General features: G+C 43.5%; 8 protein-coding genes across 10 annotated transcripts; 4 read left to right on the top strand and 4 right to left on the bottom strand.

Moving 5' to 3' along the window:
- The first annotated feature begins 997 nt into the window (after positions 1–997).
- Positions 998–15,122, top strand: camk1gb (calcium/calmodulin-dependent protein kinase IGb). The gene is made up of 13 exons (XM_056273062.1): positions 998–1,070; positions 3,364–3,475; positions 9,434–9,559; positions 9,923–9,997; positions 10,666–10,804; positions 10,999–11,122; positions 11,362–11,437; positions 12,197–12,309; positions 12,420–12,498; positions 13,493–13,580; positions 13,987–14,336; positions 14,780–14,874; positions 15,009–15,122. Exons 2-12 carry the CDS (start codon positions 3,390–3,392, stop codon positions 14,835–14,837), a joined length of 1,314 nt encoding a protein of 437 aa, XP_056129037.1. The 5' UTR covers positions 998–1,070; positions 3,364–3,389; the 3' UTR covers positions 14,838–14,874; positions 15,009–15,122.
- Positions 15,123–22,683: 7,561 nt separating this feature from the next.
- taf8 (TAF8 RNA polymerase II, TATA box binding protein (TBP)-associated factor) lies at positions 22,684–32,742 on the top strand. Of its 2 annotated transcripts, none has more exons than XM_056273428.1 (8): positions 22,684–23,796; positions 27,151–27,310; positions 27,420–27,518; positions 27,617–27,679; positions 27,852–27,976; positions 31,057–31,204; positions 31,451–31,593; positions 32,602–32,742. In XM_056273428.1, exons 1-8 carry the CDS (start codon positions 23,749–23,751, stop codon positions 32,740–32,742), a joined length of 927 nt encoding a protein of 308 aa, XP_056129403.1. In that variant the 5' UTR covers positions 22,684–23,748. The 2 variants fall into 2 exon arrangements, with proteins under 2 accessions (XP_056129403.1, XP_056129404.1); XM_056273429.1 differs by lacking the exon at positions 22,684–23,796 and adding an exon at positions 26,561–26,615.
- A 488-nt stretch (positions 32,743–33,230) lies between these two features.
- On the bottom strand, positions 33,231–36,479 carry LOC130129340 (protein pitchfork-like). The gene is made up of 5 exons (XM_056299003.1): positions 36,315–36,479; positions 35,621–35,719; positions 35,360–35,493; positions 35,145–35,262; positions 33,231–33,312 (listed from the first exon to the last, which is right to left on the bottom strand). The coding sequence occupies exons 1-5, from the start codon at positions 36,477–36,479 to the stop codon at positions 33,247–33,249; spliced, it is 582 nt and encodes a 193-aa protein (XP_056154978.1). The 3' UTR covers positions 33,231–33,246.
- A 317-nt stretch (positions 36,480–36,796) lies between these two features.
- On the bottom strand, positions 36,797–40,579 carry atp6ap1b (ATPase H+ transporting accessory protein 1b). Its single transcript, XM_056274401.1, has 10 exons — positions 40,441–40,579; positions 40,083–40,203; positions 39,565–39,639; positions 39,278–39,471; positions 39,134–39,171; positions 38,940–39,025; positions 38,488–38,714; positions 38,334–38,369; positions 37,866–38,103; positions 36,797–37,691 (listed from the first exon to the last, which is right to left on the bottom strand). Exons 1-10 carry the CDS (start codon positions 40,560–40,562, stop codon positions 37,479–37,481), a joined length of 1,350 nt encoding a protein of 449 aa, XP_056130376.1. The 5' UTR covers positions 40,563–40,579; the 3' UTR covers positions 36,797–37,478.
- Positions 40,580–41,668: 1,089 nt separating this feature from the next.
- gdi1 (GDP dissociation inhibitor 1) lies at positions 41,669–48,104 on the top strand. The gene is made up of 11 exons (XM_056275528.1): positions 41,669–41,931; positions 42,865–42,972; positions 43,199–43,298; positions 43,418–43,552; positions 43,686–43,884; positions 44,260–44,391; positions 44,522–44,621; positions 45,737–45,908; positions 47,312–47,456; positions 47,667–47,721; positions 47,848–48,104. Exons 1-11 carry the CDS (start codon positions 41,887–41,889, stop codon positions 47,998–48,000), a joined length of 1,344 nt encoding a protein of 447 aa, XP_056131503.1. The 5' UTR covers positions 41,669–41,886; the 3' UTR covers positions 48,001–48,104.
- itih6 (inter-alpha-trypsin inhibitor heavy chain family member 6) lies at positions 48,096–66,554 on the bottom strand. Its single transcript, XM_056275527.1, has 15 exons — positions 66,420–66,554; positions 65,400–65,435; positions 63,997–64,151; positions 60,665–60,775; positions 60,263–60,510; positions 56,899–57,056; positions 55,789–55,905; positions 55,483–55,654; positions 53,617–55,335; positions 53,007–53,054; positions 52,870–52,902; positions 52,649–52,693; positions 52,439–52,552; positions 51,869–52,252; positions 48,096–51,770 (listed from the first exon to the last, which is right to left on the bottom strand). Exons 1-15 carry the CDS (start codon positions 66,525–66,527, stop codon positions 51,508–51,510), a joined length of 3,711 nt encoding a protein of 1,236 aa, XP_056131502.1. The 5' UTR covers positions 66,528–66,554; the 3' UTR covers positions 48,096–51,507.
- Positions 66,555–67,174: 620 nt separating this feature from the next.
- Positions 67,175–87,007, bottom strand: pfkfb1 (6-phosphofructo-2-kinase/fructose-2,6-biphosphatase 1). 2 transcript variants are annotated; one of them, XM_056275481.1, is made up of 14 exons: positions 86,956–87,007; positions 82,489–82,614; positions 82,226–82,322; positions 81,493–81,559; positions 81,135–81,209; positions 80,900–80,956; positions 70,475–70,596; positions 70,153–70,360; positions 69,434–69,580; positions 69,070–69,174; positions 68,745–68,874; positions 68,530–68,592; positions 68,380–68,444; positions 67,175–68,031 (listed from the first exon to the last, which is right to left on the bottom strand). In XM_056275481.1, exons 1-14 carry the CDS (start codon positions 87,005–87,007, stop codon positions 67,972–67,974), a joined length of 1,374 nt encoding a protein of 457 aa, XP_056131456.1. In that variant the 3' UTR covers positions 67,175–67,971. The 2 variants fall into 2 exon arrangements, with proteins under 2 accessions (XP_056131456.1, XP_056131455.1); XM_056275480.1 differs by lacking the exon at positions 86,956–87,007 and adding an exon at positions 84,623–84,739.
- Positions 87,008–105,685: 18,678 nt separating this feature from the next.
- Positions 105,686–107,502, top strand: LOC130129324 (UDP-glucuronosyltransferase 2A1-like). Its single transcript, XM_056299002.1, is given in 1 exon segment — positions 105,686–107,502. A coding segment is annotated over 1 exon segment (1,587 nt). The 3' UTR covers positions 107,273–107,502.
- The last annotated feature ends 14,394 nt before the right edge of the window (positions 107,503–121,896 follow it).

Raw genomic sequence — 121,896 nt, 5'->3', positions numbered from 1 at the left:
TATTTTAATCATCATGTTTGAGGCAATGATCCAGTGCTTTATGGACTTTATAACACAAAATATTTTTGCTTCTGGTCCTCTACTGTGTGTATTGCCATTTGTGCATTTAATTTACATTTTTTTTTAATCTGGTACTCATAAATAGTAAATAAATAAATGAACAGTGAATAGCAAGAGGCAAGACTGGGATGGTTTGGACAGTTGTGGAGGAGAGATGCTGGGTATATTGGGAGAAGGATGCTGGAGCTGCCAGGGAAGAGGAAAGAGGAAGGCCAGAGAGTTTACGGATGTGGTGAGAGAGAACATGCAGATGGCTGGTGTGACAGAGGAAGATGCAGAGGACAGGAAGAGCCGAAAGTAGTAGTAGTAGTAGTAGTAGTAGTAGTACACTCGTTGTTTGTTAGGCATAAGTATAGACACGATGTAACACACATGTTGTCCTGGTATCCTTGAAGGCATCATAAATTACCTGGGATGCAGAAAAGAAGCAACTTGGCCTGCAATGAATATGATTTGAAAGAAGAGGTTTCCAAACATATGCAGGCCTCGTTTCCTCTCAAAACGGGGTTATTGTGTTAATCTGTTCAACCACCGACATCAGCCTACGTTATTTTGACCGCCATGATTCAGTATGAATGTTGATTGAAGGCTACAGTGTTTCTATCCGTGGTGAGACGTCTGCATTCTGTGTGTGTGTGTGTGTGTGTGTGTGTGTGTGTGTGTGCGCGCGCGCGCGCGCGTTTGCATATTATAAATTAAACATTTCATTTGAATCTGAGGTTCCTGTCATGGCGCAGTTCAGCATCATATGTGCCCTGCACAAACCCGCACACGAGGCGCCGCATCACATCAGCCTGTAAACGCTGCCTGTTAACTCAACGGAGCACCTGTGAGATTCTCCGCCCCTCCCCTCGGCACTCGCTCTCTCGCTCTCCCTCTCTCTCTCATGGATGTAATCTCCCACTTGACAGCAGTTATTTCTGTTGTCCCCGACAAAGTAATCTGTCCAGACCTCGACGAGCTGCAGACAGGAGAGTCGGAGCAGAGCTCAGTCAGCGCCGAGTCTCTAGGTGAGTGTCATTATTTTACGCATCTTCTCCTCTTACGGACGAAGTCCGCCAGGGTGGACCCGGGAAGACTCACACCGTTCCGCGTCTCCCAGTCTAGTTGGTACAACACTGCCGTTCGGTGGCACCTAAATTAACATCTAAATAACCGTGTGTTATGGTGGATTGCGCGTGTATCCAGAGCTCGGTGATCTTGAAACTATAATGTGCTTAGGAATGCAACCGAGGTATATACATCACACTAAACTGTTTGGTGATGTAAAGTAACCTGGCCTGTGACATCAAACCAAAACTCCCTTCAAAAAAAGCCACACCTCATTTCGTGAGAAATTTACACTCATTGATTGGGACAACAAAAATGTGCCTCACGATGTGACAAGATACGCATTTCACGCCATGGAAGATGACGGTTCGACCTCCGTACGCGCACAAACTGGGCTGTTGTGTGCGCTTATAACGCGCTTTAGGGCATTCAGCATCCTGACAGAGTCAGCCCCCCATTGCTCACATTTAAGACCACTGTAGTTTCGGGGTTGTTGTTGTTGGTGGTGGGGTGTCTGATCCTTCGCATGCTTGCCGCAGTGTTTTTTTTTCTTTTTCTTTTTTGTTTTTTTGCCGTGAATGCCACCAGCAACTTCCCCCACTTGGTGGCATTCAGCGTGCAGAGAAAAGGGCGTCGTGGCGGCAGGACCCCCCCGTCAGTTTGCGCCCTCGCGCCCCGCTCGGCACTATTGTCCTTGCTTTGCCCGGAGCTCTTGTGTCGGAAGGGTAAAGACGTGTGGCCTTCTTTGTTATAAGCCAGCAGGTAAGGGCAGCTGCAATGCATTTTCCATTTCCATTGATAACAGAGGTGGAATGATTCAGTCTGTAGAAATGTCTTCAAATTAAAGGAAGGGGGGGGGGACAACAACTATGTGCCCAAAGTGCAACATATAGGCAGGTAGGGGCATGCCATTTAATGCTCTTACGGACGTCTAAATAGCCCAGTGTTTATGATGGTGTGCTAAAGAGTGTCCTGTAAGATACAGGTGATGAAGACACTGCATGTTCTGGTTGGTGTTAAAACAACACGAGTGCCCTTATAGAGGGCTCATAAGACATGTAAAACCCTTTAAAAGCACAGAGTCAAGGTGTGCAAGGATTGATTCAGGACCACACTTCAACGTTCATGTAAACAGGTTTGGTTTGAAGTATTCAGGTTGTTTTGTACAGGAGAGGCTGCAGGCACCTACATATATCTGACCCGATGGGCTTGTGCTTGTCTTAAATGGGTTTGCAGTTTTCCTCGGTGGCATTGTTTCGCTTAATATGGATGTGCATGGGATATACCTCATAAGGAGACAGAGGAGGAACTTGACAATGCCTTTTTAAAATGTTATTCTGGAGATATTGATGGATTTCAACCAACAAGTGATGTTTTAATACATTGGTTGAGTTGAACAGGTGTTCTTGGTCTAATATTCCTGAATTTATGGATTTTTTTTCCTCTGGTGTAAATTCTTTGTCTACACTTTGGAGGACTGCTCCAAGGTCAGGTCTTCAGATCAATAGATACTAATCCCTTATATAAGAGAAAAGAGGCCAAGCAGCCACACAAGGTAACCTGATCACTCTTTTAATCCTTTGCATAATCCTTCTCTTGATTGTTATTCTTGCCAGGAACATCGCTGTTTTGGACATCAAGCCCACTGATTTTTGTTTTTGAAACTCTGTTTATTGTTAAATGATCAGACCTGGGTGTCTTTTGTCCAGGTTATACATTTGGATGCACGTTTACTGTACTTCACCACTTTTTTCCTTTTGATTTATCCGTCATCTTATTATTAGCACATTATTAGTCAGGAGGGAGGTTAAACGAATTCAGTGCCATAACCTATTGGACTGATTATCAATTTGGCTTTCCACTGTCATATGCTGAGTTTGGGTAATGCCGTAGCTACCTGTATTACACTGCATCAGACAAGGTCTCATGTCTGTCTATTTCATCTGGTCTACGTCCTCCGGTACAAAGTCAGCTGTGCACATCCAGAGCAGAGCAGCAGGCCAGCCGACCTTCACGCCTGTTATCTCATGACTCTGGGAAATTCTATAATCCCAAAGGACATTGCATTAACGATTATGTCGACGAGAGTCTAGACACTAAGGCAGGATCATTGCTGCTTTCCTCTGCAATTGTATGTAGCAGACTGCATATGAAATGTATGGCTACTCTCTCATCTCATGCAAACTGTTTTGAGTCCACTCGTTGGTTTTTGAGTGACATCCCTTCTACCTTCTTATCTCTCCTCTGTGGCAGAAATCCCTGTTGAAGCAGTTGCAGCTATGGGTCGTAAAGAGGCCGACTACGTATGGAAGAAGGACACCGACAACATCCATGATGTTTTTGAGGTCATGGAGGAGTTGGGATCGTAAGTATACTTGACTCATTCAAAGATGTCTGTAAAGCTTAGTTGTATAACACTACTCCTTTCTGCAAGGCTTTAGCCTGTTAGCTGCTGTTGATGAGAGATGAGTCTCGGAGCCTCTTCACTGTTAGACAAGAGCATTGTTACAAGTTGCATACTGACTCATTGTAGAAATCAACGTAATAGGGAGTCTACAGAGAGATAATCACCAAGGCAGCATACATTGTGACAATACTGGACTCAGTAAATTTCAGTTCAGCTCAGGATGAAGGGAAACACCACAAAAATACATTTTGTGGCATACAGTATTGTGAAGATCACAAAAAACTTGGATGTTAGTGATAAGGAAGGTAGTTGAGGTCCCTTTAAAGATCCCTCTCACAAACATTATGGACATGGCCTGATTGCAGACCCTCAAGGTGGCGTCTGAGCTGGAGGACAGATTATGGCTTTGATTGGATTGACATAAGGGGACCTACTTTGCTGGAGTCTTAGACACAAGACACTGTCTGCAGGAAGGATCTTCTCACCTCTCCAGGTGACAGCTAAGCAGGCCATTCACAAAAAAATCCGACAGTACTCTTTAATGACACTTTTTTTCTTGGCCCTTTATTGCTCTTGTCTAAAGCTACAGTCCTGAAAATTATTATTATTATTATTATTATTATCATTATTATTATTGACATTTTGAGACATATAGTGATCCTGGTAAGTGTGCTGATGTTTTGCCGATTTGTAATTTCCAGAGTCAAGTTAATCAAGTCAAGTCAATTTTCTTTGTGTAGCCTATTATCACAAACTAGGCGGCACGGTGGCGCAGTGGTTAGTGCGGTCACCTCACAGCAAGAAGGTTCTGGGTTTGAGCCATGGGGTAGTCCAACCTTGGGGGTTGTCCCGGGTCGTCCTCTGTGTGGAGTTTGTATGTTCTCCCCGTGTCTGTGTGGGTTTCCTCCGGGTGCTCCGGTTTCCTCCCATAGTCCAAAGAAATGTAGGTCAGGTGAATCGGCCGTACTAAATTGTCCCTAGGTGTGAATGTGTGTGTGTGTGTGTGTGTGTGTGATGGCCTGGCGGCCTGTCCAGGGTGTCTCCCCACCTGCCACCCAATGACTGCTGGGATAGGCTCCAGCATCCCCGCAACCCCGAGATCAGAATAAGTGGTTCGGATAATGGATGGATTATCACAAACTAAACATTTGCCTCAGTGGGCTTTACAGCATTACAACATCCTGTCCTTAGGGCCTTGCATTAGATAAGGAACATCTCCCTGTGAAAATTGAGTGAAAATTGGTAAATGCAGACACTAAAAAGTTATATCTGGAAGCACTGGCATTAGTTGTAAATAAACTACTAAAGATCAGGCTTGTCTTATGAATGTCAGCCAGCATCTGTTTCTCTGCATGCGGTGCTGTGCCAATGCCTTTCTAGAAACAATGGGGAGTGGAGTGAGAAGGCGGAAGGAAAAGTAGTTCCTATCCTAAACAACAATTAAAAAAAAATAGAAATAAAAAAATAAAGTAAAAGATATATGTTATATATCACTAGTTAAAGACAGTACCCGCTATTATTTTTTTGATATGAGGATAGATTCTTAAAACCTTACTCTCAGGATCGGAGTAGCAATACTTTGGTATCGATCCGCCCATTTCTAGTGAGCAGTAAATTGTCAGTCTGGCAGTACATGTGCAGTATAAGCTACAGCAGTGTTTTCCCTACCATTATAAGACTTGGGCACCACCTAAGCCGAACGAATGTAAAATCAATGTGGAGAGCATCAAAACTAACTAAATGACTTTTCCCAGATCTAATGGTTGTAGTTGGTCCCCCTGTGGACTTCTTTTGCAAGTTTTGTCTTTGAGCTTTTTGTGTATTGTTTATTTATTATCTAGCTTTATTATTATTAGCTTTTCCAACTTTCTGTACACAAATATGGCAATAATAATAATGGCCCAAGGGGCGTGCGGGTGGCGTGGCGGTCTATTCCATTGCCTACCATCATGGGGATCACCAGTTCCAGTCCCTGTGTTAGCTCCGGCTTGGCCGGGCGTCCCTACAGACACAATTGGCCATGTCTGCACGAGCGAAGCCGGATGTGGGTATGTGTCCTGGTTGGTGCGCTAGCGCCTCCTCTGGTCGGTCGGGGCACCTGTTGGGGGGGGGGTAGTGTGATCCTCCCACATGCTAAGTCCCCCTGGCAAAACTCCTCACTCTCAGGTGAAAAGAGACAGCTGGTGACTCCACATGTATCGGAGGAGGCATGTGGTAGTCTGCAGCCCTCCCCACATTGGCAGAGGGGGTGGAGCAGCGGCTGGGATGGCTCGGAAGAGTGGGGTGATTGGCTGGATACAATTGGGAGAAAAGGGGGGGGGTTAAAAATGAATAAATAAATAAAATAATAATAATAATGGCCCAAAATTATGTGAAATTGTATATTTTTTTATTGAAAATGTAAAATTTCCTTGGGGGAGGACCTCCAAACCCCCACCAAATACATGGACCTAAGTCTTCCACAAACCTAGGGAAAATGCTGAAAATTTAAGCTATTCTGATGCGTGTGAATATGGATTTATAACTGCTGAAAAAAACTCCTGAGGGAAACACTGACCTGCATTGACTATATTACGTATGCTACAGTAATACTGAATATACTGTGACAATTCTAGTAATAGGCCCAGTATTACTTGGCTGAAGGTGCAGTTGAGGTTGGTGCTGGGTTTGGAATAGGGCTGTGGGCCAGTATATGTTGTAAATGCCAGGCTGTTTTTTGATCCCATTTCATCACTGCCACTTGAGTATGTCATTATAATGATATGGTGTTGGATCTATTATGTGGTTCAATTAGTTTGAGGCAATTTGCATTATTTCCCAGAAGGTCTTGGAAAAAAACCCCAAAAAGATGGTCCGTGGGATCCTGTGAAAAAGACCATACCGCGCACTTGAATAGCTCCAAGTTTGAATCTGGCTCGAACGAATTTAGCTCAAAATCAGAAATTATTGTGACAGTGTGGTCAACCGTTTTCACACTTTTCAGAGCTGTTTAGTTTTGTATTGTGAAGATGGATTGTTTGAGAGGTGTCGTTCTTTCTGTGCTACTCGCTTGGTCGATGGTGCTCAGGTTATATATGGTGTGGGTGATGGTGTTTATTATGGGGGGCCGTGTAGGCCATAATTCAAATTCCCCTCTCATACACAACATTGAAAACCTTTAGCCTCACACACACACACACACACACACACACACACACACACACACACACACACACACACACACACACACACACACACACACTACTGAAATATACGCACAGCCCCCCATAGTTCAATGCTGACAGCAAACAGACTCACTACACTAATCTTGCTCACAGAAGGGAATAGGGATCGTTTCATGGCCCGATCTTGTCAAAGAGCGGCTGGGGCTTTGAGGGAATGGTGAGCAGTACAGGGTATATGTGCAGCTGGGTGTTTTGCCAAGCTGGGTGTTTGATGAATTGCCTCAATTAAGTTGTCCACAAGCTGAGTCAGGGTGGTACAGTAAGACAGCATTATTATTTTTTTTGGATGAAGACGTCAACATAATTAACTCACCGAGCCACAGCTCTTACTCCCGGGTGAACAGTTTGGGGTTGTTGTTTTTTTTTTTGCCCTCTTCCTGTGTGCCATCGTTACAATCCAGAGGGGATTTCAGTGTCTGCATGTGACAAAGCTTCTCCCGTAGGGCTTTATTATTCATAACATAAACATCATCCAAATTGTTTCCCGGTAATGGTGGCTCATCGGGCCGCAGCCACTGGATGTGGAACATTTTTAAATAGCCATTATAGTTTATCTCCAAATATGATGTATATTTATGAAATCAACTTTTTAGTGCTTTCTCTGCCTTTATTTTTTTTCTGCTCTCATTGCTGGAAAATTATTCAGTCACTTCACCACATCAGGGAGATGTTGATGGCTCTGCAAGTGAAGAGGGTACTACGCTGTAATCTCTTGCTATTTTGACTGACAATTTCTGTTGTGGATCACAATGAGCACCAAGGAGACTCTGAGGAAAAACAGAAAAAAGAGCCATGGTAACCAAGGCGATATCAGATAAGCAAAGAGATGTAAAATGTTGCGGTGGCGGCAGCTTTCTCCTTGTCTGCCTGCCCGAGTCTCTGAGGCTGTTTGAGACAGGCTATCATATCAATACCTTCCCCCTCAGGTAAACCCTTGACTCATTTGTGAATATATGGCCAGTGGGAAATAAAACAGAAAATGCCTTCGGTTCCCGATTGATAAGCTTTATCTCGTTTGTTACAATTGCAGTGTTCTGAATAAAACACATTTAATAGCACTAAAGAAAACCCTAAGGTAATCTCTAACATTGTTCATTCAGCCATTATACAAACCGCTTATCCTTACTCAGGGTCGCAGGGATGCTGGAGCCTATCCCAGCAGTCATTGGGCGGCAGGTTGGAAGACACCCTGGACAGGCCACCAGACAATCACAGGGCCCACACACACACACACACACACACACACACACACACACACACACACACACACACACACACACACACACACACACACACACACTTAGAGATAATTTAGTATGGCTGATTCACCTGACAAACATGTCTTTGGACTGTGGGAGGAAACTGGAGCACCCGGAGGAAACCCACGGAGACATGGGGAGAACATGCAAACTCCACACAAAGGACGACCTGGGACAACCCCCAAGGTTGGACTACCCCGGGGCTCAAACCCAGAACCTTCTTGCTATGAAGCGACTGCACTAACTACTGCGCCACGATGCCGCCCTCTAATATTATGACCGTTATAATATAGATTTCAATAGATATAAGACTTACATATTATAAGTTACAGGACTTCTATAGATAAGTCCAGAAAGCTCAAAATTAGATCAGTGTTTTGATTCGTAATCTAGCTGGCATTCTATACCCCAAACACGACTGTGTGTTCATCTTCATGAAGGAAGATTGTTTCAAGATTCAGAGCTGAAACGTCACAGATAAAGGTCGCGAGTTGCGTCACCCTGTCCTTGCAGTTAGCACCGGACTCCTGGCTGTGACCTGGCCTGCAGGTTCAGGTCCTGAGCTTTCCAAGATCCCTGCTGCACATCCTGCTCAGTTCCCTAAGCTTTGCACCTGGAGTCCCGGTCCTGCCACAGTTTCCATTGCGTAAGGGATAAAGAGCCTAATCCACCTGGTAGAACAACTATTCCCAGACGACGCTGAAGATAGCACAGGAACAGAACGGAACAATTACCCCTCAGCTACCGTACATGTGAACTCTTAAAGACACTTAATCCCCCCTAGTAGATGGTACCTGGACCACTCTGCTTTTCAGTAACGCGTAGTTATTTTTTTCATTTTCTTTTTATTTTGCACCTTTCTGAGTGGTGTCATCAGCCGGGACATTCATGCATGTTTTAAATAGGCTGATGGAACAAGGTGGCTAAATCTATTTTGCATAATTTGTTAAAATTTAGGTGCTAACACATTTAGTATTCTTTTTTACCTTTCCCACATCAGAGCTGGTTGGGACTTGGAAGGGGCAGTGCCTCAACTGAAAAATCCAGAATAGACAAAGTTATAAAGACTGTTATTTATTTGAAACCACGTGTCTTGCTGATGACTTTCTGTTTTCTATTAACGAACAAAAAGAAGCACATCGCCTCTTTACTTGCGAAGAAAATAAGAAAATAAAATGAGCACTTACAAGACCTGGCTTGCCGCTGTAGTGGAAACTAGTCAATTACCAGGTTGCCTCCTTTAATATAACACAACATCCCCCATTGTCACGATGGGGGATGTTGTGTTACATTAAACAGATCTCTGTCCTAATGAGAAGGGAGACTTTCCTCCTCTTCATGGGAGACCTGTTGTCCCTGCCTGTGATGAATCACATCGGTGAGACGCTGTGCTGGCAGTACCCGCTGTTTAATGTGTTTGTGTCCATCAACAGGGGGGCATTCTCTGAGGTTTACATGGTGAAGGAGAGGAAGACGGGAAAGTTGTTTGCCATGAAATGCGTGAAGAAGAAGCAGAAGAGGGACCTCAACTTGGAAAATGAGATTGCTGTGCTGAGCAAGTATGTCACCTGTGAATATTAACGAGCCATTAATCCTCGTTTGACATTTTCTCAGTATGCCTGCAGACAAAAAGACATTCTGCTGACATTTTTTTTCTCTTTTATGTGGTATCACTGACTGAAAGTCGGTGGTAGATGTGTGAATTCTGTTTTTGTTTTGTTTTTTTTTTCTAATTCAATTGAAAAGTTTAAACTAAACTGTAAGGATGCTGCCACCACTTCTCGCATGGCTTCTGTGTAGACAACGGCAAATACTGCAGGAGTGCTTAGATTCTGTTCAGGTGTGTTTAAGATCCATTTTCCACTTCTACAGAATGGATAATGAAAAGTGACAGTTTTTTTTTTTTTTTTTTTTGCAAACAGGATCAAACACGAGAATGTTGTGGGACTGGAGGATTTCTATGAAAGTCGGACCCATTACTATCTTATCATGCAGCTGTGAGTTTGCTTTATTTGTCATTATAAAATCTCTGCCAAAAAATCCTGAATTCCGGGTGTCCTGGTAGTGTGGCGGTCTAATCATGCAGATACCATGAAAGACTCCAGCTATTGAGGCTTTAAAAATGATATTGATGGGGCATCCAGGTAGCAGTCTATTCCGTTGCCTACCAACACGGGGATCACCAGTTCGAATCCCTGTGTTACCTCTGGCTTGATTGGGTGTCCCTACAGACACAATATGGCAGTGTCTGTGGGTGGGAAGCTGGATGTGAGTATGTGTCCTGGTCGCTGCACTGGCGCCTCCTCTGGTCGGTCGGGGTGCCTGTTCGAGGAGGAGGGGGAACTGAGGGGGAATGGCATGATCCTCCCATGGGCTACGTGCCCCTGGCGAAACTCCTCACTGTCAGGTGACAAGAAGCAGCTGGCGACTCCATGTGTATCAGAGAAGGCACGTGGTAGTCTGCAGCCCTCCCCGGATCGGCAGAGGGGGTGGAGAAGCGACCGGGATGGGTGTAGAGTGGGGTAATTGGATGGATACAAGTGGGGAGAAAAAGGGGGGGATCCAAAAAAAAAAAGCCTAGATTCTAATTGGCAGGAAGCTGTGCTTTGACATACGGTTACAGTTTAAGTTTGATTGTTGACGGTGGTTGTTTCTTCCCACATAGCGTTTCGGGTGGTGAGCTGTTTGACCGCATTCTGGACCGGGGGATGTACTCAGAGAAAGACGCCAGCAGGGTGATCCAGCAAGTGCTGCAGGCTGTCAACTACCTGCACCAAAGAGGCATAGTACATCGCGACCTCAAGGTATGACATGGACAACAGTGAAAGCAAACACACAAGCACACACGCACAGATACACACACACACACACACACACACACACACACACATGTGCAGAAATGCAGGCCTCCTCACACCTGTTGCATTTGTAAAGTAACTGAGTTGTTGAAGAGATCATGTTGTCATGTTGGGCACATCTCTCCTGTCTCTCGGAGCAGCCGGAGAACCTCCTGTACTACAGCCAAGATGAAAACTCCAAGATCATGATCAGTGATTTTGGCCTCTCCAAGATGGCCGACAATGGTATCATGTCGACAGCCTGCGGCACACCAGGATATGTTGGTGAGAAAGCACGCATGTCTATGAATGATTAATGAGGCATGGGGTCTGAAATTAGATCAAGAAACGTGACACCCAGGGGAGTCGCAGTAAAGTAATGAAGACAAAGCTCACTGTAACACGTCAAACGTCATTCATTATTCAGACACTTGTTGCTACACAACAATCAGTAGAATAGTTTTGACATCAGGTGAATAACACCCGTGAAATGATGCAAACAGCAAGACTTTCTCTCATTTCAGCTCCTGAGGTTTTAGCACAGAAGCCCTATAGCAAGGCAGTGGACTGCTGGTCAATTGGAGTAATCACCTACATCCTGTGAGTATTACTTCTGTTGTGTAAACCTCATCCAATACTCGCACACTTCTGCACACACAGATGTAAAAGTGGAGCTGGCTACAATCAGAGCTTGAAGGGCCACACTGATTCAACTAGTCTGGGAATATCTTTAAACTGAACACTTGGATAGTCAAACTGAAGGTTGAGGTTTGTGTACCTAGTTTGTGTAACTTATTGTAACTATGTATATAAGGCACAGTGATTGACGTATAGCATTTAAAATCCAGACATTGCACACAGACAAACACACACGCACATACACACACACAAATACCATGTCACCCTATACTCCTGGGGACCCCTCATTGACTACATTCATTCCCTAGCCCTTAACTGTAACCTTCACCATCATAACTACATGCCTAACTTTAACCCTTACCCTAACCTTAACTCAATCCTAATTCTAACCTTAACCCTAAACCCAAGTCCTAACCCTAAAATGGACCCTTTTCCTCATGGGGAGCCATAAAATGTCCCCACAAGGGAGGCAGTTTCAGGTTTTTCTATCCTAATGGGGACATTTGGTCTCCATTAGGATAGAAAAACCTGGTATACACACATACACACAGCTGGGCTTCTGGAACAGGGGGAATATCTGAGCACCCATATCAGCTGCAGTGTAAAGCAACCAATCAATCACGAGCAAGATCAGCAAGTGGAAATCTGTTCATATAATTTGTAAATGCAGAACATTCATGGCTCCAGATTAAGCATTAAGGATTGTATTTTATCTCGCAGGCTCTGTGGATATCCCCCTTTTTACGAAGAAACCGAGACACGACTGTTTTCTAAGATCATGAAGGCGCAGTACGAGTTTGACTCTCCATTTTGGGATGACATCTCTGAATCAGGTAATTACATCCAGCATGAGCAGTGGCACAGAGCATAACGCAGAGCCGATTCCTCCTAACAACGTGTGCTGTCATGACTCTAATGTCTGTTTCATATTTCTGATGTACAGCTAAAGATTTCATACGCAACATGATGCAGAGGAATCCTAACATGCGCTACACCACAGACCAAGCGCTCAGACACCCCTGGTGAGTCCATCATCGATAGGGCTTATTAACTTTGGAAGATGTCGACACTGGCTTTAATACTTTGGAAACTGATATCGGTTGCAAAACCACATATTTTTAGGGTTGAAATCATTCATATACCATGAAAGACTCCAGCTTCTAAGGCTTTGAAAATGATATTGATGGGGCGCCCAAGTAGCGTAGCAGCCTACCAAAACGGGGATCGCCAGTTCAAATCCTTGTGTTACCTCCAGCTTCTTCGGGCATCCCTACAGACACAATTGGCTGTGTCTGCAGGTGGGAAGCCAGATGTGGGTATGTATCCTGGTCGCTGCACTAGCACCTCCTCTGGTCGGTTGGGGCGCCTGTTCGGGGAGGAGGAGGAACTGGAGGGAATAGTGTGATCCTCCCACATGCTAAGTCCCCCTGGTGAAACTCCTCATTGTCAGATGAAAAGAAGTGGCTGGTGACTCCACATGTATCGGAGGAGGCATGTGGTAGTCTGCAGCCCCCCCCCCCCGGATCGGCAGAGGGGGTGGAGCAGTGACCGGGACCACTCAGAAGAGTGGGGTAATTGGCCAGATACAATTGGGGAGAAAAAGGGGGAAAATACAAAAAAGAAAAAAATAATACTGATACCCTACGCTGGTATGATTACCACGAATTCATCAAGTTTTCAGTGCACAGCCCTCGTGCTAAATACTGGCTGTCTGTCTCTGTGTCATTCTGACCTCTGCTGTGCATTCAAGTATTTTGCTCCAATAAACTTACATACTGTATGACATAGTAAACAAAACAGATTTATAATAGTGTGTCTATGTATGGTACAATAGAGTCATAGTGACATTTACATTCAAACAATGCACTTGATACTGCTTGATATTCAAATACCGATTATGATGTTGCCTCGGCTAGGAAATAGGTCAAAAAAGGGCCAAATTCCCAGAACGAATTCGATATATATCTTACATACAGATAAATTTGAAATTTCCATTGCATTATCCCTGTTTCTTAGGATCATTGGAAAAACGGCACGGAGCCAGGACATCTACCATTCCGTCAGTGTTCAGATCCAGAAAAACTTTGCCAAGTCCAAATGGAAGGCAAGTCAAACACGCAAATGGTTTCCGTTGGCTCAGACAGTAAGCTCATTGAGGTCTTGCAGTTTATAGTAGATTAATCTGGAGCCTGCCCAAATCCTTCCAGATTAAGGGCCACTTAATAGATAGTGTTCTGTAATCAAGACTTCTAATGGAAGATGTAGGGCTCTTAAGGCCCCAGAAAAAGAAGTCTCAAGTGTATTCTGTCAGAGCCACGAAGAAAGAAATCAAATACAAACCAAATATTATTGCTTTTGTAAGCACTATTAGAGTAGGTCTAATTTGATTTGGCCTGCCGCATAAGAAGCCTCCAATCACGATGATTTTAAATCCAACTTTAAATGAGGCCCTGCAGTTCCCCTCACTTCCACATCACATCCTGAACCTCTTGTCCGTGTGTGTCTTACAGCAAGCCTTTAATGCTACTGTGGCCATTAACCACATGAAGAAGCTCCAGCTAGCTCATTCAGAACTGCTGGAAAAGCAGGTCAATATCCCAGACATCAAGGTCATCGATGTGTCCTCCCCAACCAAACCCTGCCAACACCTGGACCCAGAGGTACTCGATGGAGAGGTGGCGGAGATCAATGGGAACATACCTGGAACAAATCACATGACCCTGCCCCCCAGCCCGACTGAGCCGAAGAGCCACTACCACCAGCTGAAGACCAGTCAGAGCCACTGCAATCCGCACCACGCACCCACCATTGCTGAGCAGGGCAAGCACGCCTACCACTCTGAGCCTGCTAACCTTAACGGGTTTGTAGTTCACTTCATTCAAGACATGCCTTAAATCTTTCCTTTTTCAAGGTCTATCCTCCATGGATGGCCTGTTTACGCATGTCTGTGTTACCGAATTGTGACATTTCTAATTTGAATACCCTATTATTTGCATTGCTATTAGTGATCTACCTGTTGTGCATTTACGCTACTTGCACTTGACATCGCATGCAACTTTGGCGATGATGTGATTACTACAGTGCTCTAAGATGCCTTTGGGTTGACACATAAATATAGTACCTGCTAATAATTGAATTCCCTGTAAATTGCTTTGGATAAAACTATCTGCTAGATGAGCTAACGTAATGTAAATGCATCAATTCTTAGATCTATTTGGCACTGAATTGTGACCTGCAGTAACTATATCAATACCAAACTAGGATGGATGATTTAACCTTCCTGTCCTTTTTTTTTTTTTTCAGGTATGGTAAGAGCCGCACCGGAAAAATTTTGCAGACTGGAGTATGCACGGTTATGTGAGGGTTTCATGGAGCTTACATGGACAAAACATTTTGAGGTAATGGCACTGATTCTGCTTCAACAGATATTAAGGACATGCAGAAGGAAGTAAAGTATTTTCCCAAAAAAATTTCACAAACTTTGATAACTCTCATTAGCTCAGCCTTTAAAGACAGTGTTTCATATCTTCAGGTTCGTCTCACCGTGCTGACTCAGCAATGGAGCTGATTTGTGTGAGCGGCTCCCCGGTACCGACAGTGACACATGGGTCCTTAAAATGGTCCGAGCGGTCAGAGAGGGATTCAGACTCCCTAGGACTTCTTTTTTTTTTTTTTTTCGAAAGCGTGCCTATGAATCATCTCCCAGCGCACAAAAACGCTACAGAGAAGCACTCAGAACAGCACAGGAAGACACACTTTAACACACTTTAACACACACACACACACACACACACACACACACACACACAGATGAACATAAGTTTTACTCAAAGAGATTATTTTTATTGTTCTGCACAGTATTTCAGGGTGTCTTTACCGCAGGATGGGGAGAGTATTTGCCCACTACATGCGGGATTATTCTTGAACAGTAATCCACTGCATAGTGAGACATTGCCTAGGATTTGGTGTCATTATAATCAATTTATTGTAAATCCTGCTCCTTGTAAGGGACAGTATGGAGAAATACACTGCAATGGTCAACTGCACTTAATTATATCATTGGACTTCATTGTTGCTTTCAGTGTGATTTTATGATCTCTAGAGCTGCACATAGGAACACAATTTAGACGTTATGGCGAAAAAAACCTGCATGCTTGTAGCTGAAAGCCAGTCCTATATAACTGGTTGTGGCGAAAATTGCTCAAAGTCGTAGGTGAATTGTCTCGTTTTTATCATGTTCCTTGTATCACAATTAATCGTTCTCGTTTTATTTTTCTAAGATATTTGCTACCTTTTATAAATAAATAATTAAATGTTGGAGAAACAGCAACATGGACTGCAGTTCTCATAGGTAAACTTGTAACAGCATATAATGATGTGAATATTCACCAGTGCAAATATCATAAGTACAGCTTCGACTTGCCAACTGAAAGGTCTCGCACACCACTAAATGTGGAAACATCATTGTAAATACCGATCCATCTTTGTCATCCTGCATAAGAGATGTTGAGGTTTCACTATAGCGGTGGGACAGGGATGTGCTTTCAGTTATGTGATTATTTCGGTACACTCAGCTTCTTGTCTCTCAAGCTGTGTGTGGCTTTATATAAATGTGTTAAGCAGAGATCCGGCTATGTAGTCTGTGTATTACTGGGGTTTTCCCTGTATGCTCATCAATAAAGCCTGTGGGCAGTATTAACACTTTGCCAGATCATTTTTGTGTATCCTGACTCTCTCTCTGCTCCTCTTTAGCTGATCCCGTAACCTGGCCAGTATCCCTAATTAAACTGACCGCCGAACCAATTAGCCCGCTGTGGCTCTTCTGCAGATTAGATGACACATAGGTTATCTAAGCACTGGCAGGTTGGTGAGTGCAAAGTATTTAGAGCGATATATCCACTTAAGTGATAGAGTACAAAGCCCTTTCCTTTTCAATAAAGAACATTTTGATTTGCAAATCTCACACAGAGCTGGAGTGACTGAGACAATAATGCATGATTCCACCTAACAGAAACCATGTCATTTCAGAGGATATTCGTAATGTTGTGGTGGGAATAGCAATGACAACTGCCCTCTGATCTCAGTCCTATTGTGTTTTTCCATTTCAACCTATTGTACAAGTATATCATACTCCCTTGAAACACCACCTACGACAAGTTATTCAAGCGTCTACCCTTAAATCCTCTGAGATGTGGATGAAAGGGCCTTCACAGCACCTTCCTCCCTTCCCGACCACAACATGTTTAGCTCACGGCCCAAGACATCAGCTACATACAGAGACAGGCGACCCATTCAGGCCAAAGAGCCCGGAAAAATGGAGCAAAGGTTCACAAACAATCTCACCCTCTTCCCAGCAGCCACAAATAACAAATACCCAGAGCTGGAAAATCCTGTTGTTCCCTCCTTTCACAAGGAACGATTTCCCAAATAACTTAATTATGGTGGAATTACTCTTTACACGTGTGGAGTATCAGGTAGCACAGGTAGAATGGCAAAAAAGCAAAACAAAACAAAAGAAACAAAAAAAACAAAACAAAAACCAAAGGCAGAGCCAAAAACAGATAAGATTAGATAAAAATTCCAGGATTCGGGAACAGAAAAAAAAACGCACCAACTCCCTTGACTGATTGCTGTTTGGGATTTGCTTAGAAACATTGCGTGGATGAAGAACGCCAGATAAAGGTGTTAATGGCTGATCAATAATTAAGTAATCAATAATTAAGAAGGACACATCAATCTACCCTGAGGACTTTTGTTTCTTGTCTCATCTGCTGTATCAAAAGCATGGTAGGTGATTTGAGACATGTATTTATGTAGAAAGTAGAGGAAATTTACAAATGCATTGAAAGGCATCTTGTGAACATCGATGATGAGGATGCTGGGTCCATCTGATTTCCTTACTGACCCAATATTCTTAACAGACCAAAAAAAAAAAAAAAGTTTTTCAGTTTGTTGGCAACACACAAATTCTGGTGCTGGAGTTAATCGAAACAAATTCTCTTTTGATTTTAACTATTTGGGTCCAGCATTCCAGACGACGATAGTGGAGTTTGTCCACATTATGACAAGCCAAAAAACTGCACTTCAAACACAGCTGAGCTAAATCGCCGGACGTGGTCTGATAGTAGGTCAAATCTCTGGGACGATAAAACAGCGCAGACCTTGGACTGTGAATTTGAACGTTCATCTGTTTTACATAAGTGACCAATTAAATCTTTAATGTTCAATCTCTTCACTCACCTCTGAAAAAATGACCCAGTTTATTCTGAAGTGCAAAACCAAATAGTAGACCACTGACCACAGCACTGAACTAGCAAATGTTCCCCATGAACAAGGTATCCGTATCACCTCTGGCTGGGTGAAGCAATCTTAACAGAGATTGAAGCAGGCAGTATCCATTCCATTCCATCCATTATTCAAACCGCTTACCCTGCTCTCAGGGTCGCGGGGATGCTGGAGCCTATCCCAGCAGTCATTGGGCAGCAGGCGGGGAGACACCCTGGACAGGCCGCCAACCATCACAGGGCTGACTACCACACACACATTCACACCCAGGGACAATTTAGTACGGCCGATTCACCTGACCAACATGTCTTTGGACTGTGGGAGGAAACCCACGCAGACAACATGCAAACTCCACACAGAGGATGACCCAGGATGACCACCAAGGTTGGACTACCCTGGGACTCAAACCCAGGACCTTCTTGCTGTGAGGCAACTGTGCTAACCACTGCGCCACCATGCCACACTAGACAGTATTAATTCAAATATTCCTTTGCCATTTAAACCCCAGGTGGAAATTTTCTAATTTGATTGTGTGACTTGTTCATTTGTCAGGCAGCTTACAGAGAACTTGGTTACCGATCTTGAGAGACCAGTTGGTTTTGAGCAAGGTCAGACTTGCTGCAACTCTGGATAGGGATGAGAACATGTGCATATCCACAGGGAAAGGAGGTCCTGTAGCGATGCCTGTCTAAAATGGACACACCTTAGTTAGATATAACACATATTTCTAAATAGCTTTGGTAAAAACATGACAGTGGCAGAACTGGAAAACTGTCTTTGTTTGGACATGCTTCCTCCTCTTCTTCTCCTTCATCCAACAGTAGCATAGTTTCCACTGGCACCCTGCTGGCCAACAGTGCCGGTGGCGGTCACTGGTAACCCGGGCCTCGACCGATCCGGTATGTAAATCTAATTTATGATCTGCATATTTGATTTGGCATACATTTTATGCTGGATGCCCTTCCTGACACAATACACCCTTCTAAGGATTCACTGGCTTGTGCATCCCCAGTGGTTGGGTTAGTGGCAGAACTGGAAAAAATAATCATAAATAGTCATACCATGCCCTGCTTACATGAGCAATAAATGTTCCTGCATGTGTTCACTTATTCCAAGACACCAATCGCTAAAACAATGCCCTGTTAAACATGATTTATGTTTGGTAATATCTCAGCTCTTATCTTTTTTGCCACCATTACACCATCATTGTACAACGCCAGTCATTGTGAAGCTCTGAGGTGACGTCTGGAGGGGTAACGGTGTTTTACCTTAACTACAAGACTAGCTGCCTATTTGAGCTACTCTGTTGTCATGCATTATTTAACTTGCCTGGCATCTGCTGCTTGGCTGCACTGAGCGCCCCCCCCCCCCGTACAAGGGCCTCTATTAGAGATGCAAGCCAAACCTGCAAAACGGACTTACAGAAAGCCAGTGTGTTCCACGGCGTTATTACCTCGATCTCATTTAAATTGACCGTCCCTCTCTCACTGCAATTCACTCACACCGTCATGTCATGGACATATGAAGCCCTCTCCTGCTGTCCCTTTGTGTGGCAGAGCTGCCTTGAAGAAGAGGCAGCATGTGTCTTATAGGGACATATAATCCCCATCCATATCATATGTAGTTTAAATCCTTGATACCATATACTACGTGATTAATGTGAAAACAGGGGAACATCATACATCATTTTTTGAGTCTAGTTGGTAAGTAAAAACACAATAAGCAAAGGACACTTCAATCCAAGGTCCTTTTTGCTTGTTTGTTGGTGGTTTTTCAATGCCAGAATATAAAGCAAGCAATATACTACATCATAATATGCAAATACAAAGGAAAGGAAAGTGCCAGGGATACTCAACTCCGTATTTTTTTAATTAACATGTAGTTGACAAAAATATGTTTTCCAAGCTTTCTTATTTCATGTTACCAAAACTGCAGGGCTTACAAAAGCCTCACTCCCCACCTACTGCCTCCCTGTGGCTCAGAGGAAAGTTACACCACCAAGCGCATGATCCAAGTTATTTCGGTATTTTGATATCCTTTGTTCTCTTATATAGGCCAAGAAATGTTCCTCCCATACGATTAGAGTCTATTTCCATTTCTTCATGCATTATGTGGGTCAAGATGGACATTAAAATGCACAGCCCAAATTGCATCTCAATGTTTACAATGCACGTTTACTCACAGCATCGGCTGGCATGCTCCACTTTACAGTTAACAACATTCAAATATCAATTCATTTTAAAATGTCTGTTAGAAGAAGATATACAGTATTCCTCAAAGAAAAAGAAAAAAAGGTGGATAAACTGAGATCGGTTGCGTTTCTGTAGGCTTACACTGTGGGCTTTATTTAACCATTCAAACCTTTGTTGGAATTGGTAGGTAAATGTTAGTTGTGACGTTGCGAGCTAGGCAGATAAGTACAGATAAGGTAAGAGGTAGAGGTTTGATCAGCAGGGTTTTGATGTGATGTGATGAAGTGATGGGTGCAGAACCCACATGATAACCCCAAGGGCAGGCCCATTCACAGCATTATCTTCTCATATGTAAGCTATGAGCTGGTTCACTCAAGCAGAACAAGGGGTGGTTAAATTATATCATGTGTAGAGGAACACATAGGCCTGCTTTTGTAATCACTACTTTGCCTTTGTTTGCTTTGCTTCATTTACTACATCACCTATCATTCATTGAAGTGGGGTAAGGTCAATGGCAGATGCCAGAGCTTGTTAATGATCACACATTGTCAAGAAAAAGAAAGTGTAAAGTTACTCGTACAAGCTATATCTTCTGGACAGGGGATGCAAACTGCAATAAGGTGATGGGCTGAAGTGCAGTAGAGAATAAGAGTCGAGTGCCTGGAGGAGAGAGCACTAATATGGTAATGCCATTGCGGATGTATGTGTTTGGATTGAGGGGAGTTTATTCATCACAAGTGTCTAAGAGCTGTGCTGGGGACTAGAGTACGTACAAGTCCTGTCTCATCGATTGCACTGTAGACACAGCGGCATCGGCTGATCCTCAAGTAGCTAAATAAACATGTGAACTGAGCAGTCCATATATGACATTCTGTAGTGCGCTGGTTCAAGTGGCCTTCAGATGTGTATGGATATGCACATTTCTTGTGATGTTGTACAGTTGTCACTTTCACCAAGCTGGCCGGTATGAGTGACACATGGCTGTCTGTGACAAAGATCAGACAAATTGCACAACTCGCTCGCCTCTTTTTTTCACCCTCATCTCTTGCATTGAATTGGGTTAAAGGGCAAAGCGTTTCACAAATACACACATGCACACGCGTGTGCGTGCACACACACACACACACACACACACACACACACACACACACACACAAACCACTGATCTTTCATTGCTTCAATGTCAGCTCATACTTGCAATCATAGAGCAAGCATGGGCGACAGACACCAGAGCCATATGAATAGATAGATAGATAGATAGATAGATAGATAGATAGATAGATAGATAGATAGATAGATAGATAGATAGATAGATAGATAGATAGATAGATAGATAGATAGATAGATAGATAGATAGATAGATAGATAGATAGATAGATAGATAGATAGATAGATAGATAGATAGATAGATAGATAGATAGATAGATAGATAGATAGATGCAAATCAATCAAAGAAACTTCCTAACTAGGAACAAAATAAACATTTAAACATTTGAATTAATGGACTATTATGGCTAATCCTTTTTTCACACATATACCCATTAATTAAGAGACGAGACAATATGGAATTCAAAGACTCCAGAAATTGGGTCAAAACAAATACCTGCACCTTTGAGGACACGTCACTGAACATACAACGAAATTTTGGATCTATCCTTGAACACAATGTTGATATGTGTGTTTCTTCATTGTAGAGTCATGTGACATAGACTCCTGCATGTCTATAGTGTCACAGGTTTTGAACACATTAATGCTGCAGAACAGTAAACACTCAGACATATCATGATATTATTCATTGTAGGTTGTAACATATTGTATACTGTCACTGTGTCTGTTGAATGTTCTTAAAAACCTTATGTGAGATTTTCTTGGCCTTTCATCCTGGAAACCCTTGCCCTTTTACCCATAAACCATAATCCCCCAAAAGCCCTGACAGTATCACCAAAAACAGCCCACTGGGTGGATCAGATGTGGCCCACACAAAACTCCCCTCAGAGAAGTGTGTACAAACATCCATTCCAACCTTATGAATATGCATGTCTCAGTGGGTGTTGACATGAGTGTCCTGGTGTTTATATTCCAGAATGTCAAGTTTGTGTTTTTGCCCGCAGGTGCTTGATTGAGCCAAACATCAGGAAAACGTCAACATTCAGGGTCCATTTCACTGTAAGTGCCAGTATGTACTCTTTTTATTTTGTGCATAGTTAACAAACAGATTTCAGGTTTGTCTAGTCTTTTTTTTAAAAGATGATTTTAAAGATGATTTTAAAGTTTTTTTAAATGTTGCAGTGCAAAATCTTGAACATCCTTTTCATATTTTCATTATTTGTGTCAATTTCTGCTTTGCCTCCATAGAAACGAAACAGAAGGCAGCATGGAAACTATTAGTGAGCTCATCCCAATTGCAAAGGAAATGCTGAACCAGAGGCCTAGCCAAAGCATGGTAAAGATCTACATGCTTGGCACAACTCTGGCATTAATTGGAGTGGTTGGCAGTCTGGTGGAAACTGTTTGCTTCCCGTTTTTGGAGCAGGAGACCGCTGAAGAGAGAGAAGCCAAGCAAATGTTGGGAGAGAAGGAGAAAAAGAAACAGATGCTAAAACCGCAGACTGTCGATGTTTGCTGTGATGTTGTGCAAGGGATAAAAGCAACTGAGATCGAGGCCGAGGCCAAGGCTAAGCATCTGTTGAATGGGCATCGGAACACATACCGCTTACATGCCTCTTAAAAGAAATAATTACAAAGTTGATGGCAATAGCACCCCATGGCACAAACAGTGAAGACCATTCTTTTTGCCCCTTGATAGAGAGGTGACTAAGAAGGAGATGTGCTGAGAACTGCAGGCTACAAGGATTTCTTGCTGCTGCCTAGCAGATATTCTGTGATGAATCTGGCAATGAAATGCATGTCTGCATTTTATTTGGCTGTGTAATAAATCCATTTTCAAGATATCAACTAATTAAGACTACTATTATTCTACTCCTGTTAGCAATAATCCTATTATATTTGCAGCGCTCCATCCATACACTGACAAGAAGATAGTTGAAGAATGGTTGTTTTGAATATTAATTGCTGAAATGTACAGGTAAGCTACGTTTAATAAAAAATGTCGTTGCTTTATTTAAAATACAAGCTGATATCAGATCACAGTAGGTAGCTGGTAAACCTAGGAGAGTCACTTATCGAAGTGTTTTTTTTTTGCCAAAAAACTTTTATTTATAACGCAGGTATACAATTGTCATACAGAGCAAAAAACAAAAAACACAAACAAACAAAAACAAAACAAATTTGTACAGACAAGAGGAGTCCACTCGTTATAAGTCCTCTCAGGGTTCAAATAAAATTTACTTTCTTTAAATATCAAAAGTCTTTATAGCTTTTTTGTTTTTCACATTTTCAATTAAGGCGCGATACTGCTGGAGTCCAACAACAAAACCATGAAAGCAGGGTTTGGAGTCAGACCATTTAGATTTGTGGATGTGGAATTTACCAAGAATAATCAAAAGCTGAATTATATAGGTAGTATTATATAGGTAATAGGTAATATCGACGTGTTTCTGCCTCGGTTTCCTGAGCTGTTGACGTGAAGCACAAACATGTAATGTCGTTATCCTCCTCCAGAGGACGGTAGTAAAACTCGCCCCGCTATCGGGAGGACTCGACATCCGTTCGACAAACCGGAAGTGTCGTGAATTATTTTGGTGCTATAGGTGTCGCGATTCTCATGCAATAAAGGCTTCTTTTTTTACTCAAGAAACAGTGTGATACAAAGGCGCCGAGCGCTAAGAGTTGCAGATGGCGGATCCTGCTGCGGCGTCAAGCGGTTCGCTCATCGCGGGGGCGGTAAGAGTGTTTTTAGAGCCGCGCCATGATCTAGATTTACCGAGCCCGGATACGGTTCATGTAACATGTACGGCTTAACGTCCGTCCAATCAACACGGAACAGTCCTAGGTGTTTCTGCCATGCAGCCAATGTCATGAAGAACATGGGGATGGCAGTAGTTGTTCCTTCCTTCCCAGTTTGTGGTTCCTGCTCTACTTAAATCGAGGGTAGACTGCCCCAGCTGCTTCTTAACAAAATTAAATAGTCGCATACCTCCTATACAGTTTCTTTCTGCTTGAATGTATTATATCCCATGGGTGGAAGTCGACTCTGAAATAGTTCAATTACATTCAACGCAGTTTTGCTTCTAGGTTTCACTTATATAACTGATGGACAATAAGACGCGGTTTCAAGCGAAGGAAACTACTTTCAACCGCTGATTAGGAATACTGCTCAAATAGGAGCATCACCGGACAATACGACATGTGGGGGAAAAATAGTTTAATAATGTGCATTGATAATGATCAAACGCTCATTTCTGATCAAATTTTCTCGCAAAAAAAAAAAATTTCACCTGTACTAGAAAATTCAAAAGTTACCAAAATTAAACACGATGTGCTGCTAAAGAAGTGTTATCCAGCCGGGTAGCCAGCGCTGAGGCCAGTAAACAGTCTGAGAGACAAAAGAAAAAGGTTAAAAACATGTTTGTTATTAATGAAATAATATTAATTACTTATTATTTGGTCCATAGTGCCGTGCCGTGCCATAGTTGAAATTAAAGCCAAACGCTTTCCTGTTTCCTATATATATATATATATATATAATTAAAGTTTTTTCCTACATCTATCTTATATTTTGTTCTTATTTCTGTTTTTTTTTCCTTTTTATTTATCTTTTATTTCTGTTTGTTTCTGTTTCCATTTTCTTATCTTGTATGTTGGTAGTTTTTAGTTATTAGCGCGTGAGTGTCTGTAATAGAACTCAATTACCCCTCGGGGATAAATAAAGTATTCTGATTCTGATATATATATATAGGCGGCACAGTGGTTAGTGCGGTCGCCTCACAGCAAGAAGGTTCTGGGTTCGAGCCCCGGGGCAGTCCAACGTTGGAGCTCGTCCCAGGTCGTCCTCTGTGTGGAGTTTGCATGTTCTCCCCTTGTCTGCGTGGGTTCCCCCCGGGTACTCCGGTTTCCTCCCACAGTCCAAAGACGTGTAGGTCAGGTGAATCGGCCATACTAAATTGCCCCTAGTTATGAATGTGTGTGTGTGTGTGTGTGTGTGTGTGTGTGTGTGTGTGTGTCGGCCCTGTGTGATGGCCTGGCGGCCTGTCCAGGGTGTCTCCCTGCCTGCCGCCCAATGACTACTGGGATAGGCTCCAGCATCCCCACGACCCTAAGAGTAGGATAAGTAGTTTGTATAGTGGATGGATGTGTTTATATATATATATATATATATATATATATATATATATATATATATATATATATCAACACGGATACAGGAAAAAAGATTTTAATGCATATGTCTGTCAGTGTTCTCATTCATCCAGGTCATGGTTATCCAAAGGAGTTGAATCAAGTGCGACTGGACTAGCTTTGTCTAGTCAGAAAGGCACGAACTGAGGAAGCCTGTTGGATGAGAGGCGAAACGTCTTCACGGATATATACCAAGTCCAGTTGCACTTGATTCAACTCCTTTGGATTTTAATGCATAGTAGTACAGGCCTGTTTCGCGTGTCTCGCACTCATCAGCTGCTAAGTGCAAGCTGATGAGTGCACGGCACTTAGCAGCTGAAGAGTGCGAGACGCACGAAACAGGCCTGTACTACTATGCATTAAAATCTTTTTTCCTGTATCCGTGTTGATATTCCGCTCCTCATTAGTCGAGCACTCAACACCATTGACGATAGAAAAAAACGCTATATATATATACACTCCAGTGATTCAGTTAAATTCTTTATGAGACAGTACAAGCCTGAATCATGCCATGAGCAATCATCAGCTGTCAATAAAGCTACACAGGAAAGAACATTATACGTATGTTCTTGCTTTATTGTCTGGCAGACATAGATACAAGCACCTATTTTGTAATTATAAATAAATCATGCCAATAGACAAATATCAAACCACCCTCACCCCCATTGGACTGTTAGCCATCACGTGTTTTTGAATTTTTGAACGTAGGCACCTCTCCCTTCCCCATTGGACATTGTGCACATGATGTGCATGATGAGGTAATTAATGATATGTTCTTTCCCGTGTAGCTTTATTGACAGTTGACGATTGCTTATGGCATGAAACAGGCTTGTACTGTCTCAGAAAGAATTTACTTGAAGAACTGGATTATTTTATATATATACTTGGACCCAACAGAATTTAAAATGCTTTTCTTGTGGAATTTTAGACTTTAGAATGGCTCCACATCGGAGTTTCAGAGTTCTGTTGAAATTCTTGAGTTTCAGTTGCTCTTTTGCCCGAATTTTAGAATCTAGAATACCTCTCTGTTGGAATTTTAGAATGCAACTGCAAGGCATGGATTGCACATCACCAACGCACTTAAATGTGCTTAATGCCTGCAGTTGCCCACTGGGGACTGGGGTTCGCGCCCCGGTCTCGTCAGATCCGACTATGGCCGGACTCCATGAAGCAGCAATCATTGGCAACGCTGTCTTCGGGAGGGGGGCGGAGTCGGCTTGTGTTCGTCACGTGAATGCGTCTCTGTGTGTGTCGGAAAAACAGTGGTTCGGCTTGGAGTCGCATTGTCACAAAAAGTGGGGAGGCGGTCTCCTTCGAGACTGCCGGCCGGAGAGATGCAGTTGGCGAACGCATACAGTGCGAGGGTGGGTGTTTGAATTAAAATAGGGATCGATTGGCCACTAAATTGGGAGAAAAAGGGGAAAAATCAGAAATAAATTTTTAAAATAAAAAAAAAAAAATGTGCTTAATGCCATCAAGCACTGTGTTGGTTTAACATAATACCAGTAGCTATAATACTAACGCTGCTGCTGTAAATTGATATTGGGAAATTTCTTTAATGAGCTTTCATGTTATCATTTCACTTGTTGCTTCTGTCATTTTTACATTTATTTGCAACATTAATGACTTGAGCTGAATGCATACCCACCAAATATGGTCTGCACTGTTTTCTATATTTCATTCTCTTCTGTCTAGCGTGATCTGTATTTTATAGGGTCCTCATTGTACTTGTGCAATTTGTGTGTAAGCTGTGTTTTTGTGCAATGTTATTTGTTCCACGGCATCATTGACATCAAGAAAAATTCTGATGCATGCCCGTGCAACTCATAATCACAAAGTGTATTTGGTGAATACATTTTTACTTGATTCTTACTGTATGTATGTGTTTTTGTTTTTTAGCGCTCAAGTAGTGGCAAAGCTGCTTCTAGCCCTGCAGAAAACTATCACCTTGCCCGACGTCGCACCTTACAGGTTGTGGTCAGCGCCCTGTTAACAGAATGCGGGTTCGAGAGTGCAGAAAAGGCAGCTGTGGAATCACTCACTGAGATGATGCAAAGTTGTACGTGTGAATGAGTAATGTTTTTCAACTGAAAGTCTTGTTCCAGTTCTGGAAATTGCAAGATGGTGGTATACTGCAATTGATTCAAAACATCCTGTGAATTTTTCAGATATGAACGAAATAGGCCGCTGTACCAAAGCCTACTGTGAACACACAGCCAGAAGCATCCCCACCCTCTCAGATGTAGTTGTCACACTTATCGAAATGGGTGAGTACAAAATGACACTAACATACTAATCATAAACTGAAGTGATGAAGCACTCTCAAAGTCAAGATTTGTAACATTTAATCTGTTTGTCGCCATAGGTTTCAATGTAGATACTCTCCCTGTGTATGCTAAAAGGTCACAGAGGATGGTTATAACTGCACGTAAGTATACACAAAGTCTGTCAGTACATGAATTTAAGACATATAATGTTGGGATAACATGCTGTAACAGTGCAAATTTATCTGCAAAACTTGGTTTTGTTTTTTTTTGGAAAGGGGGTTCTTTAATCGAACATGGATGTGATTTTATAGATATTTACTCAATTTATTCCAGCTCCAGTGACAAATGCCCCTGTGGTTCCCAAAGCACTGACAGCTGGACAAAAGCGCACCCATCCACCTCATATCCCCAGCCACTTTCCTGAGTTCCCTGATCCTCACACCTACATTAAAACACCTGTGAGTAAACAGTTATCTTTTAGAATAAGATAATTACTTCTAAAGGACAACTTATGTGCAAATGTACTCAAATAGAAGAAAATGTAATTCCTGGTTAGCTTCTTCCTTTGCTGTAGTCATCTAGCTATCTCTCTGCTTGTAGGTTACTTTAACATGTAGATGTTTAAGATGCCAATCTAAACCATTTTTAAATCAGAACTAGACGAGTGCACTCAGTAGATTGCAGATCCTCACCAGGCATATCTCCCCTTCTCCAGTACTCAGACTTGGTGACAAAGCACCCCTTTTTTCACCTACTGGAAGAAGGAAAAATACAGAGGCACTGCCTGCATATCCATCCTTCTCCAGTGCTCAGACTTGGGTGAAAAACTAGCTGAGCAGTTAGCACTCAGTTGTGGTATAAACAGGTTTTTCAAAGGTTTTGAATCATCGCAACCATGATAGGTCCTTGATCATACGGTCATAACTGTACACAAGAATTATTAGGCTGACAGGTCCAGTAGTATGGGAGATTAGCAGCAGACAGATACACGCACACATGGACAGAAAAAAATGTTTTTCCTGCCTTGACAACACTTAAACACAGCGCCATAGTTGATTGAACAGGAAATGTGTAAAAAGAAAAAATGTAAACCAATATAAACCTGCATTTTCCAAAAAGAAAATGTTTGCTACGTGACCATTTTGGTCTAACCCCAATCCTGTCTTTATTTTCATAATATAATAAAGCTGGATAAACCATTTACGCTCGCGCATGCACGACTCACATATACGGTTGACTCAAACCGGGCAGTAACAAGAATATGCAACACTTCTTGTTTTGACTGCAACCTAGAGGAAGTTGTTCCTTTATAACGTTAGCATTTTTTTTGGATTATCAAATTCTTTTACCGTATTTCCTGGACTATAAGTCACTGTTTTTTACTTGTCTGGCTGGTCCTATGACTTATGCAATGTAACTGAATTGAATAATCTTTATTGTCACTATACTCGGGTACAATGAAATTTCACAGGCTTCTTCTGATGTAGTAAAATATAATAATAATGATAACAATGTTAATAATTATTATTATTATTAATAATAAAAGCATTACAAAAAAACCACTAGTTTCATAAAATTTACACATTTACAAAGTTACAGAAGTTATAAATTGTGTGTGGTAGCAGTCTGGGTGTATGTGTGTGTGCGTGCTTATGTGTGTCTGTATCAGTCCTTAATATGTACAGTGCACCCGGAAAGTATTCACACCCCTTCACTTTCCCCACATTTGTTATGTTACAGCCTTATTCCAAAATGGATTAAATTCCTTTTTTTTCCTCATCAATCTACATACAATACCCCATAATGACTAAGCGAAAAAGGTTTTGTAGAAATTTATTAAAAATAAAAATCCAACTTGTGTGAATACTTTCCGGATGCACTGTATGTCTGTGTGCGCTCACAGTACCTGTATTCTGTTCTGTGGTTGGGCAGAGAGGGGTGTGATGGAGGCCACAGCTCTGGGAAAGAAGCTGTTCCTCTCTATTGGTGCAAGATCTTATTGTCCTGAAATGTTTGCCAGACGGCAGCAATTCCAATTTTGTTGGACGAATACATTGCATTTCAACTAAAGGCCTTTACACACTAGGGACATGTCGAATAAATGACACAAAAATGCGAAATACTCGCCCGTGAATATTTTGCATCAAAACTATTCATGCCGGCAGCAATTGGAATTTGTGAGACGTGAGGTGGGCTCATCCTGGCAAGTTTAGGTACAGCAGTGCATGGGGATCTCCCCCTCTTCCCTTCGGGGTCATGAGGAGATCCCCACCCATTGCCGGTCTGGGCCCTGCTGGGCTCACTTCCTCTATTGCGGTGCACTGTGGCTGGCTCTGGGTCAGCAAAGAAGGGTTGCCTTGCTACCAACTCTACTACATCTAAAGGTAAACTACATTAGCTACTCACTATCCTGATAGCCTAGCTGTTTGATGATGCTCCTCCACACATTGTCCTTGAGGTGATTGTCTTCATAATTTTTGTGTCCTTTGTCACACAATACAGGGTGTTGAGAAACACAGCAATCAACAGGTCCACTATTGTCATTAGGAGTTGTAATGTGACGTCCGTTCCACGCAACGTGATTGGTTGATGTCTTTATTCGTGGCGCAAAAGTTCAGAAAATCAACCTTTTTCCAAAAAAAAAAAATTAAGTCACTTTTTCATTGCATAATACTCACGTTCTGTGTGAAAGTACGCATGACAAAAAAACAAAACAAAAAAAACAGTTTAAACAGTTCAAAATATATTGACGTGCGAATTAATTACTGAGTGTAACATACTCCGGTGCAACTTGTAGTCCAGGAAATATGGTAATTTTTGATCATGTCTCTGCCTGATGCGAGTCAACCGTAGATGTGAGTTGTGCATGCGCATGGTTGACTTAGATTAGGCAGCGACAGAGGACAGTGTTGGTCGAGCGAGCTAGAGTGTGAATGAAGAGAAGCGGCGGTAGTAAGAACAAATGTTTTTTCCAAAGGTTTTCAATTACCGCAACCATGAGAGGTTCTTGATCATAGTCATAAACAACTGTGCACAAAAAGTTTTAGGCTGATAGGTCCAGTACTATGTGAGATCAGCCGCAGACAGATACACACAGACTCCGCCTGGTGGGGATAATTAATTCAAATCAATGAACAAATAATTTTTGCGGGGCTCATCTTGCCTTGCAAGCCAAACAACTCATAAGTACAGCTCTGGCTTGCTAGGTGAAGGCTCAATTGCTTTACCTAAGAGAACTTTGACAGTTGACATGACCTGTAGCAAAGCCAAATTGCGAGCAAAAGACAGCATAAGTGTTCAAATTAAATATATGGCCTATTGCCGAGCATTCACTCATTTCCACATAATGTCCTTGTTCATGTTACATGAATAAGCTATTGTGTAAAACAAGTGTATTTTAACTGCAAGAACTTCATGGAAAACCAATTCAATTTCATCCCTGTGCTGGCACTCTGATTTTGCAAGAGAGTCATGTGATCCAACATTGACATTTTTTAAAGTAGCCTCGTCTTACATATGCTGTTCTCTCCGTACTTAGACATTTAGAGAACCTGTGTCTGACTACCAAGTGGTGAGAGAGAAGGCTGCGTCTCAGAGGAGAGATGTTGAGCGGGCGCTAACGCGCTTCATGGCCAAGACTGGAGAAACTCAGAGCCTCTTCAAAGATGACATCACTGCCTTTCCCTGTGAGTGATTCTGTCCTTACTCACCTGCTTTTTAGACACTCAATCAAATTTGCGTATCGGCGACAATACATGTTTACTGTGCAGTACTAAACCATACTATTGTTTACTAACACCATACCTAATCTTGCTCTTTGAGCAAGCATTTGCATGCGTATTTACATGCTTGTCTGTTATACTCAGTATAATGAACATATTATGTCATGTTTGTGTGAGTTATAATGACATTGCCTGTGGCTGTGTTGTCAGTGATCGCAGCCCAGCCCTGCACCATCCCATATCTGAGTGCCCTCCTGCCGTCTGAACTGGAGCTGCAGACCCTGGAGGAGACGGACTCTTCTGAGCAAGACGACCAGACAGACAGCGAGAACACCACAGGAAACATAATCACTGTGAGTCCTCATCGCAGTGCCTTGACTAATAACATGAACAGAGGGGCTATTCTCATTTAATAGGATCTTTCTCGGTATTTAGGGCAATTTGTATACCACAAATGTACTGAAAAGTGCAGTTATGTTGCACAAAATGAGGAAGCAGAACAGAGGATTTTTCTTATTAGCTACACTTTATTTGTAGGATTATGCATTCTCATAATAGTCTTTGTAGAATCTAAAGGGGATCTTTACTAAATAGTTGGTGCCATTAGGGTTAGATTTTATATTATTACAAAAATCTTTAAAGAAAAATCATATTTACAAATATTTCAACAATATTGTTTTGAGATGTAATGTCTGTGGCATATTCCATTTCTCTCAAGAGACCAGGCCACTATGTAAGGCTGTTGATTAAGGCCCTGTTTGGTTGCCATCTCTGTATGAGACGAGTACTGAGGAATGCAAATGGTAGGCTTTAACTATGTACCAAATGCCTATAATATCAAATGAAGGATAGACTTAGTGCCCATGCATTTTGTTTGCTTTGAGTCTTTCACAAATGAAAAAATGTCTCTATTGTTCATGTAGTTTACCTTCTTAAATGTCCTGGCGTTATGGTACTCTATATTTAATGCAGATTTCATCTTGTCAGTTTCGTGGCTTTTCTAATTTAAATCTCTTAAGCCAGGTTGCGGACAATGATGAGCCTGCACTTACTGCCTATTACTCTATTTATTTCGAACTCACTTTGGAGTGAAAAAGTGCCATAATTTTGAATGATTGCTGTATTGGAGATCGGCATGGTTGGAAATTATTCAAATACTTCTAAAATCAAAGGCCAGTTACTAAACTCAGAAAATGGAATCCAAATGTAAATACAGAAAAAACAGAAACGCAACTGATGTACATAGAAATTGGTTGTGAGGTTTTGGAAGTTTCTGAATAGTGTTCTGCTCACTTCTGTCCATTCATAGACCATATCTCTTATGTCACATGCTTGGCTTTGGTTTCTCTTGACCCTCTCAGGACGATCCGGCTGCAGACAAGGAGAATTCCATGCTGCCTCCCAGTGGTGTTGTTCCCTCCGCAAAGGCTAGTGAGGAGAACATGATAGACAACCCATACCTCAGACCAGTCAAGAAACCCAAAGTGAGGAGGAAGAAGTGAGCACATAGCTGGAACAAATAAACTGTTACCTGCTTCACCAGCTGTTCAATTCAGCAACTCAGTCAGTGATTCACCCCTTAGAGAGAAGTGGCCCTGTACTGAAGCCTGGTGCAAGACCCTAGACCAGCAGCTGCTTTTCTTTAAAATCTGGGGCCAGTTATGCTAAAGACTGACTGTATTAACTATTTTCCAGTGATGATTCCAAACATTTTTTTCCCTTGCGTCAATTGTTGTGATTAGCAAGCATTCACCTTCACTTCCATTCACTTTTTTTCTAATGGTCATTTTGTAGGAAATGCAATAGATTTAAAAATGAAAAGTCCAGTCGTTTTGTGAATAACAGATGTTTTTTTTTTATTTTTAGACTTTTCACTTATTTTTTTGGTTAAAACACATTGCTGACATTGTGCCCTTTATCTGTTTAGTTTAGACTGAATTGAGGAGACTATATAGATGCAGAAATCACAGAACTCATCTAGTGTCTGTCCTCTTCCAGATTCATACTTAGTAGTACAAACTCAGGTATGCCAGTCTAGCCCTCTGCTTCTTGAACTCCTTGTCGTAGTCAAGCTGATGAGGAAAAAAAAAAAAGGGTGTTTGTTGTTGCTTCATGTTTGTTAATATATTCCCACTGAAATCTATATCCCATTTAAATACATTGGAAATCATTTTTAAATGGCACTAGCATGTAATATCTTTTATTTTTGACACAGGTGCCCTCATGTGGAATAGGAGCACTATTAGCTGTTCAAACAATATGTCATTTTCACATAAACTCTTAAGCCAGTTTTAATCAGTTTATTGGCGGCTTTAAGCTGTGTGGCTAGATCAGACCAGTATTCTTAAGAAATGTGAGAAGTTGCCTTCTGACCCACTGGTGGATTTTTTTTTTTTTTAATAAATTTGTTTTTTGTCTGAAAACCTTGATACTTGTTTTGTTTTCTTAACCCCATTCTGTTCATTAATTGGCAATGGATGTACACCGATCACCCAAAACATTAAAAGCCACTGACAGGTAAGTGAATAACATTGTTCATCTTTCAATGTTGTATTCTGTAAATTGTGTAAACACAACATCCATTGCACGTTGTCTGTCTTGGGAGAGAGATCCCTCCTCTTGCTGTCCCTGAGGTTTCTTCCTATTTTTTCTCAAAAGTTTTTTTTTTTTTTAGGGAGTTGTTCCTTATTTGATGCGAGGCTCTAAGGACAGGATGTTGTGTTGCTGTAAAGCCCACTAAGGCTAATTTGTGATATTGGGCTATACAAATAAAATTGACTTGACACAATGGCACCTGTCGAGGAGTGGGATATATTTTGCAGCAAGTGAACAGTCAGTTCTTGAAGTTGATGTGTTGGAAGCAGGAAAAACAGGCAAGCGTAAGGATCAGAGTGACTATGACTAGGGTCAAATTGTGATGGCTAGACGACTGAGTCAGAGCATCTCCACAACTGCAGGGCTTGTGGGGTGTCCCTGGTATGCAGTGGTCAGTACCTACCAAAAGTGGTCCAAGGAAGGACAACCGGTGAACCGGTGACAGGGTCATGGGCACCCAAGGCTCACTGATGTGCATGGGAAGTGAAAGCTAGCCTGTCTGGTCCGATCCCAGAGAAGGGATACTGTAGCTCAAATTGCTGAAAAAGTTAATGCTAGGATAGACAGGTGTCAGGACACACAGTGGATCACAGCTTTTTGCATATGGGGCTGCGTAGCCGCAGACTGGTGAGAGTGTCCATGATGACCCCTGTCCACTGCCAAAAGCCCCGACAATGGGCACATGAGTGCCAGAACTGGACCATGGAGCAGTGGAAGAAGGTGGCCGGGTCTGATGAATCACATTTTCTTTTACATCATGTGGACGGCTGGGTGTGTGTGCATCGTTTACCTGGGGAAGAGATGGCACCAGGATGCACTATGGGAGGAAGGCAAGCTGGTGGAAGCAGTGTGATGCTCTGGGCAATGTTCTGCTGGGAAACCTTGGGTCCTGGCTTTCATGGGGATGTTACTTTGACACATACCACCTACCTAAACATTATTGCAGAACAGGTACACTCCTTCATGGCAATGGTATCCCTTGATGGCAGTGGCATAAGGTGCTTTTAATATTTTGGCTGACTGGTGTTCTGCTCACCAGTCACGTTGACCCAGGCCACCATGAAATTTGATAGTAATATAATTTTGAATTTTATTTAAAAATACCCAACGTATCTTATCTTCATCTAAACTATTAACGTTTATCGATGGTTATTCAAAATGGAGCACAATGGTTAAGAGGGTGTGTGACTGGACAAGCAGCACCCATATTTGAATACGGTTATTCCATTGGGTTTTAGGTATCGAAGAATCTAATGGAAATTTACCCCAAATTCTGGATTGTGTCTTTAAGCCGTGTTGCTTAACCTACTTCAACTCTCAATGATCTCTTCTCCAGCTGTGGCTGCCTGGACCAGTCTGGGGACCCAAACCTCATCGGCCAAGTCACTTTCCTGTTCCTAACTGTATCATGAGCATATGTGCCAGGGCTGTATTATGATATTAAAAAAAAAACTGTCAGTGGGTTTGAATACATTTGAAATGGAGTTGATAGTTGTAGATGTCAATCCCTCCACCCTTACTTACCCTGGACTGCCATCAGCTTTACTAGATGTGGTTTTGAACCTCTGTGCAGTTGAACTGAAAGGTGTTTGGCCAGGGGGACAGACTTTGGACTGGGTTTGATCCTGTTGGTACTTTTGGGGTGAAGGGGTCGGTGTCTGTTGAGAGCAGTGCGAAGACAAGTACTGAATGGTCAAACTTGACAACTGTATCTTGTGAAAAGTATTTTATCACTCTTACTGACTGATCGACGGACTAGTTTCTGGTATCTTTTCTCAACATTACCTTGTTACAAGGCAAGAAACGTGCAGCTGTCCTCGCTGAAAGAACATATCCCTTCTTACTTTCTGGTTTTGTCTGTATCTCATACATCATGGTACGAAGCTGTGGAGAAAATATCCAGTACAACCTTACCGTTTGGCAAATTTCACAATAGCCTATAGCCATGAGCCAAGAGAGACAAAGTTGTTTATAAAGTTGTCTGAACCTAGTAGGGCTGAACAATATTGTAAAATTATATACACAGGAAATAGTCACACTGAAAAGGATGCTGTATGAGGTAAACTCAGTCATGTTGGGCCACTTACTTACTTAACTAAACTAAAAGTCATTGCTTGTTAGGAAACAAAATCTAGCAAAGGCCCGCTTTTAACAATTATGGAACTGAACTTTGCTGCATATATTCGGTGAAATTATGTCCCTTATGTTCTTTGACATTGCAGTGACATTGTAATACATATCACCAAAAACACCAAAAATATTGCAGCGTTGCCCCCCCCCCCAATATCGTTCAGCCTTTAATCCTAGCGCTTTCAGCCTTTCTACCGTGTTACTGCGCATGCGCCGGTTAATAACTACTATAAATTTGCGCCACTGTGCTATTTCGGCAGCATATGGACAAATCGTTAGAAAAGTTTGAACTTATGTGAGACAGTGTAAAGCGGAGTTTAAAGGTGGAAAAACAAGTCGAGAGAACAACCTCATGGTTTTCATGGCAGCCGGGCCCCAGATGCGACGCTTGCTGGCGTAACGTTTGGTTGCCCAGTCGGTTCGGCGCGTAGTGAGTAGGAAAGAGTTTCCTCTCCTGGCAGCTGCCAAACGCCACGCTGCGAAGAGGAGCTACAGAAACCTGGTTAGAAATCATGATCGAGGTTGCATGCAAAAGTTTGAAGTTTTAAATTCCTCCGACGTGTTTGTTACCGGCCTCCCGCACGGCCATGATCTATTCTTGTTTAGACTGTAACGATGGCAACCAGGTTTCGTTGATTTATCCTGCCTGTTCGTGTGTGGATTTTACTTAATGGGGAAAAAAAAAACCAAAAACCTGTCAATCTCTTTATCCAACCCTCATTGGTTGACGGAAATCTCAAATGTTTGACGGGTGAACTGAATTGAATGTTTGACGTTTGGTTGAACTGGTAATTTGTTGAGTTTGAATTGAACCGAGACACTGTTTCAGCACAGTCGGTACATGAATTTATTTTTTTCCACAAATAACTTAAGAAAAAACATCCACAACTCTATAAGGCACTTCCTAAAGGCGATGATGATTCATAAAATGATAAGTACTGTATTTTTCTAAAGGCAAACAGTGGTCAGCAGCTTATATACAGGAAATTATTTTAGTAATTTTCAAATTAAGCAGTTGAGAGAAATTGGGGAAACTGAACAGTAAAACTTGTACCACAACGTGCAACAGTCACATTTACATCACTTTGGCAAAAAGGCATTCTCTGGCACGCAAATGTAAATCATGCTAGGAAAACTTCCCCTTGCAATAACAAACAGTGGCACTCAGTCATGTTTAGCCTGCACATTCAAAAAAGAACCAGTGCAAACTGTAAGAAAATACTGTTTTCTATTTTAGAACTTGAAGACCATGAAAGATTAGATAATGACTTGCAGGACAAAAGGATCACAAAGATATCAGGAGGAGAAACTTATCAATGACTGCTGAGGAGAAACAATAGATTAAAAGCAAAGTCGGCCAAGAAAATTATTCAATCAAATCAACCTTGCAAATATCTTCAAAGAGAACGTTCCGAAGGTCCACAACTTTGCTGACAAGGTGGGAATCTCCCATGTCCATGAACAATTTAACAGCACAGTGATCTCAGAGTGTATATGTACATATACATGTGTGTTACTCTGACTGTGGTACAGAGATGGAGGGACCTTTGGGATCGTCAAAACGGTCCATGGTGTTGAGCTGCATGATCATATGCAGGCCATACACGAGAATTAACACCATGAGCAGTGAGGTAAGCAGGCCCATCCAAATTCCAGCAGTAAAGAATCCTGCACAGTCGCTGGCATAGGAGAAATTTGTCCCATTTGCCAAACCGAAGCCCTGAATCTGCATCACACAAACAAACATGCAAAAAAGTAAATAAGACAATGATGTTGAACTTATTAAATTATTGACATCAAAATTGAGCTTGTTGAGCAGACCTATCTAATTCAGCACTCCATGCTTCGCATTAAGTATGCTATGCACAGATTGGAAAAAAATACAGAGCCGTGTATATACCTGAAAGTCTATGAAGTTGATCCTCCACTGTGAAGTGTTTTGGTTGGTGTTGTTTGGTACTAGAAGTGCATCTTGAAAGCTGGTAACAGACTGGCAGTGGAAAGAGTATTCTGCAGGAGCGTAGATATCACGACTACCACTGAACGATGCTGCTTGGCCATTGAATTGTAGCTGCACCCTGTCCAAGGTGAACCAGTTTCTTGCGGACACCGCATAGAACCGCTGACTCATGGCAAAACTAGAGATGAAGAGAACAATGATGAGTGTCATGCCTCACTCAGCATATCAAACCATGTGATGCATAAAACGAAAACGGTATCTTGCCCTAATAGGTGAATGGCATAGAATAGCAGACTACAACTCTGCAAAAAGGATAGTGACTTAATTTGCTCAAGGAAACATACAGCAATACAATTTAAAACATCACCATGATATAAAACACATTACCAATCTAAGCTCTTTACTTACCTTACGGTGATACCTGATGGATAATTAAGGACGAGCCTTAGAAAAAAAAAAAAGTTAAATTTTTTTGCTGCTTTAGAGGACCAACACAAAATGCACTTGGCTAACACCAACACAGCTTGGATATTATTTATAAGGTAGGGAGTTGTATTCTCACAATGAGTTAGTGCTGTTGCAGAGGGACCCCGCAAGGGTAGGCACCTGTGCAGCAAGGTCAATCCATTCTGATGCGCTTGAGACGCTGACACTGAGGTTTTGAGCCCAAAGCATTATGCAAGGGGCATCAGATACATTGAACATTATAGGGGCTTTGACTTCATCTACACTGGTTTGAAGCAAGGAGCGACCAATTGGCTGGTTGGACAAGGATGTCTCTGCAATGACCTGGAAGGATAAGAAAGAGAAAGATGATCAAACTACATTTGAAATATTTTTTCCCTAATATTATATTCTAATCCTGTGTTTGTTTTGCATTTTATCTGCTGTTGTAAGAGGACAGAAAGCAATCAGTAAAAAGAGAACTGGATTCATTCTAGTTCTCCAAAATGTATGAATAAAGAGATGCACATGGCGTGTAGGTATTTCAGGATGTGAGTCAGAATGTCTTACTCTTGATGGCTGGAGTCCTGTGTAGATGGCAGTGTAGGGGATATTTTTGGCTTTCATTACACTCAGAACTTCCCCAACAATTTCATCTGTGGAAAAAAGGTGGCTCAATTACTTATTGTACATGTCTAAATCAGTGGTTGATTACACATATGAACACATGCATTTTTACATTACATTCACTGGTTAAGACTTACCGTTGTTGTGTAGGACTTCCTTACATGATTTGTATGAGCTGTAAGGCAGAGGATAAAGAGGTAACTAACTTGTGTTCTCAATCACAAGTTTGCACAAAGATGAACTCATTAACTATTGAAACTGCTGATAGCAAAGAACCTCACCTAGTATGATACGGAAGGCTGAAGAGCAGCAAGTTGCTGCCAGATGCATTGAGAGTTAGATGTGAAAGAGTATCTGGATCTACAAGAAGAGGTGGAACACCAAGCTTCTCCTGCAATAGAGCCGGTATGGTGCTGGTTCCAGGCCATGCCACGGCAGGAAAGACCAATGAGAAGGAAGAGGAATGTAGTGCAGCCTGGATAAGAGTAAAAGACAACTAATTTGAATTTGGTATAATTTAGCATTTTGAACAATTTAAGCCAACAATTGATCGTAAAACCGAGCATACCTCAACGTTGTGAAAGACACTATCTTGCTTGTTTCCAAACACTCCACCAAACACTGTGAAGTCATCTTTGCTCAACTAGTGAAAAATATTAATAAATATTGGTTTCACAGACAACATTTCAGGCAGAAACAGACAAAAACTTGAAGCTATGCAATTATTATTGTGCAATTTCAAAACAGCGAAAATAATTAGATAGAAAACACAGTCCTAGCCAGCCACATACATTTTCCCTAACGCTCAGTCACACCACAGTGAGTATAACTAAGTCATGAGTGCCTGCTGCGTGTCTACGGAGCCGGTTGACTCATTTTAATTGAACAAATCATTTACATACAACTGTTACAACACTGGCTTATTCACAATTACGAACACTTCACTTCAAAAGGACAATTTGCCTGTACTGGATAAATCGCTGGACCAAGAGCTGCCTCCTTGGAAACTAGACAAACTGTTAATTCTCAATTTCAAAAGTTTAACTGGTAAGGCTTATAGCAACCATGCAGTGACTCATGCCTGACCTTTTCCTGCAGAAACAGCAGCACAGTGTGTGGACCCGAGGCAAAGGCTGAGCTGAGATACTTATGCAGTCGGTCAGTGGGCATGATGTGACCAGCTGTTGGTGAGGCCAAAGGTGGTAAACTACACAAACGAAGAAAATAACAAATGTTAATTTCACTCTGTAGAATAAACTGTTTATTCGCATATATCGAAAGCACAAGCTTTGAGCTTGGTCGGTTCCATCTTTAGCTAACCGTTTGAAGGGAAAGTTGAGAGAACATGTTAGCATTAGCCTAGCCTGATGGGAAACTGGCCGCGGTCTAGCTCAAGACTGCGTTAATATCACGGCATAGAAAATCAACAAAATATATTATTTACCCGTCAGAAGACCACAATAAAAGTGGCACATGTCCAGCGGAGCTTGATTTAGTGAGAAATAATACTAAAACGGCAATAATGGCCATTGAGCGCACTTCGCTTGAACACCCTGGTCCTGACATGTTCGGTTTTCCGCAAAGCTCAAATCACGTGACACAAACCAGCTGACTATCATGTGCTTTGAAAGAAAAATCACTTCCTGCTTCTCACATCCACGTCTGCCCTGTGCACGAGTTTCTAGTCGAGACTCGGACAGGCTGAACTTCGCTATCTTTTTGTCCTTCTGTTACTCATCCTGGCAACAAGGGGAACTCACCTGATTATTGCAAAGCAAATCCACTGTTCAAACTGATCCACCCCACAGCAGTAGAATATAGTCCAAACCACTTTTGGAGCTTTGATAGTAATGGAAGACATGGATGCAACCAAAGAGGAACGCCGATTTGGGCATTCGGTGCTATATAAATAAAACCTGTCACGCTATAACTCCATCACCCTATCATTTTGATTTTTCACTCTGAACCCGTCATTACGTGAAATTTCCTTATTCCTATAATAATCGAACCCCTTTGCATTAGGATAGGAAACCCTTGTAAACGCGTAGAGTGAAATAAAATGAATGACAGGTATGATTGGCAGCTGTCCATGGTGCTGATATTCGTTTAACCACACCTTAGCGAGCGGTTTCATATTCGCTCATTTTGATAATTGCTATAACATATGCCTGCATACATTGCATTTCAGTATTCTCTGAAATACTTATTAAAGAAAGAAAATTGCTTTCAAAACACATTTTACAAGGGGAAACGCGTTCTACTGTTTGTACAAAAAACCCCACAACTTTATGGTTACTGTAATCCTCATAAAAAGGCCTGCGTTCAGTGAAAGCAACTCCCATTCAGCATCAACACAGCTGTGGTGGCGGATGAATACGCCTGCATCCACGAAATGCTGCACCTATCTCAGCCAGATAGAAGAAATAGAGAACACTGGTTTAGACAAAGGGTCCTTACAACGTAAAAATATAAAACTCGCCAACAGAATCATGGCGTGAAATTGAATGTGCGCACATGGGCGTTATTAAGTCGACTAAGAGGGTTTATTGCCGCAAACAGCTTTCAGTTTCTGTGTATTATGTGGCGGGTGCTGTAATCGAACAGTGTGAGGCTGTGCACTATTTGCCGACGCGAATGAACATCCTTCCAGAGTGTTCCACGTTTAAGGCCATCTTTGGTCGTCCTCGCCGGTGACAGTGTGGACCATATTCCACTGATATTTTAAGCCTAATGATTAATAAATAAGACTTAGCCCAAAGCAAGATATTTGATATACTTTAGTCAAGAAAGGGAGCCAATTCGGCGCTTTTGACTCACTGGCATACTTTTCTCAGTACCCTTCAATTTCTCAAGGCAAAAGAGGGCGAGACAGGAGAGGCGGTGATACAACATGGATGAGGAATATGATGTGATCGTTTTGGGCACCGGACTCACAGTAAGTAATCAAGCTTAATTTGCAACCCATTAACATAGTAAAGGCGATGTAGGCCTAAAAATATAGTCTTCCAAATTATTCATTTGAGCTGACCAAGGCCCGCTAACATACCCCAGCCCCGAAGTCAATGGTCCCTGCATCGCATCCGTACGTGTTTGCAGCACATTAGAAAATTGTGACAAACGTTTTTTCTTTCTTTCTTATTCTTTTTTCAAAGACATATTTCGACTAATTTCTATATATAACAAAAACTGTGCGTCAAGCGTTAAGTTATAATGTCAGCGGCCAGCGCACTGTTCATTTACACCCGTTGAGCACGAGCATCTTAGGCGTAACCCTATGTATTGTCGCTTTTACATAGACAGGCCTCCATTCTGAGGTCTGCGCAGGCCGGTTTGTTTAATGACCGATCCTTTCCCCGGTTATCGTCACACCTTGGTCAGCAAAAAATACAAGACTTTAATTGGTATCCATCGAAGAGTTAAAGTTCACATAACTATAGAAATATACAGTGGCATTGTAAGTTATTTTGTTAAATTGAATTGTATATCGTTTTGTCAGTGCATTGATAAGGTCTATCCGTGTTCTGACTGATATCATTTTATTCAGATAACCATATTACAAACAAGAACTAATTATATTATGCTACATATGTTCTTATTATTATTATCATTATTATCACCATTATTACAGCAGACGGCATGGCAGAGACGTTGTTTGGCGCATGCGTACCCTTTTTCTCTCTCCTGCATCCCTACCTTCGTCTCTACATCTCTTTCGTTTGATTTAGCTGTCTTTTTCTAGCATGTTTTCGCTCTTATTTCCAACTGTGCATATAGGCAGTGAACATTATCCAACAGAATAAAATCCAAAATTTCCTCAGTTATTCCCTTTAATTTCCAAATTGCTGAGTTTTTATTAATGTTTTTGTAGGAATGCATCCTGTCTGGGATCATGTCTGTGAATGGGAAAAAGGTGCTGCATATGGACAGGAACCCTTACTATGGCGGAGAGAGCTCTTCCATCACTCCCCTGGAGGAGGTAAGGGCTATGCAGGCAATATTGTGGAATCAATAAAACCAATCAATACATTTTAGGTCCCTCATTACAATATATATTTTATCATGTATCAGTGTTTCATTTACTGTTTTTCTATTTTCATTCACCAATTGACATCCCATCATAGTACCACAGATTCTGCAAATTGTTAAACTGTCTCACAAGCTATTGCTGATGTTTTTCTTTCTTGTGCTGTTCTCTTTTACAGCTGTACAAGCGCTTCAGTCTCCAAGATAGCCCACCTGAGTCGATGGGCAGAGGAAGAGACTGGAATGTTGACCTTATCCCCAAATTTCTCATGGCAAATGGTTAGTGTTACATATACGAGATTGTACACTAGCGTTGTGAAAACATAGCCAATATAGCTGTCTTCCTTCAGTCACCTTTACCTGAGATGATCATTTGATTGCATCTATCATGAACTCAGGTCAGCTTGTGAAGATGCTGCTATACACAGAGGTGACAAGGTACCTGGACTTCAAGGTAGTGGAGGGTAGCTTTGTCTACAAAGGTGGAAAGATCTACAAGGTGCCATCAACTGAGACTGAGGCCTTAGCTTCAAGTAAGTTAGTTGGATATGTGTCATCACAATTTGTGATCAAAGATCGCAGGGGAGTAGTTTACTCAACATAGGTTTGTGTAGTCATGTGTGTGAATTACATTCAAGTAGACTCAGCCTTTGTTTGAATCTCCAGATCTCATGGGGATGTTTGAGAAGCGAAGGTTCCGGAAGTTCCTAGTCTTTGTGGCCAACTTTGATGAGAATGACCCCAAGACATTTGAGGGTGTGGACCCCAAAACAACAACGATGAGGGATGTCTACAAGAAGTTTGACCTAGGACAGGATGTCATTGACTTTACAGGCCATGCCCTGGCCCTCTACAGGACAGACGAGTAAGAGTAACAAGTTGTCATCTATACTTATCAATTGCCTCTCATCGAGTTATTGGAGGCTTAACATTAAAAACGGTAATTATTCTTTACATCACTACTGTATTCATAATTGTAATTTGTAACTACCAAGACATGTATATTATAATTATGGACTGAGAGCAGGGTGATACTGACCACCTGATAAGTAATAGGTGAAAAGTATTAAACATTTTAATGAACTTTAGCTTTTTTCAGGTTATCTCGGATTGTATTCTTGGCGGTGACTAAACACCCAGTTAATAACAGTCAATCTATTTGCTGAAACACCACCCCTTTATGATACTATTCATTGTTCATATTCATTATCCTTTTTACTGATCCTCCACTTTTCTTCAGCTACCTTGATGTTCCCTGTTTGGAGACGATCAATCGTATCAAGCTGTACAGTGAATCCCTGGCTCGATATGGAAAGAGCCCCTACCTCTATCCCCTTTATGGTCTGGGGGAGCTGCCACAGGGATTTGCTAGGTATGGCCCCCATCTTGTCTATCTCGGATTTCATTACTACTTGACAGAGTAAAACCTATTTTTATATTTAAAAGCATTGCCACTTTGTGAGTTAAGAGTTTTTTTTTCGTCTCACTTAATTATAACCCAGGTTGAGTGCAATCTATGGCGGTACTTACATGCTGAACAAACCAGTGGATGAGATTGTAATGGAAGGCGGCCACGTGATTGGAGTGAAATCTGAGGGCGAGGTACTGGATAATCACACTGTTTTATTATCCGTCATTATGTAAATCTAGACCTTTGATATCAAGCAGCGGACAAATGCCAATGGCTCTCACATTTGTTTCATAATTATCCAAAAGAGCCAGTCAGTTAATCAAAGTTCATTTAATAATGCAGTGCAATCAGCTTCACATTAAAGCTAGTTAAAAGGTTGAACAAGTAGGATTATACTAAAAATCAGTGTATAGACTCATATAAAGATAATCCCTCTCAGTCATCGCTCAATCATTGTGTGGTGATGTGTGTATCTGCAGAGACCCTGTCCTCTGCCGGTATTTTCTTATTTTGCTGTGTACGGGACATTTCTGGGCGTTAAACTTTGGGCAGTGGGACTCTATCAAAACGTAGCAAAGCGGTGCTAGATCGAGATCATAAGCACGTATCCAAGAGGAAGCTATGACAATGGCAGACACAGTGCCGAAAAGACACAAATATAGCGAGGCGACATGCCAAGTGGACAAAGCTCGTTCCAAAACGAAAGTGAATTCAGGGTTGGCTTTCACCCGCTGGCGAGCACTGAAGGAGAGGATGGGAATGGAGAGCGATGTGGAGTTGGCCTGTTCACTGGGATGTGTTCTGGCAACTGTGGTCAGGGGGCGTGCGTGTCATTGAGCTGGGGAGAAGGGGCCAACTTTGAATTTAATGTTTACAAACTGCAACCGACAAATCCTACTCGTGCTAGCTTTAAAGTTAAACATACAATGGAATGCAGAAGAAAAAATGACTAGTTACAAAAAGTTAAATTAACAAATGGGATATAATTAAAATCAACAAAATAAGAAACTAAATGCTAATAAAATGCCAGAAAATGAAAAGAGAATTAAAAGCAGCAATGATGCCTTGATTAAATAAAAGTGAGGCTAAAGAGCTAATGTTTTTGTTACCAAAGTTGGTTTTGGTACCAACGTTTGAGTTGCACTCAAATATTTCCAACTTATGGAGCTGCAGTCAGATCCACTGGGAGACTGCTGAAGCATTTATTGCAATATAGAATCAAAATAGTTTATCCAGTAGGATTAAAAAGTGACATTTTGATGACCTTGATCTCCATTATTCTGTGGTCTCTGGGCCTGTTATGCAGGTGGCTCGTTGTAAGCAGCTCATCTGTGACCCAAGCTACATCCCGGACCGTGTGCGTAAGGCAGGCCAGGTGATCCGTTTGATCTGCATCCTCAGCCACCCCATCAAAAATACCAATGACGCTAACTCCTGCCAGATCATCATCCCGCAGAATCAGGTTAACCGCAAGTCAGGTGAGGACCAGTGTCATGCTGTTACAGATTTGCCAAAAGGAATATAAAATGTAATCGAAAGGAGCAGCTCGGAGCGATTTGATATACCACAAGGATGTTTTTTTTTTTTTTATTCTCATTAGTTTTTATGTATTTCAAGTCCCAATATAATCAAGGAGTAGAAGTGTTATGGAGATTCATTAACTATAGCAAATGTCTTAATAGTGTCCTTGGCTAAGAAAAGACAAGAATTCTGCCTGAATAGTGGCAGACTAGACAACGCTCACCCCTTGTCCATCAAGGCAGTTTGAGGGCTGGTTCAGAGCCGGTGCCTAACCTTGAACTAGTTCTTAGTATTTCGACAGCCAAAGAACCGGCTCTCAGCCTGGGAAACGGTTCCAGAACAGCACCAACTCTGCTGGGCTAGAAGAAAGAACCACTTAAGTCAGGGGCTGGGGCAGGATTATCATGACCAACAAGACCAATAGGGGATGCATTACTTGGCAGCAACAATCAGTTCTGCGGAATAATGCACGCACCCCTTAACACTCATTAATGACACTTCGAGTCAAAGTTTGATAGGAATCAAATGGTTTTATCAGCACATACTTTATTTGATTGACTGACAAAGTGAATTTGACACCCCACATTCACTTTTCTGCATTTAAAAACCTCATTTTATTTTTACTATCTGAAATCCTATGCTTAAAAACACATCGACAAATAACACCGAAGCATTCGCCCTAAGGAATATTGAGAGATTATCTAAGGAAACCTTGTAAATTTCAGACCATTCACCCCACAGGAGTACGAGGCAGATAATCACACATTACATTAATTTTATGTACATTTGTGTTATGATACTTAAACAAACCATTCATCAACAGAAAAATAAAAGCTTTTTGTCCATGAGACTGGTCTGTTGAGAGAGCAAAAAGCCAGTACACAGTCGGTCTGTGTGGCTGATCTCCACTTTGTGGAGCTTCTCAACTCCGTAAATGTTGGAGCAAATTTTCAATTCGCCATCAATTTTCGTAAAACTGCCAATATTCAACATCTACACAGTTGATTTCTCACCTAAAAAATTCTCAGATGTGAATTTAATGATGAAATGGCACACGAAAATTGTAAAAAATTCAAAACCTGCACAGCTGATTTCTCGCCTCATCTTGCTGGGGAAGTGGAAACATACACAGACATATACAGTGACATAATGACGTGGCTGTCTAGCCAGCTCTAGCCCATGGAAAAGCTAACTGGTTTTCAGAGGTGATGCAAGTTGAACCAACTGCAAACCGGCATTAGCACCAGCCCCGAGCTAGAACCAGGTTTGCGTTGTTGGTGGAAATGGGGTAACTGTACTGTCTTTTCAGTTCCTGTGTATTGATATAGCCCTCGCCTCCAACCTTTTTTCAATCTTCCAGACATCTACGTGTGTATGATCTCCTACGCTCATAATGTGGCAGCCCAGGGGAAGTACATTGCCATCGTCAGCACCACTGTGGAGACAAGTGAGCCTGAGGCTGAGATAGAACCAGCTCTGGAGCTACTGGAGCCCATCGACCAGAAGTTGGTCCCTTTTCTCTTGCTTCTTTAACTTTTGATAGAATCACTGATTAATAAACAAGCCAAATCGTTCAATCTGTAATCTCAAAAGTATATTAAAAGCTCACGTTGATATAATGATATGAATTATTAAAATGTCATGGTTCAGCAGATTCGATGTTAAAGAACAATCATTGGCAGTATGTAATTGTGATCGCCTTTTCTTTTTTGCAGGTTTGTGGCCATTAGTGACCTTTACGAACCCACAGATGACGGTACTGAAAGCCAGGTGATTCAAATTGTTCCAGCAGCATTTGCAAAATGTGAACATGTCTGTACAAAATTATCTTTTTTTTCTCTTTGGAAACGTTACAGAAGATAATATAAATTCATGTGTGACTTATCTCCTGTATAGATCTTTGCCTCACGGGCATATGACGCGACCACCCACTTCGAGACCACTTGCAATGACATCAAGGACATCTACAAACGTATGACCGGGAGCGATTTTGACTTTGAAAACATGAAGCGCAAACAGAATGATGTGTTTGGGGAGGATGAGCAGTGAGCAGTGGAGGGGCCTCAGAGAGAGGGCAGGGCCGGGAGAGGAGGAGAGGAGCAAAGGTTAAAGTCGGGGCAGAGCCTGTGGTAAGCGGGGGGGGTTTTACTAAGGAGGTGGTGGAAAAAAAATAAACGGTCAGGGGGCGGGGGCAGGAGAATAGGATGTGTCAGAAAGTTGAGAGTGTGCTATGGCTCTGCCTGCCTTAAGTCGTCTGCTTCCTTTTCCTTACATCCCTCTCTCTCCTGACACGCGTTCAAACATATAAATGCTCACATTTACAAATATACACACACACACACACTCTCATTGTTCAGAAACTCACGCTCCCTTTCTCTGTCACTGAAAAGCAGGGTTGATAAGGTCTTTCATTCCGTTGTAGAATCTATAATCATGTCTTAACTACTATTATCATTATTAGAGGTGGACTTGTTACTTGTTGCAATTTCAAAAGCCTTTCATTCTTTCTGTAATGTCTTTCTCCTCATATCAGAGGTTAGCTGGATGGAGCAGAGTGAATTACTTTGCAAAGTTGCAAACTCTGACATGAGGACATTTTAATGGCTTAGTATAGATTCATCTTCTTGAAGGGCCACCTCCAGTTGACATGCATGTATCTTTTACACGATAGTATTGTACATAGAACATAATGACACCCCATTATGAAGGCCGGACCATTTCAAACACCATTCCTGTCAACCCTGCTTTCACTTTTCTCTTACTTGGTCTTTTACCTGTGTTATTTCAATAGTCTCTGCTCTTTTTGGCAAAACCTTTTGGTCACGCAAAACAAACAAAAAAAATGTGATGAGGAGTCATATATAAATGGGCTGTTCTGTCAACTGATAGTGCTCACTTTGCAATGCTGTTGTGTTCCCTGTGCTAGCAGGCAAGCTATCTGGTGGCTAATAACTGTTGTCCCCTAAATAATTCTGTTGTTTATCTCTGTTGTGTAATGTCAATTTCGAATTTGAATAGTTTTACGTTCTAACATTTTAAATTATTGAAGAGATTTATTTCTATATATTTGGTGCACAATTCGCTTGCTGAAGTTATGAAGTTTACAGAGCAGGTGTAAGCAGTGGTCTGATGCTATGAAGTAGGTTTGAACAACAAAAAGGGAAGAATGTCAAGCGCAAGAGGCCGAGAGACAATGTGTCTAGATTAAGTCAGGTTTTCTATGAAGACATTACGGAAGGTTTCGAGTGAGTGAGAAATAAATGAAAGGATTTTTACGAGATACTCGAGATGTGAGGGCATGTGTAGAGGAGATCAGAATGCATGTCAGGAACGATTTGGATTCGATTTTAGGAAAGTTTCACTTTTGAGTGAAGAGGGTGAAGACTGAAATTTCGGCTCGTGGTGAAAGCACCAGATTGTCTCTTGGTTTTTTTTTCAACCCTTGTTTCTGTCATCCAGACAGTAATTCCCATAGGAACTAAATTCTGTGGAAAACTATATTCATTTAATGGAGGGAAAAGCTGGACACTCCCATAACACTTTGTAGCATAGCAAATGTCACAGTCAAAAGTGCCACCCCACAAGAATGAACCAATGTATGTTTATTTGGTTTTAGCCTTAATTAGGGGTCTCTTCCATTATGTTTGGGCTCTCTAAAATCATTAGTTATTTCGGTTTAACAAACCGCTAGCTGCAGATCAATTCTGTGCCAAAAAGGTAGTTGCTGACCATTACTGAAAAGACTTGCCGGAAGCTATAAAGAACTGTGTAGTCTTCATAGTTTATTTTCCTCTGAGGAGATAAGTGAATATGAGATAAATACAACGGAGAGAAAATTCTGTTGCACCTAACCAGACCTGTTATTACATTCCTGAATCAAGGCAGACCTTACTGTCTCTGCACTACACATTTAATGCCAGATTAATCTGTGGCTTGGCTTGTTACATATCAAATATGGACTATTGAAATGCTGCCACCTTTTCCTTTAAAACACTAAACAAGGTTGAAGCAGTTCCATTTTGCTTTATCCACCACTACCAATTCCTTAACAACCCTAAACAAAGTTATTATATGTTTGGGTTGTTTATGTGTCTTATTGTTATGCTCTATTTATTTGAATTTCACTGATGTATTGGTGGAAGGTTTACGTCAATTGCTGAATATGCTATGCTCTTAGTTTGAGTTATGGTAATAACTGATAAAATAGATTTTAAAAGAAATACACACCGACATTTTTTTTGTTGTTGTTGTTATTTGCAGTGTCATGTGTTATGTTTACCTTATTTAGTGATCATTCCAGTGTTGCATTTTGATTTATTATGAGTATTAGCATTCTTAACAAACAGGTTTTGAGTTTTGATAGAAATATAACACCAACAGCCTCTGTCATGGAGTTGAATTCAAAATCTTTACCAGTCTAAAAAGTTGATTTACACAACTATATATTCACAACAGTTTCACTCTGTGCATCGTTCAACATTGTGTGTGGTCTTCATCCTGGAACCATGATATCTGAAAAAACTGGAAATACTCCCGAAGCATTACTGTAGTTATATTTTACCCATCCCCCACCATGAAATACTATCCCGTCTTTTTTATTTATCACAAAACAAAGCCCAATGTGTGGTTGTACTCTTTTAATTTCCATCCGGTTTGGCCTTTGAAAACAATTGACAACATCCCTTGAAATTGAAACTGACAAAAGATATAGTTCAGGCTAAATAGTAGACAACTTACAGTCCTTGTTTGATCACTAGTATGTGAACAATGCCTAATGTCTTGTGTAACAAATAAAATGAAATAAACTATGAATGAAATGATAGAAAAATAAAAAGCACATGGCAAACCTGGAAAGACCTATCTGATTTGTGTTGTGTTTTTTAAAGATGTTGCAAGGAATTGGGTAGAAATACATATTGTTCAAGGTCATATTTGGTAATTATCTGTAGTACACATTGCATAAATTCATACTTTATATACACCTATATGCAAAACTTACACAGTTATTCCTTTAAGTGTAACTCGCACTTGAAATATGCAAGCGTCATTCTTTCTCTTATATCATTCAACAACAAAATGTAAAGATAATCTCATATTACCGTTAAATCTATCAGCACTGTGCAACTGATTTTGGAATGAGCTGATACTTCTGCAGCAAAAAAATGAAGGTTTCTTCACGGTTGCCGTAATTCAGGTTCTGCAGTACAGAGGGCATACTGCATAATTCCAACCCTCACTACATATAGCAAGTTCTTCAGTTCCCCATTTGTTCATTATTTTCTGTTGTTTTTTTGCAGCTGGATCTTGCACTATAGCCACCTCCCACAGTGGCGCACCTCTTCCATAACCCCACATAATGTTTCACTGGTCCCGGAGGAGCTGAGAGTGACATGTCATTTTAGCACTGTGAACTCCCCGTGCTTATTTATCCTTTGTCTAGTAATCATTTCACAATGATTTTTGTGACATGAGTTGTCCAGCAGAGTGGCGATAGAGCGGAGATTATTGATCATTATCACTTGTTTTTTTTTAGTTTTTTTTTAAAATAAGAGTCATCTATGCACGATCCGCCACGAAGCTCTGGTATGGATGACCCAGTAGCTTTTCCACATCCGCCTTGGGCACCACCCAACACTTGCCAAGGTGGCGTTTCCGCACAGTGTCCTTCAGGGTCTTGTCTTGCAAAGTGACGGGCAGGTGCATTGAACCCCACCTGAGCATCCCCCTAGCCAGAACTCCCTCCTTGTTGGGTCGGTAAACACCTGCCTCTGGGTTGTCCTTCACCACAGTGACCCTCATGTCAGCATGCTGAAACTGGCCTGTAAACAAGTCAAGGGCAGTGAGTGGGATTTAACAACGGTAAAGGGTTTATATTTTACAAAAGCCGATTATATATATATCATAAAAGTGGATTTACCTAACAGGCCTTGAGTTAAGGAGGAGAGCCCTTGTCCATCGATGATATAGAAACCCAAGTGAGCCATCTGCAGGTAACTGGGGTGCTTATAGTGATGGAAAAGGACCAGAAAACGTACATCCTTGGCCAGTTCAATCCAACAGCTTCGATGGTTGTCCACAGTAATTCTTACGCCCTGTCTTGTCACAGATCCCTGCTGATTGATGGGTAGGATATCCCGCCCCTCCCCTTCCACTATGACAGCAGCCAATGAGAGTTTGATCATCATGTCCCCCAACCCGCCCGTGGTAGAAGAGATGGTGAGCTGGTCAAAATAAGTACGGAAGCGATCTTCCATGCCATGCTTTGAGGGAGCTCCCATTAAATGGCCGTCCACCACAATCCCTTCAATGGGAAACAAACAAATACGTACATTTTATAATATACTCAGTCAGTGTTGACTGTAATAATGTGTAGCAGAAAATGGTAGACTATTTTAAACTCTTCTTGCTTCATCGTTAAGACATTGCTTTCCATATCTAACCCTGCATCAGTATCTTAAGAGGACTAAATTGCTAATGTTATGCTCACCTCTCTCTGGGTCCTCTAACAATCTGAGAACATCATTGGCCCTGCCATCTAATGTGAAACACAAGTTCTGATGCAACTTTGGCAGCTGGACCACAAAATGAGGATCTCCATCAACTGTAATAGAAAACATTGAGTATTAAGAGACAATTAATTGTACAAATGATCTTGTTTGTATTATTAAAAAAAAAAGAAAAAAGCAGTAGCCCTTACCTGATGAGGAGAAGACCCGAACGGTGCTCAATCTGGACGGTGGCTCTAAAAGGACAAGACATTCAACTAAAGGACAGTCCTCCTCACTCCCAAGCACTGAAACCAATGACAAGACTAAACAAGTATTGCAAACAGTGACTATATAATTTCTACATGATAATTACACGTGTCACTGTGGTACTAACTACGTGTAGCTGTAAAAACCAACCACAAATTCTTACCAAATGACCGCGTGTCTGGTGTATCATCATCCCCTGAGGAGAAAAACATTACACCATATCGAGTCTCTTCCCTTTTTCACAGCTAAAAGGTAGGTGACTTAGCAAATGTGTCTAAGATGGGTACTTTTAAAACTTACAGTTGTCATAGCTGAGATCGAAGTCGTAGTCATAGGTTGCATCATAGTCTGGGAATGGGAACAAACAAGAAGAATATTTAGCTAGCAGAGAGCACTTTCTGCTCCTCGCTCGGCAAGAGCTGTCACGGCCAATCATTTCTATTTCTCAGGCAACAAGTGGATGGGTAGTATTAATAAAGACACTCACCTTTCACAAGGTCAATTTCTGTAAAATTAAGACAGGAGAGAAAAGGGAGACTAACCGTCAACAGTCACTTCGAATGTTGTCATATACTGTACTTGATACACAATGACATACATTAATTTGTGACACGTACCCCATCAAATTTCACTTTCATTTATATCAGTAAATGATACTAAGGCATGATAGGCAGGTCAGCAATAAAGTGGTGAATTGATATCTGGGGGAAAATACATCACCTTTTCTCTGAATCTGAATGGAGGTGGAGACATCTGGGAGATAAAGAACACACTATTATGGATTATCAGCCATTCTACATTGTGCATGTGCTGCTTTGTCACCACATCAAAAATTATTCAGCAAGAATAATTTGCAAATAATTGCAAACTACACTCGATAAAGGATAGACAAAAGGAGCAGATCACTTACCCAGAAGCCCTGCAGCTTCCCATAGCTTGGGCCCATCTGTTACACCAGGCATGGGAGCAAAGGTGGCAGATACCAGGGTAGCTATTCTGATGTCTGAGTCTGAGTCCGAGTCTGTGTTGTTGTCTTCCAGAGTGGGAGCCGGGGCGGGCGTAGGAGGGGTAAGACCAGACAGCCCAGACAGGACAGTTGTGATCTCCGGCTGATGAGCATCTGTTGCAAACATGGTGCTATTCTCTGTCTCTGAAGTGGAAAAGGTCACTTTGACAGGAGGCTGAACCGTCTTAATGGTGCCTGGCTCAGGGGTAAAGGGTTTCCCAGTCGGGGTTGCAGGTTCGGTTCTGACTGAACTAAGCATAGATGTGGTAGTGGATGTCATCACTGTAGTGGAGGTTTTTGCAGTTTGCTGTGGCGGAGGGATTGTTTTCACAGTGTTGGGCTGTGGAGTGGATATTTTTCCGGGCGCAGGGGGAGCAGCAGTTTTTAGGGAGCTGAGCAAAGAGGTGGACATTTTACCGGATGGCTGAACAGAGGCTGTTTTGGAGGAATTCGCAGAAGAAGTGGGTATTTTACCAGCGAGTGGTGCAGGGGCGGTTTTGGCAGAACTTGGGCTAGAGGTTGTAGTGTTTTTTTTGGTGGATGGGGGGGCTGCAATTTTCCCCGATGTAGGTGATGGTGAAGTTTTTTTGGGTTGCAGGGTGTTCATAGTATGGCTCGGAGGTGGCTGAGGAGGTGGAGGTTTAAAAGATGGAGGGTTTGGTTTAGTTTTACTGGACCTGGGATTTGAAGGTGAACTGGGCTTCTTTGCAGCAACAGCAGATGCTATTTTGGTAGCAGCAGTAGTAGGAGCCTTTGTGGTGGTTGTAATGGTGGCAGTACTGGCGGAGCTGGTGGATTTTGCAGTGGTCACAGTGGGATTAGTGGTTGGCAATTGGGTTGCTTCATCCGCATCTGGCTTCACCACCACTAAAGAAGTTACAGGCGTGACAAAATTGTATTTAAGGGAGAGATTGGTGGCCTTGTCTGCCAGTAACCTCTGAATGACAGGGTCAGTAGTGTTCAGTTTGGCCAGCAGCAGTTCTTTGATGGTGAAATAAGCCCAGAGACGGTGCACAAAGCTGGACATCCCACCCATTTTTCCTCCACAGCTGACTAAATCGACATTTCCATTCCCCTTTCCTTTGGAAATCAACACATCGTTTTCCACTTTCAAATGCTGCTTCGAGTCAACAGCAGTCAACGATACTTTCAAATCTTTAACCCCTGGTTTAACCCTCCCAGTCACCACCAGCTCAGAGCCTTGGAAGTAGTTGGGGAAAAGGGAGCAGCTGACATCAAATGCCTGGTCATCGAGATAGGACAGCTGGATGTCTGAGAGCAGTGGACTGGCTACTTCATTGTAGAAGCCCTTCAACTGCAAGGCTGCATCTGCCTCCTCATACACCATCCTAGCCATGCCTCGGTTATCCAGGGCCAAGCGTTTCAGAAGGGGGAAATCTGCATCATCTCCAAAAGCGAGGCCAAAAAGAGAAGCAGAACCTAAAGCCTTCTTGGCATTGCTGAGGATTGTGTCACCTGCCGTCACCCCTATGGTCGCCTCCCCATCAGTGAGGAAGATTACCAGAGGGACACGGCGCGCCCTAGAGGATGCCTGGCTGGAGCCAGAGGGAGTAGGGTTGACAAGCTGGGCGGCTGACAACAGAGCAGCATTGATGTTGGTCCCTGAGGAAAAAGAGAGACAATTAGGGGAGGAGTAGGAAGGAAAGAGAAAGAATGAAAGAAGTAAAAAATAAAAATCAATGTTAGATTTGCTTGATCCAAATTATTTCTGAGATACCACAAATGTGATCATGACACATCCCAACTCACATCCTTCGGCAATAATCCTCTTCACAAAGTCTTTGGCATCTCGTATATTCTGTCGAGTTGCCCGCACTGTTCGCCCCTTCTTCCAAGTGTGAACCTTGTCTGAGAAGGTAATAATATTGAAGTGGTCGCCCTCTCTAAGGTCCCCCAGGATGGTGCTCATGGCCTGCTTGGTCTAATATGACATAGAATATTGTTGTCTTTGACAGAGTAATTCACAGAAATATAGTATAATCTTAAGCAAGCACGTTCCCCACTGGCTGTATAGTCTATTAGTGAGTATCGATCAGGTGCCTGTCACCGGTTTACCTGTTTTATCTTGGTGCCAATCATAGAGCCACTGACATCGATGACAAAAATGACATCCTTGGGAACCACAGGAAGCCCTCGTGGCGCAAAGTAATGCACAAAGTAGCCGTCATACACCTGAGATAGGGGCAGAGAGAGGAAATAGATTTTTAAAAATTTGGAAGCAGAAGAAAAGATATATACTTGTCGTCATCAAGAATGTATTCCCCCTCCCCTCCCTTTTCTCCCCAGTTGTATCCAGCCAAATACCCCACTCTTCTGAGCCATCCCAATCTCTGCTCCACCCACTCAGCTGATACGGGAAGGGCTGCAGACTACCACATGCCTCGCCCGATACATGTGGAGTCGCCAGCTGCTTCTTTGTGCCTGATGGTGAGGAGTTTCGCCAGGGGGACGTAATGCATGAGAGGATCATGCTATTCCCCCAGTTCCCCCTCTCCCCCTAAACAGGCACCTCGACCGACCAGAGGAGGCGCTAGAGCAGCAACCTGGACACATACCCACATCTGGCTTCCCACCCGCAGACACAGCCAATTGTGTCTGTAAGGACAGCCGACCAAGCTGGAGGTAACATGGGGATTTGAATCACCGAATGATTGTATTTTTTTTTTTTTTTATAAATTTATTTCTGATTTTTCCCTTTTTTCTCCCAATTTAGTGGCCAATGATCCCTATTTTTAATTCAAACACCCACCCTCGTATTGCATGCGTTCGTCAACTGCATCTCTCCGGCCGGCAGTCTCGAAGGAAAGCTTCTCCCCACTTTCGTGACAAGGCGAATCCAAGCCGAACCACTGTTTTCCCGACACACACAGAGACGCATTCACATGACGAACACAAGCCGACTCCTCCCCCCTCCCGAAGACAGCGTTGCCAATGATTGCTGCTTCATTGAGTCCGGCCATAGTCGGATCTGACGAGACCGGGGCGCGAACCCCAGTCCCCAGTGGGCAACTGCATCGACACCAAGCCGATGCTTAGACCGCTATGCCACCGCGGACGCCGAATGATTGTATTTTTATACTGTGTTGGTATCACAATTGCTTTAACAGATGTGCATGTAATACCCATGTTTGACAAGCTATGGAGCAGAAATATAAAGGTGCTGACCTGGACATCACCCATAAGGTCTCTGAGCTCCACATCATACTGGATGATGAAGTCTGCGTTGAGGCCCTTGTTCTGCTGCTGCAGGGTGGGGCTGTAATGAACTCGGGCACACCCAGCACTCTGTTCCAGCTGGGTTGAGGCAGGGGCACCAGCATCACCTGCAAGGAAACATGGTGACTGAGTGAAGGTGTCAATGCCACATGGTACCAATCGACTGATAGCGAGTTGTTAAGGTTTGTGTTGATTGACAATGGTGGAGCAACACACCAGAGATTACTGTCACAGTTTTTATGCCACTGCTTCTATCAAAATGATCTCTCAAAAGTGATGGGCATGCTTAAAGGCACAATGACAAAGGCAAATCAAATACAGATGTTAAAGGAATAGTGAAGGGAATTTTTGAAGTCTATTCCAATCTTATACTCCTCGCTTATGTAGCACATAGGTAGATTTCATTTTCAGTCATCAATCCTTTTCTTCACACTGGACGCACAGATCCAGCTTGCAATCCAGAGTTTAAGGCAATGAATGGAGGACAAATCCACCATCCTTGTTCAGTGCAACAAACTACGACTATTACTACTACTACCACTTTTGGCTGCTCACATTAGGGGTCGCCCCGGCTGATCATCCATTTCCATTTCTTCCTGTCTTCTGTATCTTCCTCTGTCACACCAGCCACCTGCATGTCTTCCCTCACCACATCCATAAACCTCCTCTTTGGCCTTCCTCTTTTCCTCTTCCCTGGCAGCTCCATATTCAGCATCCTTCTCCCAATATACCCAGTATCTCTCCTCCACACATGTCCAAGCCATCTCAATCTTGCCCCTCTTGCTTTGTCTCCAAACTGTCCAACCTGAGCGGTTCCTCTAATATAATCGTTCCTAATCCTGTCCTTTTTTGTCACTCTCAATGAAAATCTTAGCATCTTCAACTCTGCCACCTCCAGCTCCACCTCCTGTCTTTTCATCAGTGCCACTGTCTCCAAACCATATAACATAGCTGGTCTCACTACCATCTTGTAAAACCTTCCCTTTAACTCTTGCTGGTACTCACCCTTCTGTCGCAAATCACTCCTGACACTCTTCTCCACCCACTCCACCCTGCTTGCACTCTCTTCTTCACCTCTGTTCTGCACTCCCCGTTACTTTGGACAGTTGACCCCAAGTATTTAAACTCATATGCCTTCGTCACCTCTAATCCTTGCATCCTCACCATTCCACTGTCCTCCCTCTCATTTACGCACAGGTATTCCATTGTTCGGTGCAACAAAGCACTCCACAATTCATCCAAAACTGATATGATGTTATGTCAGCCTGTCATGGCAAATTTGAGTGGTCATTAAAACTTTTTTAAAAAAATCACAGTTGTTTTTATTGCTTAATTCCCTCTTAATGTTTGCCTTGTTGTGCTGCAGTGAACTGACTCCTGCTGGAAATACCTTGCAGGCTGTGTTGCAGCAAGGAGCATTGTTGGAAACCACCACAACCCATCCATAAAAGAATGTACATTTTTTTTAAATGACCACTCAAATTCGCTATGATAGACTGCTGTAGTATCATGTTAGCTTTAGCTGAACAGACAGAGTGTTGGGTTGCTGTGAATGAGGATTGTGGATTTGTCCCCCCCTTAACTGAATTGAACTCTAGATAGCAAGCTGGGGCAGTGTCTACTTTAAAAAAAAATGGATAGATGACTGAAAATTAAACCTGCCTATGTACTAAATGAGCAGCAAATATAAGATAGAGATGGACTTCAAAAATTCTGAACTACTGTATTCCTCTAATGACTAACATGACTGGTGACTATTCTGAAACAGTAAGAATCTAAGAGGGTTCCCATCCTGGTATGCTCACTCATATTTTCTTCTCCATCTTTAATCTAACATTGATCCACTTTTGTCTGCTAGGTTCTATGTCATACATGCTCTGCCCTGTAATGGGCTTAGTTATTGCTTTACCCTTCAAGGCTCCGCCTTGGCACCTGAGACAGATCTTTTCTCTCACCACCCAATCAAATGGTAGGTGCTACACAGCGCCCCACTACCTATAAAACCCCAGTGTCTCTGTAGCTTGTCTCCCTTTTTCACCCAGGCACCTTGAGTATGGATCTGCGATTTTTTTCTACCTTTGTTCCTTAGTGGGACCTGCAGATGGTTCTGGACAGGTTGGCTGGTCCGCTGTTTGAGCTGCTTGGCCAGGTGGACTTGGAGTTTTTATCTATCAAGATGGCTATTCTCTTGGCTCTTACTTTGGCCAAAAGGGTAGGGGATTTGTGTGCCTTGTCGGTACATCCCTCCTGCATGTCTGTCAGTAACAACAAGGGGTTGGTGGAGCTGCATCTCAACCCATCCTTCCAGCTGAAGGTCATCGCCTCCTCATTCAGTTCGAGGGTCATCCGTCTGAGAGCGTTCTTTCCTCCTCATCACACTAACTAATAGGAAGAGTGCCTCCATACCCTGTGTCCGGTGAGGGGACTTTGATGTTATATGGAGCACTCAATGACTGTCAGGAAATCTGCCCGACTCTTCATCTGCCATGGCAGTCGGGCCCAGGGGGCTCCTCTGTTGGTGTAGTGGCTTGCCCACTGGATTTGTGGTACAATCTGCAAGACTTATGATATTATGGGCTGCCCCACCCATGTGAGACTCAGGGTGCACTCTACTAGGGGTATTGCATCCTCAATGGCCCTTTTCAGGGGCGTGTCAATAGAAGACATCTGCTTGGTGGCTTTCTGGTGCTCCACTTTGACCTTCGTGCAGTCATATCTCAGGGATATGATTGCTTACTTGATACCAGTGCATGATCAAGGGGGGCCTCGTCTTCAGTCGACTGATAAGTCGGCTGTGCCAAGCCCTCAGCAGGTGGTTGCAGTACGGTATGAGACCCTCAGGTGGGGTAGTCCTTGACCATTGGACTGCTGCTGTGTAGGGTGTTAAGTTGGCTGGTGTCTGACTAGTGTCAGTCAGGCCCAGCTGGGAGTACCTTCGTCCCTTATGGCCTTCGCCTTAGGTGTGAACCAAAAGCGAAGCCCGTTAGAGGGCGAGGCGCATACCACATAGAAATAGTAGTTACCCTGGATGTAACTCCAGTTACATCCAGGGTATGTGCATAGCCTTAAAATCTCTAGCCCAGCTGGCCCCAGTCTGTGTTGCTGAGTTCAAAGCGAAATGAACTGCAGAGATGCTGGTGTTTTAAAGGTGGTGGGGCACTGTATGCCTCCTACCACTTGGGTGGTGAGGGAAAAGATCTCCCTCAGGTGCCAAGGCGGCGCCTTGAAAGGAAAACCAATAGCGAAGCCCATTAGAGAGCTACGTACATACTCATAGAACTGGAGTTACATCCAGGGTAACTACTATTTTTACCTTGGACAGTGTCGGAGAGCAGTCGGCGGGTCCTCAGAGGAAGAACCTTAATGAAACTGATGCCCGTCCTCTCTGATATATTGACATCCAGAGTGAGGTTCTGGACAGGTTGGCCAGGCCTCAAACCCAAACTGAGCTCATAACGGCCAAGTCTACGTGGTAACAGGTCCTCGTAGGATAGGGAAAAGGATACCCGTGCCCCCGACGGCACACTGACAGCCACACGGAACTTCTCTATCTCCCTCTCTCTGGAAGGCAACACAGCAAGGGGTAGAAAAGTCACACACATGATATGGGAGGTTATGGGAATGCATATGGTAGCAGGAGAACAATTTATGTTTCAAAGTCACAAAGTTTGTGAACTGTAGGTACAAAATATTCATAGTGTTTCTTCACACTAACTTGGTAGCAACGAGTCCGGCTGTTTTTCCCTGTTTCTTAGCTGCGTCATAAATTTTCCTGGCCGCAGCTCTTTCCTTGACCTGGGCCACATACACCTTGCCATTGGAGGTGCTGATTGAATAGAGGAAAGAGGAAAAAGAAATGTCTCTCTGTACGACACACAGTAGTCAGATTATGTTACAGTTCGAAACATGCATGGTCTACATAGAGTTGTTATGCATGACCGAGTATATCTGGCTCCTGGCACTCACAGTCAAAACTTACAGCACGAACAACCATCACAAAGCTAGGCTATATGCTATAGCCATTTGGAGCACTTCACAAACATGCTTCGTATTTGTTTACAAAATCAGTTCAAAATTTGCGAAAGGGAAGGTGAGGTCAAAAGAGAGGTGAGGGGAAAAGGGTAATTTCCCTCCGAAAACATGACTGATGAAGAGAAATCTAGCAACAGAACGATCCAACTTAGAACTGCTGCGGGTTACACCCAACAAAAATCCTAACCAAATCCAAGGCTCAAATCTGTAGTCCAATTCACACAGAGCAGTTTGTAGTATTTTCAAGATTTTTGCTACTGTGGCTCTGTCACGTGACAAGGTGCTAAATCAAGTTCAAGTCCTTTGAACAGAAATATCCAAATAGAAAACATCAAGGAGCAACCAAAATAAACCCACAGGCTTGAAGCTGGTCTTGTTTGAGACACAGAACAGAATGGCACCGGAGAGCAGAGTGGAAAATGGAGGCACTTGTATTTATATGTGTGGCTGGCTCAGACGGCAAGGGAAAGGCTGTACCTGAGTGACTTACACACAGAACACTGGGTTCTCAGTTTCAGACACAGAAATGCCACAGAACTTAAGAAACACATTTGCCACAGCTTTTTTTTTCCTACGGTTAGCGGGTGATGTGTATGTGGCCATAACTTCTGAGAGTGCATGTGAAAATGTGTGTACAAGTGTGAGGGGGACAGAGAGAGAGAGAGAGAGAGAGAGAGAGAGAGAGAGAGAGAGAGAGAGAGAGAGAGAGAGAGAGAGAGCTATGTAAGTGTGAGGGATTATGCATGTCTCATTAAAATGTTACATTGTATGTTTCCAGTCTTATACATTCCACCATTAAAATCTCCATACATGCATGTGAGAAGTTGTGGGTGTGTACACATGTGTATAGTATGTCTATACTGGCAGGGTGCCTTGGCAAACAGTGCAGGGGAGAAAAGGGGTGGAGAGCAGGCAAACCCCTGTCATTTTCTCTATTAACTTTCTGACTTCTATTTACAAAGCCCGGTATTCATCCACTCTTCGGTTTTCCCCCTCCTGGCCTGCTTCCGCTCCTAAATCCAGCTCTAGGCTTGCTGTTTGGGCCGGCAATGTTGACTTATTTGCTTTGTTTATATTTAGCATTTTTAAAGCGTAGTGGTTTCTAAGCCTCTTAGTGATCATATAAGCTGTCTCCTTTGGACCAGAATTTGTATTTCATGGCACAATTCCTTTGAGGTTTTTTGAATTTTGTCTATGACTTCTACCCTGTAGGGTAGGAAGTTATTGCCCCAGCTAAAAGAAAGAAAGCCACTTTATTGTGTCATTGTATAGTTAGTTGTATGGTTACAATGAATTTGTTCTCTGCATTTAACCCATCCTATTGTACGGGAGCAGTGGGCAGCTGCAGCGCCCGGGGACCAACTCCAGTTCTTCTTTCCATTGCCTTGCTCAGGGACACAGACAGGAGTATTAACCCTAACATGCATGTCTTTTTGGTGGTGGGAGGAAACCAGAGCACCTAGAGGAAACCCATGCAGACACAGGGAGAACATGCACCCTCCACACAGAAAGGACCTGGGACGGCTGTATGGTAGGGAGTTATTGCCTCTGCTACATCTCAACAATCCATTTCACTGCCAAAAGACTTTAAACTTGACTCAGAAGGCATGCATTTAACAATACACAATATGATGTGACAGACCCTTGCGCCATAATCTGGGATTTTGCATTAATTCATATATAAACCCACTTTAGATATTCAGATACTCGAAGAATAATGTACACACCCACAAATAGTTGGCTTTGTGGAAATCATCTTACACCATCATACTGACTATGTAATCTTGGTAAACTCTTGTACCCATGAACGACCCCCAATACAACTACTATCAGTACTAATCAGACCTTAATTATCCCCTCTAACCCGTCACTACTGTTACATTTGTAGCTCATTTGCATAATAACATTCAATGATTACTAATTTTGCTTGCGGTCCCAACAACCATAGCATAAGGGGACGACTGAACCTACACTGGCTTGAAACAGCAGACCAAAAAGCACATTGCATCAACAAGCAGTCGTTTTAATGATATGGGGAAAAGAACAATGCATAACTCTCCACTTCTGTTGTCATTAGCTATGTCACGTAGTGAATTACAACCCTGTCCAAACCTGTGGAAGCCGATAACGGCCATGCTTGCAATGATCTTTTTAATACCGTTATCTCAAGATACCAAAGCTCGTTTTCTCGAGATAATTAGATAATTTATCATGAGAAAACAACTTTTGTGTTCTCAAGCTCATGGGATAATTATGGAGAACTCGAAAATGATGTCTGGTGAGGTTGATCACTGCAGTCAGGCCATCTATTCTTCTGAGAGGCACGGTCATGCCATTGCCACTTAAAAATCAATTGCATGTCTACATCGCTTGGTACGGTATCCCATTAATTTCAACACGGGCAGATTTTAAAAATTCTATAAAAAAATCTATTCAAATTGATATAAGCAAACTCCACAATATTCTTATTCAACATGTCCCAAAGTACTTCTGTGATGATTTCCATGTTGGTTTACTGCAGCATTTTTTGATAATTAGATGCTAAAATCATAACAATATCCCAACCATGACACAAGGATCTCAAGAAAATAAAAGTCGTTTTCTCATGATAAATTATCTCGTTATCTCGAGAAAACAAGCTTTATGATCTTGGGATAGGGAATAATTAACTCTTGATCTCGAGATAACAGCATTAAAAAAAAAATTGCAAGCACGGCCGTTCTCGGCTCCCGTACAACCCACCGGGGAGAATTTCACCCATTAAACTACAAGTGTGAGTCATACAGTCACGAGGGGGAGGGGTGGTGGGGCTTGGAGGGTATTTTGTGACTCACATGATGAATCTGGAGTGATGGAGATAGAGAGACAGATATATATATATATATATATATATATATGTGTGTGTGTGTGTGTGTGTGTGTGTGTTTGTGTGTGTGTGTGTGCGTGTGTGTGCGTGTGTGTGTGTGTGTGTGTGTGTGTGTGTGTGTGTGTGTGTGTGTGCAGGGACTGACTGACATGGTGAAGTTGGAGATGAAAGCAGAGGAGGGCAGGTCCAGTTCAAAGGCAGCCTCCTTGGTGATGGGGAGCTGGTTCCACACTGAGCTCTGGACGGTGGTGAGGGCATAGCGGGACACCACTGAACACTTTACATGGTAGTCTGTCAGCTTCAGCTGACAAGATGAAAGAGAAACGTATCAGTACATGCATTCTAATCAACCTGATCATCCAAAAAATAAAAATTAAAAAATAAAGGGAAAAACAATTTGGAAATGTAACCTAATTCTAGGATATTCCGGTAAACTCTGAGCACACACGTCATCATCCTACAAACAGAAACATGAAAAACAAGACTCTAGCATGTGACTTCTTCGAGATGGGTGTTACAGCACATTAACCGGAACATTTGTTTACATTTTTTTACAGCCAAATTGAATTCATGTACTGAACAAATGACCTGTATCCAGAAATTCCAACAGATCCCACAGAAAATACTGTAATACGGGGTGCACAACAGTCACCTTTTTCCTCTTTTAAACATGAGTCTCTATCAGTGTGTCCAAAGGAGCAACCACCCAGATTAGTGATGGGACAAGCGTTTCTCTCTAAGCTGGCTAAAGGGGAAAGTAATGAATACTTCCTCACACACACTGTGCTACACCGGTGCATGGGGAAAAAAACACATCTTAAAAACCCCACCCGCATAGTTTTTCTCGCTGGTATACTATTTTTTTTTAATCCAAGTTATAACAAATCAACACAAAGCAGTCTTTTGCTTGGGAGCGCTCCCCTCCTCTTGTTTACTTGGGTCATGCTGGCACCTTGTTGAGACCAATCTGCTTGAGTATGGTCACACTGCTAAAGGACCAGCAGACAGGGCTGACGAAGAGGCGCACAGCAGGCTTCCACCACACTGGTGTCTGTGAAACTGTGTCGAGGTGTACGATGGGCTGGTAAATTTATGGTAGATTAGCCCTGATTGCAAAGCAAACCAGTGGCGCGATATAAGTAGAACAGCAATCTTCAATGGTCGTTACCTTGTCTGTTTTCATCAACTCTGTTCTTGTTGAATTATCACAAGCAAATAAAAGTTGCATGACTTTTTTTATGGAGTTTCATTCCATATGAATGCATTTAGTGACACATCCAAAAATCAAAATGTGATGGTTATTTTTTTAAACAAGCGTAAAACAATAAATATGCAATGTGTCCTCTGCTGTTACCCTTAAGCTTTGTAGCACACAGGGTCCAATCACACACACACATGCACGCACACACACACACAAAGTTATACAATAAAAGTAGTAAGGTTTTTGGTTGTGGAGAACAGGCAAATAAAAATGAGTGTGGATGAAAATTACCGATCAAGCAGGATATCTAACCCATTTTATGATGGTACTGGAAGAAATCTCAACACTTACCACTGGCTTCGCTGGTGTTTTCTGACGTTTTACTCTCTGCAACGGAAGCAACACAGCCAATCATCCAATAGCCAGAGTGGTTAAAGTGGTTAATGACAAAGGCCCTAAATGTTGTTTGTTGTTGTTAGTTTGTTTTGGGTTTTCTTTCTTTGTTTTTTTTTTTGTGAAATTGGCTTCAGCTCTCTATTGACGGGAGAGAGAAAAAAAGAAGCTGTGAATGTGACATCAAATGTAATTTTCTCAAAAGCCACCCTAGCTAATACATTGATATAATGTGTTTACAAAAAAACTCCTTTCTGACTCAATCTCAACAATCTGTGTGTGAGGGTTGGGCCAACATTTTGTGTGGAAATAGCCTGAATCAAAGCCATTCATGAATGGATGGGAAATGGAACTTGAAATAAATGCTTTCACTGTACACAGGGGCAGTGAGGGTGCACGGTTTGGTTTCAGATGTTAACTTTTGCACACAAATCATTGCTGTGTCAATACATTACCACATATCCAGGAGATTGCTGGGAATTTACCATAAACAAATAGCTTTAAGGGTGAACAGTGTCATATAGCGTGCTGTGCAGGCTTACAAAACACGCAGTTCTTATCGTTCTTTGATATCATGATTACTATATAGCATCTAACCTGTGTGGAGCCATGCATTATAAATCTGCTTTCACTTGCACAACAATCCCACCTCAAGAAACTTGGCTTTCAAATTGTTTTGATTTGTTAACTGTGACGACATAAAATTATACAAAGTGTGACGTGTTAACTGGGAATGAGATTGCACCACACACCATCCCTATTAATGATCATCACAATGATGTATACATACATTTATTTGATAAAGTAACTAAAGATGGATGTTATGAAACGATGTCACACCACTTATCAGCCATGTATCCGTAATGTGTGCACGAAGAGGAGACTGTGTAAATATGCTGTATAAAAGGTCTTTCACATAAAAGTGAGAAAATATCGATTTGATCACCTGAAGAAAAAATAATCAGAGGTAATCCTCACCTGTAAAAGAACCTTCTCTGCACCAAAGTGAGCTTCATATCGCTCTGTTAATCCGTCTTGTACACAGAAAGTGAGGATCATTAAAACGCATTTCATTTTAAAGGCCATCCCGCCCGTGATGAAGGCACGCGGAGGTTTCCAGTGATGAGCTCCAAAACGGAGAGGTGTCACGTTGTCTGCGGGAGAGAAGCAGCGTGTATGCAGGACGTGGTGCAAACCTCACATTTTGCACAAGTTATTTTTGCAGCAAGCGGAGGGGGGGGCAGTCTACCCCCCCTCCCCTTCTTCATCTACACGGCTGGAAACCACTGTAGTGAAAGTAGAGTTTTGACAACATTTGTCAGATATAACTAGATGGCGCAAATTCGGTGAGCTCGGCTTCGTTGTTTTTGAGTTGCGCTGCGTTCAAGAAGTCAACCCTCCGTGTGTGCATGCATGCTGAAAATTTCGCGAACTGCTGTCATGAGAAATGACGAATTATTTAACCCATGAATGTCGAGGATTTGAAGAGACCGTGACGCCGGTCTCCCTTTCTCTCTTCCCTGTAAGAGTTGGGCACCTGGCACAACTTTGGAGTTTCCTAATCTGATTTTAGACAGAAAAAAAAAAGTATGTGCAGCGACTTGCAGAATAAGTCTTTTTTGGCTGAGTGTTTCGTAAACCCAGTTTATTTTATTTTATTGGATCCGTGAGGACTGTTCAGTAGTATATGGCCTACAATAACCCCATAACACTTCTGCAAACTGAAGGCATTGTTGTCATTTGATTTTTATTTCCTGTATGTACTCAAACCCATTTGTTGTAGTTGGCGTTAGGCATCTTATTTAAGGTACAGAGCCTACAGATACAATCTTAAGAGCCTACCCCTTTCCAAACACACACACACACACACACACACACACACACACACACACACACACACACACACACACACACACACACACACACACACACACACACACACACACACACACGTTTGAGTTCTATCCATGGTGCTGATTTTTTACCCTTGGAAAATAATTAAATCCGAAAAAACATATTGCGGGTTAATTACGTCAGTATCAAGGATGCAGGCCCCACTAAAGAAACAGCCACAATCAAGTACATTATTTCATGTTTCCCTTTGTCTTTTGACCTCAATGCATTGCACAATCACTTCTTCTTTTTTTTAGCAAAATTGACAAAAAAATACAACACCTTTCAAGTGTATGGAAAGGAAATTACAGTCAGACACAGTCAACATTATACAAACATGCCAAAAATACACCTTTTTACCCCAAGGTTGGAGTTCATCCTTTTCTGTGAAACAGAAATGAGTCCTTAGTTGACCATTTCACAGAGACTGTGTGTGAGCAAAAGGATAGGTCAATTTTCAAGGCTCTCCCTTGTCTTCACCTTTCTTCTCTTATTGGGCTTCCAACCCCTCATGCCATTAACTTTTCTTACAAAAAGGTATACACTGAATTGAAGTTGTATTAGTTGGAAGAAAAAGTTAAATCAGTAAATAGGGTTTTATCCCATGTAATAAGAGTCCATGTCTCCCAGTCAGCCTTCATACGTGGTCAGGAACAGTCGTCAGGGCATCCTCTGGGTTTCTGTTGATGTCGACATTCTACAACAAGAGCAACACAAATGCCCCATTTGAATTTGATTAAGGGTGGTCTATGAAGAAAGTAATACCAGCTCTCACAAACTGACTGAGGGCACCACAATAAAAACATAATGGCACCACAATGGTAACGCTTTTACAGGCTGGATCATTTTCACATTACAATTTCTGCATAAATTCCAGGATTTTGTTTTCCCCTCAAAATGGATTTATGACATCTGGAAATATAATTTTCACTTCTGTACTTGCTTTCTGCACCACGACATATGACAGCTTCATATCTCGTACCGTGTTACATCTTTGAATGCCTGCAAACAAATTCTTACAAATGAAATATTTGTGGTAACTTACCACAGGCCTTTCTCTATGTGTGTTGACTGCTTCGATATTAAGGTAAAACTGCTCAATTTTGCACCCTACACAATGAAGAGGAAGAGACTCAGGGAAAGGTTTCCAGACAGTTTGCATGTTTCGGACTTTTTGTGGACTTGGACAACTTACCATAGGCTACTGGTGTGAGTTTGAGCGCCGTATGAAGAGGGCATTTTAGGTATGGCAGCTCATCTGCAGGCAAAACAAAGAGCAGTTTCAATACAACACCGTCACGTCGCATAATGTACAGCACACAATTTACGACTGGATAGCCTCCAAAATATGTTGCTAATTATGAAAGATATGTGTCAATATGTGTCAAGGCTGAACTTGGATCTCTGTACCGGCAGGTTTATCTAGATAGTAGGCCAGCAGGCAACGCATTACAGCTTGGTGGCAGATTACTAAAACGTTCTCCTGCCTCTCCAGCTCCATGATGACGGGCTCCAGACGGTGAACGAGGTCCTCATATGACTGGGTCAGACACAGAGAAAGAGAGAAAACAATGAATTAGTGACTCGACCAGCTTCCATTATAACATAACATTGTGTACCGATGATGATGTACATAATACTACCAGCACTTTTACACAATCACTGGGTTCACCTTCTACTCTAGTGGAAATACAACAGGAAGTACTGCATATGCCGTGTTGACAGGGGCACCTACCTCACCCTTGGGGTAGCGATAACGATACTTGTCCTGGTCTCGCAGTGCAAACTCTTCTGGGAAATTTTCTTGAATCTCCTCATAGGTTAGCTCCTCACATACACCCTTAGTGAGAAAAAAACAACATGCGGCACATTCATTTCCCCACTGATACAATGTTATTTATCGACATTGTTTCAATCGGAGCTACTGCAGTGAACAAGGCCCATATTTGACAAATGAATCTGTTGACCTGCTTTCAGCTCTCATTTGTTTTAAACGTAAAAACATTAATCTGCCATCCCCTGAGGGTTATGGTGTGTTTTCTTGGACAGATTCAGCCAGACTGGAGGTTTTAAGCAGACGGATGTATATATAAACTCACAGCATCAATCTCATTGAGAGCTTTCCACTGTTCATACTGGACTCCCAGAGCCTCTGCAGTCTGGATGGTCCTTCTCATATGACTGGTCCACACCTTCAGGTCATTGATATTCTGGCCCTTGATAAAGGCTGATAAGGCCTTAGCATACTGGAAAGAAATGCCCAATTAGTAAATGCCTAATTCTGTTGAGTAAATTTCAATCAAAATTTCTCTGCATCCCAAATGTTCTGTGGTGATTGCCGTATTGGTTATCCTCAAGGAATTCCCTCATGCCTAGACAGAGTACTCTATCTGTGTGTGTGTGGGGGGGCAGGTGTCAGAGAGAAAAAAAAACTATAGCAGGGCTGTAAAGTTAAAATATCTTCATTGCGCTTTGAGATTTGAAAATGAAAACGAAGAAATTCCGAAAAACATTTTACAATTTCAAGTGCAACATAAACACCAACAACTCAGCTGCTTGTGAGCCCCCCGCAGACGGAGCGTACCATCTTTCTCTTACTATGAACTACCTGCAACTCTTTAAGTGAAACATGCTCTTGTAAGTCTCATGCCTACTAAAAACCTAACGAATACATGTACTAAACATACATTCACCAAGTACTTGTTGTTTGGACTCACATCCATGACACTTGTTTGTCCTTGTTCAAATATATGACAGCTTCACAAGGGACCCTAATCTGAAGATTGTAAACTCTCTTTCTATGGTGGGATCCACTCACCTTGTGGCCCCTGGGGGAGAGGCCTGAATCTCCACCGATGCAACCTAATAAGTTGAGTTCACTCTCTCCGTGACGGCTCAGGAAGATGGAGCGTGGCGTGACGTGAATATTCATCAGATAGTAGACTATCCTGCTCTGGATGTGGTCTTGGACCCGGTTCACCAGGTATCTACTCCCCACGTTGAAGATTTTTATGTAGGAGAGCTTCCTGTTAAAAATGTGATTTTTATTAGTGGTTGATGCTGTAAATTAATTAGGGGGAGATTAAAACATCACTGTACCTTTGTTGAGCATTACAGAGAAAGGAACGATGGGCCAATACCTGTCTTTCTCATCATCTATAGACACATAGGTTGCCTTGTAACACTCAATGCGTTGGATGAAGTCTTGCAACGCTTCATCTGTGTCGCGATCCACATAATCCGGACTCCCAAATTTCACTTGCTAGAAACAAAGGTGAACTTCAGTAGGATGGCATTTGAAATACTCCATTATACATTTTCTAAATACCAAAAGTAACAATATTCATTTCAAAGCCAGATCTGACATAGTTACACATAAGGAAACATGGATTACAGTGGAAAATGAACAACTATGTTACGGTTTAAATCCAGTTTAAGCAAACATCTTACTCGTGAAATTAAATCTTGAAAGAAGCCTAAAGTCACAAAATTGTGAAAAAGTTTGGAAAATGGTAAGTGGAAACACAAACAAAAGTGGAATCAAAGACACATTAATACATTTGAGATAAGCTTCAGCGCAGGTCAGTGCAAGACAGACAGAAATATGATAGGTAATGATGGATGTGATCCGATTGGGCCCAAAGGCGTAGGGCAAGGCACGCACTGCGGGGGGGGGGGTCCCCAAACGCTGGACAAAAAAAAAGTAAAATGAATAAATAAATACATATATATCTTTTAATAAAAAAAGTCAGGAGGCAAACCTTTATTGTGCTATCAACCTTAAATTGTTTTAAAATAGCCTGTGTTAGACGTCCGCGGTGGCGTAGCGGTCTAAGCATCGGCTTGGAGTCGATGCAGTTGCCCACTGGGGACTGGGATTCGCGCCCCGGTCTCGTCAGATCCGACTATGGCCGGACTCGATGAAGCAGCAATCATTGGCAACGCTGTCTTCGGGAGGGGGGCGGAGTCGGCTTGTGTTCGTCATGTGAATGCGTCTCTGTGTGTGCCGGAAAAACAGTGGTTCGGCCTGGATTCGCCTTGTCACGAAAGTGGGGAGGCGCTTTCCTTCGAGACTGCCGGCCGGAGAGATGCAGTTGGCGAACGCATGCAATATGAGGGTGGGTGTTTGAATTAAAATAGGGATCAATTGGCCACTAAATTGGGAGAAAAAAGGGAAAAATCAGAAATAAATTTATAAAAAAAAAAAAAATAGCCTGTGTTATTCAATCAGTCACCCCCAGTGATTTTGAACTTTAACCTTGTGAAGACGTCACGTGAAACGTTCGCGAAAAGGTAATTCTGCAGAAACAATTCAAAACGAGCAGGCGAAAATACCTTAGTGGAGCGCAAAAACGACAAAAAAATTACCGAAAATATTATAAATATTTATGGCTGCGAAAGCGATTACAAACGCGAGGGATGCCAATACAGACGCAGATAGGCGCATCTGTTAGCAACGTAGAGGCTAACGCTACTAGCCCCACCCCTCCCGGCAGACATGGAGACCGAGCTCGATGGTGGTATTCAAGAGGAGGTAACAAAATCACATGTAGAAAATGACAATATCAATCAGACAGCTAATTTCCCGGTGGATTTAATAGATCCCACGGTGAACCGGACCATACTTGACTTGGGTTTGTGCAAAACAGCAACTCCATTGGCTCCCTGTTAAATACCATATTGACTTCAAGATCGTGCTTATCACCTTTAAGGTCGGTAATAACCTAGCTCCTTCATATCTTTCTGAACTCCTCCATAGCTACATGCCCTCCCACACTCTCAGATCCTCTTCTGCTCTCCAACTCACTACACCATCGGCCCGATTGACTACCATGGGGTCTAGAGCCTTCAGTCATTCTGCCCACCGCCTATGGAACTCTCCCCCACAAGACATTCGCAACATTGACTCTCTTTCAATCTTCAGATCCCATCTCAAAATGCACCTTTTCAAACTGGTATATTCAGTCTGATACACGCTTCATTGAGTTTTGTGCAGACGATGATTTCATACTTATCTGTTGTATTAACTTTTTATTGTCTACTCTGCTTTGTTTTGATTTTCTGCTGTCTGATACAGTGCTGCTTGTTTTTTTTTTACTGTATTCTGTAAGGTGTGCTTGAGTGCTCTGAAAGGTGCCCACAAATAAGATGTATTATTATTATTATTATTATTAATATTATTATTAAGCTGTTGGCCTAGCATTGGGCCTATTTGTGTGTCAGTTTTCTGTGCTCGTTTATGAAGGGACTGTCCATTAGAAGGGTGCGTTCGTTCTGTGCTGGCTGGACGATGGTTAGCGTTACTTGGTTTGTGTGATGGGTGTAATCAGAAGATGACATTAACTGCTAACGCAGCTATCTTACCGAGCTTGCGGTATACGTTGCATAATCATTTTACTGTAAGTCACGTAATTGTTGCATGCGTGAGCGCGCGCGCGCGTGCGTCCCCTTCCTGCGGGGGACAGGATTTGACGGGAGCCGCAGTGTGTGTTTCTCACAAATCAAACAGATTGGGAAGAAACGTGTAGGGCTGTATAGGCTACCCGTCTCGGTGTACAACTTGGACTCGACCCTATGGCATAACGTACTTGTCATACTGAGGATCGTTTACTGCACTGCTGTCACGGCACAGCCACCGAGAGAAAAAGGTAAGGAAAAAGTTGTAACCATCACTTACAACATGACAAAGGGGGCACTCCCTTTGTGATATTTATCATTCGTCAAGACAATATAGCCTGAGAAGTGGCTATTGCAACCATGATTTACTTGAAGGACTGAGGCAAAAGTAAATCAAGATAATACAAGAATAACTAACTGTCTGACCGCTTTAATTTGAGTTTAATCTTGAGGTAGTGGATCACCGTGAGGAGGGCGGGGGGAGGGGCTAATCTAATGTCGACTGTAAAGGAGATTTATCATGAGGCTGCGGCGCCCCCAGAAATTTTTCATAGGGGTGGCCAAATGGGGCCACTGAAAATCTTGGGGTGGCACACCAAAACCAAAAGCCATGACTGAATTTCAGGAATTCTATTATGCTGTTGTAGCATAATGTATAGGCTAATTGAAAACTGTGAGTATGAGAGTTAAGGAATCGCATACTGAAATACTTTGATTTCTTATTTTTTTGACAGTTAATGTTACTAAATATCTGATGTGCATAGACTAATACCAGTACAGTTAACATTTTGAGCTCCACAACAATTCTGTTAATGTGTTATGTATATGTATATATTGTAACATGTTAAACGATTCATTGTTATATTGTAAATGTCCAGAAATAAAAAATGAAAATATCAGATAGAAGCATATTATGCATAATCAGAAGCATATTCTGCATTATGCGACTCGTGGCTGGGGGGGCCAGGGATAGTATCAGGGTGGCCGTGGCCACCCCTGGCCACCCCTTGGGGGCGCCACTGTCATGAGGGAGGACTAGGCAGAGACCTCGGCACGGGACCCCCGTTACATGAGAGAGGAACTGAATTTTCTGTCAAAGTGCATGTCCAGATACAAGTCTCCTTTCTAAAACGTCCACATTTCACGAGTTCGCCTGAGTTGTATGCAGCTGATCCTCCTTGCAGGCCCATTTTTACAAGGGCACATGGGCGAAGCCAATTGCCTAGAGCGCCACCAGCTGGAGAGGTGCTGGCTTTTTATTCTAGTCTACAGACCCCAATTCCATGAAGTTGGGACGTTGTGTAAAACGTAAATAAAAACAGAATACAGTGATTTGCAAATCCTTATTGACCTATATTCAATTGAATACACTACAAAGACAAGATATTTAATGTTCAAACTGATAAACTTTATTGGTTTTTTTGTGCAAATATTCACTCATTTTGAATTTGATGCCTGCAACACGTTCCAAATAAGCTGGGACAGGGGAATGTTTACCACAGTGTTACATCACCTTTCGTTTTAACAACACTCAATAAGTGTTTGGGAACTGAGGACACTAATTGTTGAAGCTTTGTAGGTGGAATTCTTTCCCATTCTTGCTTGACGTACGACTTCAGTTGCTCAACAGTCCGGGGTCTCCGTTGTCATATTTTGTGCTTCATAATGTGCCACACATTTTCAACGGGAGACAGGTAGGTCTGGACTGCAGGCAGGCCAGTCTAGTACCCGCACTCTTTTACTACGAAACCACGCTGTTGTAACACGTGCAGAATGTGGCTTGGCATTGTCTTGCTGAAATAAGCAGGGACGTCCCTGAAAAAGACGTCGCTTGGATGGCAGCATATGTTGCTCCAACACCTGTATGTACCTTTCAGCATTAATGGTGCCTTCACAGATGTGCAAGTTACCCATGATGCCATGGGCACTAACACACCCCCATACCATCACAGATGCTGGCTTTTGAACTTTGCGCTGATAACAATCTGGATGGTCCTTTTCCTCTTTAGCCCGGAGGACACGACGTCCATGATTTCCAAAAACAATTTGAAATTTGGACTCGTCAGACCACAGCACACTTTTCCACTTTGCGTCAGTCCATCTCGGATGAGCTCGGGCCCGGAGAAGCCGGCGGCGTTTCTGGGTGTTGTTGATAGTATATGGCTTTCGCTTTGCATGGTAGAGTTTTAACTTGCACTTGTAGATGACGCGACGAACTGTGTTAACTGACAATGGTTTTCCGAAGTGTTCCTGAGCCCACGTGGTAATATCCTTTACAGAATGATGTTTGTTTTTAATGCAGTGCCGCCTGAGGGGTCGAAGGTCACGGGCATTCAATGTTGGTTTTCGGCCTTGCCGCTTACGTGCAGAGATTTCTCCGGATTCTCTGAATCTTTTGATGATATTATGGACTGTAGATGATGAAATCCCTAAATTCCTTGCAATTGTACATTGAGAAATGTTGTTCTTAAACTGTCAGACTATTTGCTCACACAGTTGTTCACAAAGTGGTGAACCTCACCCCATCCTTGCTTGTGAACGGCTGAGCCTTTTGGGGACGCTCCTTTTTTACCCAATCATGACACTCACCTGTTTCCAATTAACCTGTTCACCTGTGGAATGTTCTGAACAGGTGTTTTTTGAGCATTCCTCAACTTTCCCAGTCTTTTGTTGCCCCTGTCCCAGCTTCTTTGGAACGCGTTGCTGGCATCAAATTCAAAATGAATGAATATTTGCAAAAAACAATAAAGTTTATCAGTTTGAACATTAAATATCTTGTCTTTGTAGTGTATTCAATTGAATATAATTCGAAAAGGATTTGCAAATAATTGTATTCTGTTTTTATTCACATTTTACACAACGTCCCAACTTCATTGGAATTGGGGTTTGTATTTTTTATTTTTTTTGGGTACCAGAAGATATTTTTTAATATGTATTTTAATTGTAAGAGAAAAATCTATGCTTCCGTTGTGTTACTTGTGTTATCAATGTTTATTTGGCTCTTTGATAGCATGGGATTACACCTCTCTCTGTCTCTGTCTCTGTCTCTGTCTCTCATGTGTGTGGGGTAGTCTACAGTGTAATTTGACATACTGCCAAGGCTTGTGTTGCAGTTTACCAAATTAGGTAAAACCTATTATTTTTGGTATTTGAGTTGTCCCTTTATTTCTTCTATATTTAAAACTTAAAAATCGTCCTTAACCTACAATTGGTTGCCTTTAAATTGAGTATTTCACAACCTGTATTGTATGGCAGGTTGGCTTTCTCAATGAATTGATCAAGCACTGTTCTGCTGACGAGATTATAGATTATCGACAATTGAAACTGTTCTCTTCTCTCATGTCTTTTCTCTCTCTCTGGATGCTGTCTTCTCCTTTCTCTTCTGTGTATGTAAATGGTGTGATGTAAGTCTCCCCCGAGTGCACGTGTAGTCTGTCCTCCTCCCAGGTCTCCACGGTGACAGTGATTGCCACCTGGACACTGCTTGGCATCCTCCTTATCACATTTTCTTTTTACATATCTTATAAATCCATATAATTTTGTTATCCTGTTTCAATGTTATATCCTTCTCTCACTCCAATGTGTCACTGTTTTTTTCCGATGGCATCTGGACACTGCTTGGCATCCTCCTCATCACATTCTTCATATATCTTATAATTCTGTTATCCTCTTTCAATGTAGTATTCTGTAAATTGTGTTTTATTCTGTACACACAACATCGATTGCATGTCTCTCCGTCTTGGGAGAGAGATCTCTCCTCTGTTGCACTCCCTCTGTTGCTGTCCCTGAAGTTTCTTCCTATTTTTTCCCCGTTAAAATGTTTTTTTTTTTGTTTTTTTTTCAGGGAGTTGTTCCTTATCCAATGCGAGGGTCTAAGTGACAGGATGGTGTATTGCTGTAATGCCCACTGGGGCAAATTTGTAATTTTTGATAATGGGCTATACAAATAACATTTTCTTGACTTATTTTTAGGGCAGAGGACAGAAATGGGTATAGTTTTTTTGTTGTATTGTAGGATGTGTTCTGTATTGTGGTGAGCCACAATACTGTTGTTATTGTTTATGAATTAATTTGCATTGTTTATTTATAATTGGGCAGTTTGGTTACACTTTATTTTAGGGGGTCGGGAATTACCCAGTAATTTGCTAGTAATAAGGTGGTAATTATCACATAATTTCTTAGAAATAAGGTTGAAATTACCTTGTAATTTGGGTTAGGATTAGGGTTAGCTGTAAAATTACCTGTAAAAACTACCACCTTGTTACTAGGAAATTACTAGGTAATTTCCAACCCCTTAAAATAAAGTGTTACCGGCAGTTTTAGATTCAAGTTCAAGATGATAAAACTATGGCAGGTAAACACAGTAGGGCCGGAGCAGTGATTCACATCAATAGATCTGACTGATGCTTAGTTTCATATTGCGGTTCATCCAAATCACAGACAGTATCTGAAATTTGCTTTCGAAGGGGTCACCTACGAATATTTTCTTCTGCCTTTCAGGCTGTTGCTAGCTCCACACACGTTCAAATGTATCGAGGCAGCGTTAATCCTCCTGCGGAGTTGGGGAATACAAATACTGGCAAATCTGAATGATATGGCCATAATATCACTGTCCAGCAATGACGTCTCTATATGAGGGGCCAGGCCCCACTGGCCCCTCATATAGAGACGTCATCATGTCACCAGTGCATGACATGATCAGTAATTCAGTGTAACAAGTAATATTTTTTCCCCTTCATATCTAACATTGTTTCACATTTATTGCATTTATTACAACGGTAGCACTGTCCAATACATTCCAAATGTCTTCCTGTACCTGTTGCATAAAGGTCAGTACTTCTCCTAGCAGTTATCTTTTGGTGAGCATGGGGCCGGCCCGTCAGCGTTCGTTTAACTGAGTCAGCAGTTGAAAACAACATACGCATGTTCAGCATGCTTTCTATAATGAGCTGTGGAGCAGACTCATGTTGGCTCCATGCTGAGAGCAGCCAATAAAAAATAATAGAATGAATGACGTACGTCAAGACGTTTAGTAAACACCATTTACGGTATTGGCATTGCTACACAGCCACACACAACACTATTTGACCCATGGGGCAACAGAGGGTAAATGCATTTGCTATGCTATGCTATCAATTGAAAATTAATTAATTCATGGATTGGAGGACTTCGACAGAAAAGTTATTGAAAAGTTTGCCCAGATGACAGATTGTCTTGCATATTTTCTTTTCAAGCAGTAAACATCACTGGTGAGTCTATTTTGCATTATTACAAGGTGTGTTATTTTGGCTGTAGCTTAAGGCCTGGAAAGCAATGGTTTTTGTGGCTCTGAAATGTTGCTTTGGATGTGTTATTACAGTTGAAGACCACAATGATCGTATACTGCTTGACAGGGATTAAATTGGGCCGTGGCTGTCCAGGGCTCAGCACCGCCACATAGCATCTCAAACGTCATCAGGTGGAGTTAAGCACCGTAAAAAAATAAAAAAGCTTCCATCACAATTAATTTATTCGTACATTTTACTCTGCCTTTATTGTTAAAAGAATACATATATTACATGCTGACCATTCAAATAAATAATGATTCATGTTTTTTTTTGTTTAAAATTATGTTGCATCATGTGTTGTATGGCAGGTATGTCATGTGTGGTATGTTACCTTGGCGAGTACCACGCCTACTGCTATACGGGGTCCCTATAGGCAGAGTCTTATACTGCAAAGTGGTGACCATGGATGCCTTGTTAAAGGGCTGGAGGGCCATTTGTGCCACAGTAATGGTGAGGGGAGTGTGGTCACCTGTGGAAACCATTGCCGAATAAATTACTTGGAGCGTCTAGCTGTGTTTCTAGCTCTACAGCACTTTCAGCCTGATCTGGTGGGTCACCATGTTCTGATCAAAACAGACAACATGACAGTGGTGTCACATAGACAAAGGGGCTTTCGCACTCACTCCCTACTTCAACTGTCTCACTCTGCTGGTATGAAGCAGCATGTATCTTTTGTCTATCAGAGAAGCAAACGTTCCTGGTCACCTCAATCGAGGTGCAGACCTCCTCCTCCCAGAAGACCACCTCTGGTCAGAGAATGAAGACTTTACCCCAGGGTAGAGGCGCAGATATGGGATTGTTTTGGCAGGGCCGAAGTAGATCTCTTTGCCTCCAGATAAAAGACACATTACCCTCTGTTTTTCTCTCTGACAGAATAGATGCTGAATAGATGTTCTTGCTCATCCATAGCCTCAGACTCTACTGTATACATTCTCACCAGTGGAGTTGATTTTGCCCACTCTGGAGAGGATCTGCTAGGGAGGCTTACTCATGATTCTGGTGGCTTTCTGTTGGCCAGCAAAAGTGTGGTATGTGGAGATAGTCGGCGTCATGGTGATGGTGGTGGGGGGGCATGGTGTCTCCAAACCTGCAAGGATCTTCTGTCTTGGGCAGGGGGAGAGATAGTGCATCACTGCCCAGAGCTGTGATGCCCGCATGCTTACCTGTTGAGAGGTTAAACATAATGGCCAGAGGCCTACCTTGCAACGGTGTAGCTACCATTCAGTCTTAAGGGCTTTACCTACCAGGGGCCTGTATGCTTATAAGTGGCATGCATTTGAGCAGTGGTGCCAGGGATGGGGTTTGATTCCATTGCAATGTTATGTGGTGGATGTTGTGACATTTCCCCCAGCACCTGTTGGAGCAGGGCCATTTCTTTTCCACATTTAAGGTATATTTAGCTACAGTATTGGCTTATCAAGTGAGTTTTGGTGGAGTGTCACCGGGGTGCACCCTCTGGCCATACAGTTTACAAAAGGCGTACAGGAGTTGAAACTGGTTGTGTGGCCTAACATTCCTTGCTGGGATCTTAACTTGGTTTTTGATGCTCTGTGTGAGCCACCTTTTGAACCCTTGGAGTCAGTTGACAAAGTTTCTCTCATATAAGACAGCCCTCCTTTTAAGATTGGCATCGGCTAAAAGGGTAGGGGATCTTCATGCTTTACCAATACATCCAGCATGCATGGTTTTTGCACCAGGGGATACCAAGATGACGCTGTGCCTTAAAACAGCGTATATTCCTAAAGTCAGCCTATGTCCTACAGTTCATTTGCTTTTGAGTTAAGTCCACTCTCTCCTCCTCCTTTCACCTCAGAGGAGCACAGATGGTTGCATATGTTGTGTCCTGTGAGGGCTTTACGCACGTATGTTAACCTTACTCAGTCTGTTCATAAATGTGATCAGCTGTTTGTCTACTTTGCTAATCCAGTTAAGGACAAGGCTCTGTCAAAGCAGCGTCTTTCTCATTGGATAGTTGAGGCCGTTTCTCTGGCTTACAGTGGTGAGGCTTGAGTTTACCTGGGAGAGTGAGAGCACACTCAACCAAAGGACTAGCTTCATCTTGGGCCTTGTTTAAGGGCATGTCTGCCCGGGACATTTGCGCAGCAGCTAGCTGGGCTTCTCCACACACTTTTGTGCGGTTTTAACGTTTAGATGTAGTGGCCCCTTCAGTGGCTCACTATGTGCTCTCTGTCGGGTCTATTTAGGCTGGTTCGTTCCTGCTCTGTGGGGCGTGAATATACGTCCCAGACAACATGTGTACTGGGTGGATCGACTAAAAGGGAACGTAGGATTATATTCAAAAAGGAGCAGAGGAACAAGGTACAACTCTCACTCACCCCGCTTCGCTGGAAGAGCTCAGTGAAGAATGGTGTGACAAACTAAGGTATGCTGCTGGTGACGATGCTATATAGCTGAGGGGGTGGGACCAGGCCACCATGCGTCACCGCACATCGTTTTGCCTTTTGAGCATGAATAGAGATGTCTTCAGTCAGACTGAAGAGGGCGTTATATCCCATACAATGTGTTGTGCCTCGTTCCTCTCCTTCAGGGAACAGTGGTTATATCATAACCAGCGTTCTCTAAGTATAGCTTGTGACCAGACCTCACTGTGCTTAAAAAGGGGTCAGTAAAGTCTTATAAAGAATTTCTTGTCTAACAGGTAACCAGCACTGCGTTGTGATATTGTCTGATTTTTCCAGGTAAAATCATATTCTCTGGAGTAAGTAGTTTCTCAAGAAAGAAATAATTCAAAGTTAACCAGAAAATTTAGGTTTAGGTTGTACACATCTATAAGGGACGTACAAAGAAAAAAAACATACGGACTTTGAGGGCGAATCTTACCTTTATATTCTCTGCAATAATGTCTGGGTCATCACAGATCGATTCCACAAAGAACACCTATAAATAAAATATTCAACGAGTTAGCTTGTTATTGTGGTGAAATACAATGCTGTTCTATTGTGACTTGTGTTCAGTTTGTGTTTTGTTTTTTGTTTTCCACGTAGGTATCTTTTCTATGCAGGGATTTCGAATATTGCTGTGAGATAGTCAATAACACAGGCACACCTGTACTTGCCTTGTAGCCCTTCTCCTTGGCAAAGCTCAATATGACAGCCCTCCTCTCCCTTGTGGTATTGGTGGCATCAAATACCTTGATGGAACAGTAGACGAGATATTATCAATAAGGAATTTTGATAACACATTGGAATGAATTCACCTGTAGAAGTATAAATGAATTACACAAGTTTTATTTTTACTTCATTTATAATTTTTTAGCAATCAAGGGGATGAATGTAAATGTAAAAGTGTCAAGTACAACCACGTACTCACACACTACTATTTGTAAGGTAGAATTTATGCTATTAAGTCTTTGGTAATCTTGACTACGTTTTTATTGTGATGAGGTGGACAGTTTCAGTTGTCCTCTTACTCACGGCTACTTGACCCTGTTCCTTTGAGAAGTAAGCTGCCACGTCTTTAAGGGCAGCCGCTGCACAAGCCCTGAGGGAGAGAAGACACAGACACATAGATGTACATCACAAAATTCAACAGACTGCGACACAGAAACTTCTGTGCCACTACTACATTCACACGAGTAATGATTATTTACGATTCTGAACATTGAATTACAGAATCATCTCATTTTTTGTAAAATTTGGCAATTTACGTACCTGGAGCAGCCTACTCTAATGTACAGCTTCCCTTTTTTTTTTGGATCCTCCCCCCTTTTTCTCCCCAATTGTATCCAGCAATTAATTACCCCACTCTTCTGAGCTGTCCAAGTCGCTGCTCCACCCCCTCTGCCAATCCAGGGAGGGCTGCAGACTACCACATGCCTCCTCCGATACATGTGGAGTCTTCAGCTGCTTCTTTTCACCTGACAGTGAAGAATTTCACCAGGGGACTTAACATGTGGGAGAATCACACTATTCCCCCAGTTCCCCCTCCCCCAAACAGGCGCCCTGACCAACCATAGGAGGCGCAAGTGCAGCGACCGGGACACATACCCACATCCAGGTTCCCACCCGCAGACACGGCCAATTGTGTCCGCAGGGATTCCCGACCAAACCAGAGGTAACACAGGGATTCGAACTGACGATCCCTGTGCTGGCAGGCAACGGAATAGACCGCTATGCTACCCGGATGCCCCTGCATCTTCCTTCTTACTTGCGGATGCTCATGGCCTCTTCATTGTCAGGTTTGAAGAATTCAAAGTTTTTGTAGGTCTTGACGGCCTCTCTACGGTACTGACCCACATTAAACACTGAGGATAGAGGAACAGAGAATACGAAGTAAAGGAGAAAAAAACCTAAACTTAATAAACAACAGGCAAACCAAGTGATAACATAAAGACAATCAATATTGGGTGGTTGCTTTTTATTTCTGTGTTTGTTTACATATTCGTTCATATATAGATTTTGAAAACTGACCTTTGGTAGGAACCCCGATCCAGTTGAGGTATCTGGTGAGCTTCTTTGAGATGTAGGTTTTCCCTCTGGCCGGCAGTCCCACCATCACTATCATGGTGGGGGAGTTGCAAAGCTGTGGTACTGATGCTAGGATGAACAGAAAAACCAAGGAGTCATTTTAATGGTCAGTCTTTCTAAGCTCAACACATTGGGTCGTGGTAGTGTTTCCATATGGCATCTAAATGTAAAATGTTTGTGAATCTTCCTCTAAACTACTGTGCGACTTCGCACTATTGAATAAAAGATATCACAACATCCAGGGCCATTATGATTCAAAGTATCCTGAAGAGCAGAGTCTCTTTGCTCTTTCAAAGACAAACGATGATGAATAAAACCATCAAAACCTGGTGCACTAAATACTGTTGTTAGGGAGCTGGCAAAAACCCATGGTGTGGGTGTGTGTGTCCACCTGGCTGCTGAGGTAATCCTAATCAAGACACAGAGAGCTCCAAGGTGCAGCTCAGATGTCAATAAAGGAGGGTAAGATGTCACATGATTATTTATCTCCCTCTCTTTGTCTCATCTCATGTGAAATAAAAAAAAAATTCAGCCAACCAGCAAATAAAAACAAAGCAAAATAAAGAAAGCAATTAATATGCTTAATTGTTGAATGCTCCCCTTAAAAAAAAGCAAAACAAAAAAAACCCTTCCACGATAACAGAAAGCACATGACTGAAGAATTAAAGAATGGCATACACTAACCAGATGCTTCCTCTTTCCAGGTAGCCAACTCTTGGGTAGCAACCAGAGTTGCAAAGTGTACCAAGCCCACATGGCTAACAGTCACAACGCAGTGCTCCCACTTAATAGGAGATTTCCTGTCCAAGTGTCTTAAAGCTACAATCCCCACTTGATGCTCACGGTGGCTGTCTGCCCCAATTCAGACTTTGGAAACATTGTTCGCTTTATTACTACCGAGTGAGAAAACTTGCTGGTGTTGCGTTGCTTTCATTTCCTTTTGAGGCTTTCAGTTGTCCCCATTTCTCAAACAAATACACACTGTTCACACAATGATGAGATAAGTCATGTGTCTTGTTGTCAATAGAGTGCTCATTTATCACACGCTCATTTATCGCATAGCCATGATGGCACATGCCATTACGGATTGTACCTTTTAAAATACAGAGACCTTCAAGTAGATGGAGCAGTAATAACTTCTTTATAACTTCATTATAAAGAAGATTACCCAATTTCCCCTCGGGGATGAATAAAGTATTCTGATCCTGATTATAACATTAATATCTTCATTATAATGTAGACAGCACACACACTTAAAGGATACATCTAAGGCCATGTGTTGGACTAAAATGAAAAAAAAAAGAAGCCCAAATCATTTCACGAAACAAACTTGGGAAAAGAAAATCCATGAATATTGAATTTACAGCATATCCAACATAAGAGATGTTGGGTACCTCAGTGCTAAATGATAAAATACTGTAAGGCAGTGTAAATACACAAGGAAACACAAATACATCCAAAAATGTATTTTTGAATCATTATGCAATCAAAAATACACACTTGGCATTTATGTTGCTTTGAAGCTATGTTGTCTTTTACATGCTTACCTGCCTTTGCTGTATTAATTGGCAAAAGGGATTTTTGCAAAATGAGTAAGTGCTAAAAGAAATGACATCAGTCACTTGTCTTGGTGTCCTATTTGTATCAATACAGCAACTGAGAGAGAGGCAGGCTACGGGCCTTTCTGATATGAATGGAGTCTGCACCATCAGCAGGAAGCTCACAAGACTATGTCAGTCACACAGCAGAGTGCCAACTCTTCCCTGACTCAGTGTGGTCTGGCCTTTATCCCATTGGCAGCCTCTCTGTCTCCCACGGACAGCTATCTGCCCTCTTGCTGCCCTGAAGAGGTCTTAGTTCATTCATAAACCAGCAAGAACAGAGGTTTCCATGGTCAAGACCCAAAATAGTGTCAAAAGAAGCAGATGAGCACATGACTGTTGTATATACTATGAGGTATGAGCACATGACTGCTGTATACATGAGGTATTCTGCAGGAGAGTAATAAAACGAAGCGAGATATGATGCATGTCATAGCTATTCAGTTAAGGCTGTTTTATTTTGTAGTCTCACTTACATCCTCTCCTGCGATTCAAGTTGTTGCCCATCCATGGCACCCATATCTTGAGCAGTGGTGTCTGTGTCAGTTCCTTCTGCTTTGTGGACGTGTCAATTGTGAGAGCCATGCGGCCTGGGTGGCGAACGCTGTAACACTTTGCTTGTGCAGTGCGGCGAGTCTGAACGAGAGAGACTCACAGCCCCTATCTGTTGTGTGTGTGTGTGTGTGTGTGTGTGTGTGTGTGTGTGTGTGTGTGTGTGTGTGTGTGTGTGTGTGTGTGTGTGTGTGCTTCACCGAACTCTACTTGGGTCAGCTGACTGTTGCTAAGGAGAGGGACTTGGTAGGCAGGAGGGGGAGGACCTCTGGCCAGGCTGCTCGTCTGTCTATTCGTCTGTTTCTCAATTAGAAAGGCCTTAAGAGACCAGTCCTAGAGTTGGCCTGGCCTGTTGTTGTGATGTCAGGCCGTCGGGAACATCGTGCACTACATTTGTTTTGGTGACAGACAGGCCCGGTAACTCATGAATCGGTCCATGTCAGAGGGCCAGATTCCTTTGAGAAAGTTAACAGCATAAGTGGGAACCTTTCTTGAATTAAGAAGAGCAGATTTTTTTACTGCATTGCTTATTTACCATATTGTGGGACATACAGTGACGCTTTCTCTCTTGTACCACAGGGGGGCACTTGTAAGTAATTTATTCTCTCTTGAGTTCACGGTTCTCCTAAAGGTCATTAGAGTACAGTTAGCTGCTGACAGTAGCTGACAGTAACAGCTGCATAAATTCGGGGTTCATGTAGTGTGGCATGATATTTTACTATAAATACTCCATGTTGCAATTATAGATTTTCTTTACAGTATTATTTATGCAACAACCACATCATCATAGATGATTTAATTGATGAGACATGACAAATGTCAGTAATCTAGTAATCTAGTGACTGAAAAAAAAAAACTACCTCTAAATTACCAGTTTCTAATGGAGAGAGAATAGTGGTTCTGACAACCTCTTGGTCCCAGTCATAACCCCCAAGAGAGAGTTGCTCACAAGATAACATAACTGGACAATCTGTGTCAGAGTGTCAGAGCTCAAACCTCATACCAAATGTCACGTTTTTTTTAAATTAATTACGCATTAATTACGCACAAGGCACATTGTTTACTTCATTTTTGGCCAATGTTCAAAGCCTAACTGGCAGATCTGGTCTCAGGCAGTGTTTATGCTAGTCACTAATGGCCAGTGTTACTGTTTTGGGCTAAGCCCCAGTATTTAGAGAAGGAACATACTATCCTGTTAGGGGTTTGCCCTGGCAGGAATTCAGCCTGCCCTCCCAAACAAGAGCAATGGCTATACTGAGAGAGGGCTGTCACTCACTGTTCTTGCTCCCTTCAACTCTCCCCTTCCTCTCACTCCTTTTTCTTTCTCTCGCTTTCTGTCTCCCTCAACCGTTTAGAACATAGAAAGTCTTTTGCAAGAGATTTAATCTGCTGCACAATTTATGAGCATGGCTTCTTTCAGATTAGATGTTTATGGGGTTTATCTGGTTCCAAATTGATGAAACATAAGTACGTGCTCGTATCTTCATGTGATACAGTTGGGTGAGTTGTCGGAAATTGTTGGGGGTGTTCATGAGGGATATTCACAACATTCATATTAGCGTCACATAAACACTTCTGTATCTGTCTTGCAAAGCATTTGAACTAAATTCAGCAATGTGTGACATATACATAACCAACAGGTTATTCCTTTGCCAGAACAAACAATGCAGTCAGAGTGTGACCACTTCCTGTCACCATATAACAACTGCACATCTAAAGCAAAATTTGATCTCGTAACTGTATAAAGCATCCTGTTCTGTTGCTTAGTTCTACTCTTGTGTGTCTGTGTAGTAGTCAGTCAAGGGCTGAGCAATAATTCAGTATTATTGTTTATCATCTTTCAATGTGTTGTATCAGGGTGAAATTTGGATATTGTTATGTTGTGATACACAGTTTTCTAAATTAGTGGCAACGAGAATCTGTTACCTAAAATTTCTCACAAAATGAGGTATGAAATATTTGAAGGGAGTATTAATTGAACACTAGTTTTGGTTCGATATCATCCTTAACATTACCAAACAGTTCGATGCATTGAACCTAAGTTGGATTCTTAATTATGGTATTTTTGCACATGTAAGCAGATATCGCGATATACTATGCATCGAGTAGAATCCATTATGATTATCATATTATTTTCTATATTGCCTGGCAGTAACTCAGTCCTTTGAAGGCTATGGCATGATAATTAAACCTATGGTAAATACTCCAAGCATGCATAGCACAATTCATGTACCCGGCAGCTCTACCGTGTCCTCACCTGCGCTGTCACACCTGCGGCGCCTCACATACTCCATCTGGGGCAGTTCCATGCTCTCTAATACTCCAGTCAACTGTATCAGACCAGAACAGTGTTTGTCGGGTTCAGAGTCGCTGTCCGTGCCTATGGACAGCTGCTGCAGTAATGATGCTCTTATTAAAGCAACTAAACCCCTGCTAAAATATTCCCAGCCCACCCCTCAACTCCAAGACCCTTATCTTTTCATGACACATGGACATATGATAGCAGTGCAATGGGCTTGTCCTTTAATGTTTGCCAGGGCCGGAGTTCACAACGCACACACATGGCGAGGGAGAGGCGGCACTAAAGGGCGACTCACAACAAGAGCAAAGGTCGCTGAAGGAGGTGACAGAGAGGGGGGGTGTTTACTGGAGAGAGAGATGGTAACCTTCACGTTACCACAACGCTTATCACTTGTCGTGAACACGTGTGTAATGTTTAATGTACAGCCTTTAAACGTCAACAGCCCAGCCTTATTATTGGCTATGCGGTGGTGTTGTTGTTGTTTGTTTTTTTTGACAGTATCATTAAGTCCTTACAGAAGGAGGGTATAATGTCTTGATATATACATATTCAAATGACAAGAAATAATGAGTATGTTCTACAGTATGCTAAAGACATGTGGAGCAATTTCTATAAGGCCTTTAACCATGTACCAGACAAACTTCACTTGACGAACAGGAATAGTAACATACATTTGGATCTTTGGGACAGGCATAGTATTTCTGCCTTCTGCAGCTGTGGCAGCTAACATTCCTGAGATGTTCATCATTTAAAGCTCTGCAAGAATGTCTACTCACATCAGTAAATGTCAAATTGCCATGCAATGATTTAGGAGAGGACTGTGGCTACAATGAAGTTTGGTTTGGCTGTGTTGGGCCAATTACCTTACAACTACCCAGTCTACCATGACATTCTGACAGCGTAAAACTCCAAACAGTTTTTCTTTGCCCTTGATGGGGTACTTTTACCCAGTATTCTATAGTAGCTAATTTGTTGATGGCCAAGAGGCCACTCTAATCACAATCAAAAAAGCCTTAATAGAAAAGTATATTCTTTTGATTATTATGCACACTCAGGGCATTATTTTCCACTAAGGCTTACTAATTCTTTAAACCTGTTGTACATAGTTTGTTTCATTAATAATAACTTTATTTATATAGTGCTCTTCTAAAACAATGTTAAAAGTTTGCAAGTTTGCAAGTTCCACCTGTGTCTGCGTGGGTTTCCTCTGGGTGCTCCGGTTTCCTCCCACAGTCTAAAGACACGTAGTTCAGGGGAATCGACCATACTAAATTGTCCCTAGGTGTGAATATGCCAGCCCTGTGATGGACTGGCGGCCTGCCCAGGGTGTCTCCCTGCCTGCTGCCCAATGACTGCTGGGATAGGCTCCAGCATCCTGTGACCCCATTTGGGATAAGCTGCTTGGATAATGGATAATGGATGGACTTGGTTTGTCTTATTTCAATAGGAAGAAAATTCCATAGTGTTGGGGCTCTAACAGCAAAAGCCTGATCACTCTTTGTGACAAACCAAGACCTGGGAATAACCAGCAGGGCTCCATCTGTGGATCTTAATGGTTGAGAAGGTCAATAAATCGGGAAATGTATCTAAGAGCAAGGCCATTTAAGGCCTTAAAAATGAGCAATAAAATTTTAAAATCAATATGAAATATAATAGGGAGCCAGTGTAGGGAGGCAAGCACAGCAGTGATATGGTCCATGCCTCTTTGTCCCGGTAATGAGCTGAGCAGTGGCGTTTTGTACCAACTGCAGATGGTGGAGGGAGCCCTTGCTGATACCCAAGTAAAATATGTTACAATAGCCGAGCCAAGAATAGATAAAAGCATGTACAACTTTTTGCAGATCAACAATTGATAAAAATGACCTAATTTTCAAGATTACCTTGAGCCGGAGAAAGCATGACTGAACATGTTTGATTTGACCACAAAACCGAGGTTAGCATCGAATATTACCCCCAAGATTCCTAGCAGCCTGCTTAAGATAGCCTGACAGACCACCAAGATTTGTAACAAAAGGGCTGATGGAATTTGGGGGACCGAACAGAATGACCTCAGACTTATTATCATTAAGTTTATGAAAATTTTCGGACATCCAGGATTTAATGTCAGAGGCAAGTTGTAAGATTTGCTAGGGTGCTGGGATGTCTGGGTTTTAGTGGCATGTAGAACTGAGTGTCGCCAGCATAAAAATAATAAAACACATTGTGATTTTGAATGACCTGGCCAAGGGGCAGCATGTATATAGGAAACAGAAGGGGGCCAAGAACTGAGCCTTGAGGGACACCACAACTCAACTGAGCCATCGAGGAAGTAGAGTTACCCAGAACAACAAAAAAGTGCTGTTGGTGAGGTAAGAGCGTAATAAACTAAGAGCCGAGCGCTTGATGCCAAGCCAAGTCTCTAAGCAATGTAAGCGGATGCTGTGATCGACTGTGTCAAAGGCAGCACTTAAGTCTAAAAGAACTAAAATCGAGCAGTCATCTCTGTCTGTGGTCAGCAGTAGGTCCTTTGTGACCTTAAGTAGAGCTGTCTCTGTACTATAAAGGGCTCTAAAACCAGACTGGAAGCTGTTAAAAACACTGTTAGTGTTCATAAAAAAATCAGTTGAGATGAAATTACTCTCTTCAGAACCTTAGATAAAAAACACAATTTGGAGATTGGTCTGTAGTTACTTAATGACAGAGGATGTAAATTGGATTTCTTCAGCAATGGGTGAACAATCACATGCTTTTCCTGTCTGGAAAGAACCAGAAGCCAGCGAATTGTTTAGAATTTGCAGAATAATGGGGCTAACAGTTGAAAATACTTCCTTGAGCAGCTTAGTGGGAATGATATCTAAGATGCAGGGGGAGGAGTTAATATTGGAGACTACTCTCTAACACGGAAATGGTAATTGGTTGGAACTGGGTAAAAGAGGGATAATTAACATGGGGAATGGAGCGAATATAGGGGCCAGGCTGGATTTGGGACCTGATATTCTCCACCTTATTTATACAATGAGTGAGAAATTTTTCAGACAACTCAACATCAGGTTAAAAAAAAAAACAAGTGGAGGGACCATTAATAATAGAACCCTAAAGAGAATTTTAGGATTGTGGTTATTTCTTGATATCAGTTCAGCGAAGTACACTGATCTCGCATCCTTAACTGCCTTCTGGCAAATTAACATATGGTTTTTAAGGGTGTTGTGTGCTAATTCAGACTCGTTGACCTTCCATTGTCGTTCTGATTTTCTACAGAGTCTTCTAAGGGCATGAGTGTGATCATTCAGCCAGGGGACGTTATTTGATTTTTGTCTCCTAGTTTTAAACAGAGCAGTTTGGTCAATGATGGATAGGCACTGATCATTGAATGAATTTAGCAGTGCATCTGGATTGAGGGGGGATCTAGAGGGATTAAAGGATGATGAATTAAAAGCATCACAGAATTTAACAGCAGAGCCAGCATTGAGAATGCGAGAGCGTATTTTCGGATAGTGACTAGGAATAGCGAGCTGTAGTGGAACTTTGAAAACGACAGCTTTATGGTCAGTTACAAGCATATCCACCAGATTAAGACACTCAACAGAGAAACCAGAAGAGAGTACACATTCCAAAATGTGACCTTTGGAATGTGTGGCCCCCTTCAACAGATTGAATGCAGTTAAGAGTCTATAAGATCCAAAAAATGTTAAGACAGGGAATGGGAAGGACAACACACGTGAATATTGAAATCACCAAGAATAAGCAGCGTGTCATATTTTGGCTAACAATAGATAGAAGGTCAGAAAACTCAGAGATAAAACTAACTGAATTAGGGGGCCTATAGCTTAAGATGCAGAGTAAAGGTGTAGGGCCAGTGATTCAAAAACATAAAACCTCAAAGGAGATAAAATTACCAAAAGTAACAGCATGGCATTTAAGACCCAACTTATAAAAACAGCTAAGTCACCCCATCTTCCAGAGGGCCTGGGAATATTAAAATATGCAAAATCAGGGGGGAAGAAGGGGAACAGTGTCCCCTGGGAACAGCCATGTCTCAGTAATCATAAAAAATAAAAAAAATCCAGATTATTACAAAAAATAAAATGATTAATGATAAAGGACCAAGAGATCTCAAATTCAAGGGGCCTAAATTGTTTGGTGTCAAAGCAGAGTTAAAACCAACCAGAGTACAAAAAATAGGACGCAAATTGCAGATATTTGCTCCAGATATTCAGTTGTTGTTGTTTCTACTATTAGATACATCATGTGGATGAGAGGCACAGTGCCAATTTAAAGTCTGTATGGGGAAAACTCCTGGTGAGAGGGTCAGTGACAGTTTAGGCTAGCGGAGGGAGTCAGCGGGTGGAACAGTACCGTCGGATGCCACCACAGGCGGAAGCGGAGACTCCGGGAGGGAAGCGTGGGATATAACAGTCAATCATGTAGAGAGGACTGTATGGCGTGCTGCAGGTTGGCCGCTAACATCCAGCCTGTTTGGGTGGACTCTGTCAGTTCTGAAGGAAAGACGATCCCAAAACAGATGTGAATAAAATCAATATTGTGAGCTCTGCAGGCGGAGATGATGCTGAAACGCCCTGCTCCATGGGCCAGTGTCGGAATAGGACCTGAAATAAAAACAGACTTTCCACAAGTACTTAAAAACCTGAAAAGGTCAATAAAGTCCTTTTTGGTTAATTCAGACTGCTGACGAGCCGCATCATTTATCCCCACATGAACAATCACTTGGCATTAACTACAATACTCGAGAAACCTGGTGCAGACCCCAACAGTTTGAATAATTTACGTTGAATCTCAAATTCACCATTTCTTTCTAAAACACTTGAAAGAACAGTCGCATCTCAGGTACATGCTCACTTGACTCACAGCAATCTGTTTGAACAATTCCAGTGTGGTTTTTGCTCCATGCACAGTACGGAGACAGCCTAGATGAAAATCACTAATGATCTGTTGATGGCAGCTGACTCTAGACTCAACCATACTTGTCCATCTTGATCTGAGTGCCGCCTTTGATACCATCTCACATAACATCCTCCTAGAGAGATTAGCTTCCATTGGAATAACTGGCACCCCCCTTGACTGGTTTAGATCACATCTCTCTGGCCGCAATCAGGTTGTCCAACTTAAAAATTTGAGATCACAGTCCTTTCCTGTTACTACTGGTGTTCCCCATGACTCTGTATTGGGACCCCTCCTATTTATTGTTTACCTATTATCTCCTGGACACATTTTTAGGACATTTGGCATTAAATTTCACTGCTACGCGGATGGCACCCAGCTTTATCTATCCACCAAGCCAACCTCCACTGTTCCGCCCACTTCTCTTTCCTCTCTCACATCGACTCCTGTCTGTCTGCAGTTAAAGTCTGGATGCAGCAAAACCTTCTCAAACTCAACAGTGACAAAACTGAACTTCTCTTCATTGGCTCCAAGTCCACTCTCAGCCAAATCAACAACCTTGCACTCACCATCGATGGCACTACTGTCTCCCCTTCCCCCCAGGCACGCAACCTTGGTGTGATCCTTGATCCCACCCTCTCCCTTGAGCCACATATCCACCAAATTGCCAAATCCTCCTTCTACCACCTTCGCAACATTGCAAAAATAAGATCATCTCTCATGCCCTGCTGCTGAGATACTGAGCCATGCCTTCATCTCCTCCTGCCTTGATTACTGCAACTCACTCCTCTATGGCATCAGTGCTAGCTCTATCAAGATACTCCAATTGGTCCAGAAGGCATCCGCCCGACTTTTAACTTTCACCAAATCCTGGTACCACATCACCCCAGTCCTAAAAGACCTCCACTGGCTACCCATATCCCACCGGATCAATTACAAAATCCTGGTTCTTACTTATAAAGCCCTTCACAAACTGGCTCCCCCATACCTCACCGATCTCCTCTCCCCCTACCAACCCTCTCAGTCCCTCAGATCCACCTCAGCCTCCCTTCTCTCTACCCCCAGGTCCAACCTCCACGGCTTTGGTGACCAAGACTTCTCCAGAGCAGCTCCCAGGCTCTGGAACTCACTTCCCCAAATCATTAGAGACTCAGAATCCCTCCCACTCTTCCAATCCCGTCTGAAGACACACCTTTTCCCCATTGCCTTCTCGGGCCCCCCCATCCACTCATACACCCCTGGTCTGGGGCAGGCTGAGCGCTTGACCTGCATCTGTGATTTATGTGATTTATAATGTTTGTTTTTTGTTCCCTTTATATCTGTCCAAGTCGGAGAGTACTGCTGGCGTCGTGTGTGGCTGCCGCTTCTCCCTCTCGTAGCCCCCCTTCCCATCCACCCCTGTTTGTCTGTGTTATGTTCATCTGTCATCTTGTTTCACTCCATTTATTGTAAAGCGACTTTGAGTACTAGAAAAGCGCTATTAGATTGATTTATTATTATTATTATTATTATTATTATTATTATTCCGTTTCTGACTGCTTACTAGAAATTAAATCCTGGTTTTCATACCACTTCCTCAAACTTAATAGTAATAAAACCGAGGTCCTCCTAGTAGGTACTAAATCTACTTTGGTTAAACCTAATAGTTTTTCTCTGACTATTGACAATTCTATAGATCCTCCATCGCCTCAGGTTAAGAGTCTGGGTGTCATCTTGGACAGCACATTATCTTTTGAAGCTCCCTTCAACAATGTGACTTGATCTCCATACTTCCACCTACGCAATATTAATCGTCTTTGCCCATCACTTACACCTAACAGCACCGCCATACTCATTCACACCCTGGTTACATCCCCTATTGACTAGTGCAATTCTATCCTCTTTGGTCTTCCCCTCAAGTGTCTTCATAAACTTCAATTGGTCCAGAATTCAGCTGCCCATATCATTACCAGATCTCCTTCCATAAATCATATCATCTTCAGCAACTCCATTGGCTCCCTGGTAAATACTGTATTGACTTCAAGATCCTGCTTCTCACCTTTAAGTCCCTTAATAACCTAGCTCCTTCCTATCTTTCCGAACTCCTTCATATTCACACGCCCTCCCACACTCTCAGACCCTCTTCTGCTCTCCAACTCACTACACCATCAGTCCGCTTGACTACCATGGGGTCTAGAGCCTTCGGTCTTTCTGCCCCCCACCTATGGAACTCTCTCCCACAAGAGATTTGCAATATTCACTCTATTTCAACCTTCAAATCCCATCTCAAAACGCACCATTTCAAACTGGCATATTCAGTCTTGTCTACGCTTCATTGAGTTTTGTGCAGATGATGATTTTATACTTATCTGTTGTATTAAGCTTTTATTGTCTACCCTGCTTTGTTTTGATTTTCTGCTCTCTGATACAGTGCTGCTTGTTAGTTTTTGTTTTTTTAATTTTGTTCTGTAAGGTGTGCTTGAGTGCTCTGAGAGGCGCCCACAAATCAAATTAATTATTATTATTATTAATAATAATAATAATAATATGAGTCCCACTCGTACAGAGATGATACTGTGTAAGTTGTGTCCCACCAGTCCACCAATCGTCTCAAGAGTCTCTTTTATGGAAACAGCAAAGATTGTGAACAAAAAAGAGCAAAGACTCTGAACTAAAACCATCACAGCAGAACTTAAGAAGATGTCCCAGAAAGTTTAACCATTTCATCTGGATACAAAGTTAAAGAGGATGCTTTAGAGCAGTGGTTCTCAACCTTTTTGGGGTCCTGGACCCCCTGCGTATTTTTGATCTACCCTGAGGACCCCTCCACCTGATCTTGGGGGAGGGGGGTTGCAATTTGATAGAAACAGTAGAAACTGCATTGTAAATTGCATTATAGCATTTATTCACTCTTTGGGGCAAAAATAAGAGCTTTCAGTTGTAACTTAGATATAGTTAACAAAACAGAATTCTTATGCAGTAACTTTCAGATATATGTAACGAAACAGAATATGCATTCAGTAACTTTCAGATATATGTAACACCAGAATTTTTATGCAGTAACTTTTAACAATGCAAACGGGAGCGAGATCTCTTATTAAAATACAATAAATTACACTTGTGAAACAGATGTAATTAGAGAAAAAAGTCCTGTTACCCTTTATAGTTTAGGTAGATAAAGGTCTCAGTCACATTTGAGTAAAATAATCCTATTTCTATAAATGTCATAGGATCTTTTTTTTAAATATATTTTATTTTCACGGACCCCTTGCAATTACACCACGGACCACTAGGGGTCCGCGGACCCCCGGTTGAGAAACACTGCTTTAGAGGATGTTGAGGTTTTCTGTTTTGTTTTTTTGTTTTTTTCAGGAAATACAGTAAATGAAGGGCAGACCCTGTGATGGTCTGGCGGCCTGGCCTGTCCAGGGTGTCGCCCCGCCTGCCGCCCAGTGACTGCTTGGATAAGCTCCAGCATCCCCCGACCCTGAGTAAGAATAAGCATTCTGGATAACGAATGAATGAATGAATGAACGAACAGTTGAAAGAGGATAACAGAATTATAACAGAATTATAAAATATATGAAGAATATGATGAGAATGCCGAGCAGTGTCCAGACGCCACCGGAACAGCCCAGGACCCAAACCATGCAATCAGCATCACCATGTAAACAAAACAACAACAAAAAATTAGACACACATCTTAGTGAGAGAAGGATATAACATTAAAACAGCAGGAAAATAAAATTATATGTATTTATAAGATATATAAAAAGAAAATGTGATGAGGGGGATGCCAAGCGTTGTCCAGGTGGCGACCACCATCACCATGGAGACCTGGGAGGAGGACAGACTGCACGTATACACAAGGGAGACTCACATCACACCATTCACACACAGAAAAAGAGAAAGGAGAAGACATTTTCAGAGAGAGAGAAAAGGCATGAGTGAAGAGAACAGTTTGCAATAGTCAATAATCTGTACGCTATAATCTCGTCAGCAGAATAGTGCTTGGTAAGTAGGGTTGGGCAACGTTTGGATTTTAATGATTCCGATTCTGCTTTTCGATTCCGGTTCTTAACAATTCTCGATTCCGGTTCTTTGAGAGCGGGGTCAAAACAGGTCACATGCTTCTTTCATAGAAGAAAATGTTATTTTAAAAACTCTATACAAGCCATTCAGTTTTAAGAATTGTTCATTCACGTGAATGTCTCATTCTTACATTTACAACAACTGTCTTCATACATGAAGATGAAGAAATAAAGACACAGTCACACCCTGGTCCGGACTACCAGGTATTAAACCTATTAAATTAGAACAGTTCTTGTTTAGAAAAATGGGCATATCTGCCTTCTCAGGCTGTATACGCCAGTGTTCAGCACAGGAAAAAAAACACATTTCAGTATTTGCATATAGTTTAAAGCAATTCGCTCATGTATACGTTGTTTGCTGTCTCGCTGTTGCAAATACGACAAACGTTATTAATTTTCACTTACCAAATTGCGACGAGGTGCTGCTTGCTCAGGGTTGGCTGAAGAGGACGCCGAGGCTGGAAATGGAGACTGGCACAACGTGTCAAACATGGTACACTGGTTAATTTGTACACAGTGTAGGCGAAGGTGTTTGACCATATTTGTTGTGCATCCTCCCTTGCATGAAATAATTTTGCTACAGGCATTGCGTGGTGCCAGCCCTTCAAAATAAAGCCACACTTTCAACCGCCGCTTGCTCTGGTCCATAATGGTGCACATTTACCTTGCAGATGTGGAAACTACAGAAGCTGCATGCCACCACCACGGAAACAGAAACTAACTTTAGCTCGAGTGAAATTTATTTAGGAGCCAATAGGCAGAATCGAAATATGAATTTCATAACGATTCCTTTGGAATAGGAATTTTGGAACTGGTTCCAATTTGGAACTGGTTCTCGATGCCCAACCTATTGTATTTAGAAATCACGTCAGGACACAGCGCTGTCGCTTGACACAACCTCTCCGTGGCATTCTTTATTTAGACTGACACAGCATCAAAGGCAGACCCGATCAAACAACCCAGAGCCCGCAGGCATCACCAATCGATCCCAGCACAATAGAACAGCACCAAATCAAATGCAGCACTGTCGATGTGTGCATACATAACATTCCCCCCCCCCCCCGGCAGGATTTCAAACATGAAAGGTTGACACAAAGTCCTCTAGGTGGCCAGGGCGTAAACGTGTGCGAACAGGTCGCGGGGCGGCCTGAGGCTGGGCAGGCCGAGGTGGGGAGGGAGATGGCAGGGAAAGCTGAGGCCCAGAAATGTCTGGGGCCCGTGTAGGAGCTGCATGAAGCCCCGGGGCGTCTCGCCATGCTGAGGGAATGGCTATGGTTGTGTCACCAGCTGTGTGTGGCGGAGCTGACACCTTCCGTAGACGACTGGAGTGCCACTGAGTGCCATCGCTGAGGAGGTAAGTGGCTGGGCCCAGCTGACGGGTGACTTGGAGAGGAGAGGACCAGTATGAAGCCATTTTATTGTCCCTGTGGGGCCTGCGGACCCTGACCCAGTCTGACACATTGATGTCTGGCACCCTGGTTCGTTTTGACTGGTCAAACCGTTGCTTCATCCGCGTCTGCTGACGAGTGACTGAGGCTCTGACCCCAGAGGGAGGTGCCTGAGGTGTGGAGGGGCGGAGCCTGTCAAGGGGGATGCACAGTTCCCGGCCTAGCATGAGAGAGGCTGGGGAGACGCCTGTGGTCGAGTGCTGTGTGGCCCGATAGTGCAGCAGAGTGTGACGGATGGCCTGCGTGAAAGAGCACCCTTGGGCCATGTGTGCTCTGAGGCCGTTCTTCAGTGACTGGTGAAAACGTTCAACGCCGCCATTGGCCTGGGGGTGGTAGGGCGCAGTGCGTATATGACGGATGCCCTTGCTTTCGAGATAAGCAGTGAACTCAGCAGAGACCAGCTGAGGGCCGTTGTCAGTGGTGATGGCCTTTGGGAGGCCCCAGCGAGAGAAAAGAGAGTCCAGGAAGTCGATGATGATCTGTGAGGTCACAGTGCCGGAAGTGGTGAGTTCAGGCCATTTTGAGTGTAGATCGTAGGCGACCACCATGAAGCGTTGGTGGTGGGGAACTCCATGGATCTCACCACAAATGTCCAACTGCAGGTGTTCCCAGGGCTGAGAGGGCCAGGCGAGAGGTTGCAGGGGTGGGGGAGCCTGGTGGCCAGTCTTGCCACTCACAAGGCAGGCAGAACAGTCCTTCACCAGAGCCTCAATATCTCTGTCTATCCCCGGCCACCATACCAGGTCTCGGCAGCGCTGTTTCAGTTTCACAATGCCCAGGTGGCCTTCATGCGCCGTATTCAAAACACGTGCACGGAGAGCAGCTGGGACCACTGTGCAAAACCCACGTGCCACGCAGGTGTCTTTCCAGCAGGAGAGCTCCTGTCTGACTCGGGCGAACGCAGCCAGCTCCTCTGGGACCTTGTGAGGCCAGCCGTTCTGGATGTAGGTGCGGAGCTGGGAGAGGACAGGGTCCTGTTCGGAGGCTGCCCTCAGCTCCTGCAGAGAGACAGTGGCCTGGAGGGGTGTGTGTAGCATTTGGACAATGTCCTTTTCCACACAGTCAGTGTCCGTCTGTGGAGCTGGGGTGGAGACAGAGCGAGAGAGCAGGTCGGCGACAACATTGTCTCTGCCTGGGGTGAACTGCAGGCTGAAGTTGTACTGGCGGAGGCGGTCAGACCAGCGGTGCAGCCTCAGGGGTTTGTGGCCTGTCCCAGATGTGGACAGCAGCGCTGTCAGGGCCTGGTGATCTGTCCTGAGGGTGAAGGAGCGGCCATAGAGGTAGAGGTGCCGCCTTTCACAAGCCCAGATACAGGCTAACGCCTCACGCTCACCCACGGAGTACCGCTGCTCGGTCAGGTTGAGGGCACGGGAGGCGAAGGCAATGGGCTTCTCCACACCGTTCTGGGTTTGAGACAGCACGGCCCCTATCGCTGTGGCTGATGCGTCACAGGTCACAAAGGTGGAGCTGGAGATGTCGAAGTGAGCCAACACTGGTGGTGAAGTCAGTTGAGTCTTGAGATCACGCACAGCGTCACTGCATGCCTTTGACCACACCCATGGCTCGTCCTTACGCAGCAGCTGGCGCAGGGGGGCTGTGGTCGCAGAGTACTGGGGAAGAAACCTCAGGTAGTAACTTGTCATACCCAGGAAGGAGGCGACCTGGGCGGCCGAGCTGGGCTCAGGGATGGCCTGAATGGCGTCCACGTTGGATTGTAGTGGAGTTACACCGCTCGCTGACAGCCGGAACCCCACGAAGTCGATGGCTGGCACAGAGAGGACACATTTCTCAGCATTGAGAGTTAGCTTGTGCTTGGGCAGGGCTGCGAAGACCATGTTAAGGCGCTTGTCGTGGATTTCACTGGTGGGCCCGTGTACCACTATATCGTCCAGATAAATGGCCACGCCCAGTATGCCAGCCAGCACGGAGACCATGATTTTCTGGAAGCAGCTAGGGGCGGAGCTGAGACCGAAAGGCATCCTGGTGTAGCGAAACACTCCTGCATGTGTCACAAAGGCTGTGAGGTTTCGGCTGCTGCGGTGGAGGGCCACCTGTAAGTACCCCTGTCTGAGGTCGAGCTTGGAGAACACCTCAGAGCCATAGAACTGAGCAGTGAGTTCTTCTGAGGTGGGCAGTGGATACTTATCAGGGACCACTGCCTTATTTACTGCACGTAGATCGACGCAGACACGCAGGCCCCCCGACTTCTTCTTAGCCACCACGAGGTTTGAGATCCAAGGTGACGCGTCCACCGGTTCAATGATGCCAGCTTCCAGCAGTTGTTGCAGCTCGGCAGAGACCCCATCACGGAGAGCCAACGGGATGCGGCGCAGTGGTTGGATGACAGATTTCACAGCAGGGTTGAGGAGAGGTTGATGGGTGAAGGCGGAGAGGCAGCCCAGCCCCATAAACAGCGATGGCCACTTCTGCTGCCAAGGTGTGGCGACAGTCAGGATTGCTGCCCCCCTTGTGTCTAAGAGGGAGAACCCCAGAGCGGAGAACAGGTCCAGGCCCATCAGGTTGGCCCCACGGCGTGCCACATGAAAAACTGCATTGGGCACCAGCTTGGTTCCATAGCGGACAGTCAGTTGGAGAGAGCCAACCAGATCGATTTTGGAGTCACCATACCCACAGAGGACAGCTGAGGGTGCGGACAGTGGCAGTGAACCGAAAAATTGACTGTAGGTATCAACATTCAGGAGAGACACACTTGCACCGGTGTCCAACAGCAGGGGGATGCACACATCATTAATGTTGACTGTGCATGATTTGAATGACACTGGCCCAGAGCTCACCTTGTGAATGACGGCGGTTGAAGACTGGGGGGTGTGGCCCTCTGACCCAGCCGGGGAAGATCGACAGACGTTGGCAAAGTGATTGTGCTTACCGCAGCTACGGCATGTCTGGCCACGGGCAGGGCAGTTCTGAGCCCTTGAAACATGAGACCGAGACCCACAGTTACCACAGGACTGTTGAGGGCGGGGCCGAGAACGCCGTCGTTGCAGTTGCAAGACGTCCCTAGTGGAGTACGCACCCGCCTCGCTCCGGTTGGGTTGCGTCCCGAGGGGCAGCCGTGAGTAGAGGGAGGAGTCATTGGCAGCTTGACTGGAGGTGGCCACTTGCTGTGTATTTAGCATAGCAGCACACTCAGCTGCTCCCTCAACCTGTAGTGCGATGGTAATTGCTCTGGACAGCAGCAGATCGTCTTTTTCCAGCAGGAGAGTCTCACGCACCTTTGCGTTGTTGGTGTGTTCGATTAGCTGGTCGCGAACCATCTCGTCCTGAAGCGCGCCAAACTTGCATGAGCTAGCTAGCCCTCGCAAATTAGCTACGTACTGCCGCACAGACTCACCAGGCAGTTGGTGTCGCTGACGGAATATAAATCGCCGAAGGAGGGCACTCTGTGGAGCAGCGAAATGGGTGCTCATAAGTCCCACAGCTTCGGCAAAGCTTGTGACGTTCCCCAGAGACCCGAGCACACGATGACCCTCTGCTCCCAAGCAGTGTAGCAACAGAGCCGTCTTCCTAGCCTGGCTCATGTCGTCGAGCCCTGAGGCGATGATGTAATTTTCAAAACTATGTAGCCAGCGAGTCCATGGTACCGGAGGCTCGCCAGGTAATGCCAGGAAGGGGGCAGGTGGTGGGAGAGAGATATCAGCCATCCTCGTCGCCAATATTGTATTTAGAAATCACGTCAGGACGCTGTCGCTTGACACAACCTCTCCGTGGCATTCTTTATTTAGACTGACACAGCATCAAAGGCAGACCCGATCAAACAACCCAGAGCCCGCAGGCATCACCAATCGATCCCAGCACAATAGAACAGCACCAAATCAAATGCAGCACTGTCGATGTGTGCATACATAACACAACCCTATTGGTAAATTCACTGAGACAGAAACCAACCCGCCATCCAGTACAGGTTGTGAAGCACTCAACTTAAAGGCAACTAATTGTATGCTAAGGCAAAAAGATGACTTTTAAGTTTGAATTTAAAGGACTCAACAGACTGTCTGATGGCAGTAGGCAGGTTATTCCAAAAGGACAGGGCCCAATAGGTAAAGGACCTGCCACCAGCTGACCTCTTTTTAACGTTGGATACACACAGGAGCCCTGTATTTTGAGAGCAAAGAGCTCGAGATGGTATGTACAGTTTAAGGAGATCAGTCAAGTAAGATGGGGCAAGCCCATTTAGGATTTTACAAGTCAGCAGAAGCATCTTGAAGTCTGATCTAACATGGATAGGAAGCCAATGAAGGGAGGCAAGAATTTGTGTAATATGATCAAATATCCTAGATTTAGTTAGGATTCTAGCTGCAGTATTCTGAACCATCTGAAGACTTTTAGTACTAGCATGTGGCAGACCTGAAAGCAGAACATGACAGTAATCAATCCTGGATGAAACAAATGCATGTATTAGATTCTGTGTGTCAGCCATAGACAGGGAAGACCGAATTTTAGCTATGTTATGTAAGTGAAAAAAAGCAGTCTTGGTGATTTCTTTAATGTGCTTATCAAAGTAAAGGCTGGGATCAAACGTAACACCAATATTTTGGCTGCCACACTTTATGAAATCACAGAGTTGTCGGTTGTTACTGTTACTTGATCAAATTGGTGTCTGTGTCTAGCAGGGCCAATGACCAGCATCTCAGTTTTATCCAAATTTAAAAGCAGAAAGTTTAGTGGCATCCAATTTTTCACAACAGCCAAGCAGGCCTCTAAATTAGTTATTTGAGTAAGATCATCAGCCCTTATAGGCATATACAGCTGAGTGTCATCAGCATAGCAATGGAAATGTATTCCATAACTGCGTATAATTTGGCCAAGAGGTGAAATATAAAGAGTGAAAAGTAGAGGGCCAAGAACTGAGCCCTGAGGTTCACCATATTTAATGTCATAAAATGTGGCTGTAATATTACTATAGCAGAAACAACGGGTTCTTCCAGATAAGTAGGACTTGAGCCAAGGGAGTGCTAAGCCAGAGACACCAAAATTACAATTTAATCTAATAGTATACAGTGATCAATGGTGTCAAAGGCTGCTTGCACTGAGGTCCAGTAGTAGAACCACAGAAGTCAAATCAGAGTCCATAGCTAGTAAAAGACCATTCACCGCTCTGGTCAGATCACTTTCAGTAGAGTGACAGGCCCTGAAAGGCGATTGAAAAGGTTCCTATAGATGGTTTTCTTCTGCATGGGTCGAAAGTTGTCGATACACAACTCTCTTTAGTACTTTATTAAAGAATGGATGATTAGAGACCGGTCGATCGTTATTAAAGGACCCTGGATCAAGTTGCGTTTTTTTTAAGTAGAGCTTTAACCACAGCTGTCTTAAAACTGCTGGGAACAGTGCCAGTAGTAAGTGATAAATTAACAGCGTCTAGCATTGTAGGTCCCAAGAAAGGCCAAACGTCTTTAAAAAGTTTTGCTGGTAAGGGGTCAAGCAGGCAAGTAGCTGGTTTAGAAGCTGACATGAACTTAGTCAAAGTATCAAGATAGATAGTCTCAAAAGCTGTAATAACAGGGACTATCAGTGACTCATTGTATAGATATGAATTTGGTAAGACAGGATCCACAGGAGTAGCTGGAGTTGAAGAACTAATTTTGTTTATGATCTCATCAACCTGAAAACCAGAAAAAGTCTAGAAACTCATGGGCCATGAATGGTGAGCAGCTAATAGATGGCTGCTTTTTAGTAATTTTAGATACAGTTTCAAAGAGAAATCTGGGGCTATGTTTATTAATATTGATTAAGTGAGAGAGATACACTGCTTTTGTAGCAGATAAAGCACGCTTGTATTTCAATAAACAATAAACTTCCAATTTTGATTTTCACCATTTACATTCCAGTCTCCTAAGGGCCTGCTTAAGAGCACGTCTCTCATCATTAAACCAGGGTGTAGCCCTCTTTAGTCGCCTAGCTCTGGTAGTGAGAGGTGCAACTGAATCGAGGAGACTAGAGGACCACTTTTAAGTCACTGGTGGAATTTTCAACAGTCAGTCACTATAGTTAAAGGAGCCAAGACTTCAGGCAGCTGCTGGCCAAATGCAGCCACAGTGGAGGGGCCGATGTGGCAAGTGGCAATTACATCTGTGCCGACATTAACTGGACAGGCCAGTAAGGCTTCATATTTGATGAGAAAATCATCTGATACAGCGGATGTGGTTGGCAAGACATTCAGATCAGATACAACTATCCCTTTAGATGAAACCAAATCAAGTGTGTTACCACTGGAATAAGTTGACTCTTGAACAAACTTTGCGAACCCAAAAGTATCAACTAGCACCAGAAAGGCTCTAAGGATCAGCAACCTTATTCAGATGAATACTGAAATCACCAAGATATAAAATCTAATTCGAATGAGTAACAAGACCTGAGACAAATTCTTCAGGAAATAGTGAGTAACAGCCAGGAGGTCGATAGAGTATCAAGTTTGGACTGAGCCGAGTCTATTCATGGCTGAGGGAGATGGACCAAGAACAAGAGCCCCAGAAGACTATAATTTAGTTTCAAGTCTAGAAGTCAGATTGAAAATAGATTTACATATTAAAGCAACACCCCCCACCTTGTTTATTTGCCTGAGCTACATGGCCATAAGTATATTTGGGTCGAGACACTTCATTTAAGGGAAGGAAAACATTTGGTTTCAGCCATGTTTCACATAACCCAATCATATCGAAACTATGTTCAAGAATCAGATAATCTATTAGTAAGGCTTTGGTAGACAATAATCTGATATTTATGAAACCAAATTTAAGCATCTTGTGCAAGTGATCACTAGTAGGCAGAACTTTAGAGCTACCAATAGGTGAAATATTAATTGGAATTAGACACCTTGTTGACAATTTTGATGACCAATGCTTTGGATGATATTGGTCACATTTTTGATAAAATTAGATGTTTGGTTCTGTAGATTATTAGGTACTTAATTGAGCATTTCACCACCATCAGGGGTAGGAATGATTATTAGATTATTGTGATTCACACATTTAGGAGAGGAGAGCTTGGGAGCAATACAGCAGGATAGGGAGATGGTCTCAATGTTATAGACCAAGCTGTCAGTCTGATAATCTACACTATGAGAAATTCTCTGACTAAACATATTAATTAAACTACTTGACTCCACAGTCGCACTAGTTTTAAACCTAGCAGGCTCTCTAATCACCTGCATCCTGCTGAATGATAAATTCCTAGTGTCAAATATCCCACAGAAAAGACTTCAAACATGCAAAGGCACATGAACCTTAGTAGAAGACATGTTTATTGGTTAAATAGTGTAACATAATTGTCCAACCACTAACATTCAGTTGTTCATTCACTCTCACTGAAATATTTTGTTCAGGGGTACAACCATACAGGGACAGACATAGGACTGCTCCTGGTTGATAAAGGCAATCTCCAAAGTCCAGGGTTTCAAGGGCTAAGGTAAGGATATACTTAACAGCTAATAGTTGGTTTGTATAGCTATTTCTATATATTCATAATTTCCTTTTTTAAATCAAGGCATGGCCACATTCCCATACACCAGCTAGTCTTATGCTACTGTAGCATTTCATGTAGTGCTGTCTCATACAATGACACATTTAAATGTTAAAAATTGTGCTAACTTTTAGTTTTACTTTTTTACTTTTATTTCATACTATACCATTTTTGAAGAAATTGAACTTCTTTGATGTTTTTATTAGAATGCAATAATTTCGGGCTCAGCCTTTTTTAAGTGTGTACTATGTGAGCTCAGGCCTGATTGCAGCATCCCTGGTTAAAATCCAACCACAGGAGTAATTGTTTATTTATAAAAAAAAGCAAACCTCTGATGTTCAACTGCCATAGTGAAGAGGTTAACACTTTGTTGCCTCATTTACATTCCTTCGATTTCAAATATTTGCTTGAAATACGAGATGTTAACACAACCAATTCAACTGTTATCTTGATTTAAATGTTATCTTGATTTAAGATCCTCTTCGAATGTTGTTTGATCTCAGAGTATAAAATATTAAATAAATTGTCATGTCCAGGCTAGAGTTAAGAAGGTTAAATCAGGTATTTTTAAACCCGGGCCCTATTTTTCCATCATTTAGGGTCTGAATGACTAATAGAGACAAACCATTTTGGAATTAGTCCAGTATTGAGTGAGAACGCTTCAGCCGGCAGCCGCAAAATGGGCTGCAATGTAATCCTTGGGGGCAATTGCGCTCGTCAAATTACGTCCACTAAAAGTACTGATACTTGTATGCTTTGTTTTTTTCAATGAGATACTGCCAATAAGATTTCTCTTTTTCTTCAATAGCGATGGAGTCCCTTCCATCTTTCCAACTGGTCTTAGCAGCTCTATCCTCCAGTTGTGAAGGTGGAAAAATCCTGGTCTATCCAGTGGATGGGAGCCACTGGCTGCACATGAATATCTTAGTTGAGGTGCTTCATTCTCGGGGCCATCAAGTCTCTTTGCTGCGTTCCTCGACCAGCTGGTGCATTTTGAAGCTCTCACCCCACTACACCTCCATCACCATCCCCCAGAAGGAACATCAAACCATCGAGAGCCAGGAATTAATGGCGTCTTTCTTAGAGAGTTCAATAGAGAGCAGAAAGAATGAAGGTTCACTGTGGTCATTCTTGGGCTTCTATGGGAAACTTTTCAGCATGCTGAGGCAGAGCCATGAGACTGCGACAAATGTGGTCACCACCATGTTTGAGAATAAGACACTGATGAGGGAACTGAGGGAGACCAGGTATGATCTCGTTCTAACTGACCCGGTATTTCCTGCTGGGGTGCTGGTGGCCCACTATCTTCAGCTCCCTTTGGTTTTCAATGTGCGGTGGATTCATAGTGGTGATGGGCACTTTGCCATTGCCCCCTCACCTCTGTCCTATATCCCACAGCTGTTTTCCTGTAACTCTGACCAAATGGACTTTTTACAGAGACTCAAAAACATCTTCTATCACAGCTTGCTTCTGTACATGTACTACTTTGTAACCAGGCCTCCCTGCCAGGCTGTGTGTGACCATTACTTTGGCCCTGACATTGATGTCATGTCTCTCATCCAGGGGGCCGACCTTTGGCTTATGCGAGTTGACTTCACCTTTGAATTCTCTCGCCCCACCATGCCCAACATGGTCTACGTGTGGGGGTTCCACTGCAAGCCTGCCATGCCACTCCCTCCAGATTTAGAGGAGTTCGTTCAGAGCTCTGGTGAACATGGGGTGGTGGTTATGTCCCTGGGGGCTCTCCTCGGCAACCTCGGCCCTGAAAGGTCAGAGGTTATCGCTTCAGCGTTTGCTCGCTAGCCTCAGAAGGTGATATGGAGACACCTGGGAGATAGACCTGCCACTCTGGGTAACAACACACTGCTGGTTAAATGGCTGCCTCAAAATGACCTGCTGGGTCACCCTAAAACCAGGGCTTTTGTCTCTCATGGAGGTACCAATGGCATCTACGAGGCCATCTATCATGGAGTCCCGGTGTTGGGTATCCCACTTATCTTTGACCAGTATGACAACATGGTGCGTTTGAAGGCTCGGGGAGCAGCTGAGGTCGTCAAAGTGACTACGCTGGAAGTTGAATCACTTACGGCTGTTCTAAGGGATGTTCTGGATCCAGAAAAGCACTACAGAGAGAATATGCAGAAGATGTCACGGATTCACCGTGACAGACCACTGAAACCCATAGACACAGCCACCTTCTGGGTGGAGTATGTCATTAGGCACAAAGGAGCAGCACATCTGCGCACTGAATCATATAAGTTGTCCTGGTATGCATTTCACTCTCTGGATGTGATAGCAGCCCTTGTGGTCTTTGCTTTGATTGTGATGAAATTAGTTTGGGTTTTCTGTACATGCCTGGTGAGAGGTGTGACGAAGAGAAAGTCCAAGTTAGAGTGAATACATAACTTGACTGAATGAAACTGCCTGCAGGAGTTGGAACAATGAGTAATATTCATTTTAAGTGGTCCTAATTCATACTCACAAGTATTCTATAACCTAATAATTGCAGTACTTTTGTTTTGGTATCTAAAGGTCAAGTCTTCAATACAGTTAATTTCAAGCTTCTTTAATATCATGTTGTGTTGCATTATTATTAAATGTATTATTGGATATATGGATAATTTACATATCAGAGGCATATTTATAATTTTACAAAATGTAAAAAAAAATAAATGAAAACTACCTAATATTGCTTGTCTCACCTCTGCTTAATACATGAGAGTAGTTTTTTTTCTAAAGAAACTGAAATTATACGATGTTGAAAATGTCAAAATGTCATAGCAAATAACCACATCTATAGTGAAAAAAGTGTTGCAGGGGCGTCCGGGTGGCGTGGCGGTCTATTCTTTTGACTACCAGCATGTGGATCGCCAGTTCGAATCCCCGTGTTACCTCCAGCTTGGTCGAGCATCCCTGCAGACACAGTTGGCCATGTCTGCGGTTTGGAAGCCAGATGTGGGTATGTGTCCCGGTCACTGCACTATTACCTCTGGTCGGTTAGGGCAGCGGTCCCCAACTCCCGGGCCGCGGACCGGTACCGGTCCGTGGGTCATTTGGTACCGGGCCGCAGAGAAACAATAAATAACTTACATTATTTCCGTTTTACTCGTTATCTGAGTCTGAACGATGTTTTATTTTGAAAAATAACCGGATTCCCTCTGTTACATCCGTCTATGACTCACTCTTGACGCTTGTCTCGGTCACGTGATACGTTGCCGCTAAAATTAAACCCACAAGCTGGCAAAATGAGTAAAAAAACAAACGTCTTTGGAAAGTTTCTTTGCGAAGGGGAAAAGGCCCAGCCAGGAGACAGAAGAAGAGCCTACGACTTCCAGAAAAAGAAAGCTGCATTTAACAGACAATACCAGGAGTCCTACTTAAAATATGGATTTATCGCGACAGGTGATTCCCGCGCACCAAGCCCGCTCTGCATAATGTGCGGCGACCGGCTCTCTAATAGTCCATGGGCCAGAGCCCAAAATTTCCTATTTCGGTACACTCAAGGTGGCAAAACTTACTTATAATTTTTGAAAGGATCCATGTCTGTAGATGATATTTTGGTATGATAACCATTCCTGAGTGGCAGCTGTATCACAGTTATCAGCTCATGAAGTTAACCACCCGCTAAACTAAATTGCATTTTAGACGCTGGTGCATATCCTGGTTTAGCCTCATGGTCAGGACATTTTTCAATGTTCTATAATATTGTCTTTGGTATCATTTTAAAGGGGACCTTCTTAGCTTTCATTCAAGCCCTGTTGTGGATATTTCTCACAAATATAGAGGTCACTTGAGCTCTTCAACCCGTCAATAACACACATCTTTCTGCAATGTTCGCCTAAACTATATACTTTCTTTTAGCCCTGTGGCATCTAGGAATATCAGGGACACAAAACACAAAAACTGGAATACTCACAGGACTGTAAAGATTCAGGAAATGTATAATATACCCATACTATTTCATTGTGTGAGGTGATTGTGAACCTTAAATTAGAAGGGCATTATTACTAAGAAACTAACTAGACCAAAGCCAGTTAGTCCATGGGTCAGACCAGATATCGATATCACCCAAGGTGACACAACTTCACTGGTGCCATTTTATTTGGTACACTAACAGAAGTAAAATAATACATGATAACCTTTCCAAATGAGCAGCTATTTCATTTTTCTTTCAGGAAACCTGTTTCTGTGCCTCTCACGATTGTGTATTTGCCCAGATTTTTACAAATATAGCATTTCTACACCCCTGGTACTGATTAGCCTAACTTAAACTCTGGGACAGTTCTTAGTTGGCCAACAACCAAGGATAACCAGTACTGTGTACTTCCATTCATTGTGCTAAGCTAGGCTAACGTGCAGCCAGATAGCTTTCTACTAAACACATATAGAGGAAACTGGTATCTATCTTCTTGTCTCACTCTGGAGAAGATTGTAAGCTAATTTCCCATAGTGTTAGCATGTTCTTTTAATGTATATGTTAATATGATTAGTTAAAGTGGCTACGAGGAACTTTCATCTTGTGTTGATTTTAGCGGCCTCATGTGGACAAAATACAGCTGTTGCATAGCAACTAGGTAATGTATCTATTTGTGGCTATGTAAGATGAATAATGGTAATGTGACGCTGGTGAAGCAAAGTAAACTTTGTTTTAGCAGTGTTCATACACCTAAGTTACATGTATTTGTTTGTATGTGGCAGGTGAAAACTGACTGAATATGGTCACTGGTGAACAAGCAAGTTTTTACCCAATACCAAAGCGCCCACAGGTGGAGTGCATTATCCACTGTTCTGATGATACAGATAAGCTGGTTTCACTACAAAGTGTCGACTCATGGAGAACTCTGCTCAGGGCAGCTCAGATACGAAATCATGCACCAGTTTTGAAACTGGCAAAAGACATTCCTGAGGGACAGATTCCAGCAATCTACTACCACAGAAAGTGTCGCAGTATCTTCACTATGAAGCAAATTCTTGATGGCCTCCTTGCAAAAGAAAAGAAAAGTTGTGTCTCTGCTGAAGAGAAACAATCTAAGAGAGTAGCTCGACATGCTCCAAGTACATCTAGGACTTATGATGCAGAGTGCATATTTTGTCAGAAAAACAGCAAATATTCCAAGAGACAGAATACGAGAGAAGTACTGGTGCAGTGTCGAGAACTGCGAGCTGATGCAAAGATCAGGAGTGCAGCCACAAAGAAAAGGGACAGCAGAATCCTTGCCATTGTGAGTAGAGACCTTGTAGCAGCTGAAGGGCACTACCACAGGTCATGCTATAGACTTTACACCAAAGAAGAGGTTTCCAAAGGAGAGGTTGCCAGCAATGAAGATGATGATGCTGCAGCCCAGTATGAAGCTGCTGTGAATAAGGCATACAATGAGCTGTTCCTCTTCATCAGGATGGAGTTTTTTGGCAATCCTCAAGTGATGACAATGACTGATCTCTCTTCTAGACTGGTAGCTTCAATGAACTCCCAAGGCATTGCCCAAGTCAAGGAATCAACCAAGAAGCACATAAGGCGAAACCTGGAGAGTGAGTTTGCTGGAGCCTTGCAGATATTCCCTGATGAGAAAAGAAAATTCCTCCTCTATCCCGATAGCTTGTCCATGAGGGAACTTGCCAAAGAAAATCAGTCTCTCAAAAGGGAGCTGCAGACCCTGAAAAGTGTCAGTGCACAAGATGTTATAGCCAAAGCAGCCATCAAATTGAGAGCAGACATTAAAAGTCAAGATGTTCCTCAAACCTGGCCGCCTGAAGTCAAACCAGAAGCAGAATGTCCTACCATTCCAGAGTCGCTCATTATCTTCCTGTACTCTCTACTCACAGGCTCAAATGATCCTGATCATGCATCCCAGAGAGTGCAGTGCCTTCTGCAGTCATTTGGCCATGACATAGTATATGCAGTGACATGTGGAAATACCAAGCCTTCCAAGCACATTGTTCTGCCATTCAGTGTCAAATCGTTGACAGGAAATGTAGAGTTGATAAACATCCTCAACCGACTTGGTCACAGTGTGTCCTATTCACAGATGGAAGAGATCAACACTGCCCTGTGTCTCCAGAAACTCTCATCATCAGGGAGTGGCATTGCCCTTCCAGCTAACATCCATCCTGGCATATTCACAACTTTAGCCTGGGACAATATCGACCGTCTTGAAGAAACTGTCAGTGGTGAGGGAACATCTCACAGAGTCAATGGGATTGCTGTGCAAGCAAAGCCAGTCAACCCACTTCCTGTCCAACCCATGCCCACTGTTCCCAAAACAAAGAAGAGAAGCATTGATGGACCCCCACCAATGTTACCAACTTACAATGCTGGACAACGGGTAGGGCCACCACAAAGCAAAAAGTCAGATGCCGATACTGCAGCCAATACTAAGCTTGCCAGAGAGAAACACCTTCTTTGGGTCCTAGCACGCATGTCACAACAAGAAGAACAGTCAGTCAGCAGCTGGACAGGCTTCAACATCCTGACTCGAGGAGAGATGACGGTCATCCCCGACAATATAGGCTATCTGCCTACCATCAATGCTCCAGCGACACAAATGTCTACTGTCAACGAGGTGCTTAACCAGTCACTGAGCATCATGCAGTGCTTAGGCCTGAGGAAGATTGTCTGTGTCTTTGACCAAGCCCTGTATGCGAAGGCTGTCGAGATCACATGGAAACACCATGACAAGTTCCATGACATCATCGTTAGGCTTGGGGTATTCCACACCATCTGCACACTGCTGGCAATAATAGGAAAGCGTTTCCAAGATGCTGGACTCAAAGACCTCTGCATTGAGTCTGGCATGATTGCAGAAGGCTCAATTGCTGGTGTTATGGATGGCCGCAAGTACAACAGGGCAGTGCGACTACACAAGCTCCTGTATGAGGCTCTCATGCGACTGACCTTGAATGGTTTCCTGTCCTGGTTGGAAGAAACTCACAGGAATGACATGGTTCACCTGAATGAGACACTGAAGACCATTGACAGCCTTGGGAAAGAAGTCTCACAACATGCTTTGAAGGAGGTTCTCGAGAACAGCTCTTGTACACGCATCATGGATCTATTTGAAGTCTACCGTGAGTTCCTTAGAGGTGGAAATGGCAGCCTCTCGAACTTCTGGATGTCCTATTTGGACATGGTTGAAATCTTGTTGGGGCTCATCCGAGCATCCAGAGAGGGAGACTGGATGCTACACTTGGCTAGCATTCGAGCAATGATCCCATGGTGCTTTGCTTATGACAGGATGAATTATGCACGCTACCCCCCCTACTACTACGCCCAGATGTCTGAGCTGCCCATCACACACCCAGATGTGTACACAGAATTCATGGAAGGAGGCTTCTCAGTCCAACTGGGCTCCACCAATCCCTTTGGCCGAATCCCTGTTGACCAAGCTATAGAAGAAACGGTGAACAAAGACACCCAAACAGCTGGAGGGACAAAGGGATTCAGCTTGAAGCCAGGAGCTGTGACCAAATATTATCTCACAGCTGAGTATAGAAGCATGTACCTCAGACAGCTGAGAGACCTGACAGGTCAAGGCAGGTGCAAATGGTCTCATCCAGATCTACAGAGTCCAAGGATCAAGAGAGATGAAGCAGATGTCCAGTCTCTCATGGACCTTATGGAGAATAACTGGCTCAATCCTATGTCCCCTGATGAGATTGATTTGGTTAGCCTCTCCACTGGCAACATGGCTCCACCTGATGTGACCATAGATCTCTTGAGAGCTCTTGAGAAAGGAGAAGAGGCCTACCAAGCATTCCAGCAAACAAGGTTAGATGCAGACCCAACACCTGTGAAATTCCACAACAAGATGACCAAGCAAAGTCTGAAAACATTCTCCAATGTCAGCACAAAACAAGCTCATGGAAAGAAAGCACAGGATGTGGTTCTGAAGGCAGATAGAAACCTTTTCAGTCACATGATCCTGGTGGCTGAAAGCAGGAAGGTGAATCTGAACGATGTCCTTGCCTACCCACTGGGCCCACTACCATGGGCACTGGCAAATGCTGATGGGTCCTTACGAAAAACAAACAAGGCTGCACTTGCCAGAGAGCTTGAAAAGAATGTATCTCCTGCAGAAGACATCCCAATCCCATCTACTTCCATCATTGATGGGATGAGCCTGGTCCAAAAAATGAATGGCAACAACAAAACCTTTGCACAGGTGGCAGAGTCAGCCTTGACCCAGGTCCTCCATGAGGGAGCACAGAGTGGGAGGATTGATGTTGTTTTTGATGTCTATCACCAGACTTCGATCAAAGATGCTGAACGACTGAACCGGGGTGGAGACATCACTCTCCAGTACAAGAATCTTGCAGGGGGACACCACGTCCAGCAGTGGAGAAAATTTCTGTGCAGTTCCTCCAACAAGACCAGTCTCATCAAGTTTCTGGTGGAAGAGTGGAAACTCCCACGATACAGAGCTATGCTGCATGGCAAGGTGTTGTACATGACCTGTGAGGAAACCTGCTACAAGTTGACAGAAGATGGGTGTGAGGAAGCAGCAGAACTGCACTCCACACATGAAGAAGCTGACACCTGTCTGCTCCTGCATGCATTGCATGCAGCAAATGCCGGCTCAAAGTCAGTTATCATCACAGCTGAGGACACTGATGTCATGGTGCTTTGTCTTGGCTTCCAGAAGGACATCACCTGTCCCATCTACCAGAAGTGTGGGACTCAGAACCGCACACGGTTTGTCGACATCACCAAACTGGCAAGTTCACTTGGAGACAGCATCTGTGACAGCCTAATTGGCTTACATGCCTTCACAGGCTGCGACACTGTCAGTGCATTTGCTGGTCGAGGGAAGCTGAATGCCCTGAAGATAGTGAGAAGGCACACTTCCTGCCAAGAGACTTTTAGTCAACTGGGACAGACATGGAATGTGAGTGATGAGCTGTTCCAGAAAATTGAGCAGTTCACCTGTCGGATGTATGTTGCTAATAGCAGCACTGCTGAGGTGAACAAACTGCGTTACCAGCTCTTCTGCACCAAAAGGGGAGAGGTTGAGTCCAGCCAGCTGCCACCATGTAGAGACTGTCTCTTTATGCATGTTCAACGAGCCAACTATCAGGCAGCAATATGGAAGTGCTGTCTGCAGGCTAACCCTGTGGTGCCAAGCCCTACTGAGTATGGATGGACAGACGATGAAGGCAAGCTGGCCATTTACTGGATGTGCTCCCCACCTGCACCAGATGTGGTCTTGGAAATGCTAACATGCAAGTGTGTGCATTCATGCAAAATGCCAAGCTGCATGTGCCTGTCAAATGGACTTCCATGCACAGACATGTGCAGGTTACAGACCTGCAGTAACCAAAAACAGCAGGATGGACCAGAACTGGACTTTGAACTTGGGGAGTCAGATGATGAGAGAAACGAGCAGTTTGATGAATGACAGTGTGATGATTCTGATGGTATTACTGTGGTAGTAGTCTATTGATGCACAGGATGTTGATTCTGGACTTGGTTACCCAGAGCTTGATAACAATAATGTAACCATATTCACATATACCCATTACCCTACCCATTACCATTACATATACCCACTAATGATATGGGATTACATGTATCATCGACTAAGTATATGTAAATGTCAATGTTGTTTAAAATATTAAAATAGTTCATTACCTCACTATGGTATTCCTTTTTATCATGTGTTTTGATTGTGTATTTAAACAAATGTATAGAGACCAGTTTGTGGCCTAACTGGCTTTGGTCTAGTTCTCATTTAAGGCTCACAATCACCTCACACAATGAAATAGTATGGGTATATTATACATTTTCTGAATCTTTACAGTCCTGAGTATTCCAGTTTTTGTGTTTTGTGTCCCTGATATTCCTAGATGCCACAGGGCTAAAAGAAAGTATATAGTTTTGGCGAAAATTGCAGAAAGATGTGTGTTATTGACAGGTTGAAGAGCTCAAGTGACCTCTATATTTGTGAGAAATATCCACAACAGGGCTTGAATGAAAGCTAAGAAGGTCCCCTTTAAAATGATACCAAAGACAATATTATAGAACATTGAAAAATGTCCTGACCATGAGGCTAAACCAGGATATGCACCAGCGTCTAAAATGCAATTTAGTTTAGCGGGTGGTTAACTTCATGAGCTGATAACTGTGATACAGCTGCCACTCAGGAATGGTTATCATACCAAAATATCATCTACAGACATGGATCCTTTCAAAAATTATAAGTAAGTTTTGCCACCTTGAGTGTACCGAAATATCGTCTGGCCCATGGACTATAATGAGGCAATGAAGCCTTCAAAACGGCTTCGCCACTTGGAGACCAAGCACCCTGCATTAAAAGACAAGCCTTCGGAGTATTTTGGAAGAAAAAAACATGAACAAGAAGGACAGAAGCAATTACTGAGGGCCACCACATCAACACATGCAAGTGCACTGAGATCATCATACTGGGTGGCTAATCGTATTGCTAAGGCTAAGAAGCCATTCACCATTGGTGAAGAATTGATCCTGCCCGCCACTAAAGACATTTGCCGTGAACTTCTAGGAGAGGCTGCGGTTAAAAAGATAGCACAGGTGCCTCTTTCGGCCAGCACCGTCACTCGGCACATTGAGGAAATAGCAGAGGACATTGAGACACAATTGTTGAAGAGGATTAATGCATCACCGTGGTACGCACTCCAGGTTGACGAGTCTACAGATATTGACAACAAGGCAACACTACTTGTTTATGTGCGATATCTTTATCAGGAGGATGTGCATGAGGATATGTTATGTGCATTATCATTGCCAACCAAAACCACAGCCGCAGAACTATTCAAGTCGCTGGATGATTATATATCAGGAAAACTGAAATGGTCCTTTTGTGTCGGCATATGCACAGATGGAGCTGCTGCCATGACCGGACGGCTGTCTGGTTTAACTACTCGGATTAAGGAGGTTGCACCTGAATGTGAGTCTACGCATTGTGTCATTCACAGGGAACTGCTGGCTAGCCGAAAAATACCACCGGAACTTAACAGCGTATTGAATGACGTCGTTAAAGTTATTAACCACATTGTAGAGCCGAAGGAACGGAGAAGACCGTAGGTTCACACTTTAGCCGTGTAGGCAACTTTCTTTAATCCACGGTAAATCAGAGAGAGAACAAAACCACAGCTCGACTGAGCGGAGGTGGCAAGAATAATCAGAAAACTGGCTGGACAACCATAACTTAACCCTGCGTTAACCTGCCAGGGCAACCATGACTTAACCCTTAGTTCCTGGGTTGAATTCTGTCCCCAATACGTGTCCACCACATGAGCCCCCCCAGAATTCGCCCTAGTAATCGAAGTCAGGCAGGCGCGGGGGGACGACAGGCCGTCCGAGGCGGCTCCGGATAACAGGGGCCGGAGTGTCTCTGGGAGGCATTGACGCGGGCCTGTGGAGGTCGGCCTGAGGAGCAGAAGAGGCAGCTCGGGCCTCCACGGGGGGAGGAGGCGGAGCCGGGGGACGACCGCGACGAGGAGGTTGGGCTAACTCCAACGGCTGCGTCAAGTCCAGGTGTGCGGGTTTAACTCGGTCCACTGAAACATGCTCGGCCGTGCCCCCAAAATCCACCACCAGGTGCTTAGTTCCCCGTTCCAGGACGCGGAAGGGGCCGTCATAAGGGGGCTGCAGAGGGGGGCGGTGTGCGTCATGACGGATGAACACGTAGTCCGCTGACTGCAGACCTGGGGGCACCTGGGACACCGGAGCGCCGTGTTGGGCGGTAGGGACGGGTGTGAAAGCTCTGACCCCGTCCAGCAAGGAGGCTCGTTGGTCCACAGCTGACCAGGGACGCGTTGCATTGGGCATGAAATCGCCTGGGACTCGCAGCGGCGTGCCGTACACCAGCTCCGCAGAGGAGGCTTGTAGGTCTTCCTTCGGGGCGGTCCGCAGGCCCAGCATGACCCATGGGAGCTTGTCGACCCAGTTGCAGTCCTTGAGAGTAGCCCGAAGCGCAGCCTTCATGGACCGGTGGAAGCGCTCACATAGGCCGTTCGCCTGAGGGTGGTAGGCGGTAGTGCGATGAAGCTTGACGCCCAGAGCCTCACCCACAGCATTCCATAGCTCTGAGGTAAACTGTGGCCCGCGGTCAGATGAAAGGTCGGAAGGCGTACCGAAACGTGAGACCCACGACCCAATAAAAGCCCGGGCCACATCAGCAGACGTCGTGGATGCCAGGGGAACAGCTTCAGGCCAGCGCGTAGTCCTGTCCACCACAGTGAAGAGGTAGGTGAACCCATGGGAGGGGGGTAGGGGACCAACCAGGTCGACGTGGACATGGTCAAATCGTCTCTCCGGCACTGCGAAGCGTTCCAGGGGCGCCTTAATGTGGCGGTGTATCTTAGCCCGCTGACAGGCAACACACGAGTCGGCCCACGCTTTCACGTCTCTCTTAAGTCCCTCCCACACAAACTTAGCAGAGGTCAGGCACACGGATGGCTTACCGCCTGGATGAGAGAGGCCGTGCACAGCTTCAAATACGGGGCGTCTCCAGCTGTGCGGGACGATGGGCCTGGGCTGTCCTGTGGAGACGTCACACAGGAGGGTGAAACCTGTGTCGCTGAAAGGAACGTCCTGCAGGCGGAGCCCCGTGTCGGAGGCCCGGAGACGGAGGATGCTCGGGTCCGTGGCCTGGTCAGCAGCCATCTGTGCATAGTCAAGGCCTAGGTGGACCGCTCCAATCACCGCCCTAGAGAGGCAGTCAGCTACCTGGTTAGACTTACCAGCGACGTGCTGGATGTCGGTAGTGAATTCCGAAATGAAGGAGAGTTGTCGCTGCTGGCGAGCGGACCATGGCTCGGCCGTCTTGGACATGGCAAACGTGAGGGGCTTGTGGTCCACGTACGCAGTAAACTCGCGGCCCTCTAGCAGGAAACGGAAATGCCGGACGGCGAGCCAGAGACCGAGGAGTTCCCTGTCAAAAGTACTATACTTGCGCTCTCGGGGTGTAAGCTGGCGACTGAAAAAGGCCAAAGGCTGCCAAGCCCCCCCCCACCCACTGTTCGTGAACCGCACCAACAGCATAGTCCGATGCATCCGTGGTTATGGAAATAGGCGCTGTAGGTGAAGGATGCGCTAGCAGGGTAGCCTGGGAGAGCGCAGCTTTAGTCTCGGTGAACGCACGGTCCCGCTCTGCTGTCCAGTCGACCGCCTGGTTGGGGGACATGCCTTTCAGCGCCTCGTACAGTGGCCGGATGATAAAGGCGGCTCGGGGAATGAAGCGGTGGTAGAATGTCACCATCCCGATGAACTCCCTGAGCGCACGAGCTGTTTGGGGGCGCGGAAAGGCCGCCACCGCTTCCACCTTTGAGGGCAGGGGGACTGCCCCGTCCCCAGTGATGCGGTGCCCGAGGAAATCAATGGCTGTCAGCCCGAACCGGCACTTCGCCGGGTTGACGATCAGCCCATGCTGGCTGAGGCGTGTGAAGAGGGCATGAAGATGGGACAGGTGTTCTTCCTCGGAGGCGCTGGCGATGAGTATGTCGTCCAAATAGACGAAGATGAAAGGAAGGCCACGGAGCACTGAATCCATCAGCCGCTGAAAGGACTGGGCCGCGTTTTTGAGTCCAAATGGCATTCGTAGGAATTCAAATAGGCCGAATGGGGTAGTCACCGCTGTCTTGGGGATGTCTGAGGGGTGCACGGGAACTTGATGATAACCACGGACCAGGTCGACTTTTGAGAAGACGCATTTGCCAGACAGGTTTGCAGAAAAGTCCTGGATATGCGGGACAGGATAGCGGTCGGGCGTGGTGGCGTCATTTAGTCGGCGGTAGTCCCCGCATGGGCGCCAACCTCCATCAGGCTTAGCGACGATGTGGAGTGGGGACGCCCACGGGCTGTCAGAGCGGCGGATGATCCCCATGCGTTCCAGGTGCTCGAACTCAGACTTGGCAATGGCGAGTTTGGCGGGGTCGAGACGCCTGGCTCTGGCGTAGACCGGGGGCCCCTTCGTAGCAATGTGATGCTCCACCCCATGCTTAGCGGTGGGTGCAGAGAAGGTAGGCTGGGTGAGGTCAGGGAACTCAGCGAGGAGGCGGGTGAACTTGTCTGCCTCTGAGAGAGAGTTGGCTAGACCTGCATAGGCCGCTTCCCTCCGCGTACATGCGAAGGAGGAGAAGGTTAAGGCATCGACCAGACGGCTGTTCTGAATGTCCACTAGCAAACCGTAAGCGCACAAAAAATCAGCTCCGAGGAGGGGAAGCGTTACATTGGCCATGACGAACTCCCACGTGAAACGTTGTCCACCAAAACACAGTTCTACAGACCGCACGCCGTAGGTGTGGATAGGGCTGCCGTCAGCCGTCGCCAACTGGGGGCCCCGCTCCCCGCCCATGATGTCGACGTCAGTAGCAGGGAGCACGCTTCTCTGTGCGCCCGTGTCACAAAGAAATCGCCGACCGGAGATGGTGTCGAGGATGAAGAGTAGCCTGCTCGTATCGCCAACACTCATGGCCACTACTGAGTGTTGGCCCTCTCGTTTCCCGTCGGCCTGTAGTTGCAGGGGGAACGGCACCGTTTAGCTTTCGCACCAAATCGAGCGTGGTACATACAGAGTCCAGAGGGCTTGTAGCGGTCTGATGCTGTGGCGCCACCGTCGGGCCACGCCCGCGATGTCGGCGGGGGGCCAGTGAAGGTAGGAGCCAGCACCCCGGCATGGGAGGAACGTTGTGTAGCAACGAAGAATCGGTCAGCCTCCATTGCCAGCTCACGGGGATCAGTGATGGTGGAGTTAGCGAGCGCAGTCTGGACGTGGGGCGGCATGTTGCGCAGAAACAGCTCCATAAACAGGAAACATGGCTTTTCTTGACCCAGTAGGTTTAACATCCTGCTCATTAGCTCCGATGGTTTGCCATCTCCCAAGCCCTGAATTGCGAAGAGGCGACGTGCTCTCTCCGTTGTTGACAGTTCAAAAGTTTCAAGGAGGAGATGTTTAAGTGCGGCGTATTTACCGTCGGCCGGTGGGTTGGTTATGAAACCGCTTATCCTGGAAGCCGTAGCGCACCCCAGCGCTGCCACTACGTAGTAGTACCTGGTCTCGTCTGCTGTTATGTCTCTGAGCGCGAACTGTGCCTCAGCCTGCGCGAACCACGTAGCCGCGGAAGACTCCCAAAACTCCGGCAGTTTAATTGCAACGGCGTTCGTAGCCATAATGTGTGTGGTTTCAGAAAACTTATCCGAAAACCGACGTCGGGGTCACCAGTGTAGAGCCGAAGGAACGGAGAAGACCGTAGGTTCACACTTTAGCCGTGTAGGCAACTTTCTTTAATCCACGGTAAATCAGAGAGAGAACAAAACCACAGCTCGACTGAGCGGAGGTGGCAAGAATAATCAGAAAACTGGCTGGACAACCATAACTTAACCCTGCGTTAACCTGCCAGGGCAACCATGACTTAACCCTTAGTTCCTGGGTTGAATTCTGTCCCCAATACGTGTCCACCACAACATCAGAGCACGCGCCCTTAACTCGCGCCTGTTCGAGCAGCTTTGTGAGGAGATGGACGCGGAGTACAGACACCTTCTCTTATACACAGAAATAAGATGGCTATCCTGAGGGAGATCGCTGGCCAGAGTGTTTGAATTACGAGAGCCGCTGCAGAGATTTCTCTCAGAAAAAAAGTCACCGCTGGCAGCACATTTCAGTGACGAGGAATGGGTCGCAAAACTCGCTTACTTGTGCGACATATTCAACCTGCTCAATGAACTCAATCGGTCACTTCAGGGGGAAATGACAACTGTCTTCAAGTTGGCAGATAAAGTAGCTGCATTTTAAGCCAAACTGGATTTGTGGGGACGGCGCGTGAACAGAGGTATATTTGACATCTTTCAAACATTCGCGGGGATTTTGGAAGAGACTGAGACCGAGCCTTCATTCTCCCAGCTGGTGCACGATCACCTGTCTTTGCTTTTAAAAGAGTTTGAGCGCTACATCCCAACCACAAAAGACCCACGAACTGCCAAGGAATGGATCCGCGACCCATTTGTCAACCTTAAAAGTATGTTCGAGACAACAACTCTGCCGGTGTTCTGGATTAAAGTCACGGCAGAATACCCTGAGATCGCCACAACAGCACTGAAAACCCTGTTGCCATTTCTGACATCCTATTTGTGTGAAGCGGGATTTTCTGCAGTGACAGCAACCAAAACAAAATTACGGAGTAGACTGGACATAAGCAACACACTTCGGGTGTCATTGTCTCCCATTACCCTTAGATGGGACCGTCTCGTTGCAGAGAAACAAGCCCAGGGCTCCCACTGATTTGGCGTTATGGTGAGTTGTATTTTCATGCAATTTGTATTTGTTTTTGTGTTGTATCTTATTTTGAAGGCATCTTTAAACGTTACCATGGCGACCAGAGAGTGTTAGGGGGCAGAGAGGATGTTACTCATGTTATGTTGTTGGCGCAATGTTACGAGGACGCTGCTAATAAAGTTGCATACGAGTACACAGTGGATTCACGTTTATTATTATATTTAGAAAATACCACAGTTTTTATGCCGGTCGTATCATTTTATTTTGTGTATTTATCCGCCACACCTTAAAGGCCGGTCCGTGAAAATATTGTCTGACATTAAACCGGTCCGTGGTGCAAAAAAGGTTGGGGACCGCTGGGTTAGGGCATCTGTTTAGGGGGGAGGGGGAATTGGGGGGAATAGTGTGCTCCTCCAATGCCCTATGTCCCCCTGGCGGAACTCCTCACTAACAGGTAAAAAGAAGTGGCTGGTGACGCCATATGTATTGAGGGAGGCATGCGGTAGTCCGTATTTGTTACCTGATACGTGTTTCATCTACACACAAACTGACAGATAGCTAACAAACAGGATTCAGAGAAAAGTCGAACACGGGAGTGAAGTTCAGGTGTTTTATTGAGTCCTCGTTTCTCTTCTTTTCCTTTTTTTTGTTGTAAAACTGACATAAATGCAAAATTACAATGCTTTGGTTACAAACTGTTCTCAAAATACAGCACAAATGAATTCTCATTGCTTACAAATAGTCTAAATGTACATGCCACGACAACAAGCTACA

The sequence above is a fragment of the Lampris incognitus genome, chromosome 2, assembly GCF_029633865.1.
Source record: "Lampris incognitus isolate fLamInc1 chromosome 2, fLamInc1.hap2, whole genome shotgun sequence".
NCBI classification, from domain to species: Eukaryota; Metazoa; Chordata; class Actinopteri; order Lampriformes; family Lampridae; genus Lampris; species Lampris incognitus.
This window is presented reverse-complemented; position numbering and strand designations above follow the sequence as displayed.

Bases quoted from the DNA above. Each gene is read 5' to 3' on its own strand.
- camk1gb (XM_056273062.1), top strand. From the start codon at position 3,390: ATGGGTCGTAAAGAGGCCGACTACGTATGGAAGAAGGACACCGACAAC. The intron at 12,310-12,419 runs GTAATTACATCC...TCTGATGTACAG, and splicing joins GGATGACATCTCTGAATCAG to CTAAAGATTTCATACGCAAC. The intron at 13,581-13,986 runs GCAAGTCAAACA...TGTGTCTTACAG, and splicing joins TTGCCAAGTCCAAATGGAAG to CAAGCCTTTAATGCTACTGT.
- taf8 (XM_056273428.1), top strand. From the start codon at position 23,749: ATGGCGGATCCTGCTGCGGCGTCAAGCGGTTCGCTCATCGCGGGGGCG. The intron at 23,797-27,150 runs GTAAGAGTGTTT...TTTGTTTTTTAG, and splicing joins GTTCGCTCATCGCGGGGGCG to CGCTCAAGTAGTGGCAAAGC. The intron at 27,977-31,056 runs GTGAGTAAACAG...CTCCGTACTTAG, and splicing joins ACACCTACATTAAAACACCT to ACATTTAGAGAACCTGTGTC.
- LOC130129340 (XM_056299003.1), bottom strand. From the start codon at position 36,479: ATGATTTCTAACCAGGTTTCTGTAGCTCCTCTTCGCAGCGTGGCGTTT. The intron at 35,720-36,314 runs GTTGTTCTCTCG...TTTTCTCCACAG, and splicing joins GCTGCCATGAAAACCATGAG to CTTCGTACCATGATGTATGA. The intron at 35,494-35,620 runs GTAATGTTGAGA...TGCTCTCAACAG, and splicing joins GTTTCTTGCCTTGTAACAAG to ACACCGACCCCTTCACCCCA.
- atp6ap1b (XM_056274401.1), bottom strand. From the start codon at position 40,562: ATGTCAGGACCAGGGTGTTCAAGCGAAGTGCGCTCAATGGCCATTATT. The intron at 39,172-39,277 runs GTGAGGTTCTTT...TCTGCCTTACAG, and splicing joins AGCCTTCCGTATCATACTAG to CTCATACAAATCATGTAAGG. The intron at 38,104-38,333 runs GTAAGTAAAGAG...CTTCATCTCTAG, and splicing joins CCATCAGGTATCACCGTAAG to TTTTGCCATGAGTCAGCGGT.
- gdi1 (XM_056275528.1), top strand. From the start codon at position 41,887: ATGGATGAGGAATATGATGTGATCGTTTTGGGCACCGGACTCACA. The intron at 42,973-43,198 runs GTAAGGGCTATG...TCTCTTTTACAG, and splicing joins CCATCACTCCCCTGGAGGAG to CTGTACAAGCGCTTCAGTCT. The intron at 47,722-47,847 runs GTGATTCAAATT...TCTCCTGTATAG, and splicing joins ATGACGGTACTGAAAGCCAG to ATCTTTGCCTCACGGGCATA.
- itih6 (XM_056275527.1), bottom strand. From the start codon at position 66,527: ATGGCCTTTAAAATGAAATGCGTTTTAATGATCCTCACTTTCTGTGTA. The intron at 64,152-65,399 runs GTAAGTGTTGAG...TCATCTTGTCAG, and splicing joins AAACACCAGCGAAGCCAGTG to CTGAAGCTGACAGACTACCA. The intron at 55,655-55,788 runs GTAAACCGGTGA...ATGTCATATTAG, and splicing joins TTGGCACCAAGATAAAACAG to ACCAAGCAGGCCATGAGCAC.
- pfkfb1 (XM_056275480.1), bottom strand. From the start codon at position 84,731: ATGGCTCTCACAATTGACACGTCCACAAAGCAGAAGGAACTGACACAG. The intron at 82,323-82,488 runs GTCAGTTTTCAA...CTCTATCCTCAG, and splicing joins GATCGGGGTTCCTACCAAAG to TGTTTAATGTGGGTCAGTAC. The intron at 69,581-70,152 runs GTGAGTGGATCC...ATTTCTTTCCAG, and splicing joins TCTCCCCCAGGGGCCACAAG to TATGCTAAGGCCTTATCAGC.